Here is a 135,547-nt window from a genome sequence, read left to right on the forward strand (position 1 = left end):
CAGTTCTCAGGACTTTTGTAACTTGTAACTGAATCTCTGTGGTTTGGAGTTCAGCTTCACTCCAACCTTCCTGGTCTTATTACTATTTACTGATCACTTCCTACAGACACACTGCATTCTATTTCCTGTAGCTGTTTCACATTAAAAGCTTTCTACCAACAAGCAGCAGCTTTTATTGTGAAGCATCTGGAGGTAATAAAAGGTGTTTGTCACCAAGTTAGCAGAGCTTTGTTAGCAGTGGACATATTCTGTGTTATGTTGTCAGTGGTTCATTTTAAAGATTGTATGGAAGAATAGTACAAGCAGAAACAGCCACAATGAGCTGTTAGATAAAGAGCTGCAGATGACAGTCTCTTACTGTGTTTGTGTAAACCAGCTCACATAAAACACGTCATCAAAGTAAACAACAACTTTAAACTCACCATGCAGCCTTGTGGATAACTGTTTGAGCTGCCAGCACGACTTAAATGATCACGGTTGCTTACGACTCCGTTCACGTGTTCCCATCCCGATTGATAACAGAAATATAATTCAATATTACTTAACTTAATATCACATGTTATACTTAATACAACAGTAATTATCCTTAATTAATTTTTAACAAATAATTGAAATTTGATTTTAAACAAATTGTGTCTTTTGTTTTTCACACTCAGTGTGTAGATATGTCTACTGCCAGCTGTCTGCTATCTGAAGATCAGTTTCTGTGCTCCATCTGTCTGGATGTGTTCACTGATCCAGTCACCACACCATGTGGACACAACTTCTGCAAAAACTGCATCAATGAACACTGGAACAGTAATGACCAGTACCTGTGTCCGATGTGTAAAAAGGTTTTCTACACAAGACCTGAGCTTCATGTCAACACATTGTTCTCTCAGGTTGTTTCTCAGTTCAGACAGGAAGCTCAACAGAAAGCCAGCAGCAGCAGCTCAGAGCAACAAGCTGCCAAACCAGGAGAAGTTCCCTGTGACGTCTGTACTGGAACCAAACTGAAGGCCCTGAAGTCCTGTCTGGTGTGTCTGACCTCCTACTGTGAGACTCACCTGGAGCCTCATCTGACAGTTTCAGGCCTGAAAAGACATCAGCTGATGGACCCTGTGGAGAACCTGGAAGACAGGATGTGTATGAAGCACGATAAACCTCTGGAGCTGTTCTGTAAGACCGACCAGACATGTGTCTGCATGCTCTGCCCTGTTTTAGACCACAAGACACATGAGTTTGTTCCTCTGAAAGAAGAATATGAAGGAAAGAAGGCAGAGCTGGGGAAGACAGAGGCTGAAATTCAGCAGATGATCCAGAAGAGACGACTGAAGATTCAAGAGATCAAACACTCAGTTGACCTCAGTAAGGAAGATGCAGACAGAGAGATAGCAGAAGGTGTTCAGGTCTTCACCGCTCTGAAGGAGTCTGTTGAGAGAAGCCTGAATGAGCTCATTGAGACGATTGAAGAGAAGCAAAGAACGACAGAGAAACAGGCTGAAGACTTCATCAAAGAGCTGGAACAGGAAATCTCTGAGCTGATGAAGAGAAGCTCTGAGGTGAAGCAGCTCTCACGTTCTGAAGACCACCTCCACCTCCTCCAAAACTTCCCGTCCCTGAAAGCTGCTCCACCCACCAAAGACTGGACAGAGGTCAGCGTCCGTCCATCATATGAGGGGACTGTGGTGAGAGCTGTGACTCAGCTGGAGGAGACGCTCAGTAAAGAGATGAAGAAGCTGCTCGCTGAGGCTGAGCTGAAGAGGGTCCAGCAGTATGCAGTGGATGTGACTCTTGATCCTGATACAGCATATCGTAAACTCATCCTGTCTGATGATGAGAAACAAGTAAATCATGGTCATGTGAAGAAGAATCTCCCAGACAACCCAGAGAGATTTTCTCTTTGTCCCTGTGTTTTAGGAAAGCAGAGTTTCTCTTCAGGCAGATTTTACTTTGAGGTTCAGGTTAAAGAGAAGACTGAATGGACTTTAGGAGTGGCCAGAGAGTCCATCAACAGGAAGGGAAAAATCACACTGAGCCCTGAGGATGGTTACTGGACTATATGGTTGAGAAATGGAAATGAGTACAAAGCTCTTGCTGGTCCTTCAGTCTGTCTCTCTCTGAAGTCTCAGCCTCAGAAGGTGGGGGTGTTTGTGGATTATGAGGAGGGTCTGGTCTCCTTTTATGACGTAGATGCTGCAGCTCTTATCTACTCCTTTACTGGCTGCTCCTTCACTGAGAAACTCTACACATTTTTTGGTCCCTGTAATAATGATGGTGGTAAAAACTCCGCCCCTCTGATCATCTCTCCTGTCAATCAAACTGAGTAGAGTAATCACCTGTTTTAAGTCATAAATGTGTGTTTGTTTTTGAAGAGAGTAAATATACAAACATATTCTGGTTTATGATGAGAAAAAACACAAACTAGGATTTCTATCTAAAATTAAATCTCTATTTAAACATCTGATCAAATCCACAGAACTTTAGTTTCATTTCTAGTCAAAAACACAAAGTTTCCAAAAAAAACCCAAAACTTTCAGTTTGAAGTGAAACCACAGAAAACAAAGTGTGAATATTTCACAGTGTCATAAAGCTTCATTGTAGAGTTCGGCTGAGACCATGACTCCACAGAATATGTGTCAATATTTTACAGGCTGTAATAAGTGCTGAAACACTTAATGACAGAACAACAGAAATGAATTGATTGATTGATAATCGTTTAAATTATTTGTCAGACAAACATTCTCAGGCTCCATCTTTTTAAATGTGAGGTTTTGCTGCTACTCTCTGCTCTATATGATGGTAACTTGAATAATTTTGGGTTTTGGACTGTTGGTCAGACAAAACATTCAAAAACACCTTGAACTCTTAGAAACTGTGATGAATATTTTCACTATTTTCTGACATTTTATAAAGTAAATAATGATTCAAAAACAAGTTAAAACAAGGTTAATTGTTAATGAAAATAATCATTAGTTGCAGCTCTACAGTTGATTAATAGAATATATGTATAATGTGTATAAAGGATTTTCTTATCTTGTCTGAGGTTTGTTTAGTTTCTGTCCACTTTGGCCAATTTGTTTGTTTGAATATTGAATAGATTGATTATGATTTAAAGAAATCTGTAAATATGTGATTGTAAAAATGTGTAAACTAAACTATGTCTGTAGTTTTAATGTAAAGCTTTAAAAACATGGCCTGAGTAAGCAGTGACTTGTTGAACACCAAACACAAAAAATAAAAGCTGGTTTACAGAGAAGCTGTGTTTGTGTTTCTGTTACAGTTCATTAACAATCACAAATGTTTTTCTGCTTTCTTTACCAAACACTTATTAGTCTACATATGCAGCTTTGTATCATCATGTTTCAATATTTTCTCTCTGCACTGATTATTGTTTTTTACTTAATTGACCTACAATCTATTGAGAGGTTTGTTTTCTACTGAAGTAAATTATCCAAATGTTTTTTATTGTTGCACATTATTAAACTTCATGCCAACTGTACAGTAACCAATATTTCAATTAAAGGAGATTCGGCAATAGATTCTGCAAACTCGTTCTGTACCAATAGAACAAACTACTATCAGCACAGAAAACCAGTCTGGACCAACAGCCTGTGGACTCCTGTTCCATGTCAATAGTCAGTAAATTATTGTACTGGTTTGTAGATGTTTTTAAAAGGTTCAGTAATTCCATAAAACAGCTGATTTCTGTAGTTTTTAAAGGACTGGTTCACAATTGTTCAAATGTGTCTTAAAACAACAGTCAGGAGCCCAAATGAACAGTGAAACCTGTTTTTCTTGCTGTAATCATTCCTCAAATCCGTGATACGATCCGAACCACGAGTTTTGTGATCTGTTGCACCCCTAGTGTTAACATGTCAGCTTTGTAGATTATATTTTTTATGTCGTGCACATAGATAAGAGTGTGTAAGTCATGTATTTGATACATGCATTAATACTTTCTGATGTGAAGCTACACCTTTAGTGTAAAAGCAGATAAACAATGAGCTGAAACTCACTATAAAGCTCCGTAAAGCCGAGAGGAGCTGCAGAGTCACTGATAATTCTCTGTAAGTTCATCACTACGAGCCAAACACATTACACACTGACAGTGAAAACATTTTATTATGAAAAATATAGATTATAGCTGCTTTAAACAGAATCTCTTTAAAGAGGCCTCTCAGGTTGTATTTATGCTTTTCAAACACTAGATGGTGTCAGTGTCCAACAGTTCATCAGTCAGTCAGTAATATCACACTGTGCTGTCTGCTGTTTCTAATGTACTGTAATACTGTAATAATGTACTTTAATGGCATATAAAGTCAAATCTTACTCCACTTGATGTTACATACGTGGAATATTTTATCTTCCACATTTAAACTCTGATTAGACAAAACTCTGAATTCTTCTGACCATTAGAAGATCCCTTCATAATGACCTTACAATGGAAGTGATGGGGGACAAAATCCACAGTCCTCCTTCTGCACAAAAAATGTATTTAAAAGTTTATCTGAAGCTAATATGAAGCTTCAGCGTCCAAATGAGTCAAATCAAGTAGATATCTTTCAACATTACAGTCTTTTTAGTGCCAAAGTTCCTCTTTTTGTTACTATACTTCCACCTGCAGCTCAACAGGGAAACACTGTCCGAGGAAACACAAAGAGGGAATTTGATGCTAAAAAGACTGTAAATGTGTCAGATATCCACTTGATATGACTAACTCAGACTGATGAAGCTGAATATAAGCTTCACACAGACTTTTAAATGACTGTGTGGACACACTGTGGATTTTGGCCTCCATCACTTCCATTGAAAACACATTTGAAGGATCTTTTAATATCCACTATGAACAGGAGGAATGATTACAGCGAGGAAAACCTCTTTCACTGTTCATATGGACACCTGACTGTTGTTTTAAGACACACTTGAAAAATTGTGAACTTATCCTTTAATACCAGACTGTAAAAGAAAAAACTCATTCAGAAGATAAAGATTCATCGACAACATGTATTTACATTTATTTAAAGTGTCTTCAGTTTTTAACTACTTCTTATACTGCTTGGTAGTTTAATCTGTAATAATGCATCATATTTTATTTGTTGATCATATATTTTACATGTAAAATCTGAATCTGACAAGACTGAAACACTCGTAGTAGAAGTGAACGTGTTCAGCTGCATTATAGAAATATTCAAGTAAATTACAATAATAATAAAAGAAGAGCTTTGAGCTGGAATAGTAACATAATTTTACATGTCATATGTAAACATAATAATACATCTATAGCTGTCTACTTATCTACCTTAATGGTAATGTCCCTGTGTGCATGTTTGATTATTAATGAAGCACAAATAGTAAAATACTTGATGTAAACTCTATTTACACTGAAACAATAAATGACTTAAAACTAGATTTTGATTCAGGGCCTCCAGATGATGTAATAATGCAGGTGATGCCTTCAGGATATCCAGTTTATGTTGGAATTTAGTGCTGCTTTACAAACAAATAATCAATAAAAGTTTATATATTGTGTGCACAAAATAAATCATATTGTCTTTTGGGACCTCGGGGACTATATGGGTCTGAAGCCTCATGTCAGTAACCTACTGTAACCTGATGATGATCCAGCGCTGCTTAGATTTAACCTCATTTTCATTTGAATCATTTTCATTTCAGTTCTGTTTAAACACTGTTGTATCTACAGATTTGGTTCCTTAAACAGTAAAGTCTCCATAACTACTGTGAATACACTGATGATCAAAACTAGTTTTTCGCCTCCCTCAACAGTCCCTCTTATGCGCGTTCACAGCTCCCTCCATCCAGTACACCTCGCGGTAACGCGCCTACTCACGTCTCGTGGAAAACTGCGGGGACGCGCACAGTCTCTGCTCCTTTAAGTGAGAAAAGAAACCGTTCCCTCCCCTCCTCCTCCCTCTCTCCCTCCCTCCCTCCCCTCACACCCGGGAAGCCAGCTCTGAGGGAGGAGGAAGCCGCTCCGCCGGAGCTGCGATGGGGATTTGAACGCACCTCCGCGCAGACGACAGCGCCGCACGGCCCGGCTCAGAGCGCAGCGGGCGGGTCTGCGTCACTTTAACCCCCCGGTTTGGATGTAAGCGGATCGGATTCGGCCTGCTGACTGAGCGGTTGGTTGGTTGATTGTTTGGTTGCCTGGAGCTGGAGGCCGGGAGCAGGACAGCGTCTGCCCGGGCTGGTACTGCTGTCGGCGGACTGTCGCCGGAGCGGAGCCTGCTGCCTCGCTGACTGTTTGTGCGTTTCTCTGCGCGGCTGGACTCGCTTTGGGATACACACACGGGATTAAGTGATTAGCGCTCCGGTACCGGGGAGTTGGATGTGTGTTTTGACCCGCAGGAGTCACCTGGAGTCCGGGCGGAGACACGGGGCTGATGGCGCAACGGGTGCGTAAAAATCAACTTTTATTTCAGCGCAGAGAAGAGAAGATGTTTGTTTTTAGGTTTGAATTCAGCTGCACAAGTTTGATACTCAGAAATAAAGTCCAACAAACTGTGGAGCTGCGGAAGCAATGAAACTTTTCATCAAATTAACAAACTGAAATCTGAAAGGAAACAAGATTTAAACTCGAGTTGAATCAGATAAATAAATTAACCCTTAAACGGAAATAGATATTAACGTTATTTCTTATAATTAACATTTATAATTTAAATTTTTAATTACGAAGTAATGAACTTTCACCTGCGCGTAAAAATAATGCATGTTATTACTGCAAAACTTATTTTCATCGTTTTTATTCTTATTTAAAAGCGTTTTACAAACATTTACATCTTTTCTTATTGACAGATTTAATATATAAAAACGAAATATTTCTGCACTTGTAAAACATTTTTGTGGATTATTAATGCAACAGTTAAAGAAAGTCAGTCAGAGTTTTAATAATAATAGTAATAATAATAATTTTTATCCACTTTACACTCAGTGTGGAGGGAAGTAAAAAGGGGGAAATTAATTTATGAAAACGCTCAAAATTGTATTTTTTATTGTTTCATTTTTCTAAATGAGTATTTTATTATATTAAAACTTGCAGCAACTTTACAGAAACTCTTTAGATTTTTTTGGTTTTGTTCATTTTTTTTGCGTTGAAACTTTTTTTCTTTTTCCGTTTGAAAATGTTGATTTATGACGAAACTTGAGGGTTTTTTTGTTTTGTTTTGTTGTTGTTTTTTTAAAAAAAAAGTGCAAAATGAACTAAAACATTTGATCTTCTTCTGTGTTTTTATGAGTTGAAGTGTTTATCTCAGAGTAAAGTCCAGTTTATGGCTGGTGTTTGTTCACAGGTGAGGAGGTAACTGCGAGGCTGTAAACTCGTATAAACACAGTTTGTCACATATCCAGCAGTCGGTTTGTCACCGGGGGGGGGGGTGTGAGGAAGATGAGGGGGAGGAAGATGAGGGGGAGGAAGATGAGGGGGAGGAAGGGTGAGGATAGTGGGGGGGTTGAAGGGGGGGTCAGACTGTCAGAGGCCGTTTGTGCTTCAGCGGCGGAGAATAAAAAGCTTTTTTATTTCCTGAACAGTTTGTTTGTTCACGGCTGATAAAATCTGAACTGATGCAGCTCAAAACAATCAGACGGAAACATCCACGAGACTAAAATATCATCGATTTGTGTTCAAACAGGCGGCTGTTTTTTTGTTAGAGGTCAAAGTTTAAACTGTATTTATTGATCACTTATAGCTTCAACTCAACTCTACATATACGCCACTTTAAATAAAGATTTAAAGTTCAAAAACACTTTCAAACATAATGTAAATATGTAAGTAAGTGATTTCTGATCTAATTAAACTCACCACAAATATAAAACAACACAAAGAACCAACAGAACTAATAGATTATTACAAAGAAACGATCATAAAAAATGATCAATAACAATCATTTAAAACTATCATTTAGTTTTGTTCAAACTTCACCTGCAGAGGCGTCAAGTTTTTTTTTTAAAAAAGAAGTTTTTAATTTTCTTTACAGATTAAATAAATGTATCGAGTCTTTTTGTGATAAAACAAAACAAAAAACATGTTTAAAATATAATCGATTTTTCCTCAGATTTGATCTTTTTTATTGTTTTTTTTTTTTTCTTTTAGAGGAAAAAGCTTAAAGAGAATTTTAAGATTAATTTTTCGTTTCTTTATAAGTAAAATTACAAAATACACAAAAAAATCATCAACAGTGTTTAAAAGAAACTTTACAATGGAAACAATATCTTTTATTTTATTTTATGAATTTACTATAAAATCATAAAATGTATTTTATCACGTTAGAAATTAAATGATATCTGCTGCTGTAAGCAGTTTATAATTATAAGCATAATGATATAAATGTACTTCATGAGGAAATATTAGTGAAAATGTAGCACGTGTTTGTCTTTTTATGTATTTGTTTTTATTACAGACTGAAGTTAATTGAACATTTTGGAAAATATACGGGAGGGAGGGGGGGTGGACAAAATAACAGAAACACCTTTGCAGTGAAATCCAATAAAAGGAGACTTATGATGAATGTTTGTTTAGATTCAGCTGAAAGGTTGTTTTTGTGTTATATTATGTTTAAAGGTGTTTGTGTTGTTTTGCTTATTGTTCTGCTTCAATAACATCAACAACAATTAACAATAATCAGGAAGGTTTTTAGTTTTCATGTTTCTAATCTGAAAATTAATTTGACTCTTAAATACTTTTTATTTACAGTTAAGTGTTTAAAAAGTGTAAAACTTCTTTATTTTCCCAAAACTGAAGAAGGGGGGGGGGGGGGGGGGGACATAATAAGAGGAACACCTGTAGCCTCTGATCGGTTTTTGTTGACACTATTTCAGAGGTGTTTAGTCTCTCTGCTCACTTGTGAGACGTTGTTCTGTTGGATTTCGTGCTATTTTATAGAAGCGTAAAGAAAATATTATATACATGGAAAATACATCAACCCTGTTCCTCTCTTTAACAAAAGAGTCAGGGTCTTATTTTAGGGATAAAAGTGCTTTTTGTGGTTCCTTTTCTGAAATCATTGTGGATTTTAGCTCATTTAATTGGCTTTATTTTAATCTTTTATGACTTCACTGCTTTTAAAGTTGCTGTAAGTTTAATTGTAACATTTATTTACCTTTTATAATCACTTTAATAAATGGTTTATAACTAACTGTAATGTAGTTGTTAGCAGATAGATAGAAGTGTTTGTTGATGTATTTGTATACAAGTGGAGGCTGCAAACAGATGCTGAATGACAATATAGTAAAACACAGTTTTAATCAGGGCTGTAACCAGCAATTATTTTCATTATCGATGAAGAGTATTTTCTCAATTCATTGATTAGTTGTTTGGTCTGTAAAATGTCAGAAAATGGTGAAAAATGCCGATCGCTGTTTCCTGAAGCCCGAGCTGACGTCCTCAGATGTCCACAAACCAAAGATATTCAGTTTACTGTCATAGAGTAATAAAGAAACCAGAAAATATTCACATTTAAGAAGCTGGAACCAGATAATTTGGATGTTTTTTTCTCTCTAAAAAATGATTCCAAACAATTAATCAGTCATCAAAATAGTTGGTGATTAATTTCATAGTTTGGAACCAGTGAAGGAAGAAGAACTCAGAAACTTTACTGCAGTAAAACTACTAGAAATACTTCAATACAAGTAAAAGTCCTGCATGAAAAATCCTACTACAGTAAAAGTACATAAGTATTATGAGCTTGATGTAGTTAAAGTATTGCAGTAAAAGTAGTGGTTTGGTCCCTCTGACTGATATATTATTATATATGACATCATTAGATTATTAATAGTGAAGCATCAGTGTTAGAGCAGCATGTTACTGTTGTAGCTGCTGGAGGTGGAGCTAGTTTACACTACTTTATATACAGTTAGCTAGTTTAGTCCAGTGGTTCCCAACCTAGGGGTCGGGGCCCTCCAAAGGGTCAGCAGATAAATCTGAGGGGTGGTGAGATGATTAATGGGAGAGGAAAGAAGAAAAAACAAAGTTCTGATACACAAATCTGTTTTCAGTTTTTGGACTTTTTCTCTAATCTTTGATTTTTGGTGAAATATTGGATCATTTGAACATTTATTGAAATGAAAGCATGTGAGAAGTTTAGAGGGAAAAATCACTATTTGGTGGAGCTGTTAACAACTCATAGACATGTGAAATGTGACACCGACTACACACTGCTTTTTGTAAGACGTCAAAAGCCAAAAAGGTTGGAAACCACTGGTTTCATCTTTAACAATGTGTTGTATTTTAAAAGCTTGTTATATTATCCATTGTGTCAAATCTTCATCTGAAAAGTAACTAAAGCTGTCAAATAAATGTAGTGGAGTAGAAAGTACAATATTTCCCTCTGAAATGTAGAAAGTAGCATCACATGGAAATACTCAAGTAAAGTACAAGTACCTCAAAATTGTACTGAAGTACAGTATTTGAGTAAATGTACTACTGATCAGTTAATTGACTAATGGTTGCAGTTCTAGTTTAATAATATAAATTATATCTTCATAAAAGAATAAACACTTAAAAATGTCCTTAAAAGTGTTTATAACTTCATTAAAGTGTGTTATAAACCATCTATTAAATGTTTGTAAGCTGCTTTGAAAGTTTTTGAAGTGATGTCTATTAAATACCTGGACGTAATACACCCTGAACACAGCTCCAGAGGTCAAAGGTCACACATGTCTTGCCTCTGTGTTCCAGTATGAAGACCTGGCCCATTATGGGCTGGAGGGGGTGGGTGGGGTGTATGGAGACCCTCACCACCACCATCACCACCACCACCACCACCACGCTGCTGCTGCTGCCGCCCGCTCCCTGCAGGCCGTGCACCTGGCCGCCGCCGCCGCCGCCACTGGTCCATACCCTCCACACCAGTACACCCAGTCCACCCACACCACCAGCAGCAGCAGCAGCAGCAACAGCGGCATGTCCGCCACAGCTGGGGACGCTGCCAAGAGGGACAAAGACGCCATTTATGGGTATGATGAGTTTACTGACACTGAAAAACAACAACAGACTTCTGTCAGGATGGTTTTCTGTCGTTTGTGGTTGATTTATCTGTTCAGGGCTATAAGCCGTTCCAGGCCGAGCCGAGCCGAGACAACTCAATCTGTGTCTTAGCGAGATGAAGTGAAGCCGGCTGTGTGTCAACAAGAAAACAGAAAAGGCTGCTGCAGACAGCTCAGCAGTGGTGGGAAAAGTATTCAGCAGCTGTATAAGAATGTACAAATACAACAGTGTAAAAATACAAAAATGTAAAAATACAACAGTGTAAAAATACAAAAAAGTACAAATACAACAGTGTAAAAATACAAAAATGTACAAATACAACAGTGTAAAAATACAAAAAAGTACAAATACAACAGTGTAAAAATACAAAAAAGTACAAATACAACAGTGTAAAAATACAAAAATGTAAAAATACAACAGTGTAAAAATACAAAAAAGTACAAATACAACAGTGTAAAAATACAAAAAAGTACAAAGACAACAGTGTAAAAAATACAAAAATGTACAAATACAACAGTGTAAAAATACAAAAATGTACAAATACAACATTACAGGTGAAAATCCTGCAGTCACAACGTCACTTAAGTAAAAGTACACAAGCAGTAAAATGAACTAAAAGTATCAAAAGTATTATTGTATTGTGAATTTATTGTGTAAGCAGCAGTTAATGTTGCAGCTGTTTCAGGTGGAGTTAATTTCATATTTTTTAAGCTCTGTTGGTTTTTATAAAAATTATCTGCAATATCATTTGTAACATACAGCTGTTAAATTAATTTAGTGGAGTAAAAAAATAGAATATTTCCCTCTGAAATGTAGTGAAGTGGAATAAAATGGAAATACTGCATGTAGAGTAAAATGTATTTTTCCACCATCAGCTGCTCAAACGTCGCAGTTTTTCTCCAGTAAATGTAAATAAATGTAGACATGCAAAAAAATGAATGAATTAATTAATTATCTGTACTTTTTGTACACTTTATAGTTTCTTTCACATTTTTTTCTTTGTCTTTCTTTACATTAATTTCTTACCTCTGTAGTCTGCTCCTGTTCTAACAATCTAATTGAATGTTCTTCCCTGTTTTAAAAAAAAAAAACAAAACAAAACATGAATTTAACTTTCTTTAACCTTCAATCCTGCGACAACCTTTAAAAATGAGAAACATTAACAGCAGTAAATAGTAACAGTAGCTATCTATTAGCCTGTCAGAGCAGCAGGATCCAGTCTGCACAGTTGGCAGCTACAGTTGCTTTACTTGTTGCTTGTTGCAGTCTGAGCTCCTCTCTCTCTCTCTCTCTCTCTCTCTCTCTCTCTCTCTCTCCTGCAGACATCCATTATTCCCTCTGCTCGCACTGATTTTTGAAAAATGTGAATTGGCGACCTGCACGCCCAGAGAGAGCGGGGTGGCCGGAGGGGACGTCTGCTCCTCGGACTCCTTCAACGAGGACATCGCCGTCTTCTCCAAACAGGTACAGCGACCCCGCATTTCATCCCCTTCGTCAGCGTTAATACAGAACAGATCTGCAGGATCATAACAGAGCTGAAGATGAAGTCTGAGCCAGGGCCGCATTAAACCTCTTAGTGGGGCCGTGGGCTCCTGCTGACCCCCCCTGTGCATTGTGTTTGTATTAGTCAGTGGTGGAAGAAGATTGTTATCTTTAGTAAAAATACTCCTGAGAATTATCAGCAACTCCAACGGTCACTCAGCTAAAAAATGAGAAGCTGCTCATGTTTAACTCTGTCTGAAATACATATTATTTAAGAATTTTAATAGTAAAATCTGCCATCGTTATCATTGGAAACTGTATATGTACAGAAAGCCTGATACAAACAGTAACTGTAGGAGGTGGCGCTTAGCAAAAGTGTTTTTCCCTCATTCTGTATATTAATTTAAATGTTTTTTAAACAATATCCTCAATGATGCTGAACATAGAAACTCAGGAGTCTCCTGGATGATGTCACGATTTTATAGGTTTCATGAATTTTAAACTCGTTTCTGAGAAATCACGTTTTGTCCGTTATTTTGGCGGATAGCAAATGAGCCTCGGCTGCCGCTGCTATGTAGGAGAAGCAGCCACGGGAGTGAATCGTAGCGTTAACTAATTCAGAATTCTTCATGTTTTAAGTTGTAAACAAAATGTGGTGCCGTAGTTGCTGAATTCACACAAAAGTGACCCAGAAATTAAAAATAAACTGATTCATTCTGTAGATTGTGAAATCAGTTTTCTCAACGTCGTATTTAGTTTCAGGACGCACAGGACCACATTTTAAGTCCAGTGATTGGCTGTTTCTTGCTGAAATGGACCTTGAGAGTAGTGAACTTCTACCTTGAAATTGTTTTTTACTTGTACCTTTGACTTTTTACTAAAAGAAACCAGATATTTTCTAACACAGTTGTTCATATCGATGGCCAAAACGCAAAACCTCCGATCTGCAGAATTTTCTGATTGGCGGATTTCACTTTTGATGATGAGAACAAGGAAGGCTGCTCATATTCAGTCTGTCTGTAAGATAATCCCGCCCTTCATTGTGAAAGAAAAGTCACACAACAAAACAAAAACACAACCCTGGATGTGCAGAGAAGCTGCAGCACGAGTGGGTTACACAATCACTGAACATTTATTTCCAGCGGACGAGGAAGCAAATACACTGAATTTAAGGAATTCTGACCCTAGTATACTACAATGTAGTAACTATTACATTTACTACATCTTTTTACCTGAAAACAAACTTCATTTTATTTTTCATTTAATTTTAATTATTAACTTAATTTAGAGCATCGTTTTGTTGAACCTCTTCCAACTTGCACCAAGTGCAAAAGCTCCTATCTGCACTTTGTGAGGCATTAATATCTATAACACATTATATATAATATAGTCCAAAAACAGTGTATTATGTGTTGGGTATCCTTAACAAATAGCATTCTGCAAGAAAACAAGTTTTTTTTAGTTTTCTCAAAAAAGTGCATTTTTCAGATCGGAGGTTTTGCTCTTTGTCTCGGTGATTAAAGCGAGAGAGTTCCATGTTGATCCAAACCATAGAAGAACTCAAACTGTGAGTCACAAACATTGTCTCTGGGAAAAATTAAAGATGAGGTTTTTACTTCTGGAACTGTGAATTTGAGCAGTGTAAGCTAGCAGCGGACGCACTGAGCGAGTCTGTTGTTGTGTTTGTGTTGAGCTCAGCTTCTGATGAGCAGCAGAAACTCTGGTTCTTTCTGTCGTTGCCCTCCAGTCTCTCTCAACTTTTTTTCCTCTCATCTCTGTACGTTTATGATTCATAAATCATCTCAGACTCATAAAGCCTCGGGACACACACACGCACATTTTTCTCTGAAGTTGAAACATTTTCAACTTGTCCGAACACGTCCGAGGGCGACTTTACATCTAATCCTGTCTTTCATTGAGTTTGTGTGCAATTGTTCTGCTTCTAAAAATTCACTTTTCATCCTGTCTGAACACACAGTTGCTTGCATTGTCTGGTTGTTTATAGTCTCGGTCTATAATCTTTTAATGAATTTCTTTGTTTTTGTTTCTAGATCAGATCAGAGAAGCCTTTATTTTCATCAAACCCAGAGCTGGATAATTTGGTGAGTCATTATTCCAAAGTGTGCACTGCTTTGATTTTAAATGTGATTATAAATTGAAAGTGTTGTTGAAATTATGAGACTAATCATGTTTTTTCTCGCTTGTACGTTATTTTTTATTCTTTATTTTTTTTTGCAGATGATCCAGGCGATACAAGTGTTACGTTTCCACCTCCTGGAGCTGGAGAAGGTCAGATAACTAAATTTGGATCAGTGACCTTTTTGTTTATCAGACTAATTTAACCATCACCTGCTGTTTAATCTAATGTAATGAGATTAGAGGAAAGACGTTCACTGTGCTGCTATTCCAGTCTTAATCCTGATTTAAAACCACTGTAGTCCTGTATTATTCCTATAATATCAGTTATATTCCTGTAGGGGTTTATATTGTGGATTATTTAATATATTTGATCAAATTATGTTAATATTTGCATGACATGGTTGTTCTATGTTAATATTACTGCAAAGACCCAAGTGTAGAAATATTTGAATAATAGGCCTATTATTTGTTTTTTTAAAAATGTATATGTATGTTTTTTTAATTTTCAGGTTCATGAGCTTTGTGATAACTTCTGTCATCGATACATCAGCTGTCTGAAAGGGAAAATGCCGATCGATCTTGTCATAGACGACAGAGACGGAAACAAATCGGACAGCGAGGACTTCATCAGGTCATCAGGGAACATGGATCAGGTGAGCTCGCTGACGCCTGATATATGTATATATATATATATATATATACGCTGAACTATATTCCTACAGTGTCATGTCATGTTTAGATGATACAGGTGTACAGAGCTGCTCTGCAAGATTCACTTCAGTGTTTGTGGACAAATGAGTCAAATCAAGATATCTACTTGATTTGACTCATTTGGACGCTGAAGCTTCATATTAGCTTCAGATAAACTTTTAAATACATTTTTGCACAGAAGGAGGACTGTGGATTTTGTCCCCCATCACGTCCATTGTAAGGTCATTATGAAGGGATCTTCTAATGGTCAGTATGAACAGGAGGAATGATTACAGCAAGAAAAACATGTTTCACTGTTAAGACAGATTTGAAGAATTGTGACCCCGTCCTTTAAGCAGCAAGTCAGAAAAGAGTTTCCCAGTAATAAATTCAACTTGGCTAACTGATATTAAGAACATCAAGGCAGGCACCAAGACACAATGTAGACAACTGTTGCTAACAAACAGAGGATAGACATTGTGCTGTTAGTAGTGGTGCAGAAGAGTAAGTACCACACCATCTAGCATCAATGTTTTTAAGCTGTTAAATGTGCTGCAGCTGAGCAGCTAATTAGCTATCTAGCCTGCTAACTGACCTTGGTGGCTCTTTCAACAAGCTAAGTTGCAGGACAAGATGTGTTCATGTTTGTAAGTTAGATAAGAAGGAGACTTTAGCAGGAAAGCTACTGTGGGTTGTTCAGAATCTGTGGCTCTTGTGTTGAGTAGCAGGATGCAATCAGGCTCAGTGTGACCATCTGCTCTGACTGCGATAGAACGACACGTCATCGCTTCATGCAAAGATTTGATTTGTTTTATGGAAACAGTTCGATTTTTTTCTCAAAGGAAAACACAAGGCAAGTGATTTACAGAGCGGATATGTGTGCTGTAGTAGAAAATGACTCACTTTAGTTTAGTAGTTAACTTCACATCAATTTATTTTCATATTATCAACAGGGAGCAGGGAGAACATTTGTGATTTGGAGGGTAATGTTATATAAATTGAATTAATTGCTTTATTCCTATTTTAGTTTGTAAATCAATCAATCAGGTATGATCAACCACTGAAAACTAGTAGTTTTGGGCATGTTGTGATAATTTGGGCTACATTTGTACCATTTCCACCAACGAAAGTTAAGCAATATTACAATAAATCATCCCCTCCTCTCATCTGAGTAGATTGAGATTGAAGTAGGCTGATGCTGCGTTCAGGTCATATCAGAGTTATTGTAATTATAATTTTCCGATTTGTTTATAGCATTCACATCAACATCCAGGTTGCAATTACGACTGGGAATTTTTTTCTGAAAGCTCTGATATATCCGTCTTGGCGCTTAACAACATGGAAGTGTCTAAACATGGACACCTCACATCAACCAAAGACTGACTTTCAATGTAATTAAACCCAAATGTATTGATGATGTGAACACTTGCCAGTTGTTAACATGGGAATCTTTTCATCTCAACCATCCATCACAGACATGAACACATCAGCTTGACACACAATGACTGATAACCGATGACCATCCAACGCAAATTTCATTTCAGTGTATTAAAACTCAGTTTTTCCTGTTCCAGTTATTATTCTGTCAGAGTTCTGTGATAAAACACCTGTAACATCTGTTCATGAGTGAAAACTTGTCACTGTGGTGAGCGAGAGAATACTGGAGCCGATAGGATCGATATATGTAAAAACCTTTATTACGACTCGGAGGGTTTTGTGCTTTCACTGGGCTACTTTTTGTCCTTTCTATCTGGCAATACTTAATATGAGCAGATAGATTTAATCATCCAGCTGCAGGAGTCACATCTGTTGCTGGAAATGAGTCAGTTTGAGCTGTTGTGGGTTTATCTGTCTGAACACAGATCAAACACTCACATGCACTTATCTTTTTTTTTTTTCCTCTCTTGGACTCATGGAGACTTGTCTTTTCCCAGAGAAGCAGAAATAAAAGAGGTGAAAAGTCAGGTTGTCTCTGTTTTCGGAGCCAGCCGAGCTGGTTTTAAATCAGCCTTGCAGCGAAGCTCTCAGCAGCCACTTGTCAGGCCTTTAACCCTTTAAACACCAACAAGTGTGAACTGGAGCGGCTTAGTGTCGGATGACCAACAGCCCGAAAGCTCTGGTTGCATTTCAAGTACCTCCTTTGGTCGGGTGATATGCCAGTAATCCTCCCGGTCCTTCTTGTTTTTTTAGTGTCAGTCTTTGTCACTGAACACTTATAGTGTTTCTGCACTGATCACCTGTCAATCAAACTTCTGCAGGTGGCGCTGTTAGGATTTTAAACTATGATTTGCATAATATTGTTTCATTATGTTAAGAGAACTCATTTGATTTAGAAAATATAATACTGTAGGTTTGTTTTCTTGACTATAAATAGATAAATGGGCAGCACTTTGGTGACAGTAATGCTGCGTTCACTCAAGTTAAGAACCTGCAAGTGTCATCTGACAACTCAGGAAGGTTGCATGATAACTGCGTTGGTTGTATAGGGGTTTAAAACAATGTGCATTGGCAAAATAACATTATATCCCTTAAATTTGGGTTTAATGACATTGAACAACAGACTTTGGTTGACATGAGGAATCAGTGTTTGTTTGGTTTTCAGGAACGTTCTTATTATTAAGTCTCAACTCAGATATATTGGAGCTTTTCCCAGTTGTAATTGTGACTTGGAAGTTGATGTGAACGCTGTTTACATGTCAGAAACTGTGGGATTACAACTGTCTCATTAGTATTCACAAACAAATGTCAAATTACGTAAAACAAAAAGTGCAAATAAATGCAGAGTGATTTGTATCTGCAACCCATCATTTGAATAAATGTAAACTGGCTTGAAAATATGCGTCAACATTCATAAATACACCTCTCATTTACAACTCGTATATCATCATTTGTAAAGAAACACAAATTTTTGTTCAAATACATAGTCATATTTTTACTCAAACATCCCCATTTGCATGGCTTATTAACATTCACAGTCCTTGTTGTATGGCGCCGTGTGAGTCACAAAAAATCCACAGATGCAGGGAAGACCAAGCGCTATCTAGTAAATGGTGGTAATGCAACATCTATGGATGACAACCATTGTTAAACTAAGCAGAAGAAGAAAAAGAAAACCAAGGTCTAGCTGCACTTTCTACACGACTCACCCGCTTTACTACATGACCCATTTAGTCAGGTTTAGGCGTAAGCAGTGAGATGGTTAGGATTAGGGGTTGGGGGGGTGTGTTGTGTGGTAAAATGGGCGTGTTCGTGCAGAAAGACCCTTCTCAAGCAGTGTCACTGCTTGGATCAGAGCATGGATGTATTATAAGAGCTGGATACCGGATCGAAAATGACGCCCATTCAGTCCAGTAAGAATTGCTCAGCTGGCGCCAAAAACAGTTTCTAGCTTACAGGTTTAGTTCCACACTACTCACACCCTTGAGTTCCCGCTCAGCCCCCATGGACTTTATATTGTGATGATGTCACAGTTATTTTTAAATCCCTTTTCTCCAAGGAAAGTTTTACAAAACCTCCATGGATCAGATATTCATAATATAAAGAGTCATACTTGAGTTTGTTTGAAGAAGAGGCAACAGATTGTGAAGGTGGGGCAGGCACTACTAGGATGTGTCCTGATCCAAAAACCTGGAGGGACAATATCTAAAAAGAAGAGGATGATGATGGAGTCAGTTCCATCTTGGGAGGAAGCAGAAAGTTGAATTAACCAAACAGCCTGCAGACCTGAGACCACGACACCAGTCAGCTGCATGCAGCAAGTTACTTTTATTAACATTACTTTCATATACTTACAATAAGTTTTACCTTGATCAGGCTTGGGTCAGTCTACGTGGTCTGTGAAGCATTAGGACTCTAGATAGAGAGAGATGCTTTCTAGCAATGACCACACTACATACAGGGAAGTGCTACATGTGACTATTAGCCTTAAAGGGAAATTCCGCTGCAAAGCAACGTTAAACTTATTTACCAGATTGAGGCATAACTAATGAGTCCTGGTGTAAAGCCAGAAGCTGGAGCATGTGCAGTAGTGTAGGACTATATCTCTGGCCTGATGATGTGTACAAAGCTGGCTGTGAACTCATTTTACTCTGTAGTAAAGCATCTTTTCTTCAAATACAAGAGAGACCCAGAGTGGAACTCCCCTTTAACATTATTAACTTCATAAAAGTAATTGGATAAAGCTATTTACATGCTTAATGCATATAAATGCTTAAAATGTTCTCATTGACATGGCATCCTATGTACATGCGACATCTCAACATAGGCCACAATCTTGGGCTGGATGTGAGAGTCCATTGTCTTGGTGGGGCACCCTGAGGTGGCCTGGTCTTCTCCCCTTTTTACTACAAGACCCTCTGAGGAAGAGCAGCCCCAAATGTCTTCATCATTCACCACGGCAGCTACCCCCCAAAGAAGATAAGAAAAAACCTTAATAGGACAAAATGACGTGTGACATCTCAACATCTCACACGTCATTTTGTCCTCCTCTATTAAGGAGTTGTTCCTTATCTTCTTTGGGGGGTAAGCCAGGAGGTGTTGTACCTTTATGGGCCTGTGAAGCTCATTGAGACATGTGATGTGATTTCGGTTTATACAAATAAATCTGACTTGACTTGACATGAGCAACTGCTGGTGAAGGTGCGGCAGGTGCTGCTTCGTTGTTGTGACAAGCTTCACACCGTTGATGTTTCTCAGGTCGTAGCTGCCGTGGTGAATGATGAAGACATTTGGGGCTGCTCTTCCTCAGAGGGTCTTGTAGTAAAAAGGGGTGAAGACCAAGCCACCTCAGGGTGCCCCACCAAGACAATGGACTCTCACATCCAGCCCAAGATTGTGGCCCATGTTGAGATGTCGCATGTACATAGGATGCCATGTCAATGGGAACATTTTAAGCATTTATATGCATTAAGCATGTAAATAGCTTTATCCAATTACTTTTATGAAGTTAATAATGTTAAAGGGGAGTTCCACTCTGGGTCTCTCTTGTATTTGAAGAAAAGATGCTTTACTACAGAGTAAAATGAGCTCACAGCCAGCTCTGTACATATCTTGCTACAAGCCCCCAAAGCTCCTTCATGCGATAAGACGTGATCCCAAAGGCTGACAAAAGTTTGGCTTCATTTTCAGAATGAATGATAAGCAGGTTGGTCGGTTTTAGATCTCCAAAGATAATGGAGAGCCACTGGAAAAATAAGTTAGAACTGTGGTCACAGAAATACATTTTTAGGTTAAACAGCCAACAAGCCACTATCTAAGCAACGTAGCCAGCTGTTGCTATGCTAATGAGACATTTAAAGACGTAACCTTTGACTCTGGGTAATTACAACGGACATTTTTCACTTTTCTCTGACTTCTCTGTCGAAGAAACACCTTGCATCTACATTACCACGTTGCATCATAACGTGCTGGATTGTGAGACATTCAGTGTATTTTTAGTTTTCTTTTGTTCTGACAGTTTATTATCTGAAGATGATGGTAAATAATTACCCCTAAACAAGATCGTAACATGTCACATCTGTAGACACTCGATATCTGCTCTTTTGCGACATTTGTGTGTGAACTAAAGTACCTGAAAGACGAAAGGTTTGAGTTTGAAATAAGCTGCTGTCTTTCCCCCAAATGGAGGCAAGGTTGGATGTGACGTGAACTGGGTGTATGAGATGAAATAAGAGGATGAAGGACTTTATTCATGTCTGCAAAACGACAGATAGAGATCAGCATCCAGCAAACTGTGCCCCAGTATTCATTCATTAACCTCATCAGCTGTTCTTCTTCTGTCTCTTCCCCTCTGCAGATTTCGTGGAGCAGAGATCACGACGACGCAGCATCGATTCGGTCGTCCGGGACGCCAGGACTGTCCAGCGGCGGACACACGTCTCACAGCGGCGACAACAGCAGCGAACAAGGTGAGTTTACCGCCGGAGCTTCTCTTCTCTACGTCCATTACCAGATGTCGGAGTATTTCCTCAGTGTGTCTACAGTAGTTCATATAAGTCTGCGTCTTGTGCAAGTTTGTGTATTTTCTGTGTGTTTTACAAATTTATATGAACTCTGTAAATGTGTGTGTGTGTGTGTGTGTGTGTGTGTATTCGGGATGGTGGAGGTTTTCCAACATGTTGGACTTGATGTGAGTTTGAAAATAAAGGGAGACGGTAGAGGGGAAAAGAGGGAGTGAGAGAGTGATGAAGGCCGACAGACGACGTGAACGCCAAGCAGAGCTGGAAGAAAGAGAGCTTTATGTCCCAGAGCACACACACACATACACACACACACACACACACACACACACTGCTGAAACAGCCATTAACAGAGTTCATACATATAAATATATACAGTATATATACACATACATTCATATTTTAAACAGATGTACAGTAAATGCACAGAAAACACAGTTAAACAAACAAACCTGCATGTGCACAGACTCTCACAAAGTATGTTTCCATCCACATGTTTTCATGCACAATTTGTTCTTCAATTTCTGGAGTGGAAACTCGAGAAATGAAAGAAAAAAATATTCCCAGAGCGTATTTACGCTTGGCTACGAAAGACTATCGATAAAGAGAATATGTGAAAAGAGTGAAGGAGGGAAGCTAATATCAGTGTGTTGTAGTCAAAGTCCTCCTTCTGCTCAAAAAACCCTGTTTCTTCTTCTTGTTCCTTCAGTTGGATGTTTGTTCTTCTTCTCTGTGCAGTTTAACTTAAATCTCAGTTTAACACGTGAACCTATGAGCAGGATTTGTGACATCACGACTAGTTTGGAGACAATCGTGGTCTAATATGCAACTGACACAAGTGTGATGTGGAAACTTGAACACTGAGGTTGAAGTTTACAGTGAATTTTTTAACATAAAGAAGAAGGAGATGGTAATTTTCAAACGAGTTCATTGAACTTTTTAATGGGAAAACTATATCAGACATAAATCATCATTCAAAGCAGAGAACTTGTCTGGACGTGGATCTTTAATTAAAAAAGAGCAGTAAGCAAAAGCACCAGAAGAACAAAGGAAACAAATTAAAATAAGTAATATAATACGTTTCAGGTGCTCTTTTGATTATGATACTTGTCTTGTCTTCTTCAAAATATTCACATCAAAGAAAGAAAAATCTCATTAATGTCATAAAACATTTGGAAACGTCTGCTGTCGACATCAGAACTGAAATCACACAGTGTTGAAGAATCAACGTGACTTTCACATCTCGACGGCCGAAGAGCAAAACCTCCGATCTAAAAAAAAACTTGTTTTCTTGCAGAATGTTATTTGTTAAAGATACCCAACACATAATACACTGTTTTTGGACTATATTATTATATTATGTGTTATAGATATTAATGCCTCACAAAGTGCAGATAGGAGCTTTTGCACTTGGTGCAAGTTGGAAGAGGTTCTACAAAACGATGCTCTAAATTAAGTTAATAATTAAAATTAAATTAAAAATAAAATGAAGTTTGTTTTCAGGTATAAAGATGTAGTAAATGTAATAGTTACTACATTGTAGTATACTAGGGTCAGAACTCCTTAAATTCAGTGTATTTGCTTCCTCGTCCGCTGGAGATGAATGTTCAGTGATTCGTGCTGTAGCCTCTCTACACACTCAGGGACTCTGTGTTGTGTTTTTGTTTTGTTGTGTGACTTTTCTTTCACATTGAAGGGCGGGATTATCTTGATTATCCTGCAGACAGACTGAATATGAGCAGCCTTCCTCGTTCTCATCATCCAAAGTGAAATCCACCAATCAGAACATTCTGCAGAGAGGAGGTTTTGCACTTTGGCCGTCGATATGTTGGTATCAGTTTTTTGGGATAACATCAGAGATGCTTCTTTAGCCTCTCAGTGTCTGTGTTTGATTGACAGCTGGGCAGATAAAGACACAGAAACACAAAGTTGCACCAGATTATAATTGAGTGCAGACAGTGTTTCCCTAAAACTAACCAAGTGTTTTTTTATGTTTCTATATCTAACCAAACCTTAAACTACAACATATTTACATATGTCACATATGTCATACGTCAGAGACAGATATAGTCTATCTATCCAGGAACAGACCATCAACCGATCAACAAGATGGAGGCAGGAAATATCACAACAGAAGCACCAATCATAGACAAATGAATCCCAAGAACAAATAATGTTTTTAGGTTGTACTCAAGACTCACATAACATCACATCATAAGACACGACAGTTGATTAGGCGGCGTCAGATCTACGTGTCGTTCTGGACGTCATGGACCAACGACGTATCTTGTTGTTTAATTTGGACGACTTGTTGGACGGAGGTTGATCGTGAGAATAAAAACCTGGCGGGAGGACGTTTCTCTGTGGTTTCAGAATGCTGGTTACACACCACGCAGCTAGCTAGCTAGCTAACATTCGCACATTTTATTTGTGTTTTTTGCGAGGCCTCTCAGCACTTTTCTGCCCATTAAAGGCGCCTAACAAACACATGACTTGACTCGTGTACTTTCCCTGCAGATTTTTCAAACTGGTGACCTGCAGCCTGCCCCTGCTCTGTAACCCTCTCGGTGCCTCACCACCATCCCCCTGCCGGTTTTGGATTGTGGCACATAATGCAGCATTTCAACTAAAAACCACTAAAAGCCGCCGTTTTTTTTTTTACTGCACTTTCTCTGCCTGTTTAATGAGGCTCATTTTCTCCTCAGTGTTTTTAACAGCGCCGGGCCAAGGTTAGGGCGACAGACCCCGGCAGCCTGCAGCAGGGAGCTCCAGGCCCAGCCCGTCCTGCTCAGAGTCAGCGGTGGACGAGGGCCTCGCTCCGCCTGAACAGAGGCAGAATTCTGCCGAGCAGCGGAGCCTGAAAAGGTGGAAATAATCATAAAAATGATGCGTAACTCCATAAACAAGCTCTCAGCCTCATTAGGCTGAACCGCGAGCTCCCTGAGGCTGATTTACACCCCGCCCCTCCACCCGCACTCTCTCGCTCCTTTAGCTCTCTGAGGAAAAAGAAGTCCAAACCCAACCTGCTAATGGTTTGTGACAACTCGGCTTCACAACAACCTGTGGACTGAAGGAGAGGAGGAGGAAGTTTGTGGGTGACGGAAAGAGAGGAGAGAGAAAACAGGGCGGTTGAGGACGAATGAGTCAAAGCTTCATTTCTGTAAATAAGAGAAGCTGCTACGAGGTCGGACGGGCAGAAACACGATAAACAAGTGACAAAAAAAGCTGAAAACGGTCGATAACGTTTTTAAAGATTCTCATATTCCTGATCTCTGTTTCCATTCATCACTGAGGCGTCTCTGCACACTTAACAGGTTGAAAAACAAAAGACACAAAGTTCATCCCACACATGAATAAAAACACACAAATCAAGGATACCAGCTGTTCTGAAGTCAGTTGGATCTTTACTCAAACAGTGAATCCAGCAGGAACCAAAACACAAAGAAAAAAGATGAGTTTTGAACCTGGAATTTTGAAGATAAAATGTTATTCAGTGTTTCCATCAAATACCTAAATATTAAAAAGCGTGACGAGATTACATAATTAATTGAGCAGCAGTAACTTTAACTCTTCATCTGTTGGTCTTCCTGTTGGAGGCCTGAAACACTGATATTTTCCTCCGGCAGTGAAGGAAGCAGCAGGTATCCTGGTAAAAAAAGATGACATTTTTAAAATTTTTATCGCATCTTTTCATCTTTCGATGGCATCTGCAAACTTTCTTCAACTTAATTCCAACAAAACAGATAATTGCAACCATCTGCAACCACAAATCCGGTAATTTCTTGATCCGCTCTGCAAATATTTTCTCCTGCCTCAAACTGCAAAATACATTTCAGCTAAGTAATCTAAACCCTTGCTTCTCTCATCTCACAAACATTGCCAGAATTTGTTTTGAATTTTAAAAATATTAAATCCATCATACACGCCTTCATTTCCTCACGATAAGATTCATGCAATGACATCAAGTCATAGACTTCAAATTGTAAAAAGACCATATTATTCCTCTTTTAATGTCCTTATACTGGCTGCCAGTTGGTTTTACAACTGATTTTAAGATCCTACTTATTTAGTTTTAAGCACTTTATGGCTCCAGATCACATCTCTGAGTTACTTTCTTCTACTTTCTGCAGAGAATCTCAGACTTGCATCAGAACCTCTTAAAATCTCACTTTTATCATAATGCCTTCTTATTTACTGACTTATTCATGGTTGTGTATTTGGTTTTAGTGTGTTCGTAGTTGTGCAATATAAATAAACTTTATTATTATTATCTTCTCTTTTTTTTTTTGGTTTGACAGCTTTTTTACCTCAGCCAACATTTTTGTGATACCGTCGCTTTGTTTTTTCATCAAAATTTCTGGTATTTTTTTACATTTTTTTAATGTGTAAATGTGACATGTAAAACACACGTTGATGGAAATGTACCTGCAGTGACTTTTAGAGGCACGAGTATCATTTACAACCAGAGAAAAGGTCATGAATTATTGAAACGATATGATGTCCTCTCTGATTTTAAGAGCTCCTCTGAGCAAAGCGTTCGTCTTTATGATAGAAACACATTCAAAGCAGCTGCAGCTTTATGTTAAAGTTTGTATAAATACAGAAAAACTCAAATATTCTGCTGCAGGCCTGTCTGTCTGTATTCTATGATATTACATTGATTTAACCAAATCTTACATTTACAACAACTACTCCTCTATAATAATAATAATAATAATAATAATAATAACAATAATAAAGTTTATTTATATTGCACATATCAAAACCAGAGATTACACCAGTATCTACTAAACCTGCCTTCTCTGTCTCACTCCTCTTTGATCTGTCGTCATGTTTCATTTAATATGCAAAACGCACCTTAATAAACATGCAGAGAGAAAAGTTCACTAAAAATAGTTCCCCCCCCCCCCACACACACACACACACACACACAATCCTCCAGCCCTCATTCAGCTCATTCTTGGTTGCACAACATCACGACTCCCTCTCTGCTCCTCACATGCGAGATTAAGAAAAAAAAAAAAAAAAAACACACTACACTAAACAGTCGGGTCGTGCTGCCTGCCTCCTCTGTCGCTGTGCTTTTTAAGAACTGTTTGTACAAAATTTTATTAGCCGTGGTCTGTTGGAAGAGCGCTCACTGGAGAGAGAGAGAGAGAGAGAGAGAGAGAGAGAGAGAGAGAGAGTCTTTATTTTCCACCACATTTCCACTACGGACCATTTCTCCTCCGCTGGCGAAGGTGGGAGGGGTCAGATGAATAACAGCCAATCCAACGCTCTAATTAAGGTGACCTCACTGCTGAGGTCAGTCTTGGAATAAAAACACAGAGAGGGACGAGGGACTGAGAAACTGAACACAGCGTGTCCTGCTGGGAGATGGAAAAAAAATCAAGGGAACTGGAATAACACTGAAGCACGATGCCTCAAAAATGGCCAAATGTATGCGGACGGCCGAACATTGCAGCCATATGTGATTCTTTGACCATCTCATTCCAAAACTATGAGCATCAATCTGCTGCCATAACAGCCTCCACTCTCATGGTTTCAGGTTTTACACCAGATGTTTGAACCTGGCTGCAAACTGCAGGGATTTGCTCCCATTCAGCCCACAAGAGCATGAGTTCCAGCACTGATGTTGGGTGATGAGGTCTGGCTCGCAGTCGAGTCCAGTTCAGCCAAAAGGTGTTGGATGGGGTTGAGGTCAAGTTCTTCCTCACCAAAGTGGGGGAAAGCATTTCTTTATGGAGCTTTGTGCACGGTAGAAATATCATGTTGAAACAGGAAAACAGACAAACACACTGTTGTCTAAATAATCAATGAATGCTTCATTAATGGAGCCAAACTAGCGATTATTTTCATTACCGATTAATCTGTCTTTTATCAATTAATCGTTTAGCATATGGAATGTCAAAAAGAGTCCATAACCTTTATTTAAACTCGAAAAAAATCATTGAGGACTGACCCTCATTTACAGTGATAATAACAATAATAATAACTTTATTTGTAAAGCACCTTTCATACAAAAAAATGCAGCCATATGTGCTTGTTGATGTATAAAAACGATATAAAATAATGATAAAAGATACAAGATAAAAGAAAAGAATCAGTTAAAACAGGTGCAAACAGAAGTTAACTGGTTAGTGATCATACATTAGGGTTACTAGATTATCTATTATTTTTATATATATATAAATATGTATATAAATCCTTTTTGGCCAAACAACAAAACCCAAATATATTCAATTTACAAAGATATAAAACAGAAGAAAAGCAGTAAATCCTCATATTTAACAGGCTGGAACCAATAAATTTTTCATTCATTTTGTCATTTTTGCTTGAAATTATCAAAATTGTCTTTCTGACTCAATTAATCAACTTAATTGTTGCAGCTCTGGGTACAAACCATTATAACAGACTCAGACCAGATGTACACTAAAGAATGTTGACAGGGCAACACCCAGACGACAACACCCATGAACCTAAGTGACCTTTGCTATAGAGAAAGTTCTGCTGTATTCAGGAACAAAATATTTGCTGTAAACCTCAAACTTTCACTTCATCCCATTATCAGCTGCTTAGCAACAGAATTCAACGTTTTCTGATTGGATGTTTCCCACGGCGATGCTCTCTGGGACTTGTAGCCGACTCGTCTTCTGACGTTGTTGAGTAAACGTTCTATTTTGATTCCCATCATCCTCCATCCTTCCTGTTTCTCCTGCTGTCTCCCTCAGAAAAAAAGGCCCATTCAGAGTGACAGTATTATGGGCTTTTATGCTGAGGATGTTATTCTGTTTATGTTCTCCAGGATGGCAAATTAACACCGAGATCTGGCCAAATGTGCAGGGGAGTTTGGCTGCGGCTTCTGAGCTAAAGTAAGCAGATGTCATTGGAAGTCCTGCTGTCCTGAGGTTTTTCAGAAAATCTCTTATTAACCACATTTGGCTTCATCATGGAGGTCAACAGGGGAGCTGGCTGAGCGAAAGTGATGTTTAAATCTCCACCAGCCAACAGCGAGCGAGCTGAAGCAGCTTGTGGTCTGGCTGCGGATCCGTTCAGTCAGAGTCAACGGTCTGATAAAGCAGATTTGTTTCCAGATGGAGGTGTAACGTTGTTGGTCTGTAGCCTCGTAGTCTGAACTCTAAAATACTTGCAGTTGGAGCTTCACTAGTCAGCCTGGTTAAAGGTTTAGTTTCCATTAAGGAATCTGCAGAAGGAAGTTTCACATTTAGTTCAGAGGATGAGTGTAAAGTCAGAGAGAGTTTGATGGATAAAAACACATTTCTGCAGGTCTCTCTGTGTGTTTTCTCTCTCCTCTAATTTATTGTCAAAGCAAAACATATTTTGGGTACAAGTAAAAACTCTCCTGTGTGTTCTGACAGAAAGAGAAATTAAGTTTTCACCTTGCATCATTTGGATGAATTTGACCGCTGGACCGTTTTTGTGTTTTTGTGTCGCCTTAAACTGCCTTCATAGCAACCGTACAGACGTTAGCTGTTAGCTAACTAGCAGTGAACGCACTGAGTGTGTGTTTATGTTGAGCTCAGTTTGGCAACGTCAGTTTTGTTATCAGTCGACTGTTAGTCCAGTTGAACACTGAGCATGTTGTGTTCTTGACTTCTCGTGATGAAAATGCGACTTCACAACAACCTTTTGAAGAAACTTGAAACTCATCTTAGCATTTTAGCTAACTTGTAGATTTACATAGTAATGCTATATTTTATGTTGAGCTCAGCCTCTGACTGAACTCTGAACTCTGGAAACTCTTTGCTTCTTATTCCAATTTTTCACTCTGTCCTTTTTCCTGTTGTTAGTTAGTTAATTAGTTAGTCTGTTTGTAGTCTGAGTAGTGTTGACTAATCACATTTGAGCGGGCTTTGGTTGCATGCGGGTAAACAGTCCATGAGGAGAGCATAAGAGGCTGAACACATCGGCCATCGTTTCGTGATAATTTAGCTTTTTATTAGCTTTTTAAAAATGTATCTGCATTCATATGTTAATAACTGTTTATAGAGATTAGCTGAAATGTTGTCTAGACCGTCTCTAGTTGCTAATTGGACTGTAAACAACGATCGGTGCATGGAAGAAGAAGTCTTGGCCCAGATATCTGTTATCCGGATATCTGCTGGCTACACCTGAAGCCCTGAAATATCAGCCGTTGACCCCGGAGGCTAAATCGCCGTCAGACAGAGAGCCAATGGGTTCTGAGCCCACATGAACTTACAACACACCGAAATACAGTTGCAGTGGTGAAACATTTGTCAAACATAGACAAGAATAAAATGTCCTCCGCCAAACCAAACAATTACTAACACTGCAGGCATTGTTCATGTGGTTCTACATCTACACAAAAATAAGGACCTTTTAAACTATAAAATAGGTGTAATTACCATGAATTAAATTATGTCAATCATCCCCATAAACATCAGTAAAATAATGTGATTTATGTGTGATTTGTCTTGACTGCGGTTATGGTTTTATGATGTATTATGCAGTTTGTTGTATGATGGAGGACCACAGTGGAAATAAGCCATTAGGTCTGATTGTTATTTAATCCCCAGTACCGCTTTGTAGAGTTATTTTGTACCTTTTAAATTGTCGAATTAATTTAGTCAATCAATCAGTGACCCCTGAGCAGCTCCGTTGGCTTTAGAAGACTGTGAGATGTGGTTGAAAGCTCTGAGAAGCTTGTAAATGGATGTTGGAGCTTGCATGCTGTTCCTGAAGATCAAAAACAAAGTTACTCACGTAAGGAACTGTTGAAACTGGACAGATACGATGAATTTGGAAACATCAGTATGTTGCTATTATTGTCTGTAAATTACCCGAATGTTAGCGTGATTCATCTTGTTCCAGCGCTTCATGGAAGCAGCAGTTTATCACTCTTCAATCCAAGAGGCCGTGTTGTTTATGGCTGCTCTGTTACAGTAATTAACATTTCTGATTTCAAACAGATTTTCATGCAGACTGATATTTTTGGAGACTTTTGGACCTTGAATAAACTTTCTTCTTGTGTTGTTCAGGTGACTGTCTGGATAACGGCATGGCCTCGCCCAGCACCGGGGACGACGACGACCCCGACAAAGACAAACTGCACAACAAGAAGAGAGGCATCTTCCCCAAAGTGGCCACCAACATCCTGAGAGCGTGGCTCTTCCAGCACCTGACGGTGAGTCCATCAAAACGTCTTTTTATTGTTCTTTTATTTGTTTTGTTTTTAGCATTTAGCTGAAGTGGGTGGGTGTGTGTAAATCTTGAGAAAGTAGAAATTCAGTTATGTGGTATTTTCAAGTGAGCCGCACTCTTACACTCATAACTTTTAATGATATGTGGAAGTTTTCTGATCACTCGTGGGTCAAACTGATGTTTTTAAACAGGTTTGAGTTCATGGAAGTTAGTTATCTTTCCACCATTCGTAGTTTTTGAAATCAACTGTTAGACCAGTTAAAACCAAGCGGCAACCTCCGGGGCTGAAAAATGAAGCCAATGAGGAAGAAAAACTGCAGTTCCTTGAACGACCACTTGAGGCTCCAAAAGCGAGTCAATCCCCATAGACCTCCATGTTAAAATGCCCAACTTTACAGCAGAAATAAACATGTTTACAGCCTGGTACAAACAACGGTTTTGGTCTCTTTAGTTAATTTACTCTTTCATGACAACTGTACGGGGGGTGAATTTTTTTATAACTCACCCGTTTAAATTTTATTAAGCCGTAAAGTTATGCATAATGAAGGACATGGCTGCTTTGAGTGACAGGTCCGCCAGCTGCTAGGTGGCTTGTTTCAGCCATTCGGCCCGCCTCTTTGCCCATTTTTGATTGGCTCGGAGTTAGGCAGCGTCACGCACTGCCAAGATGGCGACGGCCGGAGCGGCTCACTTTGAGCTTCAAAACCGCTCTTCAGAAACCAACGAGTGACGTCACGGTAACGACGTCCATATTTTCATACAGTCTATGGTTGAACACCGAGCATGTTGTGTTCTTGACTTCTCGTGTTGAAAATACGACTTTGCAACATCTTAGCATTTTAGCTAACTTGTAGATTTACATAGCAGGCTTAATGCTATATTTAGCTCGCACCATGTTGAGGCTCAATGCTAACGCTTTAGCTATGTGTTGAATGACAATAGGCTTCATATTAACACTTTATGACACACTACTGTATGCAGGGTTTCTGCAGGTTTCACTAAGTTAAATTTAAGCCATTTAATACCACATAGAATGCAATTTAATACCTGTTTCACAGTCAAAGTATGAAAGATCAATAAAAGCAATTACCAAGATGAGGCTAGGATTATTTACCTAGTACTATTACATTTATTTACCAAGGTAAATAAAAAGGAAGTGATTATTGGTACGGATTTCTCTGTGTCAATAGTCCGTTTATTGCTGGTACAGAATAATTATACATTGGTATTGATTGCGCAAGATCACATGATCAAACTGGAATTGTTCCAAAATGGAGGAACATTTATGCTTGCAGGTGATACACTAATCCTTCCCATGGTTTTGGTTAAAACAGTAAAAATGCAGTAAAAATGTCCCGTTTAACGGCACTAAAATGCCCGATGTGACGGTAATAAATGTCCGGTCAGTGGTCTCCAACAGCCTGTAGACGACTGGCACAGAATCCCGTTCCATGTTAATAGTTAGTAAATTATTGTACTGGTTCTATAGCCGGTGCCTAATAAAAAGTAATAATTATAACTTTATAATAAAACTACAACTATATATAAAACTAAACAAAGTAAAACTATAACTAAAAACGTCTTTGCACTAAAACACAATTCACCGTAGTTTATCGTAGTTGTCAGAAGTACTACATATGTTCGGCTCGACAGACTTCGACAGACTTTTGAAGCAACACTTGTGGTGGTTTTGGAGGATTTGAACCTGTGACCTTTCAGTTCTGTCTTGGTATTTCTGTCCACTTGTCCACCCCGCCGGCCCTCATCTACTTTAAAGTTGTGTTGACCTTCTCGACCCCGCAGCCCATCCTGTTTCCCACCTGCTCCCAACCTGGGGACATTCTCAGTATGAGAACGGTGATGACCTTTGACCTCTGCTGTTGTCCAGGTATTTCAGCTCTGGGCTGTTCAAGGCTCCTCAGAGGTGACCGACGGAAACCAGAGCTGTGACCTGGACAAACTCTTTTATATCAGTTTGTTCAAGGACTGGGCGATAATACTACTGTAATTAACCAAACAATTTCTCTTTACACTACTGGAACAAGACTTACTGTTGGCAGTATCAATATTCTGGGTATTGATCGTGTCATGTAGCTATTCCTCATCGTGTAAGACCGATCTTAAGCCTAAACCTAAAGTAACAACTAGGATGCAGAGAAATGGCTCTGAATTGAAAGAAAACAAATAAAAAGCAAGATTTTTTTTGTAAAGAAATGCATTTTCCTTCTGTGCTTCCATGTCTCTTCTCTTCTATGTCGAGACATAACTCAGTCAAATCTGAACGCAGAGACATGATGCACATGTTTTTAGATTCAGTGTGACTTCCAGAAAATATCAAGAGTAAACCTCCATAAATCTGCTTTGAAATCAAAGAAAAAAAAAACACTCCGTATAACTACAGAATCATCACATTTTATCCAGTGATAGTTGTCTGTACATCTGTGGGCAAACAGGAGCTGCTAACAGATAATTCAGCAGACTTTTAATGATGCCAACATGTAAACAAATACTGCACATGACCCACAAATAAATCACTGAATAAATGGCAACGTTACACTTCCTGTTTACGTCCCCCAAAAACATTATGGGAACTATATTTCCAAAACTGAAATACCGTGATTATCTCCACAAACGGAAGTAAGACAAGGAAAAAATAATACCAAGAACAAAAATCTGTGTAGTTTTCTGTGCATTTGGGGAGTTAAATGATATTAATAAGAGTTTACAGTCTACAGATAAATACTTATTACACATTTTTTTTACACATTTAATGCTGATTCTGATATTTTCTGTTATTCTATATCTTAAAATATGTTTAGTTTTAAGCAAAAAAAACCCTAAAATTAAACTATAAATGATTTAGTATTGTACACCAGGAATATTTGGCATCAGAGCTTTATGCGGGGGAGGGGCTAAAAATGGCAGAAAATATTATTGAAGAGTTTAATGAATAAGTGCAATGTGAAGAGAGTTTGGTTGGTAGCTAATAAAAACAGTCATGTGGATGTGGTTCTGTTTGGAGAATTGTGACCTCAGCATTTTTAAATTCCATGGCTACAGTCCTGGTTTCTCTGCTGGGCAGGGGGATTCAGGTTTTATTTAGTGACTTATTCCAAGTATAATAGTTTTGATTTGGACGGAATTAAAGATATTTTGTTGCTGGTTACCCAGGTTTAATAAAACATAAGGTGTCATGCAGCTGTAGATGTTTTTTGTGAAGGTTTAGGTGTGTCTGGTTGGAACATACCACCACATACATGGTGTATTTTATCCATAAGGATCAAAATATAAATTAGAAAGTAAGTAAATCCACCAGGATTTATTATAATATCACTCTGTTCATCAGCATGAAAAAATACGTTGATTTTCAAATAATGCTCAAACCTAAAGGGAAATATGTTTTTTTATGAGGGTGAAATTAAAACGAAATTGGCCAGTAAAAGTGGGAGGAGGACCGGCTCGAAAATCCCAGTCGTGACTGACTCATAGGTTTGACTGAGGCCAGCTGAGAACCAAACACCCCCCCGCTCCACCCACCACCACCACCACAACCTCCACCTCCACCTATTCCTCCCGTCTCCCCCTGCCCGCCTCTCCATACATGGAGAGGCTAAATCCGTCCCTGCTCCACGGGGGTCGGGGTCTCTGCCAGGACTCTGAGCCGAAAAACCTGGAGGACAGCGAGTCCTGCGGCAGATGGGAGGTGAGAAGAACGATGGGAGGGGGAGGAAACACTGGTACCTGAGAGAGGAGGGAGGGAGGAGGGAGGGAGGCTTTGGCTGGTGGAGGTTAAGGTTGTGTGAAGGACAACAGTACATTTAATGCAGGATTTAGAGACAAAGTAGATAAAATAATTAAACAAAACAGAGGCGGGTTTGAGGGAAACTGATCAGACTTTATTCATCAAGTATACAAGGATTTGGTTTTGTTGAAGGTGTCAGAACAGCAAAATGAAGAAATAAAACAGCAATAAGATAGAAAAATGGGATTATATACCTGAAGAACATAGATAACAAAACACTTTGTAAAAAAAATGAAAATACTTGTAGACTGTATACGATAATATACAAAAAAAACCCTAATATACTTTATACAAATATATTTACGGGGGAAGTAAAGGTTTATGTCATGTATACGTGGTTTGCAAAAATCAGGTAATGCTGATAAAATATTTATTTATTGAAGATATTTATTGATTATGTATACAGTATATTAGATATATATTAAAGAGACTAGAAAAAACTGCAACTATTTTATGAGGTGATTGTTTTTCTAAGTGAATAATTGAACATTTTGGGAATAATATACAAAAAAAACCCCTCATGTTTACGGGGGAAGTAAAGGTTTGTGTCATTTATACATGGTTTACAAAAATGCAGGTAATGCTGATTTGTACATATTTATTGATTATATATACAGTATATTAGATATATATTAAAGAGACTAGAAAAACCTGCAACTATTTTATGAGTTGACTGTTTGAATAATTGAACATTTTGGGAGCATTTATTCCCCTTTTTAGGGAGTAATAAGAAAATCTGTATCAATCTCATGTGCTGGTATCAAATTTTCATGCTATGATTATTGTTGCTGAGTAAGTATTATCACTATAATCATCAAACATTTCTGATAAACTACTAATGTGTGTAATGAAATTATTTCACACCATGATCGCCTCGGATTTCAAATCAAACAAACTGAGCAGTGAACTTTATTTTGCTGCGTCCTGCAAATGAACCCACATCAAAAAACGCTAAAAAAACCACCAGCAGACAGTTGACTGGACGTTACTTTAAATACAGCTCTGTGTCATGTTCTTTTAGTAATTGTGAAAGAACCGTCACACTGTCAGTCACTTGTACTCACTTCACCTTAAAGCTAGCTGCACATCATTAGGTCAACTAGCTAATGTTAGCATAGCAAGTCATGGCCACAGTAGTTAGAGCTGCACATTAGGAGTGTGCCCGAATACAAATACGTTATTCAGCAAAGCACAAATAGTGTTTTGGGGGTTTTAGAGTTGGACAGACAGGGAACCTGGTCCTGCTGTTACTAAAGACAGGAGAGCTGGAAGTAGGAGGAAACAGCTAGTTTGGCTCTGTCCAAGTCACATAACCTCCTGTAAAACCACAACTCGTTGTTTAGTTTTTATACGGATTAAACAAACAAGATATAATATGTTAATTAGTGATCTTCAGAGATGCTGGTAGACAGATTTTGTTAGCTTTGGATAGACCCAGGCTAGCTGTTTCCCCCTGTTTCCAGTCCTCATGCTAAGCTAAGCTAACCAACATGAGTGGTAGCAACCTCCTCGTCCAACTCTCTCTCTCTGATCGCTGTTATTAGTCTTTGGAGCCGTTTCTAAACAAACTAACGTGACCAAACTCTTCATAATGAAGGAACATGTCACCCAGAGCAGCCGTGTGACTCACTGATGTGTTTTTAATAGGTTCTGGACGACAACGGAGGGATAAGATATATCAGGCTTTGGATACACACACAATACTTGTTAGTAGATCAGTTCATTGTTGGTTTGGATCCAAACATGAGACTTGTTGACAAGAAGAAAATATAGAGAATCTCCAGACAGATTCTTTAAGAAAACTGGATTTATCCTTTAACAAATAAAAACCTGCAGATGTTTCTTCATTCAGTCTGTATTTATTTAGCAAAAGAAGTTGAAAGTCAGAGAGGAAAATAGTTGTAAGGTAACAGTTGAAGCTTGTACGAATAATTCTTTTGAACTTACATTCTGCTCTTGTAAAAGTCTGCAGTTGGACTCTTTCTTTAAAAAAAAAAATGTTGGCCAGGTTTACGCTTCTGTTGGGCAGCTTTTAGTCATTCTGGACCTGGAAACAAAAAAAAAAAGGTTACAAGTGGAAACGTTTTAATAAGCAACACGTGGAAACGGCTTCATTAGAAAACTGTTCGCATTCAGAATCAGATCAGGAGGCATTTTGATGTGATTCCTTTTAAATCTTTGTTTCTCAGACCTGCAACAACAAACCCTGCTGACCTGATTGGAGGCGGAGCTGCTGGTGTGTGTGTGTGTGTGTGTGTGTGTGTGTGTGCATGAGTGTGTGTGTGTGTGTGTGTGTGTGTGCGCTCTGGTTACCTCCCCTGAAGTTGTACACAAAATCTTGCAGCCTCCTCTGAGCCACAGCTCATAAAAGCCGAACCACAAGCTAACGTGCTGTTTACACCACACACACACACACACACACACACACACACACACACACACACACACACACACACATATACTAGACTCTCCGCTCTTTTTAATGTTATTATTTATTTTATAAAGTGTTCCATGTAAAAAGTGCAAAAATCAACTTGAAGGCCTCGTCCCTGTTAATGTAATTAGTGTGTAATTTACCTCCCTCCTGCTCACAGATGTTATTTGCCTCCTTAAATGACTTTTTTACAAACCCCAAGCAGAAACAGGTGGTGCGAGCTTTGTGTACGCTACCATTTGTTTACAGTCGCCCAACTCATTAAAGAGCTGCTTTGGCTTACAAATTACACATGTGACTCCATCAAAACAGCTGGAAAGACTTTCCACGTTCCAAGTGCTTCCCAGCACGACGACGACGACGACAGCGCTCCGCCAATCGGCCCGTAGAGACGACGGAAAACGACTCCCCGAACTTCAAAGCCGGCCGCCACAATTACAGAGAAGGGCTTCACCCCGCGCTCGCCTGTCCGCCGGCTGAGGAATGGGCCTCCTGAGCCGAGCGGGACAGATGAGTTAGCAGGAAGTCCCGGCGCTGACCTCGCCGCCCCCCCCCTCCCTCCCCTGCTCTCCAACCATCAGGGGTCAGAGGGCAGCGGGACACCTCCATCCATCCATCAGCGGCTGTTTACTGCCGCAGAGCTGCAGATGTGGGTGGATGGCGAGGGGGGGGGGGGGGGGGGGGGGGGGCTAACACGTGCTCAGAGATACACTCCCCCTCGCTTCCACGTCACCCACGGAGGAAGTCTGACTCTAATAATGTCATCAAATGTTTCGGTCTGGTCCCAATATCTCCGCTCTATCTGTCCGTCATCATATTCATATCTGTTAATCCGCAGCTGGCAGACCGACTCTCCTTGATTATAAAGTCAATAGTCTGAATCTTTGGCGCCACGGATTTAACAAATGGAGGTCGTTTAACGTGGCGGTGATTGTGTTTACGCCCTCAACCTAATAAACTTAGAGACCATAAAATAAAAATGTGAATGTGGCCTTTGTGATTTCTGCAATCTGCCGCCACTCCGTCTCTGATTTTTTTTGTGGTTGATTATCAACAATAACAAAATTAATTATTTCTAATTACATTTTAATTGCAGTAGTTTTAGTTTTATTGACAACAGTCGAATATATTTTAAAAATACAACATATCAGACTTTGCCAGGGATAGAACAGTAAAGACTTATTTCCAACTATTCAACAAAAGAGAGACAAGAGACATGAAGAAATATCACAACAAAAATCTCAAATCTCAAAAACAAGCAGTCTATAAAATGTTTTTAGGATGTAGTCGAGACAAAAAGGCAACATAGACTCACATAACGTCACATCGTAACAGACACGGAAAAGTTTAGACACGAAAAACTCATCAAGATGACATCATTCTGTCTAGAAGCTGTTTTGCCTTTGACTTACAGGAGACGTATTCTGCACATTTCCACGTCTATATTTATATTCTGGGGCTCTACTGGAATATCTTTGCTTGATTTCCAGTTAAAGGTGCAGTGTGTAGAATTTAGTCCAGAACGGATGTCATAGAAACTGAATATGATAATTATAAGTATTTTTAATTAGTGTATAATCACCTGAAAATAAGAATCATTGTGTTTTGGTTTCCTTAGAATGAGCCCTTTATATCTACATAGGGAGCGGGTCCTCTTCCATGAAGCCCGCCATGTTGCACCGCCATGTTTCTACAGTAGCCCTGAACGGACAAACCAAAAACACTGGCTCTAGAGAGGACCTGTCGCATTTCTCTGGTGAGGGTGAGGGTTATTGAGTTGTTTGCAATCTCCAACCTCACCGCTAGATAACCACTAAATCCTACAGACTGGTCCTTTAAAAACTCCTTATTTATCTTCTACTGGTCCTTTATGCAGCCCCTCAGTTCAGCCGTTTTAGCTCCTGTCTCTTTAAGACCCGCCTCCTGATGAGCCCACTCTGTTGTGATTGGTCAGCTTCAGGAAGCTTCCTATAAACTCTATGTATAAAACTATAAACTATATACATATTGTTTAACGATATGCTGTATATAACTATATAAAACCATTATTTGTTTTATGTGGACAACATGACAACCCTTTGAAGAACATTCCTGCAGCAGTCTATAAAGTGGACATAATCCTTGCATGACATTAATACACAAAACACACATTCAGTAGATGTTCGTTAAGAATTACAGCCTCAGAGCTTAAATCAGAAGTCTCAGCAACGTCCTCAATGCACACAGTCTTTCTAAAAGACTCTTAATGACGACATGTTGGCAGAAAAACAACTCAGCCAACACTCAACAGCTGTCATATAATTCAAAATAACCCTAAAATGACAACAAATCTCACTCAACGCATAGAAAAATGAATACTGTTGATGTGATATACACCAACAACATGAAAGAAACTAACTTTCTATTACACACAGATGTTATCTGTTATTCCTCCAATAAGAGGATTTACCAGTCGCCTTGAGTGCACAAGCAGAATATTTTCCAGTGCAGAGAAAAGAGGTTTCCAGTGTCCTTTAAGTGTAACTGCCAGAACGACTAGAGGGATTTATAGGCTCTCAATTAGCCATGACAATATCCTGTAAATACCCAAATACAATATATGAGTAACATGTGGCCAAATGTGACAATAAACCAACAATAAAAGCAGATTCCAGTTTGATTGTAGATTAGCTACAACGCCGTCGGCTCAGCAAGTGGCAGAACAGGAGCTAGACAGAAAGCTGCATGTCAGATATTTATAGTGACATTAATTTATAACATCTATGGCCAAAAATAAAACTGGGCAAAAGATAAGACGAGGAAAATAAAACATTTCAAAACTTGTTTAAACAAATAAAATGGTGGAAACATTCACTTGGCAATCTGTGGTTTCCCCTAAAGCTGTAAAGCTTTTTTTTTTTATTTGACTGTGTTTGTTTGTGTTTGTGTCTGTGAGAAAGAGAGACTGATAGTGTCTATGAAGGAGTTTCTTTAAGAGTCTTTTTTGTTTCTCAGGTTTTTGTGTGGCTGCATTGTTTCTTTCTTCTCTTCAAGAGCAGTGGATCAGTCGAGTCTTCAATAATATTGATTCTATAATAAATAAATGTTCTTTTCTCATTTCAAGTAACATAAGGGCTGCATGTTAAAAATAAAATACATAACAGGAAGCTTAAAAAATGCACATCTTAATATAAAGAACTGAATCCATCTGCAGCTGTCGCTAGTTCAGGCGTTACTAGCTACAACAGCACGTTAGCGTGTAGTTTCGTAGCTTCTGTTGATGGAAAAACTACATATGATTAAAGCTTCATCATCACACACACAACTGAATCCAATTTTCACCTTTCTAGAGGATCATGTGGGGATTGGAACGTCTAGCTAGTAAACAAATGACTACTAGACTAATTAAGCTAGCTACCCTCATGCATGCTAGTAGCCACATACGTTAGCTTAAGGTTCGCCGTCTGTCAGCAGCAGTTTTATTGCTTCTGAACAGAATTGGTTAATATTCACCTGAAGAACGAGAACAGATGAACTGTTAGTTAAGGTTCTGCCATAATTTCAAGTAAAATAAGGGCTGCATTTAAAAATAAAACACATATCAGGGAGCTTTTGAAAAATGTGCATCTTAATATAAAGTGGATTGATCATATTGGGCTCTCAGATCGTTTAGAATCCATCTTGAATCCACCTGCAGCTGTCGGCAGTTCAGGCAAGCATTACTTGCTGCAACAGTAGTTTTGTAGCTTGTGTTGATGACAAAACTCATATATATTATATATATGACATATGATTAAAGCTTCTTAGCTCTCTTTAGCTTGTCATCATCACACACACACAATGAATCCACTTTTCCCCTTTATTGTTCGTGGATCGTGTGGGGATTGGAACGTCTAGCTAGAAAAAAAAGTGCACTAGACTGATTAAGCTAGCTACCCTCATGCATGCTAGCAGCCACGTATGTTAGCTTAAGGTTCACTGTCTGTCAGCAGCAGCTTAATTGCCTCTGAACAGAATTGGTTAATATTCACCTGAAGAAGAACGAGAACAGGTGGACCGTTAGTTAAGGTTCTGCCATAGTTTGGTGTTTGGATCATATCCACCATCATAATATTCACACTAAACTCAATTCATAAACTTCTTCTTGTCAGTTGATTATTGTTGGCCCTAAAACCAGCCAATAGACAAACTACCACCAACAACTGGACTGGTGATTTGTGATACACTTTGGTAAATTGTTGGATACACTTGGCTCTGAATGTGGCTTTGAAGCAGTATTAGAAGTGTGCATCAAGTGTGGGTTCAATGAAGTGTGTGTTGGTATATTTCAGACGTGGGACACACCTGGTCACCTAGCAGTGTGTGAACGTGCACTTAAGTGATCAAGACTGCAAGTGTGGGTGTTGAGCGCATCCTAGTTTCTGACTGGACCAGGTCGACTTCCTCTAAAGAGTCTCTGTGAGGTTGTTTTGGTCTGAATACGATCGTTGTGTTTAGATCTGCTCAAATGAACCTTAGCAAACCAACCAGAGTGATCAAGGGCTGAAAATAAGGAGCCAAAATTAAGACAACCAGAAAATATTCACATTGGACAAGCTTGAATCAAAGAATTTGGATTTTTTTTTAATCAAAAATTACTCAAAACAATTAAGCAATTATCAAAATAGTTGGTGATTAATTTAATATTTGGCAACTAATCAATTAATGGAAGATCAAAGGAAGAAACTCTGATGTTGGTGAGCGATGACAATCTCATTGCAGTTGCTTGTTGTATTTGTTGGTAAAATGCAAGTTTATAATTGAGAAACTCAGGAATTTAACCTTGATTTCAGTCGCATTTCCAGATTTAGTTTCTGCCTCCAGAGAAGCATTTTTTCCTGAGGAAGGACTTTCTGAGGTACCTGATAATGTGTCTTGGACGATTTGGTCGAAAGGTGCCAAAAGCAAACTTGTTTTTCGTGGCCTAAATGGTTTCTAGAGGCTGAGTTTTAAAGACTAAAGTTTTCTGTAACTGATATTTTGAACCGAGTCTTGAACACTTTCAGGCCAAAGAAATTCAAATCAGAGCTTTTTCTTTCTGTCGGGGTGTAAAAAAAAAAGTCAGAATCAGACAATTCTTTCTAATTCAGTTTTCTCTCTCTTGGATAAACAGAAACATGTGCAGAGATTTGAAGAAAAATGGTGAACGATTCAGTCCAATGAGGTCGGACAGTGTTTGGATAAAATTTAAAGGTTTTTCATGAACTAAAATCTGGGACTCTTGGATGTGACTTCCTGTGTTTCCGTCTAAAAACGTGGCCAGCGGGACTGCAGTTGTGTAATCAGACCTGAAACTTATCGTATCCGACCAGCTCTGGGTTTGGTTAAAAAATAAAGGCCTCTGTGATCAGACGTTCATTTCCCTGCAGTGTGAGGAAGGCTGTTCTGTGGCTCCCTCACCCTGCAGTGAAAACATCATCCATTACCTCTGTGACAGGCCCCCCAGGGACCCCCGGGGCCTGGCTCTCTGTGGGAGTCGCCTTTATTGACCTCTCTCACACACACACACTTACACATACATCCCAAAAAATGTCCAGCATGTGGTCACATACATCACGGAGCAGCCTTTCTTCCCTGACAGCGTAAATGAGCGTCCGTCAGATAATGAAGCGAGGCCAACCAGACAGCAGATGGAGGGAAAGCTGCAAGCTGTCGGAAAGACAAAGTCACATTTACAAAAACAAAATTTAACCTGTTAAAGCAAAAAAACCCTTAATAACTGCTCATTTTCTCTTAATCCCAGCAATAAGCTGCAACGTTTTCCTGTAATGAAACGTCCTCTGATCATTTCTTCGCTTTAAAATGAATCAGTTCTACAAAAAATTCTGTTGTGTCAGAGCCAGTGCTGACATGTCTGCAACACACACACCACTCCACTCACTAAATGAGTAATAATTACAGCCTCTTAACAGGTTTACTGGGGAACTAAACAACACCTCCCCCACATCACAACATGAACCAGTGTGTGTTTGAAGGTGTTTAACATGCATTTACAGTCTGGCACTGAAGTGTGTGTTCCAGGTTCCATTTCCAGGTGTATATTTATATTCTGGGGGCTCTACTGGAATATTTTTGCATGTTTTACAGTTTAAAAACTCCTTATTTATCTTATACTGGTCCTTTATGCAGCCCCTCAGTTCAGCCTCTGTCTGAAACAGGCCGTTTTAGCTCCTGTCTCTTTAAGGCCCCGCCTCCTGATGAGCCCACTCTGAAACAGGGTTAGGGTTCGTAGCAGGATTGTGTGACGACACATGTTGGTTTCATCGGACCCGGTTAGAAGCCCAGAGTTGCAGCTTTTATATTCGGCGCCATCTTTTCCATTTTGGATCTTCCAAATAAGGAGTGCGACGTGTTGCCTTTCACGCTCTGGAAAAACACGCCCCACTACCTCGGACCCAAGCTAACGTTAGCACAATATGTTAACCTTTGGTTAAAAGAAGGGATGCGCAATATTATTGGCAGGTCATCGGTATCGGCTGATAAAAGCTCTAAAATGAAATATTGGCATCGGCGAATTCTGCCGATTATGAGAGGCCGATATGTCGCCTTCCCCTCCGCCGCCTGACTGTGCTTCCCTCGACGGACTGTGTCACCCCATCAGACCCGCTGCTTCTTCCTACTTTAACCTGAATAACAAACCGGGGCTCGGTGCTCCAGTTAGATCCACATGGACTAGCAAGGGCTAGTGTTAGCCGGGAGGCTAGCTGGCTGTTGGTCATGCTGTGGCTAATGCTCCGCTAGCCTCTCAGCTAACGTTAGCCTTGATTCTCCATGTGGATCCAACTGGACTGAACTTCAGTTTTCCTAAGTTCTTCCTTCACATATTGTCTTTCTTGATCATACTTAATACAATCTATACTTGCATGCCTAATAGTCTCCTCAGCCAGCTGGAAAAATAATAATAATAATAATATGTGCATATATCGGTATCGGCATCAGCAATCGGCCACAATGAGTTGGAAATATTGGCATATCGGATATCAGCAAAAAATCTAATATCATGCATCCCTTGTTAAAAGACTACAGCTCAGATTTAGTGTTGCACTCCTAAAACATTTTAGGACTCATGATGGACAGTTTTTTTTTTTATAAAAAAGGATAAAAATTGCTGCAGCAGAATCAGAGATATTGTCAACACATTCTTCTTCTTCCTTGTCAAAATCTTGTGCCTACATTACCCATGATGCACCCTATGATTAGATCTCATTAAGATATTCACACAACCCAATCGGTTATTTTTAAATCTATGTATGCATTACAGTGGTTTCCAACTACAGTGTGGATGTAGGTCTGTTGGTGTATTCAGGACATTGAGGACTAAGACAGGCAGCTCGAGCCGGGAGCTGCGAGCTGCGAGGTGGTCGGAGCCGCCACTCCCTGCTAACAGGATTATAATTTTATAATGAGCAGGTGGCTCCAGATTAAAACCTCGAGTGGAAACTCTGAAATTAGACTTGGAGGTGGAGCAGCATGTGGTTTTACTGTGGTGAAGGAAGATCCTGCGGTTTCATACATTTAACTCGTTGCTCATGCTGCTACGATGAGCAGTACATCAGAGGTCAGAGGTCACTGTGCTTTAAGATGATGTTGGATGTCGGTGTGTTACGCTCGTAAAATGTTTTCTTTTCCCTTTGCCTCGTCTTGTTTCTATAAAATCATCTGCGTTGTGTTGTGGAACAATTAAAGCGCCTCCCTGGAGAAAATCTTCTACTTTTGAGGCTGAAAATTGCGATGAAGCAACTTCCATGATTATCGCTCTTTGTGGCAAATTAGATGCAGTTTAGGCCAATTACCTGCTATCAGATCACAGGGAAAACACAGCAGTCTTGGCAGAGGGATGAGCGAGTTGGAGAAAAGAAAACATCAAAGACTTTCCCTCCTCGTTTTCCACCGCAGAGAGGGATGTGGTGGATCTTCTGGCGTTGGCCCGAGGCTGTGTGATTGGTTACCGTGTGGCGGTGAATTCTTAAATAGCAGGAGGTGGAGTAACCTTCCTGCTTCATATGTATTTCTCCTTGTCCTCGATGTCCTACTTCTTTATGCTAATTTCTTCTGCGTTTCTGTCTTTCACACGTTGGCTCAGCTGAAAGGAAACAACCTTGAGGGTTATTTTTCTTTTTTTTACACATGTACCGACTGTGGTTTCAATTAGTCAAATAAGCCTGTCATCACATACAGGAACAGTAAAGGAAGAAGTATTTAAAGCCTTTACTGAAGTTAAAGTATCAAAACCACAAATAAATAATACTGTGTCACGAATAAAATTTTAGATTTTGCAAGTTTTGGCACATTGGCACAGGTTGAGTCACTTTAAATAATATTTATTATATTTACATCTAAATCTGAAAAACATACCAGCTGGAACCCATTTGTATTTTCTTCCTGAACCTCTCTTACTTGTTTCCATCAGGTTTGCTCCTGCAAATGTTCACAGTTAGATTCAGTAAACCGTCTTCACTGCACCGACTTGTCCTGAATTGTTCGTTTTAAATGGATGAGTTTGTTCTGTTCAATGAAGAGCTGTGTGTGTGTGTGTGTGATTGTGAGATTTGATCATTTGCACAGTCGACGCCCCTTAAATTACAATACAAGATGACCTGTTCTGCTTCAAACCGCAGAGCTTTACAAATTAAGCAATGTTAGTTTTATTAGGAGCAAAAGAAGAGAAAGAAATTATTACAACAGCTGTCAAAGGTGTGTCATCATAAAACTGTACTGTGACAGGAATGAAGAAACAACAGTTTCACATGAAGTTGGATGGCGAGAAACACCTTGTTTAATCTGAGTCAGACTGTCAGATTGTTTACTGAGTAAGTGATGAATCATAGAGCTACCAAGTAAATAGAAGAAAGGAAATGAAACCAGAGACAAGTCATCCATCTGCAGCTCGGATGTTTTGAAAATGCAGCCACGGAGCTGAATCATCAAGAAAAAAGACTCCTTTTGTTGTTTTCCTCCCTAAACTTTATTCCAAACCTGCACTTACAAAATGTCATTTAATGTTGTTTTCTGATTGGTTGGTTTGTAGTCGTGGGTCGAAATTGGTTTTAAATTTCTGACTGTCAGACTTTCGGTGGACGAGTCTCACAGTGAGATCGAGGACACAAAGATTTCACCTCTTTTCTCTCATGATTGTCTCAGACAAAACAAAATCAGATCTGAGGAGGATGTTCACCTGGACCTGCATAGAAGATTACTTTTACATCACTTTTTTTTTTTTTACTTGGTGACATATTTAAAATTCTTGTATACTTCTTACAGGCTTTTCAGACATATGTAATATTACCGGCTTCATCCACAGTATCTGTTAACATTAATATTCCTTTTTCCATTTATGGAATATTTAGCACCTAGAAAGAGGACAGAGAGAAAATTATATTAAAGAGGAACCATTTTTGTTCTCTCTCAGGCTGCATCACTGATAGATTTTAAAAAGTATTTTTCACTGTTACTGATCAGTTTCATCATTAATCGTTATTAGAGACTAATTCTGCAGCCTGTTGAAAGTCTGACTGTATAATCGTTGAATGACAGGACATTGGCTGTTACTTTCATTTAAAGGTATAATATGTAATTATTTCACATTAAAATGTCTAAAAACAACTACACCTATGTTATATATGTTGTTGAGTTGTGTACTTACATTATCTCAAATGTTTCCAACAAGTTTCAAACTCAGAGAAATCTGTCATTTAATCAAAGTAACGGACCGTTTCATTTGGTCGCCTGTCGATGGCGTCATACCTCCTCTACCAAAGAGTAAACACGCACAAGATGCATACAGCGGCGCTGTGTTTGTCCGCTACAATGGCGTCTACCAAAGAGTAACTTACACACATACAAGATAATACATCGGCGTTGTGGTTGTTCCACACAAACTGTTATAAATTGACTTTTATTCACTTTTAAGCCACATTTTCATGATAAATTTAGGTTGTTTTTAACTATATCTTTTAGCAGGAAGAAGGATTTTAGTCATTGGACGTCTGGATCTTAAGTTATCAGAGAAATAAACTGGGCAAACGTTAGCAGCAGCTCGGCTAACAGCCCCTCCAGGAAGTCCAATGGTCACCAAACATTGTCGGGGAAACATTGATTTTTTTTTAGGTGGAACAGCTTTATTCAGTGTTTTTACCTGTAATCTCCGGGTCCGTTTGTTCTGGAGAGGAGGAGACCTCTGCAGGTAAAAACATCCTGAATGATGAACACTGGAGTAATCCTATCCTGGTGAAGCTGGTTATTTAACAACAAAGACAACAACTCCCATGATCCCTTGCTACTTCACACCGTCATCACACTCCGTCTTTTGTTATTGTTTTGATTGAGACCCTTAGCAGCTGAAATTATATATTGTGCATTTAATTCCTATTAGCTGACATGCTGTTTGCTGTATATTCATATATTCAACAGGCATGAATGAAAATTGAAAATGCTCAGATTATAATTGTGTTGCTTGAGGGTCACACTGCAAGGGGGAAATCCTTTTAATAGACTGATCTGATATGAAGAAGAATCTCCTCAGGGCCTTAAAATTGTCTCTTTTATAGTGTTAAATTAAATCAGATTTATTACAGAAGGCAATGATGTTAAAAGGCAAAACAAGACATGCATCTCTCTCTCTCTCTTTTTCTATGTGCAGGTTTTATTGTGCTGCTGTGGTTTTTATATTAATCTGCAGCATTCAGTTCAGACTTGAAACTAATTTTGAAATGTTTCAGGTTCGACTTCGCCGTCCTGACTTGTATGTAAAAGTGACTCAGGCTGTTATTCAGGCATGTCCAATTGCCTTCAGATTAACGTGAAGGGAGTGCGTGCCTGAAAGGGGCTTAAGAGTGTGGAAAAATATGGCAAACGATTAGTACGACAGGCCTGGACCACTTGTCTTTTTTTGTTCAAACCTAAAAGAAAATGTAAATGAGAGAGGCGAATGTGACAAGCCCTCGTTAATCACTAGTACGTGCCGCTGTAGAGCAGACCTGGTCCTACGGCTGGTTCTCGCATGAGAAATGTCTGAAATGTAGCCGGAAATGTCAAAAAGGTTCCCAAAATGGAAAGTAAAGTACCAGAACTCTTGGAACAGGACTGTGCTTCACTTATTCTCACTGTTCTGCAGTTATGTTTAATAGTTTGGTGGCAGCAGACAGACCTTCTTCTTCTTCTTCTTCTCCAAACTTCCAACCTTGAACCATGTGTTCTGTGTTTGGGATGTTCTGCCTGATCTCTCCACAGTTAAATGAGTCTGAACTTTAGCAGCGCTGCATGTTACCTCAGTGTGAAAATAGCTCCTGAAAGTGCTGTTATCTGGGTCAGGGACAGGCAGCAACGTGCCGCGGAGGATCTGCAGCAGCTGGTTTCAGTCAACAGATGAAGCAACTCTCACTCACTGTCAGCTGTTGCAGTGAAACATTATTTATTGTTCTCAGGGCTGCATAACCTTTCATGAACTTTTCTCTGCTGCACATTCCCATACTGTTTATTTAAAGCTAATCTCCGATGCCAACTTCTAGATCTCTTTTTCAAATTTATATTAATGTTAAACCCTGAAATAACATGTTAGCAAACAGTTGCTCATTTCCACATCCGTTATAATTCATGTGGAGTCGTGTTTCTGTCCACCTGGTGAATGTAAGTCCAATATTCACTCTCTTTTAGCTCTGTTTTTACTCTCTACCAGCTCCTGAGGGAAATATCTGGCTCTTTAGCTGCTAAATGCTCCACTATGTTCACCAGCTAGTCTACAGCTAACTGTGTCTGCTTGCCGTTTGGTGCTGAGCAGGTAGTGTACAGTGGCTTTTTCTCTGAAAACAGCTGCCTGCTGCATCCCAAAATGACGCTATGAGAGCTCTGAGAGTGAACCAGAACAGTAAAGTTGCAGCTGGACAGATAAACAATGAGCTGAATCTCACTATAAAGCTCCGTAAAGCCGATGGGAGCTGCAGAGTCGCTGATAATTCTCTGTAGGTTCATCACAACGAGCCATGACCAACACATTACACACTGACAGCTCAGACATCATTATTATTATTATAAACATACTAATTACAGCTGCTTTAAAAATTTCTTGCTTGAATCCATGAACACCTGCAGAAGCCCTTTGAGAAACCAGACGAATGGTTCAATGCTCCAAAAACTCTAAAATTGTTCTAAAATGGACTTTTCGTCACTTCAGAGGACATTACATTGACTTACATTCATTTCCTAGAGACTTACAATAACCATACCCTCACCTTTACTGTACCTGAGACAAAGTCTTCACCCTTAAACCTACACATTATTGTTTCACATGTTTAGTTTTAATACATCACATTTGTTTTAAGTAATACTTTTTCTCCTTGTCACATTCCTGAGCCAGTTTGTGACTTTTGGGGGCTCGTCCTGGATATCTAAAACTGTTTTTTAAGGTTAACTCTTAGTGTGACTGACTGTGTTACTGACCAGTTTGGTTTGTGACCCTCACAATTTGTGAATGCTACATTTAGTCTATAGCATTGTGGTTAAGGCTACGCAAGGTTTTTGTTCTTTTGTTTAATCTGGTTACTTTGTGTGGAGTTTGTTTTGGTGAATGTTGGAAAGGAGCCGCATTTGTCCCCCAATTTGTTTAGAGCCATGAATACCCCTTTTACAGGCTGAAATTGATCTCAGCAGGAGACCAAACAGTTTGTTTTCCCTTCAGTGTGACAAAGTCTCGAGAGCATTTCCCTGATTCTCTGAGTCACCAGTTTTCTTGTTGCTTTCTGGTATCTGTATTTAGACTAGGGTTTAGACCAGAGGTGGAAAGTAACTAAGTACATTTACTCAAGTACTGTACTTAAATACAATTTTGAGGTACTTTACTTGAATATTTCTATGTGATGCTACTTTGTACTTTCTACTCCACTACATTTATTTGACAGCTTTAGTTACTTTTCAGATGAAGATTTGACACAATGGATAATATAACAAGCTTTTAAAATACAACACATTGTTAAAGATGAAACCAGTGGTTTCCAACCTTTTTGGCTTTTGACGTCTTACAAAAAGCAGTGTGTAGTCGGGGTCACATTTCACATGTCTATGAGTTGTTAACAGCTCCACCAAATAGTGATTTTTCCCTCTAAACTTCTCACATGCTTTCATTTCAATAAATATTCAAATGATCCAATATTTCAGCAAAAATCAAAGATTAGAGAAAAAGTCCGAAAAACTGAAAACAGATTTGTGTATCAGAACTTTGTTTTTTCTTCTTTCCTGTAAAAATACAAAAATACAAAAAGAGCCAACATACAATGATTCACACACACATCCACAAACATCAACAGAATGCAAACTGTACACACACATACACACACATATGAAAGTATCATATACAGTCTCACATAAACACGCAGACTCTTGGGATCGAGCTGCAGCCTCAGGCTTGTTCTGATCCTCCACTGTTAGAGAAACAAGCCTGAACGACCCCAAACACACACATACACACACACACACACACACACACACACACACACACAGTCTAATTAAGAGGGCTCTCTCTCCACTTGGCTTCCCTCTCTAATTGGCTCACCACTTCTTCTCTCCATTAATTATGCTCCATTTCATATTCCCTTAATGAGTCTAGCCCCGCCTCCCTTCTTTAACGCTAATTAGCAGCTGCTTTAAGGCTCACACCGACCACGACGACAACAACAACAACAACAAGAGGAAATGACCTTGTGATGTGTTTGCTGTTGTGTGTTAACCTGCCGGTGTTTTGTCCCTCTGCAGCACCCGTACCCGTCGGAGGAGCAGAAGAAGCAGCTGGCGCAGGACACCGGCCTCACCATCCTGCAGGTCAACAACTGGTGAGTCGGTGGTGATGATGATGACGACACACTCTTGTTGTGTTTAGGACCGCTCCCCACCCCCACCCACCACCACCACCTCCTCCAGGCAACCTGAGGCTAATGATTTGAATGATTAATTCCTTTGGGGTTGCCCTGTCTCCAAATATCCCCCAACTACAGTTGCAGAGGGGAGGAGGCGGTTAATTGGGGAGTTAATTGGAGCTTGGAGGGCGGAGGTGGGGAGGTGGGGAAGTAGAGACCTGTAGGATGTTTCCTGGTGTGTGTCCTGTTTACTGATACAGAAATGGAAACCTCAGCACATTTCATTGTTGGGGATCTAAGAGTAAACCACATCATTGCTGCTCTGTTTTAGTCTCCAACATTCACAGAACTGAACTGATGTTTTAGCAGATATGAGCTTTCAAAGTATGCATTTAAGTTCTGTGGCACTCAGGGAACTTTTCTAAAAGGTTTTTAGGAACTTAACCTTCAATTCAAGCACAGAAAACTTTTCAGGTTGGACTTCTCAGTGAGCTGGGGATTATTGTAGTGAAGGAAGCTTGATATTTGCAGACAGTTAGCTAGTTAGCATTAGCTGTCAGGCAGGTAGACGTGCATCGAACAGACGACTCTCCATGTCTCTTAAACTCATCTCATAGACGAAGATGTTAAATTCACTATGAACCAAAATTTGGGAGAGAACCGGAGTCACAACAGTCCTGTTAAAATTGGCGGGAACATGTATAGTATAAATATGAACGTCACAGTTTATGACATTTTTTGGTGAGTTTTTTTGGAGCTTGTAGTTGTGAACGTTGCTAACTTGTCAAACAGACTCAGCCTCAGACTGCTATAAACCATTCTATCAACCCTCTTTGGTGGTGCGTTCAATGACACACTGTCTTGTAAGACTTGTAAGCTTTTGGAGCATTATAACACAAGCTGGAAGACAGTCAGTGACCAAACATGGGCATCGTCATACGAGTAATTTGATTAAAGGGGACTTATTCTGCTTTTTGTGGTTTTTCTGTTATTTATATCCTGTTCTGATGTCTGATGTTGAATGTGGTCAAAGTTCCACAACGTGAAGTGAAACTATGTAGAAATAGCTGCCTGCAAGTCAAAACTCAGGGCTTCATCCTGCACTGAACGCTTTCTACCCTGCTGACGAGCTGACATCGACACGTCGCAGACGCCCATAAACAGCCGCCCGTTCTGCAGCCTTGGTTGCTAAGGCTGTTGCTAAGGTGTTTCCGTGTGTTCACTCTCATATTTCTGATCTTGTGGCTCCGACATGTACGGATGGATCTGAGAAGTTGACGTTTCAGTTAAAGATCTAGAAAAAGTAGTGCGATCCTGCTACTATAGTTTGCTTCATGGTTTGTTGACCTCCAGCGAGCATCACAACGATCTTTGACTGATTTTTTTCACTTCTAGTCTTTTTTTTCATTCACCATTTTAGCCGCCATTAAATATGATTTCATATAATTTACGTTGAAGGAGCAGGTAAACAGCAGCAGCAGATAAAGTCAGAGACAAAACAAGACTCACATTTCAGAAACATCAGAGATCTGAAACAGCTGCTTTTAACTCATCAAGAGGATCCGTTTAGCAGGAAGAATGGATTTTTGATATATGAGAGTTTATATAGATAACATCAACAAATATTTCTCACTGTGGGAATAAACTGTTTCTAAATGACCTCAAACGTATCTTTGACATTTCTGTTCTGATATTATTTATTACTTAATGTCTGACAAATACAATATATCATTAACATTACAGCATTAAGTCTCAGATGAAATCCTACATGTCTTTGTGTTTTGTTTTCCTTTCTCTGGTCTCTGCTCTCACAGCGATGATGACGTTTAGCTTTTCCTGCTTTTTCAGGACTGGCAGCGTGTTTGAGGTACAATCATGATGGTTTGATGTTGTACGTGACTTTTTTTGACGGCTTCGTTTGTTGTAGAATCGGTAGGTCGGGAAACAATCTTCAAACATCATTGAACAGACAGATTTCATTGGTCAAATTTCATTTCTGACAGTGAGATTTCAAGACAAACAACACGAAAGTTACGTCTTTGATTTGAAAGAAGCAACAGAAACACAAAAAGTAAAGGACGGAAGTTTATCTGAAGCTAATATGAAGCTTCAAACGTCCAAATGAGTCAAATCAAGTAGATATCTTTCAACGTTACAGTCTTTTTAGTGCCAGAGTCCCTCTTTTTGTTACTATACTTCCACCTGCAGCTCAACAGGGAAACACTGTCCGAGGAAACACAAAGAGGGAATTTGATGCTAAAAAAAGACTGTAAATGTGTCAGATATCCAGTTGATATGACTAACTCAGACTGGGAGGAATGATTACAGCGAGGAAAACCTCTTTCACTGTTCATACGGACACCTGACTGCTGGTTTAAGAACTCGTCCTTTAATCTACCTGCTTAGGTTTGATATAAATTCATACTCGGAGTAGAAATACCTCCAGACTTGTTAAACGGCAGGTTCTGAGGTCCCGGTGACGTACTGTTAGCTGATTTCTGGAGCCTCTGAAGCCCCCTGAAGCCATTAGTCAGTCCCACTCCCTGCGAATATTTGGCTGTTACTGTGGCAACGCCTCTGGAGCAGCCCACAGTGTTTTTCCCTGATTCTGCAGATTCAGAGTAAATGAGGCTGTAAATGAAGCAGACAGGCAGCGGTTTGATCCGACTGCTGTTCACTGGTTTATACTGTCAGATCAAATGGAGGCAAGTGTGTGTGTGTGTGTGTGTGTGTGTTGCATATAAATGTGTTGCAATGGAGATGGTTTACTTGGTCTGTTTTTTGGGTTTTATGCGCTCTGACTCTTCTACAGTGGAAGTGAGAATGTGTGTCATGCAGGTTGCAGGTTCATTTTAACAAATATCTGACCAGTTTCATAATATAACGTACAGTGTGAAGGACAGATGGAGCTGAAAGAAAGTGAGAGACTCTTCCTCTCCTCGCCAAAGTGAAACCGGAACTTTGTGTTCAATAAACAGGAAAACCTCATTAAAAAATCTCACTGACGTTTGTAACTCTAATTAGCAGAAACATGAGAACTCCAGCAACACTTGTAGTATGAAGAACAACTTTATTAGTTGTGTTTCGGCTTGTGGTCTTCATCAGAGTCGTCATAAAACACATTACAGACAACATTTAAATAAAGTAAGTTGGGTACCAGTCATATACATCCAGACAGATATCAGCCAATGGAGCGTCTACAAAGATGGGTTGGGTATGTGGTCATGTGACTTCAGGCCAATCGTTGTCGGGGCGGGTGGTACTTGGGTTTTTTTGTTAATCCAAAAATGTGCCTCACCTTTGTTTTCCCGCCTCCTAATTTCCTCTCCTCAGGTCTTCATCCATCACTTTATCTCATCTCCTCTTGTTTCCTCCTCCTTTCTTTCTCCTCCTCTTCTTCCCTCTCATTTCTTCTCCTTCATCCTGGTGCTGTCTCCTCTCCTCACCTTCTCGTCTCCTCGTTCTCCTCCTCTCTACTTTCATCTGTTCTTCTGTCTTCCTTCTCTTATTCTCATCTCTTCATCTCTTCTCCTGCTGTGGTTCCACCCTTCTTTACTTTTATCCTCTTCCTCCTCTTCTCCTCCTCCACTCCCTCTCTACCCTTTCATCACCATCTCCCTCCCCCCACCTCCTCACCTTCACCTTCTCACCTTCACTCTCCTCACCTTCACCTCCTCACCATCCTCACCTTCACCTCTTCACCTTCACCTTCACCTCCTCACCATCACCTCCTCACCATCCCTCCTCACCTTCACCTCCTCACCTTCACTCTCCTCACCTTCACCTCCTCACCTTCACCTCCTCACCATCCTCACCTTCACCTCTTCACCTTCACCTTCACCTCCTCACCTTCACCTCCTCACCATCCCTCCTCACCTTCACCTCCTCACCTTCACTCTCCTCACCTTCACCTCCTCACCATCCCTCCTTACCTTCACCTCCTCACCTTCACCTCCTCACCATCCCTCCTTACCTTCACCTCCTCACCTTCACCTCCTCACCTCATTTCATCTTCGTCTGTAATTTCTATTCCAACACCGTCAAACACCGTCCTCCTCTGTGACGCCCCTCCATGTCTGACACACATGGCGCCACTTTGGCGTCTGTATGGCGACTCATCGGGTCATCGGTGGCAATATTACACACTCAGAGCAACTGGTGTGGTCTGGTTAGGCTTAGGGAAAGATTGTGGTTTGGGTTAAAATGATCGCTTGAAACGTCGTCATGGCAACAGTAAACACCACAACAACAAAAAAACTTGCGGTTGGAAAACGGACACCGCGGCAGGCGAACAGTTGTCTCCTGCAGATAAGTCCAGTTTTTTGTTTTTTTTCATAACCTGACGCGCCAGATGGTTTGTTACACAGAACCGTGTGGGAAGTCGTCCTTAGAACCTGTTTGGAAAAGGGCGGGAACTTTCAAAAAAAAAAAAAAAAAAAATACTTGGCAGGTGATCGGATGAACCATCTGTCTATCACGGCGATCACTTCTCGCTGTCGTCACACCTAAAGTTCCTGCCAGTAGTTCAAGGACGCCGATTGGTCGCATAACTTGAAGCCTGTGACGAGATGGATTCTTGCGTGAATCTGCTGCGTCGCCACATACGGTGAGGAACTTTAGGGAGTTTTTCAAATCGAGGAAGAAGATGTGTTGTTGTTGTAAATATTGAGCTATACAAATAAAATTGACTTTTCCCTCTTCCTCCTCTGGTGTGTTCCTCTTCCCTTCTATTCTCCGACATTCCCACCTTCCCTTCCTTTCATCTCTTTTTTCTCCTCTTCCTCTATCTTTGCTCTTTCTTTCCTCTGAACTCTCTCCTCCTCCTCCTCTCTTCACCCTCCTCGTATTTCCTCTAATCAGATGAACATCTTGTTCTCAGGGAAACTTTGTTTAAGCGTCTTCAGTGAATTTCTTTTAAACACCTTGACCTACATTTAGTCACAACAACAACAACAAAACATCAACCGTTCATGTGTTTTTATGGAGGTTTTGTTGCTCACACTGTCCGCTCGGTTTAGTGTTTTTTGTTAAATTTTCAATTCAGGCGTTTTTTTTCCCATCATACTTTGTGTTTGGTGATTTGTGGGAGAGACAGAGGTGTGTGTGTGTGTGTGTGTGTGTGTGTGTGTGTGTGTGTGTGTGGTGGGGGCAGTTGGTGTAAATGGCATTTTCATGGCAAACAGCTGGCCTGGTTTATTTAAACACACCCGGGGTGAGGCAGCGAGGGGGTGGGGGGGTGAGAGGAGGGGTGGGGGGGGGGCGGCTGACCTGAGAATGACCGAGGCTGGGCGGGGCTTAGCGACTGTTTTACAAGCAGAGGGTTAGTGTGTGTGTGTGTGTGTGTGTGTGTGTGTTTTGGGATTGTAGTTGTGTTGAACTGCTTTGTTTAAAACCTCAGGAGAGCGTCTGACTGTACAGAGAGAAGCACACCTCCCTCCTCCTCCTCCTCCTCCTCTTCCTCCTCCCTCGGCCTCCAACTAGAGGTGGAAATAACGAATCACTTTACTGATTCGAATCGTTTCGTTCAGTTCGGTTCACTGATTCGTTGTCGCTGATGTAGTTTATTCCATGTTCTGTAAGCTGAGCCGTCGGTTGTTTTGACAGGAAGTGAAGGTGTTGTATTCAGTCCGCCATGATGATCAGCTCTGATTCTGACCGTTTCTAATTCAAGCTGTCATGTTCATTCAGCACAACACCGGGCATGTACAGGCTATGGCTGCAGCTAATGCTTATTTTCATTATTTTCTCGATTAATTGTTTAATTTTGGCTAAAAAAAAAGATCAGAAAATTATGATTTCATAGATCTCATGGTGACGTCTTCAAATGTCTTGTTTTGTCTGATCAGCAGTTTACTGTCGTGTATGACACAGAAAAGCTTCACATCCTCACATGTGAGAGGCTGAAAGACTATAACGATTGTTGGATCATCAAAATAGTTGCTGATTAATTTTCTGTTGATGGACAAATCGTTGCAGCTCTGATACGACGGCTGATTAAAGTTTAGAGAATCAGTCCTGCACCTCTACTTACTGTAAGATGTTCACACAGAAAGACAAATGAATCTTTGCTTCGTGTCTTTCACCCAAATTTGACCACTGAACTGTTTCTATGTGCATTTAAAACCCCGTCAGGAGTCAAACGGAGGACATTAACTCATCTTTTCATCCTTTAAGAAGCAGCTACAGCAGCGTCAGGGTGACAGATCTGTTTCTTTCTTCCACTTCAGTCAAAATGTAAATATTTGTGACATTTGGGGGTATTTTTCAGTTTTCTGGTGTTTCCAGTCAGGATTTTATGAGCAAAAAAAAGAAGATTTCTCTTTATGCATATTTAAAAAAAGAATCTTCAGCAAGTAAAACAAAGACGCATCAGTTGCAGAAACATATCTGACGGATGTTATTCTTTCTTTTCTTTATCACATGAGACGTGTTTCCTTCAGCCTGCAGTAAACAACATCGAGCCTCATCTATGTTCATCAAATTACATCAATACATATACTGTGTATACTTCATTATATGCATTTTACTGTTATTAGTATTATACTAGTATCATAATGTATTCAGCTTATTCCTGCATTTCATGTATTTTTACTTAACTTGTTAATTGTACGACTCTGTGCGTCTACAAACTTAACATGTTTCTGTATAAACTTTTGTTTTAATGAGATACACAGAGAACATTTTGTGTTATAACACTGAATTATTTTGTTTCTACAGAAGTATTAACAAGAAAATATATAATATCTTGTTATAACGTGAACAGGATCATACAGAGCGTGGGAGGAACCACAGAGGAAATAAAAACTAGTTTGTGTTCTTGATTAATAATTCGTGCTCTCGATTTATCTATTTTTCCGTCTTATAAAGGCATCAAACACGTTCAGTCTGCATGAATGAATCATGGACGCATTAAGGAGAACGAATGAAATGAAGAATGTGGTTAAAACTTTATTTTAATAGCAACCCTGAACTCTGAAGCTGAGTCTGTTTGAACTGGACGACACATCCGCAGGAGCGTTTAAATTTAAGGAATCTTAGAGAAAACACAGAAGAAGTAGGCCTGTAACCACATATCTTTTAGTCCAATATCAAAATAAAAGCTAAATCCACAGTGAGGGTCAGTTATAGTCACAAATTAATTAATGAATAAATGAAAAACCACAAATTATGAAATTGAGAACACAAATGAGTTATATTTCTCTCCGTAGGATTGTGTTAAAACAAGAAATGTTGATTAGTCAAATTAAGTGAATACAGTTTACATTAAGCCGTCACATTAGAAGTCGGCTGCACTCCGCTCACACACACACACACACACACACACACACACTCACACACACACACACACACACTCACACACACACACACACACACACACATACACGATGAAAAATGTTTTACCATGAAAACCAACTTTGTCAGTTTATGGTTCGTCTGGTTGCAGAAGAATGAGCCTCAGTGTTATTGAAGCCGGGGGGGGCAGGGTGGGGGGGACGGGGGGGATGTCGGTGGTCGATGTTCGATGTCTTTGTGCTATGTATGTGGGTGTGTTTCGGGGGGTCGGCAGCTGTAAACTCAGTCTCATAGTGTGAAGAGGTCATGAATGGGTGAAGCTTTGACATCTCTAACGGAAGCACTATGTATCCACACTGAAACCCCCTTTAGACACCATTTATCACAACGCCAGTCTATTCATCACTGAACATAGTTATCACCGCTGCGACCTGTACGAAAGGTCGGATGGTCATCACTGACATCTAGAAGTCGTCGGCATTCTTAAGTTTTTGCAGGTTTTTACATTTCACAGCAAACTGGCAGCTTAGATCCAGCTGTGTGCTTAAATATTGTGAATCAGCTTTTAGATAATTCAATCAGCAATTAATCGTTTTAGTCATTTTTAAACACAAAATACCAACAATTCTTTGATTCCAGACTGTTTTTCTTTGTCATTTATGACCAAAATAAGCACATTGAAGGCATCACTGTGGGCTCTTTGTTGAATTATAGATGCCATTTATCTATAAACGACTAATGGCAGATGGATCGATAATGAAAGTACTGTAACAGTAGTCCAAGTGGCTTAATCAGACACATGTAGGAGGAGAATATAGAGGGCAATAACAGCATGTGACAGATTATGTTTCTCTGTCACTACACACAGTAAAAACACCAGGTCAGCACTGTTAAGATGGTTTCACGCTCTCTTGTAACCGTTAGATGTGTTCAAACCGGTAATGTTAGAAGGAAATGTTGAAAACGGTCAGACATTATTCACCAGGTTCATGTTTGTTGGGATTTTGTTTTGCTGCAGGTGTCAGAAAAGCAAAGTGAAGAAATAAAAGAGCTAGAAAACTAGAAAAATATGTTTTCTTTTTGCACTTTTAAGTGTTGTTCTGCTACATCTGTGACATAATCTGATCAATATGAAGAAGTTGGCGAGAAGTTATGCTTATCTCTGGAAAAAAAAAAGTGATATATTTCCTGGAAGTAATAGTTAAAAAAAAATCTCACAAACTCTTTCAACCCTGTGTGATATAAAGTACGTCATCAACAGTTTAACAGCTCGGTCATTTTCACCTCAGATTGTTTCATTTGAAGGATTTTTTAGAGGCACCAATTATCCAGTATTTCACAAAACTTCACAACTTGGAAAAATAAATGTAATTTTGTGTAACTTAGCCCTTTAATCACCTTGTGACCCCCCCCATATTAATTGGGGGGGTCTGTAATGTACATACTGAGCTTTTGAGTTACTGCTCTTTTAAGTGTCTTTTTCAGTTGTTCGACTATTAATATAAAAGAAAAACGTCCATAATTATCCTCAGTTCTTTGTTCAGGAAATCTCAGGTTTGCCTTTCATATATCAGTTTATGCCCTGTAGTGTGAACACGTCATCAGTCATTTTCGCCTCTCAGATTGTTTCATTTGAAGGATTTTAGAGGCACCAAAGAAGAAGAAGTCTCCAGCATTTCACAAAAAAAACAAAAATTACACAACAGTCTTAGTTTCTCAGCCTTTAATCATCTAATCGTCCTCACTTTTTGTTGTACAGTCTTCTTGTTTGTGTTTCATCTAGAGCTGCAACGATTAATCAAATAAACGATTAGATAGATTGAGAGAGTTGAATAATGGTTTTAGTCGTGTTTCAAGTTAAAAATCCCAACAGCCTCTTATTTAATCCTCTGACATGTGAAATATTTCAGCTTTTATTTGCCTTGGCATTATAATCAATTACATATTTGCGGGTTTTGGACTTTAGGTCAGACAAAAAAAAAAACTTTCCAGGAAACTGTAAAGGGCATTTTAACTGTTTCTTTAGAAGAGCCTGTAAAATGATCTTGTGAATCCAGAGGAATTCTGTTATCAGCTCCATCGATATCAGAGGTGACTGACACCAACCAGACAGAGTCAGATATTTCACTGAAAGTAGTTTCTGTGCAGCTTCAGCTTGACGGCTCAGTCGATGACACTTTTCAGCTTCCTGTTGGATGAAGCTCCCCTACTTCTAACCCTTAAAGTCTTCCCTCCTCCTCCTCCTCCTCCTCCTCCTCCTCCTCCTCCTGCTTGCCTTTTTTCATTCCCTGAAAAGACCGCGGTGGCTTTTGTTTTCTTGAAAAGGAAACCGGGTCGTCCCCCACTTTTTTTTTTTTTTTTTACCCCCTCTCCTCCCTCTTTTCCGAACAAGTTGAAATGGAACTGTCCCACCCGGGGGTGAGGAGGTGAGGAGGTGGTGCTGTTTGTAGGGGACATAAATCAAGTGGGAAACCACAGAGCTTTAACTCCAGGGCGGGTCAGGAGGGGTCGACGGGCGGTTCAGAAGGCTTTAAGCTGAGGAAGACCAGAACGCTCCTCTGCAGAGGGGAGGCGGCAGAGGGGAGTATGGGGAGTTAACAGGGGAGGTTAGGGGGGGTCACAGGAGGTGCCGGGTCAGAGGTCACGCATACCAGGATGATGGCTTTCAAGAGTGTACTTAGAAGGGGACATGTATGAATGCACCGCTGCTGCAGCCCCCCCCCGAAGCCCGCCGCCATCAGCAGAGTTCAGCTTCTGGTTTCAGTGTAGTTAACACTTTTTTTTATTCCACTGTATTAACCTGGTGATGTTAGTTAACCCCTGATTCACCTTTGGAAGAATAATGAAAACACAATAAAACTACAGCAGAACTCAATGAACTGGGACCCCACCTGTGGTTGTGTACAACTGATTTTGTGCATTTTATACTTTTATTAGAGAGTTAACAGCAGAGAGATGACAGGAAAGGAGGGGAGAGATGGGGAATAACACACAACAAACATCCCTGCTGGATTCGAACCGGGGGGCGCCACGGTTCAGGGTCGGCGCAAAACTTGAATCAAACTGTTAGCGGTTAAACTGAACCCTTCGCTAACCAAAAGCAAACACTTTTACCTGCTAAACTGAATGATTAGCTTGCTTAAATCAAACTGTTTCAGCTGCTAAATTAAATAATTAACTAAATTAACCAAGCTGTTTCAGTTTAACTGTTAGATAACCTGAACCAAACTGTTTTAGCCGCTAATAATTAGCTAAACTAACCAAACTATTTTACGTGCTATAAATTAACTGTTAGCTAATCTGTATCAAACTGTTTTAGCTGCTAAATTGAATTATTAGCTGTTCATAAACAAACAGTTTCAGCTCCTAAACTAAATGTTGTTAGCTTGTCTGAACCAAACTATTTTAGCAATTAAACTGAACTGTTAGCTTGCCTGAAATTAAATTGTTTCAAATGCTAAATGAAATCATTAGCCAAATCGTTTTAGCTGCTATGAACTAAACTGTTTGCTAATCTGAAACAAACTCTTTTAGCTGCCAATTTGAATTATTAGCGATTCATAACCAAATCAACAGCTAAACTGAAACATTAGCTAACTTTAGCTGCTAAATTTAAACGTTGCTCTTGTTGGCTTCTTGCACTAATCATTATTTCATAGCAGTAACAAGGCTTCAATATCTTTGACATTTTGGGTCATTTCTGTATCAGACACTAAAAGTTAGGTTAAGTTTTATGTAACATTACATTTTTCTATTTTCAGCTAATTGTTCAAAAAATCCAGCAACACTTACTTTTCTGTTTTTTAGTTTAAGTGTCTCCATTCAGGTAAATTATTTTTGGTCACAGTTCTGCTTCTTAGCTGTAAAATAAAAACAGTTCCAGGTCCACCTCTTTTTATGTTATTTCATTTTCATACCAATATGTACAACCTTCAGATAAGATCAGGAAAAAATACATCATCCATATTCACAACCTCATAATCCATCATTCTTATTCTTGCAAAGTTTTGAAACGGTTGCAAGATGATCTCAAAATTATGTTTTGGGGGAAAAACATGATACTTTGTCCCAATATTTAAGCTGCTGATAAATGTGGATGTTTTAATCATGTTTCACATGGTTGTGTGAAGCAGTTTTCATCTCTATTTTTTGTGACTTTATCCCATTTTTTCCCAGTAATTCTCAGAAAATAAGAAAGAAAACACATCAGAAAAACTACACATTGGCTATTCTGTGTGCAGTGAGGCGTTTGATGTCCCGTAGGGTATCAGAGCTTTGCCTCTGTGAGGAAGTCAGTTTCCCTGCAGCTTTACAGACAGAATACTGAAATCATATGCTGCCGGCCAGACTTCATTTACAAACTGTCCCTTTTCTCTCCTCCCTCCTCCTGTTTCTCTCCTTCATCCTTCTCTCTCTCTCTCTCTTTTCTCAGGTTCATCAATGCGAGGCGGCGCATCGTTCAGCCGATGATCGACCAGTCCAACAGAGCAGGCGAGTTTTACATTTTTTATTTTCTACATTTATGTTCCGTCCAAAACTGCATCCGCAAGTTACCGTACAATCCCTGCATTAATCTACAATGACAAGTTTTTTCTCTGTTTGGTCATCTATTCACCCTGTTTTTGTTAAAGCTTTGTTTTTATCTTTTTATTTTGTGAGCAATGAAAACATTTCCTCGGAAGTGCGTGCTGGTGTGTTTAAGACCCATCTCTTCAGCCAAGCTTAGCTCTTCTTTATTATTTATTTATTTTTGTTAGTTTTTTGTTTTTTGTTGTATGTTAAGTAGGTTATGAGAAAGACTTTTATACTTATTATTATTATTATTATTATCGTTGTGTTCCAGTAAGGTCTGACATGTTGGATTTCAGAGTTGTTTGCCCATCCATTAGCTGTTCACAGATAAATCAAATGAATTTGATAAGTATCCATTTACGGCTAAATATCACATTCAAAAAATCAAATAATTTTCCTGTATGACCTAAACCACATGGTAGAGGTCGTCATCTCGATGCCTCCTCAGCCTCATGACAGGTGACTTTAGATTTGCTGTGTTAATGTTACTGTAAGCTCTTAAGTAGTCTTATTTTGAAAAGTGAGCAAACGGATTACCTTTATTTATGGGTTTTCCATCTGGTCTTGAATCTAAAATGCTTCCACACATTACGTCTCAGGTGGTTTGGTGTCGTGATTATCTGGCTTGCTGGTTGACTCCATTTTGTGTTTGGCAAGGCAGGTTTATTTGTGTACTGTAGCACATTTTATGAATAAAGGTAATTCAAGATGCTTTATATAATGCATTAAAACATTTTCAAAAATGAAAAACAGCATCAAAATATTAAAATGCAAATTTAAATGAATGGAAACCTTAAAACAAATAGGAAAAAGTAAGAACAGAGACTTAGATACAGGATAGGTAAAGATGTCCACCGGTTAATGTTTTTTTGTCTCCGTTGTTGTCCGAAAACTATTAAAAACACGTCAGTGAGTCACACCGCTGCACTGGGTCACGTTCCTTCATTATGAAGAGTTTGGCCACGTTAGTTTGTTTAGAAACGGCTCCAAAGACTAATAACAGCATCACGTTTTCAGTCTCCTGAGAGTAGTTCTGTGTAACAAGACAGGAACCCGCTACTGCACATGTGTGAAAACGTGGCTCCGTTTACAGCTTCGTTAGCTTGTTGTGCTGCAGATCACAACCTCTTGACTTTGTTATGAGGTTATTTGAGAAATGTACAATCATATGTGGCACAACAAGCTGGTGAAGCTGTAAACAGCAGTAATTCTCTGCCTTACACAGAACTACTCTCAGGAGACTGAAAACGTGATGCTGTTATGAGTCTCTGGAGCCGTTTCTAAGCAAACTAACGTGATCCTTCAACAAGGAAACAGCAAACAGAATTTGTGTTGGCAGCTGTTTTATTTGCTTGAGAAGGGAACTGATATGTTGTAAAAGTTATAAAAGTAAAAGCAGGGAATGTTTGAATGAAGAACATGTTGCTTGTTGCTTGTACGTTGTAATGATCCACAGCTCTATCAGACATGTTTTTGGTCAGAAAAACAGTGTCAGAGTGTTTGGAAGTGGAGCAGTAAGAGCGAACTTCCCCCTGCTCACTGTTTCTTGGCTCTCTTGGCTCTCTTGGTGTGTTAAAATGAACAGAGAGGCTTAAACTCCAGGATTGAATGGCCTCTAAACCCCAGCAGGATTAGCTCCAGACAAAGATGCTAATCGCTTTGACTGACCACTCCACTGAACATTTTAACCTGGGATTAAAACAAATAGAAGCCCGGCTAAAGCGGGGCTAAAGTGCCGCTAGTCTTTTGGCCCCTGAGCTTTGTTAGCATTAACCCCAGGGCCTGACTTCCACACAAAAGCACCGATACACTGCTGAATGACAGCGATGGGAAACTGTTGAAGACTTTCATCCTGGGAATGTGACTATTTATTTCCTCTCAAGATGAAACTTTATGAAGCTTATTTCCCCACGAGGATGAATACTTTTCATTTAATGTCATCTCATCGTTAATTAATGATCTTCTCCCTCCTCCTCCTCCTCTTCTTCCTCTAAAGACTTCATGTAAATAGAAAGATGAAATAAACTACATCATAAACAAGTGTAACAAAACAGAGGGGTATTTATAAAATATGAACTAATTATTGTTAAGTTACAGTGTTTAAAAACTGCAAACAAAACCTCACAAACCTGCAGTATTTTTAATAGTTTTCTGTTTTTTCCAACAAAACAACACGTGAAGTCTGAGATGTCGTATTTTCCCGCCAGCATTTGAACACAGCATTTGAGTACATAAACTACTGTAAAAGCAGTGAAAATGGAAAGAAATGATAAAGTAATATATAACTAGTTTCATAATTATTAGTGGAAATACACAACATGGCCAAAAATATGTGGACACCCAAATATTCCAGCCAAACGTGGTAGTTCAGTATCAATCAGCCTCCAGGTCGTCCATCAGATTTTGTAACCTGACTGCAGAGATTTGCTTTCATTAAGCATTAAGAGTATTAATGAGTCAAATTCCTCCAAGACAAACTGAAAAAACCTTTTCTTTATGGAGCTGGAAGTGTCAGCAAACAGCTCACACAAAGCCAAAACACTATTATCTAGAATATCTTTATATGCATTGGTGAAGTCATGATGTCACTTCCTGTCTAGCCTCTGTTCCATCAGCTTCTGTTACTCAATGCAATCTCTCATTCAAAGTTTCTTCCATCGTTCATTCATGAAAAAATAAAGTATGTTCCTGGAGTTTACTTATCATATTTCTAGGACACATCAGCTCCACTACAACACTCACTATTAGAAGTTGAAACCTTTGTGATTTAATTAAGTTGACCAGTGCAGCAGCCCAGTTACTTACATCATCATAACTCGGTTTCATCTGTATTCATAAAATCCACCAAAGCTTCTTTCTACAGTGTGTAGTCGGGGTCACATTTCACATGTCTATGAGTTGTTAACAGCTCCACCAAATAGTGATTTTTCCCTCTAAACTTCTCACATGCTTTCATTTCAATAAATGTTCAAATGATCCAATATTTCAGCAAAAATCAAAGATTAGAGAAAAAGTCCAAAAAACTGAAAACAGATTTGTGTATCAGAACTTTGTTTTTTCTTCTTTCCTCTCCCATTAATCATCTCACCACCCCTCAGATTTATCTGCTGACCCTTTGGAGGGGCCCGACCCCTAGGTTGGGAACCACTGGACTAAACTAGCTAACTGTATATAAAGTAGTGTAAACTAGCTCCACCTCCAGCAGCTACAACAGTAACATGCTGCTCTAACACTGATGCTTCACTATTAATAATCTAATGATGTCATATATAATAATATATCAGTCAGAGGGACCAAACCACTACTTTTACTGCAATACTTTAACTACATCAAGCTCATAATACTTATGTACTTTTACTGCAATACTTTAACTACATCAAGCTCATAATACTTATGTACTTTTACTGCAATACTTTAACTTTTACTAGTAAAAGTCCTGCATGCTTTTACTTGAGTAAAGGATCTGAGTACTTCTTCCACCACTGGTCCAAAAGAACACAATGTATAAAGACAGGCACTTACTTTTGGTCATATAATATTTATTATGTAGCAGTGAGAAAAACATATGATGTTTATTATATGAATATTATAATATGAGTTATTAGCAGTCAGAATATTAAACGTAAACTTTGTCCTGTGGGTGTCGAGGTCACAAAATGATTAAATGAATCCTCTGTGAAGGATAGTTGAAGCTCATCTTGCTGACAGTATTATGTTAGTAGTTGATATCTCTGAACAAAGATGTAATATGGAAGGAACAGTCGCGTGTTAGACGGCAGCTGTCATGACCTCGCAGTACGGACGTGAGAGTGATGTCATCAGTGTGGGCCAGCAGGCAGCGAGAGATAATTAAAAAGAATAATCTCCTCCTTTGTCCGCAGTGAGCCAGGCGGGACCGTACGGCCCAGATGGTCAGCCAATGGGAGGCTTCGTCATGGACGGACAGACACACATGGGAATCAGACCACCTGGTAAACACACACACACACACCGATTCAAACTCACACCTTGTGTTGTTGTGTTTCTGGGTTTTTAACTTGCATTTTTTTGTAGTTGTAGTTCATTAAATCAAACTTTATTTGTACAGCACGTTGCATACAGGTTAGTGCAATTCACAGATGACTGACAAGCCGAAAATTTGGAAAATGTAATAAGATAAAATGGATTTAAAAGCTACAATAATCATAATAAAATAGAGTGAAATGTGTGTGTGTGTGTGTGTGTCCTGCAGGTCCGATGGGTGGTGTGGGGATGGGGATGGGTGTGGAGGGACAGTGGCACTACATGTAGCACCACCACCACCACCCTGCAGCCAGAGGACCCACCCAGCGTCCCAGAAAACCACCGTGAGTAAAAACACGAGTCAGGTGCTTTTAAAGGGTCGATTCACCCAAATCACTGAACGTTTCACTGCAGCGTAATTCAGTCACGTTTCCTCGCAAAACATATTTCGCTGTTGCAACGTAGTCGCACATAAATGTAGTTGCTTGAGGGTTGAAACTGTACAGTTGAGTGAATCAAGTCGAGCTGCATTGTGGGTAATGTAGGCACTGTCACTGAGAGCTGAAGTCCACCAGCTTCTGTAACTCAACACAATCTCTCATGAAGTTTGTTCCTGCAGTTTATTTTCCATATTCTCAGAACGTTCGGCTCCGTTTCAGCAGCTGCCGTCAGAAATTTAAACCTTTGTTATTTTTAACAAAGTTAAACAACATTTTCAACGTGAGCACAGAAAACTGCAGCTCCGTATCCGTAAAACTCCCCGACGTCTTTCTCCTGCATCACTGTTTCTGTCTGCAGCTGTAAAGACGTCCATCTGTCCTGCTGTTATACAGACGCGTCTGAACTCACCGCCGTCCTCCGCTCACTCACGGACTGGTCTCCTCTGTCGAGCCGTGACGTTTAGCCTGCAAACATCCAGGACTTTCGTTAAAAAGGCTGCTAAAAAACATAGATATTGAATAAACAAAGATATTAGATGGTTTTTCAGAAAACTCCCGTCCTTATCTAAACATATGAAGACACACGACACACAAGGTTCTGGATTTTTACTAATTAGCAGAAGTTCCAGTTTGACTTTGGTTGTTGTTGATGTTGCAGGACTGCAGCAATAAATCAGTTGAGTAAAACTTTTAGGAAAAACAAAGTATAAGACAGAAGAAGAAGAATGTGACAAAGGGAGGAGAGATCAAACTACAAACTAAAGAACTACAACAGCAGACGAGCTGAGAGGCAGAGCGTGTAAAACAAGATGCCACAACATCTCTTCCTTCTATCCTATCATCCTGTCGAGCCTCATCGCCGCTCCTCTCAGCTCCTCCTCGCTAATTAAAGCCAATTCCCTCTGATTTAAAAGGTCAATTAATCCTCTGAGATCCTCTCCACACATTCTGTCTAACGAACTGATCGTTAACGAGCGACGCACAACGCTCTCATCTCTTTATTTGATTACACAGAGTCCAATTATTCTGTAAGTACTAGTAAGCTGGATGGGAGGAGGGAGGGGGGGGTTAGCGTGGGGAGGAGAGATTAAGAGGACGTTTATGGGTAGAAAGGAAGTGTAGAGGAGCTAGAGATGGGGGGGTGGGGGGGGGTGGGGGGGGGGTCCTGGTCCCTAAAATGTGGTCAGTCAGACGGCAACATCACTCAGACCAAAGTCAATTAAAGAGCCCTCAGAAGAAGCGTTTAGTCTTTCTTCTCTCTGCCATTACTGAGTTTATGGCTCTCAGGAAACAATACACCTGTCAGCCGGGATCTGATGCAGCCATGCATGCAGCTGCGACACACACACACACACACACACACACACACACACACATATATTAATATGAGGAAATGGACAGCCGTTTGGCCTCCTTTTTTTGCATTTGCTTCTTCTGGGAAATGATTCCTAATTTTTAATCTTCAACCACAAACACACACACACACACACACACACACACATACACACACACACATGTTGATGAGATGTCAGCTGTGAGACGAAGATGCAGACCTCTAGTTTGAACGTCGTCAGCAGTGCAGACTTGTCTGACACACACTGAACTAATAATAATCATAAATATATATTTCATCTACATCTACATATTTCTCTATATTATATTTATCTCACTGCATATATTTTGTTCTTAAAAGGCCTAAATACTAAACATTAATTGCCTCCAATGAGAAACATTATTAATGTCTCTGTGAACAGTCAGAGAAATAAGAAGTGTGCATCCCGGTATTAGTTCAGTTATAAAATCCAAGTGCAGCACGGAGCGTCGTCTCTCCTGATTGGCTGCTGACGGCGAAGAGTCGGATCACACTGGACGTCGGTTTAAACTGACTTCACTGAGCTGAGAGCAGGAAACACTCTGTCTTCTGTTTATCATCAGTTATGTATTCAGGTCATTTAGAGACAAGAGTTTGTGAAAGTTTACAGTCTGTCGCTGAGTCATTCAGGCAGCAATTCAAAAAGCAATTAAAACATGTGAGTCAACTCAGGAGCGACTCAGCGACTTTTAGTGAGCAGCTCTGCGAGATAGCGTTGTTTCTAGACGGGGGGTCCGTCCTGTAAGTTCTGGTTCAGGCCTGATCGCTCTCTTTGTATCCTAACCAACCTGGTACCCAGAGGCTGATGAGGATGATGAGGATGATGAGGAAAAATGCAGCTCGGACTTATTATTCAGCATTTTATTGCCAAATCATGTGGTTTGGATGTTGTTTTGGTCTGAGTAGGATTGCTGCGTTCAAGATTCAAGGTTTAAAAATGCCCCAAAGTATCAATAAAGAAAGGAGTCAAGATGATGGGAAGAAAAGTTGGAATCAAATCAATAAACGCAGCTTTAAGTTGTCTTTAATGATTAGGATGAAACATTCAGATCATACTGACTGACTGTAATTTATTTCCTGTTCTGATGTCGGATGTTAAACATGGTCAAAAACTCGAGGTGAACGTATGTAAGAAATGCTGCCTGCAAGACAAAGGTCAGGGCTTCAACCTGCTCTGAACGCTTCGATTGCAGAGTTTACGTCCACTTCCTCCTCGTGATGATGTCAGATTATTCGCACATGCTCACAAACGGCCGTCCGCTCCGTAATCTTTGTTTCTGATTCAGCTCCAACATGTTCGGATGGATTTAGAGTAAAGACGGAGGAAAGAAGTGAAATCCTGCTACTATAGTTTGTTTACAAAGCTTCCTGAAAGCTGACCAATCAGAACAGAGTGGGCTCATCAGGAGGCGGGGCCTTAAAGAGACAGGAGCTAAAACGGCCTGTTTCAGACAGAGGCTGAACTGAGGGGCTGCATAAAGGACCAGTAGAAGATAAATAAGGAGTTTTTAACTGGAAATCATGTAAAGATATTCCAGTAATGTGCATAATATGTCGTCTTTAAGTTACTTCCTGTTTACGTGTGTCCATCTCTTCTCTCTGCAGACTTCCGTGGCGGGCGTGGTGCAGGACCCCACCTTCCCTCAGCGCCGCCGCCGCCCCCCCCCCCCCCCCCCCCCTCTGAGCACCCAGGCGGCCACACGGCAAGGAAACACCTGACCTCCGCCGCCACTGTCTCCATGGCTACCAGAGATGGGTTCTTTCTCCGCACGCCTTCATGTGCGCTCTGTGAACTTAAAAAAAAAAAAAAAAAATGTATCAGCTGTAGCACAAAAAAACTAAGAGGACAGATGGAGATCCTGCAGGGAATAATAAACAGCTGTGTCTTAACTACGGAGGCCCCCTGGGGTCAGCGGAGAAAAAAAAAAAGATCCATGTGTAAATCTGTGCTCTCAGTTTAGAGATCTGTGCGAACGGTATAAAACACGTTTCCCTCGAATTACGTATCCGCGCCCAGGGATTTGTAAACTGTGCCCTCAGATTTACAATCCATGTGCTCAGACGACTTTAGGACATTTTACAGCTTTCATTGTGTAACGTTGTATTTATTGTGCTTTTCTCTCCAAAACCAACCTTTCAGTTTGAGGCTAACGGAGAAGCAGCTAACGTTAGCTTGCCAGGCAGTTTGAGGCTAACAGAGAAGCAGCTAACGTTAGCTTGCCAGGTTTACTTGTTAGCCGAACTTCGTGTCACGACAGTGTGAGAGACTTTCATTTACAGTGTGACTGCTTCTGTCAAACAAGGTGAAAACAATGTAAAAATAAAAAAAATATCATTAATAATAATATTTTAATTATGTTATAATATTTGAAAATAAATTTTAGGCCATGCTTTACAAATCTGGATTCGTAATTCGAGAGCACGGATTATAAACCGAGATTTACAGCTGGATCTTATTTGCTCTCAGCTGACCCCTGCGAGCCTCCGTACTCAGCTGACGACACTCGGGAGGATTTTTTTCTGAATGTGGACACGAACATCGACGTGGCGTCTCCAGATTTGATCATTTCCTGTGATGTCAGAAGGGACGCGGCGACCTGTCTGTTTCTTCTCTGGATTTTAAAACTACAGGAGCCCAGAGTGGACATTTTAACGCTCCACTCTCTCCAGCTGATGAACTCATATCGACAAGAAGCTGATGTCTGTATTTCCTGAGGCTGATGTCGGGACGCCTCGACGCTCCATCTTTCAAGAGACTGAATGACGAAAACAAAATGAAAGATGGACGTCGTCGGAGGTCACGTGACGGAGCGTTGTTTACTGCGGACTCTTCGGAGAGAAAAGTCGATACAAGTGCTCCACTGCTGCCTTTTGGATAATATACTGTTTTAAAGGAAATGACTGATAACTGTTTCACTTTCCACACTGTGTGTGTTTTTCATAGACTTCCGTCTTCCCTCGAGTCCTACAAATCTTTTGAGTTCTGAAATAAAAAGTGAAGCAACTTTGTTTCTGCGTTTTATTGAAACCTGTTAAAGATTTTAAACAAACTGCCGTCAAACTCTTAAAATGCTGTTATGTGGTACGAACACTTGGCTAATTTAGTTTATACAAGTGCTGCACTTGAGTAATGGACTGCGACTAACAAGTATTTTCATTACCAGTTGATCTATTGTTTACTTTCCCGATCCATTGTTCAATTAAAGGTCTGTAAAACGCCAGAAAACTGTGAAAAACATCCGTCACAGTTTCCTAAAAGCCGAGGTGATGTCATCAAGTTCAACCAACACTCAAAAATCCCAAAATATTGAATTTTACTATCACAAAAGACAAATAAAAGCAGCCAATCCTCACCAGTGACTGGCTGGAACTGGGAAATGTTTGACATTTTTACTTTAAAAATGACTAAAACAATGAATCCATTATGAATGTAGATGCAGATGAGTTTCCTGGCGATCGACTAGTGAATTAATCAACTAATTGTTGCAGCTCTGCGTCAGTACACTTTAGAGGTTAGGGTACTTTACTTGAATATTTATATTTTGGGAAATTTATGAGGGGAAATATTGTACTTTTTACTCCACTGCATTTATCTGACGGCTGAAGTTACCTGAAAAACATCAAATATGGTTCACAAATGTGTCTTAAAACATCAGTCAGGAGCCCAAATGAACATTAAAGCTGTTTTTCTTGCTGTAATCATTCCTCCTGTTCATACTGACCATTAGAAGATCCCTTCATAATGACCTTACAATGGAAATCCACAGTCCTCCTTCTGTGCAAAAAAAAAATGTATTTAAAAGTTTATCTGAAGCTAATATGAAGCTTCAGCGTCCAAATGAGTCAAATCAAGTAGATATCTTTCAACGTTACAGTCTTTTTAGTACCAAAGTTCCTCTTTTTGTTACTATACTTCCACCACAGCTCAACAGGGAAACACTGTCCGAGGAAACATAAAGAGGGAATTTAATAAATGATCATGTAATAACATTAAAACTGTCCCACATGGGGTTACATGACAGACTGTATGTAGTCTGGGGGAAAATATGTTTTACAAAGAAAAATAAGAACAATATAAAAGTTGCCTTTACAAAACATTTCCTCTTAATAACCAGGTGTTTATTAAGTGATTATATAACTATAAGTCCTCCAGAACTGGAGGCTGGTGTGTAAACAGATAATTAATGAGAATAAATGAGTGTTTACATTGAAGTTATAACTGTACATTAATAAACACTTAAACATGTCCTCATATCTGCTTATAACTATATTATAGTGTATAGTGGTTATATACTGATTATAAATGCTAAGAGTAAATTACATCAGGTATAATTTAATGTATCAGGTCCGTTACTTTACTTCTGATCTCCTGATAATTTAACAAACAATTTCCCAGAAAGAAGCTGGTATGTAAATGTTCATTTCTGACACATTACTGGGATTTGATCGGGTAGTAATAATTATAATGGAAATGGAGAAAGTGTTTGTTTGTACTTGCTTATTACTTTTGTTTTTAAGGAAGAAATGAACACGCTAAAAGATTCAGAAAGTATAATAACTGCATTTATATAACATGTTTCTAGTCTTTATAACACATTCATACATGCCGACCTGCTCATCAGGAGCCATACAGTGCTTTGTTTTATCCAAGGTAATGTTTCTATAATCACACACACACACACACACACACACACTGCTGGCAGCCAATCTGGGCTTCAGTATGTGGAGCGGAGGAGCCGAGGAGAGACCTTCTGACTCTACCTCCATTAAAGTTTGTGCTTTAAAAGTTCCCAGTGTGGCTGTGGACAATAAACTGTAAATAAATGAATCATTACACGGCTTGCTGTGTGTTATTATTATTATTATTATTATTTATTTCCCTCCTGGATATTAATGGCTGCTTTATAAAAACACAAACAACTCTTGTATTTCCCACCTGACTACAAGATCGTTTAATAAAAAATCTGCTGAACACTTTTTAACGTTTGTCTTTCTTCTGGTCTGAAAGCATGAAAATCCCTGCAGCTCAACTCGTCTCTTCTTAACAATGACTACTTTTTTTTTTGGAGTATATTTTGCTGCTAACGCTTGTTTCCTTTTATGTAAGCTTTTAACTTCTAATTGAGTGTTTTTCCATTGTGTATCAGAGCTATTAGAAACAATAAGTTTCAGTGTACAAAAGAAACCACAAAGACCAATAATATACGTTTACAGCCAAACTATTAGCCACCTTTATTTTCTATTTCAGAGCTTAATTCAGTTGAATTCACACCAAATATCTGCACACTGAAGGAGCTGGAGGGTTTTTTTTTTGGGGGTGGAGGAAAAAAAGCCAAGAAGCCTTCAACTGTAAGGAGGGAAACTAGAGTTACAACTGTAATTTAATTTGTAATTTTTTGAGAGTCACTCTGGTTTGAAGAGGAAGGGCTCTCTCTCTTGGAAAAAGTCACGGAAGAACGCATTTCGGATCTGCCAACAGCAGCTGGCTCGGCCTCTTTCTGGCACCAGACGCTGCTGTCCAGTTTGGTTTAAAATAATCACACGTAACCAATCGTCACATCACACCCTGAGCATGCGGACCCAAGGGAAGTTTTTCTCGTCTCGAGTCTGACTGAGCTGCACACTCTGACGCAACTCTCCTCCTGGAATTTTGACTGAGGAGGGGAGAAGAGGAGGAAAAAAAAAAAAGGAGATTTGTGTAAATCTGCTCCAAACTCTTAAATGGAGAGATTAGTTCCCCCCTCACGCTCCAGTTGGCCCCCTCAATGGATCTGCTCTCCCAGTCCGCTGGGAGTTTCCTAGATACACTTCATTTCAAAGCCGGCAGTCTCAAAAGAGATCATTTATCTTCCTCATAAAATCAATTACTAATTTGGTGCAGAGAGTAGAAAGGAGAGTGCAGATATCTAGCTGGGTTACAGACTCCAGGGGGACGGGGGGGTTTGTTTTGGGAGCTGCTGGATACAGAACTTGTTCAGATGACTTTAACGGTCTCGGTGACATTTTTTTTTTTCACGACCGACTGGAGATTATTTTTGAAGCAGAAAACAGGAGAGTTAAAGCAAACATGCGTCCTCAGTGCTGCTCGTCTCCCTCTGCTTCACTCTGGACTGACAGCTTCAACCCCCGTGTTTGACTGCCCTCTTTAGGGGATTGTGGAAACTGCCTTCATCTCCGCTTTTAAAGCTAAATGTGTGATTAGCCAGTCAGTGCACAACGGGGGAATCAAATATGAACTTAAAAATGCAAAAAGGGAAGTAAAAACAACATGTTAGAGGAAGTAAAGAGAGTCTGGTGGTGTTTGAGGACGACAACAACTCAATAACGTCAAGCCAAATGTGCAAATTATATTTGATTTTTAAGACTGTTTGGAGCTGTGCAGTTGTGTAATGTCCCACAGATCAAACAGGCAGTGAACGCAGCATATCGGAGTAGGTTTGTGACGGAAAACAAACACGGAATAACTGATCGTATCATATAACAATCATATAATCATAACAGTCTGAGATGATGTGTGTGACAGAAGTATTTAGCTGTATTTCTACTAGGGTCAAAGGTCAACATCTGCCTGCAATACAAAGATATGATCACTGACGAGGTGTCTCATAACGTAACGTTTACCAGAACAAAAATCAGCACTGTAGTAAATTTAAAGAGGACGTAATCTGCACATTTCCAGGTTTATATTTATATTCTGGGGCTTTGTATGATTATTTATCTAATACTGGCTGCTCCACTCCACTACATGTCAGAGGGAAATATTGAACTTTCTACTCCACTACATTTATTTGACAGCTTTAGTTACTTTTCAGATGAAGATTTGACACAATGGATAATATAACAAGCTTTTAAAATACAACACATTGTTAAAGATGAAACCAGTGGTTTCCAACCTTTTTGTCTTTTGACGTCTTACAAAAAGCAGTGTGTAGTCGGGGTCACATTTCACATGTCTATGAGTTGTTAACAGCTCCACCAAATAGTGATTTTTCCCTCTAAACTTCTCACATGCTTTCATTTCAATAAATGTTCAAATGATCCAATATTTCAGCAAAAATCAAAGATTAGAGAAAAAGTCCAAAAACTGAAAACAGATTTGTGTATCAGAACTTTGTTTTTTCTTCTTTCCTCTCCCATTAATCATCTCACCACCCCTCAGATTTATCTGCTGACCCTTTGGAGGGGCCCGACCCCTAGGTTGGGAACCACTGGACTAAACTAGCTAACTGTATATAAAGTAGTGTAAACTAGCTCCACCTCCAGCAGCTACAACAGTAACATGCTGCTCTAACACTGATGCTTCACTATTAATAATCTAATGATGTCATATATAATAATATATCAGTCAGAGGGACCAAACCACTACTTTTACTGCAATACTTGAACTACATCAAGCTCATAATACTTATGTACTTTTACTGCAATACTTTAACTACATCAAGCTCATAATACTTATGTACTTTTACTGCAATACTTTAACTACATCAAGCTCATAATACTTATGTACTTTTACTGTAGTAGGATTTTTCATGCAGGACTTTTACACGTAATGGGGTATTTTTACATTGCTGTATTGGCACTTTTACTTAAGTAAAAGGATCTAAATACTTTTTCCACCGCTGCACATCCATAACCTGGATTAGTCTATAAGGAGGATGAGATGTGTGAGCGTTCATATTTCATACTGAGAGCGTACATTCTGTTGATATATGAAGGTGAGTCAGTTAATTTTGTTTGTGTCAGCGTGTATATATGTATGAGCTGGCTCTTTTGTAAGCCTATCTGTATATTCTCTCAGCAGGAAAGAATGCAGCAGATACATTCAGATGGTGATAAATTGGTCCTGAGGAGCAGTGGGAGCTCGTGCCCAGGGGATGACCCTCTCTGGCTGCAGGCAGTGAGCCCACAGAGGTAACGAGGTTTATCTAAACAAACCGACTCCTAATTTGGACTTGCGTAACGAACGTTAGCCTGTGCAGACCCAAATTCCAAAGAGACATTAATCTGCCTCCTCCAGGTCTGGGCCTGTGACCTGCTGGTCCATCAATACTCAGCCGCCATGAGCTCACTCGCCTCCTCCTGAAACTCTCTCACCGCGCCGTCTAGATCTGTGGGACTCAGGCGAACCGAAAAGAAAGTTGGATAATTTATTGCCTTTAATTAAATGCTTGCTTCAGGAGGGATTGGATGTGTTTCCCCGTGTGCAGGGGCAAAAGGGGAAGGTGTTCAGTGTCGGACAGAGGATCCAGAAACTCGGCGAGGGCAGGATCATGGTTACCTAAAGAGAGGAAGTGGAGGAGATGAGGGAGGGAGGGGGGGTCAGTTTACTCCAACGGGAGACATCGACCTGGCAGACAGGAAGTCAACCTCGTTTATAAAACACAATCGTCAACTGTTCACCCGAAAATGCAGGTAATATGCTGTAGGAATAGCATGATATACATTATTATTATTATTACTATTATTAGTACTAGTAGTAGTAGAAGTACTAGTAGTAGTAAAGTTATGCTTTGCTGGACAGTTTTAACCTGTTCCAGCCTTTAAATTACTGCCGTAAAAGGTTCGACTGTTTCTGATCATTTTTGTGTATTTTTCTGACTTATTTTTATCACTGAATAAATAAAATACCATGTGAGTTGTTGAGAAAAGGGACATCAATGACGACACTGCTACTGAATTTATGAGAACAATCTCACAGTTTATTCTAACTTGGTTGATGTGCTTGTAAATGCTTTAAATTCATAAACTGAATATGTCATTGATAGGATCACACCTGTCACTATTAAAATAATCACCACCAAATTACCAAAAATACTGCAGCTGTTAGAGTCCAAAAAAAGGAATTTAGAAAAGCAGAGAGGAAATGGAGAAAACCTGAACTCTATGTTCATCATGCTATTTAAAAAAAAAAACAACTTTATCTTTTTAACTCAGAATTGAGGCTAAACTCTTTTTTGGAATATCATCAGCAAAGACATAAACAATCCACACATTGTTTGATTAATTAATCCTTCTTCCCAGATTTCTCCTGAACTCTTTTAAATAGATAAAAGCACTGTATTTGCCTCCTTATTTAGTGATAAAATAAAACATATTAGACAGGCCATCACTAACTCAAACACTTTCCCTTTATCACTGAACGTCAAAGACAGTCGCTGAACTAGCACTGTTCAGGTCTATCAATTATAAAACACTGGAGGACATAGTGAGGCAACTTAATTCATCCACTTGTTCATTAAATACCCTCAAGTTTCTTTAAACTTGTTTTTAATTGTCTGGCAGGTGAAGTACTTAAAACTGTCAATATGTCGCTTTTAAGTGATCACTTCCCAAATGAGCTAAAAACGACTATTATCAAGCCTCTTCTCTAAAAAAGTAACCATGATATCTCTACGCTTTCTAATTATAGACCTATAGATGATCTTTCCTTTCTTAGAAAGATTGTTGGAAAGTCTGTCTCTAAACCACTTAACACCTTTCTGAATGAAAATAATCTACTTGATGGCTGCCAATCAGGTATCCGGGCCTAACGTAGTACAGAGACTGTGCTTGTTAGAGTTCTAAATGATATTGGCAGTAACACTGAAAAGGGAAAACCTTGATCTTATTTCTGCATTTGATACCATGTACCACAGAGAATTGTTGGAGAGGCTACAAAATTGGGTGGAGAAAACAGAAATTACTCTGTAGTCATTGGAAACGCTGCATCCTCAAAAGTTGAAATGACCTATGGTGTTCCGCAGGGATCAATTTTAGGACCTCTTATTTTTAATCTGTTTATGCTCCCTATAGGTCATATTATTCATTACAATAACATTGCATATCAAATTTATGCCAACAACACTAAAATGTATGTAGCTTAACAACCACAGTCCACTAAGCTCCTTGCTGCAATGTATCAATCAAATCAACATCTGGACGCAGCAACATTTCCTGAAATTAAATAAAGATAAAACCAAAGTTATTGTTTTTGGCCCAAGAAAAGGAAAGAGTGGTTGTGATTGACCACCTGAGGTCTTTATCTTATAACCCCAGTTCCACTGCAGGAAATCTGGGTGTTATACTAGAGTCAGACCTCAATTTTAGCAGCCATATCAAGTCAACTGGGAAATCAACCTTCTACCACTTTATTATTACCAGAATCAGAGACCTGTTGTCCAGACATAACCTGGAAAAGCTGATTCACGCTTTTGTTTTTAGCAGATTGGAGTACTCTCTGGCCTCTGGAAAACTTTAAAACAATTACAACTCATTCAAAATGCTGCGGCAAGTGTCCTCACAAGAACAAAAACGCTGAACACATCACACCTATTCTTAAAACCCTGCACTGGCTTCAAACTCAGAGATATTTCTTATATAAAAAGCATAAATAAAAATACATAAATATAGAGACAAACACAACAGTAAAATAAAATCTATAAAGATCTTTAAAAAAAACAATCTCACCTCTGTTCTGGAGCTTTCAATCATATTATAAAATCTGTGACCACAACACTACCATCAGCTCTTAAGTTGGTATGTTGAACTTGTTAGCAAACAGTTGCTTATTTCAACATCCAGCAGTTATGGAGCAACATTATCATTCACGTGGAGTCGTGTTTCTGTCCACTTGGTGAATGTAAGTCCAATATTCACTCTCTTTTAGCTCTGTTTTTGCTCTCTACCAACTCCTGAGGATCTTTTTCTACGCTATGAGAGTGGTTTTTGTAAATGCCGTTATCTCGAGATCACAAGTTAATTATTTCGTTATCTCGAGAAAACAAATACGAAGCTTTGTCATCTCAAAATAATCAACTTGTTATCACAAGAAAACAAAGGGTCTGACCTTTCTACTGTTTGGACTACCAGCCTGAGAAGTTATAATTTTCTTGGATGTCTAACGCTACTTTATTTTCAAGCCATATCCATACATGGATATGCTGTGTCTACTTGACAACAGATGTGAGAATGCCTGAATGAGTCATTCATTTCATGTGAACGATAATTCAAAACGTCGGGATATTAAATAAATAAACATATCTTACTCCATTGGCTCATCATGATGGTTCCGTTTACACCACTAACAATTTAGATGCTTTTATCATATCAATAATAATAACCTTAAGGAAAACAAAGCAATGCGTATTATTTTGTCATGGAGACACACATTAGTCTAAGTGTTTTGTTAGTATCAGATTCTGCTATGTAGTCTGGCTTCTGGCTGTAGGACAGTGTAGTTAGTGAGATGTGCCACCGCTGAGCGCATATATCTCTTCAAACTTCTTCCATGAGTGCTCTCTGTGACAGTGATTTTGTAATAACTATTATGAGTGCACTATTACAGACTGGTTCAACATAATTACAGTCTTGGCAGAGAGAAACTTTAATCATAAGACAACAACAGAGCGGTCAGACTGATGAACCGCCGGCAGCTGTTTGGAGATCTCCCTCCATTTTACCAACGATTTCCCATGTGTTTCCCTGACTGAAGGCCTCAGGTCACGTTCATTTCTCCCGTTCAGAGGAAGAACTAATGACACGCAGTGACATGTAATCTGTAGCTGAAAGGGAAAAGAGGCATGTCGAGAGGGGAAAGTGTATTAATCAGGTTAATGAGACTGAGAGCGCTTGCCTGCAGCTGACTCATTTACCTTCAGATTCAAATCAATTAGCTCAGCTCGTTAGTCGGGGGCGGGGCTTGAACCTGCAATCTGTCTGACATCAAGACGCCAGAAATGTCTACAGACAAATGATATATTCATACAGAGAAGAGGGTAAAATGTGATCCAAATATTGTTTCCTACCATGGTTTTAGTGGCTCCTGAAAGCAGTGAGAGAGATTTAAAAAAAAAAAACTTTAGAGGAGAAAGTGAATTCATGGAGGAGGAGAAACGAGCAGCAGCCGTTTGACACAAGGAGGAAAACTGAGATTGTGTTTAACAGACTGCTGCTTAGATAAATAAACTCCACAATCAGAGGAATTAAGTTAAAAGCACACGAGCTCCGGCCCGTTAACAGTGATCAAAGACACTCACTCACACACATATATACAGTATATACCTCAATACCATACTGGCCTCAAACCTTAATTATCACAATATCTAACCCCAATTTTACTATGTGTGGGTTTCTTTTGTTTTGTTTTTGTACTTCAAGTTTTTTTCACTTTTCCAACAGATAGAAACCATTTAACACTAAATCATTGTGTAACAAATAACAGCACAAACAAGGGAGATAAATCTGGGAGATTCTGGCAGCAGATCAAGAAGCCACTCGTCAATACTTTGAAGAATTTGTTGCCAAAAAAAAAAAAAAAAGGGATGAAAGAAACGATAAAAGAACATTCTCACATTTAATTTAGTAGCATCCACAAGTCTCATTTTGCCTCATTTGACTGGTGTCTAATAATAATAGCATGATAATTTACTTTCAATTTCAAGTTTTTGCCCTCAAGCAGCTCTTTGAAGAAATAAGTGTCCTCACTGAAGCTGTAAACGCAAATAGGTCCTCACAAAGATAGAAGTACAAGAACATACACACACCGTCAGGAGCCACGCATCAGTGATGGTGACCACCGCCACAACAAGCCACAGAGGGTTTTGTGTGTTTGTGTGTTTTGGGGGTCGAGTAGGGTGTAAATGACCATAGGTGATGACATCACCAGCTAAGCTAGCGGTGTATGTGCATGTGGTCGTGAGTGAGGGTGGTTGTAGGGGGGGGTTACATGGTGGTGAAGACCTCCTCTGTAATCAGTAAACTGTGGCCTTTAACACCGAGTCCATCCATCACAGCAGCAGAGCGTGGAGACACAGGAGCTCACATCAACACCAACCCCCCCCCCCCACTGTGTGTTAGCAACGTTTAGGGAGGGGGGCGCAAGTTCTGGCCAAATATTGAGGAACGATATCTGCAAACGTCTGACTTCTGATAAAACACAGCCGATCATAATCAGACCGACAACACCAAGCAGAAACATCTACATTTTCATCAGTATTATTAATGTTATTTCTTTTAACAATGATAATGTAACATCTTCTTATTTTATGTTTTATCTTATTTGTTTTATATATGTAATGTTAATATAATATATTCGTTACGTATGATCTTTACTTGTTTTTAAGCACATTGAGTTTACGCTTGCCGTACGAAATGTGCTATATAAATAAATTTGACTCGACTTGACTTTCTTCCTGAAGTATTTTACTATAAAAACGCCACAACAGCATCACGATACAGCATCAAATTCACTGTGACAACCTGCAGGTTTGACAGTCTTTAAACTTTTCAATGCTGGGAAAACACAGCATGCAACAATGATACCTTTATTGTTTGTGAATTGTTTGTGTTTTGTGCTGTTTTGTACGTATTTCCTTGTTGAAGTTTTGTGTTTTGTGAAGCTCTGCATACATTTTATTGTTGAGTTGTATGTATTTTAAAGGCCCATCTAGGGACGGGTGTTACAAACCAGCTCAGGCTATAAATGCTTTGATATTAGTTCATCCCTATATGAATAAACAAAAAGAGATTAAATAAAACAACACTCAGAATGGTTGTGTTTTCTCTATATGCAGCATGATTCTGTATTTGGTTGTTTTCTTTTATATTGTGTGATTTCTCACTTTGCAGTTTTTCTCTAAATATTCTCTGCATGTGTTGTCAAATTGATGAAGATGTTTTTCCTCGTCAGACCTGTAGTCAGCTGAGTTTAGTTGACAGTAGAGTTTAAACAGAAGACCGGACAGTCTTTGTGTAAATCTAGGTTAAACACATACTGGACTCATCTCAGATGACAAACAGGAAGATATCACACATTGTTAGACTGGTGCTTTAAACAACAAAAGGTACAACTACAGTACTAATAATTTAACTGCAAACGTAGAAAAAAAACGTGTTCGGTCTTAAAACCAAGCTGAAAATCACTTCAATAAACACTGTCCTCCATCTGTCCTAAGAGTCCAAGAAGTTAATTTCCATTAACTTTTTTACTTCCCTCTGTGGCCTCACATTCTCCCTCCCCCCTACTTCAACCTCTACACAAGTTTGTCTATAAAAATCTTGCAGCTGAAGGATGCCGTGTGTAGAGTCTGAGGCTAGAATGGCATGTAACAGAAATTTCCCCCCAAATTGGTTTGAATATCTTGACTCAGGTCAGAATGAAACCAGTTATGGTCGAGGCAGAATAATCTCAGGATTTCATTGCAGCGCGGTGATTGTATGCCGGTTCCCAACAGCACAGTAAAGCTTGTCCATAAATCCAAACAATCCTCGCTGTTGGATCGGCGAGCGGACTTCTCCGGACTACATGAGAAGCTTCCAGGGACTGAGGGGAGAATTATAACCAGAGGAGAGCAGCGCTGTTGAACAGACATAGAAGAGTTTTGGCTTTTAGACTATACGGACATGGGCCAAATAGTACTGTTATCCAGGGAAGAATGAACTTCTTGGACCACTGATTTCATTGCTCCATTGCACGTTCAAATACTGTACTCTCAAATGCTGTTTGTCACAGGCCCAGCGTGCTGACAGCTGAGCCTGCAGCAGTTACAGGCTACAAATGAAAGCATTCCTGCGGGTGTTTTAGATTTGGAGAGAAAACAGACGAGCTTGATAAATGTTCAAATGCATTAGCCTACCCAATGCAATTAGCTCTTGAAAATATCCTCCTTTCAAGATCCGTCGTGTTTGGCTCTGAAATTCTGCTTCTTTGTTTCATCAGACATGTGTCTTGTACCATTTAATCTCCGAGCCATTAGGGAAGAGCTCTGGTTCTCTGTGCCCACAATGATGCAGCCAATTCTTGTGAAACCCAATATTCCACCACAACAAGGTGATTCTCCAGCACGAAAAGTCGCCTCAGGAAGAGTTTCAGACTGATTCGAGAGCGCTCTGGCACCTCATATGATGCTTTCAGTCTGTTTCCTCATGGTTCAAATCAGTGGTGTCCAAGAGAGGATGCCATTTTTATATGGCACAGTTTTACTAAAAACTAATTGTGATTGTGTGAATAATAATCGTTCTCTTTCCTATGTCATATATCAATATGCTTGAGTTTAACAAGGCATACATGTTCACATAAGGCCTCAACAAAAGCAGCATTGTGAGCATACAGCTGCAACGATTAGTTGATTAGTAGATCAACAGAAAATTAATCTGAAGCCATTTTGAAAATTGACTTATCTTTCAGGTTTGGTTTGTACAAAAAAGGCATCACCTTGGGCTCTAAAATATTATGAAAGCAATTGTTTCCACTATTTTTTAACATTTTATAGACTAAATGATAAATTGATTAATCAAGAGGACAATCTGCAGATTAACCGATACTGAAAATAATCGTTAGTTGCAGCCCTACATATTTACCTGCAGACTTTGTACGTGGAGAGTTAAAACTGTCCACTAGGAGGCAGATTTAAGGATAGGTTCACAATTTTTCAAATCTTAAAAAAAGCAAAATCCAAAGGCCTCCTCCTGTGCAAAAATGCATTTAAAAGTTTATCTGAAGCTCATATGAAGCTTCAGCCGTCTGAGTCAAATAAAGTGGATATCTGCCACAGTTACAGTCTTTTTAGTAAAATTTCCCTCTTTGGGTCTCGACAGACAGTGGAAGGATTGTTGAAATGGTTTGACTAACTTGGACAACTGAAGCTTCATATTAGCTTAAAATTGAGACAGAAGGAGGACTGTGGATTTTGTCCCCCATCACTTCCATTGTAAGTGCATTATGAGGGGATCTTCTAATGGGTTGACTGTAATGTCCAAAACAATGAACTAGTCTACACTTCTACTAGACAAACCAAAAACAAACCATGTCTGCAACAGAAGGTAGCAACATACCAACCTAATCTGGGTCAATTTACCAGTAGAGGCTACACAATGCTCAAACTAATTTACTCCTAGTATTGGACGGATGAGCTCCCACTTGAGCTCAATGAAACCGGCTCAATGAATGTGTCAAACAGGGGAAACAGGTCAGGTTCAGGTGCCAATTGTTTTATTTGAAACTAAAACAAACATAACTATATACAAAAGGCATGAGGTGTGGAGAGTAACTGCATCAGTTGTGTATGTAGTGTGTGGATGAGTGAAATGCGTATGTGTTTCTATTTATATCCTTGGCGGGGGCCTATCCTGATGTCCCTGCGTTACCCTAACAACCCTCACTGACTGCCAGCTCCTGCATAAAGTGGCCAGGTAAACCACTGCAGGCAGAAAGGGAGGGGTCGTAACATCAGTATGAACAGGAGGAATGATTACAGCAAGAAAAACAGGTTTCACTGTTCATTTGGGCTCCTGACTGTTGTTTTGTGAATCTATTTTAATCTTAATCTATCTAAGACTGAATATCTTTATCCAACACCACCAAGAACAGCACCTCTTCACCAGGTTACTATATTTCTCAACTCCATCATAGTTTCTATTCAGAACTTTCTGCCATTGTTGTTGTGGTTTGTTCCGAGTCTGCTGATGACCTGACGTCACATCTTCCTGAGAGAAAATTTGAAATCTGTACATCTGCTATTCTGTGACAACTGAGCAAAGATAGAAAAAGATGATCGAAAGCTACTAACAAACAGACTTGAGGTGAGTTTGTTTTGTGAACTTAACCAAGTAGTTTTAGTTCATCTTTAACCAGATCTCAACCCTAAAGGTTCAGATCTGAAAAATGTCCATATCAGTCATTTTTGGAACAATCATACAGGTTATTTTGTAGGTCACAGGTAAAGAATGTAGGGGACTTGTATGGTTTCTTAATATGACGATTGCAGTCTTCACTTTTGCTCTTATGCTTCACCAGAAAGACACTTGAGGAGCTCAACAGCTCCTCTGATGTCACCTTAGACCAAGAATGAACTAACTTTCCTTCAACGTAACCCTGCATGTTACGTAACCCTCGCAAAGTCACTGAGTCCTCTCCTGTTTCTCCCTTTGTACTTCTCACAAAAACAAAAAGCTGGGACACCATCTGACATAGATTACAATGGGCCAGTCAGTGGCAATAAATGCAGCATTAAGTCCAGCCCAAACACACGCACGCTGCACACTGAAGCGGCCACTTTGTGGGCGACGACTTGGACGGCTTTCAAATGGATGTGACGGAGCCACTTATCGTAGAGTTTATAGGCCGGTAATGAAACAGTAACTGGAGTCGTTTGCACGCATTAAAGTGGGTGTTGAAGTGGAAATCTGAAGGGAGCGTGGAACATTAGACGTGAAGTGCGGCGAGCTGTAAACTGTGTACTCTGGACTCCTCGCCGCTCTGGCAGCCCGGCTGAAGAGCACGTCGATGGGAGTTCTTTTCAAGGAAATGTTGTCTATCGCCGCCCGTTAGGAACGACCGCGGCTCAAAGAGAAGACTCTGCGTGTAGCGAGTGACGTCATGTCTGCCTCCGTTTTGGTTTTAGTGCGCTGTTTTCCACGTCAGACCTCATCTTTACTTTTCCCTCCTTCACACAAGCTAAAAGTACTTTGCTGTTGTAACTCTGCCACATCTGCACTGTTTTGAATTAGACATCCCATCCTGTCATTGTCTTTGAACTGTGGTCTCCTTTGAAAATAACTCTATTTAAGGGAAATATGTGTGTTTAAATGGCACACAGCAAATGTTTTTTTTATTATTTCTAAATTCCAAACCACAGACACTAAAATTGAATGCATTTCACTTTCACATTTACAGTGGTGGAAGAAATATTCAGACCCTTTACTGCAGTAAAAATACCAATATAGCAATGTAAAAATACTCCATTACAAGTAAAAGTCCTGCATGAAAAATCCTACTTAGTATTATCAGTACTAAGTATTATCAGCTTGATGTAGTTAAAGTTTTAAAGTAAAAGTAGTGGTTTGGTGGCTCTGACTGATTTATTATTATATATGGCATCATTAGATTATTAATACTAATATTAATGAGCAGCAGCAGCAGCAATCTTTCCAAAATGACCACCAGTACACTTATTAGACAGCCTTCATTTAGAGATAATAATAATAATAATAAAAATAAACATTATTTATATAGCACTTTTCTTCACAATGTTACAAAGTGCTTCACAAAAAGGAAATAAAACCAGACAAGGCAGACAGAATGAAGAATAAGGCCAAGGACATGAGCACAGAGAAAGTAACGACAATAAAATGAATAAGATCAAACATATATAAACATATATCAAACATTTACAAAAGCTTTCACAAAAAGAGGAGTTTTAAGAAGATCTTTAAAAGAAGCTAAAGACTTAGTGTGTCTGAGTTCAGTAGGCAGAGAGTTCAGTAGTGTGGGAGCTCTAATATCTAAAAGCCCGATCACAAACCGTGACCTGGGAGTAACCAGCGGGGCTCCATCCGCAGATCTTAATGGCTGATAAGGCACATACCAGGTCAGTAAGTCAAATATCTATTTTGGAGCAAAGCCGTGTAAGGCCTCAAAAGTGAGTAATAAGATTTTAAAATCAATGTGAAATCTAACAGGGAGCCAGTGAAGGGAGGCAAGCACAGGGGTCATGTGATCATGCCTCTTTGTTCCAGTAATAAGTCGAGCAGCAGCATTTTGTACCAGTTGGAGACGGTGGAGGGAGCCCTGACTGATGACCTGGGTAAAGTGCATTGCAATAATCAAGCAGTGAATAGATAAAGCATGTGCAGCTTTTTGTAAATCAGCAACTGATAAAAATAACATAATTTTAGAGATTATCTTGGGATGAAAGAAACATGACAACATTTTTGACTTGATCATCAAAACAGAGGTAAGTATCAAATATTACTCCTAGTAATCTCTTTCTAGCAGCCTGCATAATATTATTTGACAGACCGCCAAGATTAGCAGCAAAAAGAGATGATGGAATTTGATGGAACAGAATGATGACTTATCATCATTAAAATACAATTTGGGGATATCCGGAATTTCTTATCAGAGAGGCAAGTTGTAATATTTGCTAGGCTGCTAGGATCTGTGGGTTTTAATTGCTTGTATAATTGAGTGTCATCCACATAAAAAAGTACATAATGATTCTGAATAACATGGCCAAGAGACAGCATGTACTTTATATAGAGAACAAAAGGGGGCCAAGAACAGAGCCCTGAGGGACAACACAGCTCTGAGCCATCAAGGAAGTAGAGTTAACCAGAGCAATGGAAGAAATTCTACTGGAGAGGTATGAGTTTAATAAGCTAAGAGCCGAGCCCCTGAGGCCTACCCAAGTTTCCAAGCGATGTACAGTAAGAGGATACCATGATCAACTGTGTCAAAAGTGGCACTTAAATCTAGAAGAACTAAAATCGAGCCATCGTCACCTCTGTCTGCAGTCAGCAATAAGTCATTTGTAACCTTAACAAGAGCTGTCTTGGTGCTATGAAGTGTTCTAAAACCAGACTGGAAACAGTTAAAAACACTATTATTATTCATTAAAGATATCAGTTTGGATGAAATAACTTTCTCCAGAACCTTAGATAAAAAAGACAATTTTCAGATTGGTCTGTAGTTACTTAAGAAGAGGGGGTCCCAATTGGGTTTCTTTAGCAATGGGTGAACAATAGCATGGTTAAAACTGTTTGGAAGAGAACCAGAGACCAAAGAATTGTTAAAAAATTTCCAAAATAACAGAGCCAACAGTGGAAAATACCTCCTGGAGCAGTTTAGTGGGAATAATGTCTGAGATGCAGGAGGAGGAGTTCATATGGTAGACTGTACTCTCTCTAACCCTGAAATTGTGCTGGTTTGAAACTGGGAAAAAGTGGCAGAACACGGGAAATAGAAAAAATGAAAGGTTCAGGTTAGATTTGGGACCTGATATTCTCCATCTTATTTACAAAATGAGAGAGAAATTTTTCAGACAGCTCAACATCAGGTACAGGAAAAGAAGTGGAGGAACGACTAATAACAGATATCAATTACCCTGAAGAGAACTTTAGGATTGTGGTGATTTCTGGTGATTTATTGCACATCGCATCACATAACATAAGAGGGGGGTCAGAATGACGGAGTCCAGTGGAGGAATTATTTGAAATGGTTGTGAAAAAAGGAGAGTAAGATGACAGATGAAAGGCCCCGGCATTCACGCAGCAGAAAAGTTCCAGGAAGACCCATTGTCGCTGGGGCTAAGATCCTGATAGGCCATGGGGGAGGTGCACGATTGGGGACACGGTCTGGATCTGGGCAGGTTTCGCCAGCATCACCTGGGTGGTCCAGGGCTTCGTCTGGCAGCACTGGGAAGCGGTTAGTCAGGTTGAGTGGTGAGTGGTGGCGTATTGGATCCCACACAATGGTATCCAGCAGAGGAGAATACAGAGTTCATATTTGAAGTGTTCCTAGTCTGTGGGGCTGCTGTGTCGATGTAACTGGAAAGCTTGGAGTCCCGCCGCAGCTCCACAGAGAGCCTACGGATATCCTCCTTGAGGTTAGTGACCTCTCTGTTAGTGTGCAAACAGCAAACAGTTTTCACAGGGCATGTTGATAGCATAAAAACAGCAGTGATATTATCTGCAGTCCCTGTTAGCTAGCCAGCTCCTATGCTAAAAATAAACCGGGTTATGCTAGCAGCAAATCCACTTGCGGCAGGCTATCCCAACCAGGAAGTGCATAACTTAAGACAATAACAAACATTCAAAAATCATTTACCTCATTAAAACATAATAGTAAAACAACCAGGACCTAAAAGTGTAGCGTAAAAATGTGGCTTAAAACAGGATAAAAAATTTACGACCCTCATGCCGACACATGAGATTGAGACCATAATGACTGGTTGAAAAAAATGATTGACTTAGTATTTCTATAGAGAAGTTGACGCCTCTTGAATGGGAGTCTGTTGGAGCCGGGTAATTTTTGGAGCAAGTCATCTAGCGACCGTCAGTGGTGCCGCATTGGCGTTGATTTCAAGCCATGGATGTTGCTGCTTGATCAGGCCCCTCCAAAGGGTCAGCAGATAAATCTGAGGGGTGGTGAGATGATTAATGGGAGAGGAAAGAAGAAAAAACAAAGTTCTGATACACAAATCTGTTTTCAGTTTATGGACTTTTTCTCTAATCTTTGATTTTTGCTGAAATATTGGATCATTTGAACATTTATTGAAATGAAAGCATGTGAGAAGTTTAGAGGGAAAAATCACTATTTGGTGGAGCTGTTAACAACTCATAGACATGTGAAATGTGACCCCGACTACACACTGCTTTTTGTAAGACGTCAAAAGACAAAAAGGTTGGAAACCACTGGTTTCATCTTTAACAATGTGTTGTATTTTAAAAGCTTGTTATATTATCCATTGTGTCAAATCATCTGAAAAGTAACTAAAGCTGTCAAATAAATGTAGTGGAGTAGAAAGTACAATATTTCCCTCTGAAATGTAGAAAGTAGCATCACATGGAAATACTCATGTACAGTACTTTAGTAAATGCACTTTCCCCCACTGAATGTTCATTTTCTTGCCTTAATTTTAGCTAAATGATCCTCATTTTGTGTCTGTCAGGAACAAACAGACCCCGAGCTAAAACTTAATGACAGTTTCTTGGAGGCCGAATTGAAACAAATCTTTCCAGGAGAAAGAAAAATAAACAGTGAGCAACTTCTCAGAGTCAGTCTGCTTAATGGAGGTGGTGAGGTTGATGTTCTTAATGAGACGAAGGCTATTAGAAAGACCTGTTTTACTACTGTACACACATCAGACACAAAAAAACAGTCAATGAAATTTTGTCCAATAATAAGTAGAGATTTGATCTACAGAAACATGCTGTAGAAAGAAAAACATTAAGGCTGAAACATAAAAAGAGTAAAAAACTAAAAGGACAGAAGTGTTCAAAGCTGTCAGGTGGAGCAATGCTACACAAGACTAGCTCTGCCTTGACTTACCATCCATAGATGCCTCATGAGAGCAATAAAAATCCAATAAATGAAAGCAGACGTGTTTATATGCACCTGAAAGATCTGGTGGGTGTTATAAAAGTGTAATAACAAGGATCAGTTTCTACTGAAGCATCAGCTATTCCTTTTGTTTGTGTTTTGTTATTTTTGGCGTGTTTCTGGACAGATTGGATCACATTTTCTTTAAACACAAAGACCTTTTCATTTTAAACAAGCACAGTTCTGTTGATGAGTGTTTTCAACTTTGTATCAAACTTAATCAAAAGGCCACTGATGCACTATGAGGATGTAGTTTACACCTGCAAAAGAAGACCACTGTCCATTACAGACAGTCTGTGTTCATTCATCAAAAGCCAGCAAGCAAACAAAAGAACAAAGAGATCATGGCTCCTGCTGCCTCTTCTGCTCTGGTAAAAATAAACCATAGACCCTCCCCGGCGCATGCTCGTGCTGTACCTGCCTACCTAGTAGCATATATGATTATGACATTATATCATGACAGATTTGAAAGCTTAGTATGCAAAAAGAGTAGCTCACCTAAAACTGTTTTCTTCTGCCCCTTACAACCATTAAAGGCCCTGAAAACTTATTTTTATTATATTATTATATTGGAGATCGATTGAAAGTGAATAACAATGTTTATTGTGAATTGCAAAACAAAGATTCTGGCAATTAGACTCTGTTGACGTGAGGCATCTTCATAAGCGTAGGACCTTATGAAGATAGGAGATAGGACAGGATGACTGATGGACCTTTAGTTGGGTCTCTCTGGACAACATGGAGGATATGGCGGTGATGGGGAGGAGTTGGGTTGTACAATAGTAGGTCTGGATGACAGAGTGCAGAATTACAATGATATTTAAAGAGTAGCACTAAGGCTCTGATTGGCTAGAGGAACACAGATGGAAAGATCATTGGTCAGGTATGGTGATGACGTTGGAAAGTAGGAATGACAGAGAAATAGAACAGAATAAGAAGCAATGTTTGCCCATAATTGAAGGTAGAGTGTGATGATAGACATCTTCCTCACTGAAGCTTTTTACTGAATAATGGGGTCCAACATGAAGACAATATTTTCTGCCAAGGTTTTGGTCATTTCAGATGGGAGATGTGGGTATTTTTTCTCTTCTCACTAGTTTGAAGGTGGCATGGTGAGTTAGAAAAGGTGAAGTCAGGTACTTCTGTGTACCAATCAGGATTAGTGATAAAATTTGATCAAAACACACCCACACATTCCTACTGAAGCTGATCAGCTGAGTTTTTGAGTGTTAAACTTTTGATAAATATTTCCTTAAGATGTTTTTTTTTTACATTTATTGTTGCTTATTCATGAATATTTAAATAGGAGATATTCTGCACATTTCCAGCTCTATATTTCACATGATTATCCAGTTAAAAACTCCGTATTTATCTTCTACTGGTCCTTTATGCAGCCCCTCAGTTCAGCCTCTGTCTGAAACAGGCCGTTTTAGCTACTGTCTCTTTAAGGCCCCGCCTCCTGATGAGCCGACTCTGTTCTGATTGGTCAGCTTCAGGAAGCTTCCTCCGGCTCCGGAGGCTACGTAAACAAACTATAGTAGCAGGATTTCACTTCTTTTTCTCCTTCTTTACTCCAAACAAACTATAGTAGTAGTAACATGAACAACACATGGAAAAACCTGAGCAACAAAGGCTGCAGAACGGACAGCAGTTTATGGGGATGCACGACCAAGCAGTAACCTCCGGGGCTGTAAAATGAAGCCAAAAACTGCAGTTCCTTGAACGGCCACTTGAGGCTCCAAAAGCAAGTCAATCCCCATAGACCCCCATGTTAAAATGTCCAACTTTACAGCAGAAATAAACATGTTTACAGCCTGGTACAAACAACGCTTTTGGTCTCTGTAGCTAATTTCCTCTTTCATGACAACTGTACGGGGGGGTGAATTTTTTTATAACTCACCCATTTAAGTTTTATTAAGCTGTAAAGTTCTGCATAATGAAGGACATGGCTGCTTTGAGTGACAGGTCCGCCAGCCGCTAGGTGGCTTGTTTCAGCTATTCGGCCCACCTCTTTGCCCATTTTTGATTGGCTGGGAGTTAGGCAGTGTCACGCACTGCCAAGATGGCGACGGCCGGAGCAGTTCGCTTTGAGCTTCAAAACCGCTCTTCAGAAACCAACGGGTGACGTCACGGTAACGACGTCCATATTTTTATACAGTCCGACATCGGTTTGTCAGCAAGGTAGAAAAAAAAGCTGCAAAAAAAGGGTTCAGAGCAGGTTGAAGCCCTGACTTTTGACTTGCAGGCAGCATTTCTTCATACGGTCACCTCAAGTTTTGGAACTTCGACCATGTTTAACATCCGACACCATAACAGGATATAGATAACAGAAAATCACAAAAAAACATTATATGCCCCTCTTAAAGTAAAATATTTACGATTTGAGGCCGGTTTCGGAAGTCTGGTGTGTTTCCATCCTGAAGAATATCTTCTTGGCCTCCTCCTGTAGCTGCACTCTGACTTGTAAACCGAGGTTTGATTTCAGTGGCTTGCAGATCAGAGTTGGTACTGCAGTTTGCACCCTGGAGGCTCTCTGGCACATCTAAGCAGACAGTGATAGATTGGTGAGATTAGAGAGCAGCGTATCAGACACAGACTCTTTGATCCATCGGCCTGAAAGCGCTCGGGCCTTTTCAAACGAGCCTCCGCCAGTGTGTCCCAGATCACATTTCAAAGACGGACAATGTCTACTGAGAAAGAGCCATTTAGCCCCGCTGCCACTGTAATGTAAAAACCAGGTAGCTGCCTCTTTCCTTCCTGACACGGATTCCTCTCTCAGTGCATCGAAACACAGTGTTTTCTTTAGAGCAGCAGGGTATTCTATTCAGGCGCACAGGCCATGAAATATGGTGCGTATCTGTGTTTGGCTGCGAGCCAGGCGGAGGGTCGGCATGCCGGCCAGACGGGACGGTGATGAATCGCTCAGATTTCACTTCAGTTGGAAACAGAACTTCACTCTTCTGGAAGACAGTAAAATGGTGAGAATCTAAATATATGTGGAACCTGTTGGGACGCTGTCTCCATCACAAAATAATCAATGCTAAAAGGCACTCTAGTGTTGGATTTTCCCTTTTTTCAGATTATATACTTGTGTTATTAATAATTATTGATGTATATGCTGTAACACCATAGACTCTTAGTGTTTGAAGTGAAAGATGTTTTTCTCTCCATTTTAAACCTCCGTCCAAACTAAAACTGCATTTTTTTCTCTTCTGAAAAGCTTAACGGCCTCCAGAGCTTTGTAGAAACTCTGTCATATTGCTGACATGACATTGAGGAGCAAGAAGAAGAAACACAAACGACAATAACAGCAATGGTGGACGGCTTCATGTGTTCAGTGTTGCTCTCTCTTTATTGTCTACTCTGACAGCTTGTTAAACGTGGCTATCTGCCACATTTCTCTGCTGAAACTGTTGGAATCTGCTCGCAATAAACTAAACATCAGGAAGCTGTCACAGAAATTCTTTGCTGGTTTTCTGCTCATCTGTCCTCTGCACATGCCCAGTAGGAGCAGATTGGCGTTTTGTATTTGCAGGAATGAGCTGAAACTCTTCCTGTTTTAGAATTTAGTGGCTTCATGTAGACGTAGTCTCAGTAAAATCCATCAAGACCAGTTCATCTGTTTATTTTCAAGCACTGACTTATTTTATAGGTAATAAAATGTTACTATTATTATAAGGACAAACTATAAAATCATATTTATTTATTTCTCCTTCTCTGGCTGCTTACTACAGAAAAACATTCTTGGACAAACAACAAAGACAATAATGTTTTTGTACAAAAGCATAATAGTATTTAGATCAATGATATTATTCATATTTTCATACAATATCTTTTATTTTTACATGACAAAAAGATTTGAGGGTGTGAACATGATTACACTTAGCCTGTAGTTAGCTAATGATAAGCTAACTCGTGACCTGGGAGTAATACTAGCGCTTCACTATGACTGTAAATTTAATTCATTCATATTTTGAATGTAGAAAAGAGAAAAGAGCCACAAACAGCAGCAAGACTGTGTTCCTATTCGATAAATATTAGCATGTCAGTATTATAGTAGTACACTATTATAAGGAAAAACTTTAAAATCATATTTATTCAAACACATTGTTTCACTTTCACAAGATAAAATACTTTGAGGATGAGTGAACTGAAAAGTTTGGTGTCAATAAAGAAGAGGGTTGTTTCTAATTTAACCTTTAACCCCACAAAATAATGTAGCTAGTTAACAATATGCTAACTATTAGCCTGGAAGTAACACTAACTAACATTACTAGCGCTATAAACAATAATCTACTAGCAGGGGATGCTAACGTAAGTGAGGAGAAACATCCTGTTTGATCCAGTCTTCACAGTTTTGCTTCTTTATTTCCTGGTTTGTTGTGATTTCTTTCTCTGCAATGGAAATGTTCTTTTTGTAGTCGCTTGTTCTGAACAAACACTCAAATACATTCATAAATAAAACAGGCCTTTACAAATGTAATTAAATCAAAAAAGGAGCAAAACTCAAATAAAAGCTTCTTGTCTCTAAATACTTATTGCTTTACATTTATTTCTTTTATTTTTGCGGTTGTTAACTTTTACTCGACACGTCTTCCAGTTAGCTGTTGGATGAACGTGAAGCGATGAGGAGACTGTTTTCCGTCGTCTGAGCTTTGACTGCGGCTCTTTTAATGACGTCATCTCGTTGTGTCGTCGTCTTCTGCAACGTTTTTATTTCTTAGTATTCACACAACAGATGGAGAGAGAAGATAAAGGACGTCTATTATATGGAAAACATAACAGCGAGGTTACAACTAAAGACAGACGTGTTCTTGACGAAATGTCTTCTTATTTAAATGTGAACAAGTTTTACCTTTTTTTTTTTTTGGTGTATACATACATATGTATGTACTTGTAACTTTGTTTTGCTTTGCTTTTTAAAATTTATTTATTTATTTAATTAATTGATTTTTAAAAAAAATGATTTATCATTTTATTTACTTATGCACTAATAATGGCTCCCATGCTCTGATAATGGCTGCATGGATGATGGACACATGATGGAAGGTCAGAAATCATGAACGGACCTTTAACATTGCTTCATTTACACCTGCATTAATGTAAATATTTGAAAAGCTGATTGTACTGTATGACTGCACTTAAGAAAAGGAAATAAAATAAGTTAAAACAAATATATATATATATATATATATATATATATATATATATATATATATATATATATATATATATTCACACAACAGAGTGGATGGAAACAAGTATTAGTCAAAGTTTCTTTTGCTGTGTTTCCACAAATTCGGTTAAAATTTGTGCTAAATTAGAACAGAAACTTAACTTATGAAAGACTGTGTGTGTGTGTTTTTATCCACGTTTGTGTGATTCATTCACATCGAGTCCACTAAAAGTCGCTGCAGAGAGAGAGAGAGAGAGAGAGAGAGAGAGAGAGAGAGAGAGAGAGACTGTGGAGGCGGTGGGATGCAGCAGCTTTTTAACTCTGCCTTCCAGTTTGGACATTTACAACAGCTAGAAACTTTTCTCTCTTTTTTTTTTTTTGCCTTAAAATGTGGTCAAACCACATGTTGGACAAACATTGTAAGCATACCGAACCTTCATTAGAGCCTCAGTGACACCACATGGACACCAGAGGGTCACGGTTACTTGATTCCTTCTTCTTTGTTATTTGCATTTTCTCTTTCCTGCCCACTTCCCTGCTCTCACACACTCTGTATTACAGCGATATATCTCTGTATTAAACGTTATAAGAGTTCAGAGCACTTAAGTGTTTTCTCCAAAGAGCTGATTTTTTGAAGTGAAACTTGTTTTCAGTGCGCTCGCTCACATTACAGTGTGAATATACTGTCAGCCCAGCGGGACGTGACGCGCTAATCCTTCCTTTGGGGAAACGGCGGAGGAGGAGGAGGAGAGCTGCCGCTGACAGCTTCACAAACAACCCCTGCTGCTACTGCTGCCGCTGGATGGACTCTGCAGCTGCACTACGAGAAACACACACACACACACACACACACACACACACACACACACACACACACACACATGAGTTTATTTGATGTTCTAATGTCTCTGAGACTCTAAATTAACTGGGATTTACTGCTGTTCTGCATCTCTGATGTGTAGTTGCGATGACTGTAATTGTGTAACGGATCATTAGACCACAGCAACACACACAACTTCCAAACCCCCCCCCCCCCCCTTTTTCCTCATCACTTTTAGTCCTGATCATAAATATATTCCAGCTTCCACAAACAAACACAGCTGCGGCAAGTCAGTTTTATTTGTACAGAACAAATCACAAATTTGCCTCAAAGGGCTTTACGATGTGTAACGGTCACCACGACTTCTGTGCGGTGCGTAAATGTACGAAAAACATTGGCCAGATAACATAATCCAGGCAGCAATTACATCTCCGATAAAGCAGAATTCACAAACTATTTGTGTACAATCTTAACTTCTAGGAGACAAAATACCAGATCAAGAACAGGTGATAAGAACCGACTCTCTCCTCTTTTAATACTTAAAAATATTCAAACCTATTTTTAAACAGTTCAGCAAAGTATAAAACAGACTGCGGTTATCCTTTCTAACCCAATACACCCTCAAAACTGATGTCAAAGCACAGCAGCAGTCAACAGTTTCTCAGTCAAGAGAGGGAATACTAAACAGATTATATTATAACCCGTTACAGCTTTATGAAATAGGCATGACAGTAAATGTATAAAATGTGGTGCTGCTGAAGGAACTCTGCTCCCATCTGTTAATAAAATGAAAAATCTTTGGTTTTGGCATAACAAAGCAAGAAATGATCCACACTAATATAGCCATTCCACTCACACCACAATCATGTATAACTGGGAGATTTGGATCACTTGAGCAGAGTATCTTCAAAGAACAAAAAAGATCTTTTTCTCTTCTCGCCATGTACGGTCACAAAGAAAGCTAATCATGAATAAATGGATTGCTTTAAATACGCCAACCCAGAAAGAATGGATGACTGAAGCAATAGAAATGATTAAGTTAGACTGAAAAATAATGAAACAGAATATGCAGAAACATGAGCGCCAGTGGAAAAGTACTTAATGTCACTATAAATATCAATTCAAGACCACCCCTTTTTTATTTTTTCTCTTTTTTTTTTTTTTTTACTCTACTTAATAATTGCTGTCTTCTTTTTCTATCAAGCGCCGCTCCACAGTATTAAAGGCAGAGTCAGTGATTCTGGAGAAAGATTGTTCAACACACTTTTTGTCTCCTCACAGTCCACTAGCTGTCTGTTCTGCGTTCGTACGCAACACTACTGCAGCCAATCAGCGGGGGGGCGTTCGCACTCGTGCACAGAACGGGAGGAAGTCATCAGAGCAGCTGTCTGTGTGAGGAACATAGACTGTATAAAAATATGGACGTAGTTACCGTGACGTCAGCCGTTGGTTTCTGAAGAGCGGTTCTGAAGCTCAAAGTGAGCCACTCCGGCCGTCGCCATCTTGGCAGTGCGTGACGCTGCCTAACTCCCAGCCAATCAAAAACGGGCAAAGAGGCGGGCCGAATGGCTGAAACAAGCCACCTAGCGGCTGGCGGACCTGTCACTCAAAGCAGCCATGTCCTTCATTGTGCAGAACTTTACAGCTTAATAAAATTTAAACGGGTGAGTTATAAAAACGTACAGTTGTCATGAAAGAGGAAATTAGCTACAGAGACCAAAACCGTTGTTTGTACCAGGCTGTAAACATGTTTATTTCTGCTGTAAAGTTGGACATTTTAACATGGGGGTCTATGGGGATTGACTCGCTTTTGGAGCCTCAAGTGGTCGTTAGAGGAACTGCAGTTTTTGGCTTCATGTTTCAGCCCCGGAGGTTGCTGCTTGGTGTGGACGTGACGGTCTCCGTCTCCAGCAGCCGTTGAATGGTGGCTGAAGACTGATGAACTGGAGAGAGAGAGAGAAATACGCTCTGTTCTCACAAAACAGATACGCTTCTATTTTATTAAACACACAATATGTAATATCTGCTGCTAGGAGTCTCTCAATCAAAACAAAAGACAGATGTCGTGAAGCAGCGCGGGATCATGGGAGTTGTTGGTAAATAACCACCACGTTAGGATTCCTTCAGTATTCATCGTTGAGGATGTTCAGACCCGGTGATTAGAATCAGTAAAAACACTGAATAAAGCAGTTTCACGTTAAAAATCAGTGCTGCTAACATTTGTTCAGCTTATTTCTCTGATAACTTAAGACCCAGACGTCCGATGACTAAAATCCTTCATCTGGTTAAAAGATGTAGTTAAAAACAGCTAAGATCTAAAAAGTGTATCATGAAACGTGGCTTAAAACTAGATAAAAAAGTCCATTTATGACAGTTTCTGGTGGACAACCACAACGCTGACACATGCACAAAGAGGGTATGACGCCATTGACAGGCAACCCATTGAAACAAACCGATACCTTGATTAATATGACAGATTTCTCTGGGTTTGAACTCTGCTCAAAAAATAAATATATAACATAGGTCTAGTCGTTTTCAGACATTTTAATGTGTAAAAGTTACACCGACCTCCCATAAGGTTAGGCCTAGAGGTCTGGAATTTTATACAGGACGACAAGATGTAGAAGGTTTATGGTGTTCTGCATAGTTGTGGCATAAAGCACGTCCTAATTATTGTTATTCAAATATGATTCATTATAGACGAGGACCAAAAACACTTTTTTGAGCCTTATTTGAACCGATGTAGTTTTGTTTGTGTTTTAGCTACATGCTAAACAAACACATTTCCAGAAACTAGAAGATGTTACCTTTCAAATGAAGCCTAATACATGCATCATGGCCTTACAGTTCTTCTGCTATAAGCTTTTCCATTTGAGTATGCCAAATAGACGAAAATTCTGTAAAAAGGGTGGATGTTAAGGGGTTAAATGTATCAATCCACACTGAATCTGTGTTTTTTTTCCTGTTGTGTTTAGTGAAGCGTAATCTGAGCAGGCAGCTGTTTAAATCACACAAATATCCTGCTGTAGACGTGTTTTCAACTTATTAACCGTATCAATGAATCAATAAATACAAACATGTCCATGAATTTGGGAGGCGGAGCTTCTGAAGGAGGATGTAGGGAGAGGTTTTATTTGTTTGGGTGTTTAGTTCAAATATCAATAATCTTTCTCCAGAATGACTGACTCTACCTTTAACATGCATGTCGCCTGTTGTAAGATGTAAGTTCAGTGAGAACCGGAGCGTAATTACGTTTATGATTGATATTGATTGAGAGGCGGTTTAAGGGTTGGTTGACATTTATAAATTGGTTTGGGAGGTTTAGAAACGATGGGACTTAATCGTTTGTTAATTAATTGTAATTCTGTATTTTCTGTTTGTAGTTTTTGTGAACTTTTTTTTTTTTTTGTCAGATTTTCAGCTGTTCAATTTCAAAATAAAACCCCAAAAAATCACAGATATACAATCAACGGGCACTTTATTAGGAACGCCTGCACAATGTAATGCAATCCAATACAGCAGCTCTGCCATAAATTCTACTTTTACGAAGCTTCTACGTTTTCAGTTTTTGTTGACATTGTCAGAAAGGTGATAATTCTACTTTATGTTTATTATTGAGGTCGTAATCGGTGGTGGTTTATTGGAGTGTATTAAACTGAAAAGTGTTTCTAATATTTTGCCCCCCTCATGTATGTTATGTTATTAGGAACACTTAGAAACATGACCTCAATAATAAACATAAAGTAGAATTATTACCTTTCTGACAATGTCAACAAAAACTGAAAATGTATAAGCTTCGTAAAAGTAGAATTTATGGCAGAGCTGTTGTATTGGATTGCACAGGCGTTCCTGATAAAGTGCTCGGCAGTGGTGGAAGAAGTATTCAGGTCCTTTACTTAAGTAGAAATACAACAATTTAAAAATACTCCATTACAAGTAAAAGTCTTGCATGAAAAATCCTACTACAGTAAAAGTACATAAGAATTATGAGCTTGATGTAGTTAAAGTATTACAGTAAAAGTACATAAGTATTATGAGCTTGATGTAGTTAAAGTATTGCAGTAAAAGTAGTGGTTTGGTCCCTCTCACTGATATATTATTATATATGACATCATTAGATTATTAATAGTGAAGCATCAGTGTTAGAGCAGCATGTTACTGTTGTAGCTGCTGGAGGTGGAGCTAGTTTACACTACTTTATATACAGTTAGCTAGTTTAGTCCAGTGGTTCCCAACCTAGGGGTCGGGCCCCTCCAAAGGGTCAGCAGATAAATCTGAGGGGTGGTGAGATGATTAATGGGAGAGGAAAGAAGAAAAAACAAAGTTCTGATACACAAATCTGTTTTCAGTTTTTGGACTTTTCCTCTAATCTTTGATTTTTGCTGAAATATTGGATCATTTGAACATTTATTGAAATGAAAGCATGTGAGAAGTTTAGAGGGAAAAATCACTATTTGGTGGAGCTGTTAACAACTCATAGACATGTGAAATGTGACCCCGACTACACACTGATTTTTGTAAGACGTCAAAAGCCAAAAAGGTTGGAAACCACTGGTTTCATCTTTAACAATGTGTTGTATTTTAAAAGCTTGTTATATTATCCATTGTGTCAAATCTTCATCTGAAAAGTAACTAAAGCTGTCAAATAAATGTAGTGGAGTAGAAGTATAAAGTAGCATCACATGGAAATACTCAAGTAAAGTATAAGTACTTCAACATTGTAGTTAAGTATAGTACTTTAATAAATATACTCGGTGTATATTGCGCAGTCGTAGTTGCGCTTTATCCGCGCAGCGTTGTTGCTCTTGAACGCGCCCTCGAAATGAATTCTGGGAACGTCAAGATGGCGGGAGGTTCGAAAGACTTTAGAACAATATGGCAGAAATAAAAAAACTGTACATAAAAACTACAGTCCGGTGATAACCGCAGACTGTGGACTGTGTCACCACCGACAGGTCGTCAGGTAACAGCCGGTGAAGATGAACCGAAGCCGGAGGAAGGTTGACCCTCCGCCCGCTCTGACAGCCTCCTCTCTGGAGCAACAAGCGGCCAAACACAAACCAAACCGCCTGAGCAGAAGTTCCAGACAGAGTCAACAGACAGCGGAGGAGCGCGACTCCCCCCGGAGCCAAAAGTCAGGTCAGTAACTCTGTTTATGTTTTATTATCGGTTTAGTTTGTTGGAAGTTGTTAAGTTGTTCTTGTCGTCTGCTGTGACGGTTCAAGTCCTGACAACGTCCCGCCGTCCTGCATGCAGAGGACTGAGAGACAAACTCAAATATCTCGCAGTTTATAGTTTTCTTGGCTATATAAGAAATAATCGGAATCTAAGAACACGACTAAAGACATCTTTACAAACCGGAGAGTTCAGTCCTCACTTAAGCATAGATTAATATCACCAAACTGCAGTTAATGTTTGTCAAATTTAAACTGTAAACAACTGTTTACCTCATTTTTGCTACCAAAACAAGACAGCTATGCGAAATAATGGTACAGTTTATCTGATAAATATGCAGCTTGGTGGATTATGCATATATATGTATAGAATATAATGTATAAAGACCTCTATAGTCTATAATGTCTGTACCTTTTGTCAACTAAAAACAGATAAACAACATTTTGATGTCATGAAATGAAGCTAGTTGCAGATTTCAGACAAACTGCATTTGTATGTCATTATTCTCCGTTATTATGAGTGAATCCTTGTACAGTTGAACCAATCAGTGCTCTCAGCTTCACAATATCTGATCTACTGAAGAGGTGACGCTGACCTCTGACCTCCCCGTGGCATCAGATAAGCTGAGCTGCAGTAAATGTTTCATCTGAAAACATCAGTTGTTTGTGTTTCTTCTTCTTCTTCTTCTTCTCCAGAGTTCAAGACCCCGACCAGGATCCCGAGATCCCGAGTCTCTGGTGGTTTCAGCGCAGAGTCTCCGCACAACGACTCCGACATTCAGCAGGACATCATCTGGGACGCCACCTCTCCTTCGCCGCAGAGACTCGGTAAACTTCGACCCGCCGACTGAGATGTGATGTGGAGATTTAAAGACAGCGAACCGTCCTAACCAATGAATCATTTTAGTAATTTTTTAAAGACTTAAGGCTAAATATTTGCTTTTTTCTGCTTCTCAAATGTGAAGATTTGCTTTCTTTTTTTGTGTTTTATATCATTGTCAGCTGAACATCTTTTGGATCTTTGTTCATTGTTGACTGTGCAGTTTGGTGACTCTGTATTTATCTTCAGGTAAAAGAGGAAAGAAACATCCTGCTGCTGGATTTGTGGACATCTCAGAGATCGTCAACAGGATCGCTCCAAAGGTCGGTGACATGACACGACACTCGAAGGTCTCAGTTCTCTAAAACAATTAGTAAATATTTATATTTGCATTTATTTATTTGCTCGTGTGTCGTCTCTCTCTCTCTCTGTGAAGCACGGCAGGCCGAAAGCTGCCGAGCCGACTCTGCAGCAGTGGATCGGAGACAGCGCCAACATTCCCTGCACGCCTGACGTCCAGCTTCCCAAACCCAAGAAGAAATCCCCGAGGTATCCAACGGCAACGGCAATTACGCTGCTGTGATGATTTAACATTTTGGGACAAAACTAGTTCTCTTAAGAACACGAAAACCTGATTTTCATGGTTTTATTTTTTTATTTGACTGTACAAAATAAAACAAAAATACGATGTGTCAAATGATCCCCAACGACGGGATGAAACATCTGTACGCTGCCTTTGACCTGAAACATTTTAATGAGACATTGGTCATGAGGCCGCTGGTTGTTTGAGATATGATCAAACACTCTCCAGTCTAATACAACCAGAAAGATTGAAGGTATAGACACATCTCCGTAGAAACAGGGAGGAAAAATCTCTGATGGTCGATCAGTTTTTATCACAATATCAACATATGACTCAACCTCACATCATGTTATATTATACAGTAGCTTACGTACAAAAATATCTTTTTTGTTTTGTTTCTTTTTTCATGAAATATGGTGCCTTAAATCCTTTTAAATCATATCTGCTCAAGTCTCAAATTTTGAGCTGATAAACTCCATAATTCCAGAAATACAAAAGTTTGCAAAGTAATGCAAAGTAATAATAACACACAGAAAATACAACTAGTGCTGAAATCATTTCATTGATCCGTTACAAAGTAGCAGATTAAACAGATGAACGTAATTTCAACTGTTTTCTTTTCTAACAAAAGGCCGAACGGAGTCGACGACCTGCTGAAGTTGGCCAAACAGTTTGACTTCAACATGTTTCGTCAGGATGAAGAAGAAGAAGCCGAAGACCTGCACCAGCAGAGTCAGGAGCTCCTGTCTGAGGAAATCTTGGATTTTGAGAACGGTGATCTGAACGACGTTTCACCTTCGCTTCCTGGAAACCGTCAACCAGCGGCGATGGTGACGGCGGCAGCTGACACAGATCTGGATCAACATATGGAGGACGATTTGGATTTTCTGTTTGATGGACCGACTCAGCACATAAGCGGAGATTTAAGTCAGTTTTCGTCCGCTTTTCCTTCACAAGTGAAACATGCTCCCGCTGAGTCATCCAAAGAGGCTTCTGGGAAACCTCGACCACATGTTCCCACTGTTGGCGTCGCCATGACACACGCCAAAGGCGCGTCGGCGAACGACGAGTTCGAGGACGACTGGGAAAACGACGACTTTCTGGACGACTCTTTAGTTTTAGAGGTGACGCAGAATCCACAGAACTTCTCCGCTCCGAAGCACTGTTCGACCCAGAAACCAGCCAGCGAAATGAAACATCGTCCGCTACATGTTCCTGCAGGTGGAGGCGTTAGACTCAGCCAATCAGCCGCCTCTAAAGCAGAAAAGGAAAATGTGAGAAGAACTTTTAAACTAGAATCCAACCCTAAGTTTTCTGTGGAGAGAATCCCCACAAACACAAACTTAAAGTGTTTCTCGGATCAAAGCTGGAAAACAGAAGGTAAAGACTCTCAGCAGAGCCGGTTCTCTTCAGTCGAGACAGGAAATAAACATACTTGGCAAACATATTCACAGTTTCATCAAAGGACTTCTGCTGCGACTGTAAAACACAGCACGTCTTCTTCTACTGCGTCAAATACAGCGGCTACGAAAACGACTCAGAACTTAACAAACGGATCGTCTCCCAGCGAGGCTCCTGCCGTCTCCGACGCCGACTTCCTGGACGACGACTTGGACTATTTCTTCTCGTCCGACCCCGTCTGGGACGACCCGGCTGACGACGACCTGCTGTGCGAGATGTGCGATGACCTGGAGAACCAGATCCAGAGAGCGGAGAACGTCTCCACCAAACAGACTCACCAGAGACCAGTTCTGCAACCGTCCAACAGGAACCAACAGACGCCCAATCAGCAGCCCGCATCTGGGCGAGGCGGGGCTTTTGTGCAGCCACTTTCTCAAAAACAGTCAGCTCTTACCTGCGGTTCAGGTAGACCGGCGGGTAGTTTTGCCTCTGGCGTCCCTGCGGGTGCACGAGTCGACACGGCGAAGGATTCTATCAGATTCACACAGTCGAAAAGTGCTTCAGGAACCACGAACAGCTCGACGTGTCTGCAGGCGAGCAGCAGGGTCCAATCAGCTGCTGCAGCTCCGCCACCGCCCCCACCGCCGCCGCAAGGAAACAGCGGCAAACATCAGTTCACCTTCAAGAAGCCAAACAACCCGGTTTCCACGGTGACCAACACAGGTAAGAGCACACAGAGCGTCTGAAAGCAGGTTTTAATTAAGTTCAAATCAAACAGTGACACATAAATAACAATTATTATTGATTATAAACCTCTAATGCATTAATCTCTTTCTAAAATGAGATTATAAAACAGATAAAAAACTTTTAAAATCTGTTCTGAAGACTTTAAGGAAGACATTTTAACTAAATGAGATAATTACTGTGTCTGATACGTCTGGCTTTCCCTTCTTGACTTTTATATATAAAAGTACATATTGGGAAAATGTTAAAATCATAAACTTGGAGAAGCAAAGTCTCTTGAAACAGAGGAACCGATGGGAGCAAAGATGAGGTGTTATAAGTCTGACAAGGTGTTTTTGTAGAAGAACGATTGTGTGAAGAGCTGTCCGGCTTATATGACAATATGAGAAGTAGGTTAAAGCTTATTAGAGGATGTGGTCTCAGTCCGGTCTCAAACGAGTTCTGGAATGATTTCTTTGTGGTGGGAACATGATCTGACCGACTACACGGCTTCAACGGCTCCATTAGAGCGCTTTGCATGCTGGGATGTTGATGAGTGAGTATGAGTAGAGGTCCGACTGGGCAGGTAGGAGCTTCTTCCTGTGTTTATGTTCTCGTTCAGACACATCAGACCAATGACGGCTGTTCTCACCCGGCGTTTAGTGATGAGTTTTGGTTCGCTTGGATTTTTTTCTGTGTGGAAAGAAACCGAACCAACAAGTTCACCAATTCATCCACCGATTCGGACAAGAGCGAGCCAACTATTGATTGGGGAAACACCTTTAAACTGGATTTACAGTCGATCAGAACTGGTTCTTACAACGTTCAGATGTGTTTATAGTCACTCAGAAAGAAAGAAGTTCAAATCCTGGCTCCTCTCTCACCTCCACACAGCAAGAAGAGGGTGTGAATGTCAGATTGTCCATTTCAGGAAGTTACAGACATGGCCGAGCACAGTTCCCCCCCCCCCCCCCCGATATCTGCTGTCAGAGAGATGTCGGGGTGTGACAAGCAGGAGTATACAGCCACCTTTAGTTTGAACACAAAACAGTTTTTATCCTTTGTTAGGAACAACTGAACCAGGTTTTCCTCCTTCAGACAGGAAGGTCTAAAATCAACAAGCGCAGAATGCGGATAGATCTGTCCATCCACCATGCTGGCAGGTAAACGTTTGTACCAAAATAGTCATGTAACAAAATATCTGGCATGATGGCCTGGATGAAAATAACTCAATACAGTATAGACACGCGATGCAGATGTGTTTTTTACTCACTGAACAGCGCCATGAAACTGTAGGAGCGCTCGAGACGGTCTGAGGCGAAGGAGCGCCGGCCACAGACCGCCTCAAGCGCTTTCGCAGCACTGTTTACCGTACATGACATCAGCAATGCGACAATGCAGCTCTCCGCTAAACTGTCACTTGCTGCCAGTCTGCTGTATACAGAATGTACAGTATATAAATGACACAAAAAGGCACAATTTATCATTCTAGCTGGTAAAAATATGTTTTATCTACTCGTCCCTTTGGCAGGCGAGTCAGAGAGTTAATTTTGGACACTGCCTGTGGAGCTTCTGACCTCCAGTAGCGCTGTTTTCCCATCATCCAACCTGGAGAGACCAGATCCTCGAGTCAGTTTGATCCTCCAGGGTTAATTATGAGACATGGCGAAATAACAATATCAGTTATTGGTAGAAGAAAAAGTTGCAGGTGACGAGCTCACTGCAGTTTGTGTGAACATCAAACCTCTAACATGTCGTCAAGGTGAGCAGTAGAGCTGCAGCTAATGACTATTTCCCCCATTGATTAATCTGTTGATTCTGATTAATCGTTTAATTTATAAGATTGAAATTGAGAAAATGTTCATCAGAGCTCAAGGTGACGTCTTTAAATTTCTTGTTTTGTCTGAACAACAGCCCCGAACCCAGAAATATTCAGTGAACAGTCATATAAAACAAAAAGAAAAGCAGCAAATCATCACATTTGAGGAGCTAAAACCACAAAATGGTCATTTATGCTGGATGAATCGTTTAAACCATTGATCGGTTATCAAAAATGTTGTTGATTAATTGACAGAAAATGGATCATTTCAGTTTAATGTGATGTTCCTGCTGTGCTCTGATGACAGATGCTCAGGTATCTCAACTGTGTGGAAATAGTAATTAATGCACCGTTGCCATAGTTACTCATCGTTTATCCTCAGATTAGGTGAAGTGAGATTAGTCAGGGAGACTTGCTGTTCATTTGTCCATCTTTTGCATCAAGTAAATTACAATAAGTTTGGGTCAAGGTTAATTTTTAACTTAATAACTGTTTAGTTTAATTTTTCGTGTGGAATAACAGAAGTAATTTTAACGGAATCGACTTGTCTGTCTGTGTCTTCTGTGTTTCTGTCCTCAGCGGCTTTCGGTAAATGTTCAGCAGCAGAGATCGAGCTGAAGAAGCAGCAGGCGATGGAGAGAAGACGACAGCGACTGCAGGCCGTCCAGAACCTCCAAGCTCCGACCTGACAGAGAGACGAACTCCAGAACCCACCTGGACTCACCTGGACTCACCTGGACTCACCTGGACTCACCTGTCTGATGAAACCAGACAGAAACATGAGCTCCTGAGCTGCAGCTGTCTACTGTCAGCTCTGTTTGTTCTAATAGTAACGTACATTTAGGACGACAGTTTCAGTTTTAAAAAATTCTGATCTTTTTTTTTTTTTTTTTTATAAAGAGCTGATCGACATGTCTTCCATAGATATGTTCTTGTAAAATTAAACTGTATATGTGATGTCTTTATACTTGTGTAGAGAGTCTATTGATGTCTGATTTCTTTCAGTTTTTGAAAATGTAAATGTATTTTATGTTTTTAAAGAAATAGTGCAACGTTTTGCGGAATAAGCTCTTTTGCTCTTTTTTTTTCCATGCATTTTTTACTTACTTTTGATAGAAATACTATTGAGATGATGGTAAATGGGAAAATCTCAGCATGGGAATCTGTGTGCATTAAAGGGGTACTCATTAAACATTTTTGTATTGCACTTCCACGAAGTTGGGGGACTTGTAAGTGACAGATTAAACCAAGAATGGTCAAAATTAAGGAAGCAGAGGCCAAAATATCCTCACTTTAAGTGCGTAGTATTGGTCAAGCTCCAAAAACATCCTGTATTCTACATTTCCCATAATGCAACTATTAGTCTAATATTAGCATACGGACTGGAAGCTGGAGGAACGCTAGCATGGTTCTGTTCTGGTTTCAGAAAAAAAAGTTTTACAAATGTTGTTTGGTTTATTTTTGACAGAGTGAGGCTAACTGTTTCCCCCTGCCTCCAGTCCTTATGCTAAGCTAGGCTAACCACATCCTGACTCTGTACTTAACACACATACTTGAGTTTGATATCAATCTACTCATCTCATTCTCAGAAAGAAAGCTAATAAGCTAATTTCCCAAAATGTTGAACTATTTACTATAATAAGAGATTATATTTTGAATGTTGTAAAGTAAAATGTCTGAAGTAGCACAAACCTGTTTTGGGGGAAATTATTAAACACAGAATTTTATTTAATCTGTCTGAAGGAAAGAAGATTTCATCAAAACGTTCCAAAATAATCAGCTGCAAACTGAATTCACCTGTCATTTAAAATTCACCTTCTTTGGCTCGTATTTGTTATTTGCATGAAAATGAATCTGCCTGTGAACTATGACTTACTCAAGTAAACTGTTCACTGAACTCAGAAATAACTTAATTCATCTGTGATAGATGGGTACAGACGTGGTTAGCCTAGCTTAGCACAAAGGCAGGAAGCAGGGGGAAACTGCTAGCCTAGCGCCATCAAAAGAGAACAAATAAAGCTTCCAAAAAATTATGATTTATATGTGATGTTATATTCATTGTACAAGTGTAGGAAAAGAAATGTAAATGTTGTTGAGCTGAGTTGTTGATGGATCAGTAACTAGCTTGGTAGCTAACAAGACACAAGTCAATCACAGACTGGGAGTTGTTGGAAGCTGTATTTTGAAGCTAGGCTAACTGTTTCATAATCATTCGAGTGTTTATGCTAAGCTAGGCTAACCACTCAGACAATTAACAAAGGGATTTTCCAAAACAATGAAGACTGTTTTAGCTGCTTTTAGTCCCTTTTCTAACCCGACTACAGTGTCTCCACTTTTTTTGTTGTTTAATCACTTTTTTTTCTGTAAAGCACTTTATCAAACTTATGTGAAAGTGTTTAACCAATAAAAATATTGATATCATTATTAGTTGTGTGATATGATCTGAGCCAGTTTCTAGTCGAGTCAAACCAGCTATCTTTATTTTTATTTAGTACAAAACAGCCAAAACTCAAACAGGTCAATGCTGTCAGTGTCAACACACAAACTGGTACATGAAAATAATTTATTTTATGTACTGTCATCTGACCAGGTTGACTTGATACAAAGTTGAGCAAACAGCAGAAAACTAAATTAAATCAATATTTGCTGTTCTCCTCAGTTCACCTGCACAGTGTTTGAGGTACTTGGCAGGTTGGTTGTTCTTGTTGCTGTAGTTCTTTATGACTCCGGCTGGATTTTAGGCTTGATGTCATGCTGCAGAATAAATTTGGGACGATCAGACGCCTCCCTGATGGTGTTGCATTATCTATTATTAATCTAAATATCTAAAGCTCCTAAATAATTTGCACAGTACATTGAAAGAGTTATTGGTTAATCATTCCTTCTGTTCATACTGGCAATTAAAAGACCCCTCTCAAATGTGCTTTCAATGTAAGTGTTGGAGGACAAAATCCACAGTCCTGTTCAAAAATGCATTTAAAAGTAGATGTGAAGCTTCTATGAGTCTTCATCAGTCTGAGTTAGTCATATCAAGTGGATATCTGACACATTTACAGTCTTTTTAGCATCAAATTCCCTCTTTGTGTTTCCTCGGACAGTGTTTCCCTGTTGAGCTGCAGGTGGAAGTATAGTAACAAAAAGAGGCACTTTGGCACTAAAAAGACTAACGTTGAAAGATATCTACTTGATTTAACTCATTTGGACGCTGAAGCTTCATATTAGCTTCAGATAAACTTTTAAATACATTTTTGCGCAGAAGGAGGACTGTGGATTTTGTCTCCCATCACTTCCATTGTAAGGTCATTATAAAGGGATCTTCTAATGGTCAGTATGAACAGGAGGAATGATTACAGCAAGAAAAACATGTTTAATGTTCATTTAGGCTCCTGACTGTTGTTTTAAGACACGTTTGAACAATTGTGAACCCGTCCTTTGAAAACTACAGAAATCAGCTTTTTTAGGGAATTACTGAACCTTTTAAAAACGGCTACAAACCAGTACAATAATTTACTGACTATTGACATGGAACAGGAGTCCACAGGCTGTTGGTCCAGACTGGTTTTCTGTGCTGATAGTAGTTTGTTCTATTGGTACAGAAAGAGTTTGCAGAATTTATTGTTGAATCTCTTTTAATTGAAATACTGGTTACTGTACAGTTGGTGTAAAGTTTAACAATGTGCAACAATAAAAAACATTTGGATAATTTACTTCAGTAGAAAACAAACCTCTCAATAGATTGTAGGTCAATTAAGTAAAAAACAATAATCAGTGCAGAGAGAAAATATTGAAACATGATGATACAAAGCTGCATATGTAGACTAATAAGTGTTTGGTAAAGAAAGCAGAAAAACATTTGTGATTGTTAATGAACTGTAACAGAAACACAAACACAGCTTCTCTGTAAACCAGGTTTTATCTTTTGTGTTTGGTGTTCAACAAGTCACTGCTTACTCAGGCCATGTTTTTAAAGCTTTACATTAAAACTACAGACATAGTTTAGTTTACAGGTTTTTACAATCACATATTTACAGATTTCTTTAAATCATAATCAATCTATTCAATATTCAAACAAACAAATTGGCCAAAGTGGACAGAAACTAAACAAACCTCAGACAAAATAAGAAAATCCTTTATACACATTATACACATATTCTATTAATCAGCTGTAGAGCTGCAACTAGGAGCTCATGTTGTCTGAATGTTTTGTCTGACCAACAGTCCAAAACCCAAAAATATTCCAGTTACCATCATATAGAGCAGAGAGTAGCAGCAAAACCTCACATTTAAAAAGATGGAGCCTGAGAATGTTTGTCTGACAAATAATTTAAACGATTATCAATCAATCAATTCATTTCTGTTGTTCTGTCATTAAGTGTTTCAGCGCTTATTACAGCCTGTAACATATTGACACATATTCTGTGGAGTCATGGTCTCAGCCGAACTCTACAATGAAGCTTTATGACACTGTGAAATATTCACACTTTGTTTTCACTTCAAACTGAAAGTTTTGTTTTTTTTGGAAACTTTGTGTTTTTGACTAGAAATGAAACTAAAGTTCTGTGGATTTGATCAGATGTTTAAATAGAGATTTAATTTTAGATAGAAATCCTAGTTTGTGTTTTTTCCCATAATAAACAAGAATGTGTTTGTATATTTACTCTCTTCAAAAACAAAGACACATTTATGACATAAGACAGTTGATTACGCTACTTCGATCAGTTTGATTGACAGAACAGATGATCAGAGGGGTGGAGTTTTTACCACCATCATTATGACAGGGACTGAAGTATGGGTAGAGTTTCTCAGTGAAGGAGCAGCCAGTGAAGGAGTAGATAAGAGCTGCAGCATCTACGTCATAAAAGGAGACCAGACCCTCCTCATAATCCACAAACACCCCCACCTTCTGAAGCTGAGACTTTAGAGAGAGAAGGACTGGAGGGTCATTACAAGCTATGTACTCATTTCCATTTCTCATCCATATAGTCCAGTAACCATCCTGAGGTCTCGGTGTGATTCTTCCCTTCCTGTTGATGGACTCTCTGGCCACTCCTAAAGCCCATTCAGTCTTCCCTTCAACCTGAACCTCAAAGTAAAATCTGCCTGAAGAGAAACTCTGCTTTCCTAAAACACAGGGACAAAGAGAAAATCTCTCTGGGTTGTCTGGGAGATTCTTCTTCACATCACTGTGATTTACTTGTTCCTCATCATCAGACACGATGAGATTAGGATGTGCTGTATCAGGATCAAGAGTCACATCCTCTGCATACTGCTGGACCCTCTCCAGCTTGACCTCAGCGAGCAGCTTCTTCATCTCTTTACTGAGCGTCTCCTCCAGCTGAGCCACAGCTCTCACCACAGTCCCCTCATATGATGGTGGACGGACGCTGACCTCTGTCCAGTCTTTGGTGGGTAGAGCAGCTTTCAGGGACGGGAAGTTTTGGAGGAGGTGGAGGTGGTCTTCACAGCGTGAGAGCTTCTCCACCTCAGAGCTTCTCTTCATCAGCTCAGAGATTTCCTGTTCCAGCTCTTCGATGAAGTCTTCAGCCTGTTCCTCTGTCGTTGTTTGCTTCTCTTCAATCGTCTCAATGAGCTCATTCAGGCTTCTCTCAACAGACTCCATCAGAGCGATGAAGACCTGAGCACCTTCTGTTTTCTCTCTCTTTGCATCTTTCTTACTGAGATCAACTGACTGTTCCATCTCTTGAATCTTCAGTCGTCTCTTCTGGATCATCTGCTGAATTTCAGCCTCTGTCTTCCCCAGCTCTGCCTTCTTTCCTTCATATTCTTCTTTCAGAGGAACAAACTCATGTGTCTTGTGGTCTAAAACAGAGCAGAGCACGCAGACACATGTCTGGTCAGTCTTACAGAACAGCTCCAGAGGTTTATCGTGCTTCATACACATCCTGTCTTCCAGGTTCTCCACAGGGTCCATCAGCTGATGTCTTTTCAGACGTGAAGCTGTCAGATGAGGCTCCAGGTGAGTCTCACAGTAGGAGGTCAGACACACCAGACAGGACTTCAGGGCCTTCAGTTTGGTTCCAGTACAGACGTCACAGGGAACTTCTCCTGGTTTGGCAGCTTGTTGCTCTGAGCTGCTGCTGCTGGCTTTCTGTTGAGCTTCCTGTCTGAACTGAGAAACCATCTCAGAGATGAAGGTGTTGATGTGCAGCTCAGGTCTTCTGTAGAAAACCTTTTTACACATCGGACACTTGCAAGGGATATTAACATTCCAGTGTTCAGTGATGCAGTTTTTGCAGAAGTTGTGTCCACATGATGTGGTGACTGGATCAGTGAACACATCAAGACAGATGGAGCACAGCAACTGATCTTCAGATCGCAGACAGCTGGCAGCAGACATATCTACACACTGAGTGTGAAAAACAAAAGACACAATTTGTTTAAAATTAAATTTTAATTATTTGTTGAAAATGAAATAAGTATAATTATTATTGTATTAAGTATAACATGTGATATTAGGTGAAGTACTTTTGAATTAGATTTCTGTTATTGATCGGGATGGGAACACGTGAACGGAGTCGTGAGCAACCGTGATCATTGAAGTCGTGCTGGCAGCTCAAACAGTTATCCACAAGGCTGCATGGTGAGTTTAAAGTTGTTGTTTACTTTGATGACGTGTTTTATGTGAGCTGGTTTACACAAACACAGAAAGAGACTGTCATCTCCAGCTCTTTATCTAACAGCTCATTGTGGCTGTTTCTGCTTGTACTATTCTTCCATACAATCACTGGCGACTGGTCATTAGGGGCAGAGCCAGAAAAAACTGTACAAACAAATGATGTTATTGTCAATTTTTAAATTTTTATCAGCTATAATTTATTATCTATGAATATAGCATCTTCATAAATTGCATTGTATAATTTGTGTTAGGATTTTAGTTCATTTTTAATTGTTCCCTGCCTTGCTGCTTCAGACTGCGTTTTCCTGATTAGTGCCTGCAGCAGGCCTACGGTGGCCGGCGTGCATGTGGGGCTAGCCCCTCTCTCACAATGCAATGTGTTTTGTACGTGGGAAAATATGAATACGCATGCTCACAGTGTTAGTATCGTAGATCACACGAAATTGATGTCAAGTGGGGCAGACAGCCCGTAGCCCCACTAAATCTCATTTCATATTTCAAATGACGTGGCAGTGCGGCTACAGCGAGCTTGGAATTAACAGTCGGCAAAAAGAGGGGAGACTTTCTTAGCCACGCCAGCTAACTTGAAAAAAATAAAGCGGACTTCATACTCGAGCACAGGGTATAAACCCTTTATTTGGAGGAGAAACTGGAATTAAAGCGCCTCGGAGCCCAGCAGCCACGGAATACTGTCATCACTCAAACTGCTGGTAAAATGAACCGCGGGTTTAACGTGGTGAAGTTTGCCGGGAGGAAAAAACCGCCATGCTGCCCTTTTCTGAGTCGTCAGCTTGTGAGTGAAAGCATATTTTATCATCCCGCCTTGGTGGTTCTGGTCCGTGCATTGGTCATATCATTGTGCAGGATCGATTGATATAGATGGTGACGAGTGTCAGTGTGTCCACGCTTATCTATTGAGGTTGTTGTCACAGAATGGATTAGTATCCCTAAAAAGTTGTCTTTGCGCTTCGTTGTGGTGTTGAGCTCTTTGATGTTCACTTATGGCTCCGTAGGCTCATTTGTTCTGAGTTTGGTTATGTCGGCTTGGGACGATATATCGCATTTTTAATTAACCAATATTACAGAGAGGGTGTGCTTCAGTGATGCAGTCGAGCGCCTCGTCCCTGAACGCATCACTGTCAAGAGTCAACCAGCCAGCTTCAGCTAATGCTTTCTGGAGATCGCGGCATTTCCCAAACTGAATAAATACCACACATATAAACACAAAACTGCTTTGCTAGCTCAATCTTGTTGTAACTAAGATATCCGTAGAAAAAATATTTTTTCCATGAACAGATTTAGCTACTACGTCCGCAAACTTCACATATATTTAAAACTAGCTGCGCTGTGTCACCGGCACAGCTGATGGAGGATGAGATAAAGTCTAAACTGAAGGGAAGTTTTGCTGTGTACGGGGGTGACGAGTAACGATGATGAGTGGAGAAGGGTTCGTGTTTTTCAGTGTGTGCGAGGGTGTAACTCGTCTCACAGTTTCAGAGTTCAATCCACTCAGGAAAAGGTCCGTTTTGTTTTCCACACAACCCCTAATCAGTTCAGTTCAATCCAGCTTCAAACACAAACGAAACACAACTCAAAACTCCGCCCCTCTCTCCGCCGCAGATTCCCACAAAACAAAAAACCAAGGACGCTAACAAAGCAACACTGTACATAAAATAAACCCAGCAAAACATCACCATGTTTAATTATATGTCTTTAAACATTACAGTTATGGCTGAAAATGACAACAGAAAAAAAAACAGTTTGCCAAGTTCACATATCTGCGCAATTCAAATCAACCACCAGTCATCTACCCGGAAATGACTGTTGTTATTAGTATGAAATGAAAAGAGTGGAACTTCCTGTCTGCTGTGTTAAAGCTGGTTGTTGAAACATTAAATATGATCAGTTGTACTCACCAGTGTTTGGCAGAGACTCTGCTGTGTTGTTGAGAAAGACTTGATGAACTCAGTTTAATTTTTATTTGGACAGAAGTGGAGAGACTCGACTGCAGCTCTGCTGTCACTCTGACAAACTTTCAGTTTCATTTCTGCAGAGTGACGTTGCAGCTCTATTGTCTTTCCAGTGTTGCTCCTCCTCTTACTGCAGCTCTGATTGTGAGTTTGTTTCCTCCTTTTGATTTACAGGATTATTGCGAAATATCATGGAGCAAATGTGATACTGTACCTGACAGGCAGCCAGTTTTCATGTGACTATTAACTTCTGTTTCTCTTTATCTTGAACTGAGTTCAACAAATGTCGTCTGGTCAACATTGATGTTAAATCAACAGTTATTTCAAAAACACATTTTTTAACTTCTACAGTTTCCAGTTTACTTCACAAAATGAGGTGAAAGACAGTTGACAACAAGTAAAGGATGATTTTATTTTATCTCATGCAGATACGATTTTTATATTTTGCTTCATGTTCTACCTTATTTGTTCCTTTGCTGTAAAGCCAATTAGTTGAGACTGTTTTGTGGTGAACCACCACAGTCCTGACAGGGATAAATGTAGAATCTATCATCTCTGTACTGAGTGATGCTTCACACTGCCAGCACTGTCCTTTGAGAGTTTGGGAGTTGTAGTGTGAACCCTGTTAGCCACAGAGCTAACGTCATGTCAGCAGCTCTGCTGTCAATCTGAGGTTTGGAACATTTAAAGAATTAAAAAGTGTTTGTTAGCAGGAGTTGGATGATTTGAATCCTCAACCTGTTTTAGTAAATCTTGATGACTGTAATGATCTTCCCTGTTTAAGAAACTTTTATTGCAGTAACAGAAACCTTTTATTAGAAAAAACTTTATTGTTCATTGGGGGGAAAATTCAAGTTACAGCAAGAAAATATATGAAGTCCTATTTTAATAAAATAAATGAGACTGAAATAAGAAATTAAATTAATTCAAAGCGCACATAAAAAACGTCATCAAAGTAAACAACAACTTTAAACTCACCATGCAGCCTTGTGGATAACTGTTTGAGCTGCCAGCACGACTTCAATGATCACAGTTGCTCACGACTCCGTTCATGTGTTCCCATCCCGATCAATAACAGGGAAAATATAATTCAATATTACTTTACCTAATATCACGTTACACTTAATACAGCAGTATTTATGCTTATATAGTTTTTAACAAAGAATTGAAATTTAATTTTAAATAAATTGTGTCTTTTGTTTTTCACACTCAGTGTGTAGATATGTCTGCTGCCAGCTGTCTGCGATCTGAAGATCAGTTTCTGTGCTCCATCTGTTTGGATGTGTTCACTGATGCACTTCACTAGATGCCTATCTGATAGTGCTGTAGATAGATTTAAGGAAGCAATTCCATCAGTGCTAAATTCTGCTGTGTCTATGTCTCAATACTACAGAGGACTCCTAACCCTAACCCTAACCCTATGCCAATTTTAGTCCCTCCCAAATTGATAATCTTGTTGATAGTGCTGCAGGCTCATTACAAATAACACTTGACGCCCCCTTATAAAGGAAAATAATAAAACATAAGAGGTTAGCTCAATGGTTTAACTCCCAAACTCACAAAGTAAAGCAAATATTGCAAAAATTGGAAAGGATTTGGCGTTCTACCAAACTAGAAGAAGCTCACTTAACCTGGCAAAATAGTCTTATAACATATAGGAAGGCCCTCTGTAATGCCAGAGCCGCCTATTACTCATCATTAATAGAAGAGAATAAAAATAGCCCTAGGTTTCTTTTCAGCACTTTGACCAAACTGACAGAGTCAGATCCATGTATTCCAATGGCTCTAGTAGTAATGACTTCATGAGCTTCTTTAATGATAAAATTCTAACTATTAGAGACAAAGTTCAACAGTCTCTGCCATCAACAGGCACTGATTTATCCACAAACTCAGGAACCCTAGAAGCAGCTGTGAAACTTGACATATTTTTGGACTGTTTTTCTCCAATTGACCTTTCTGAATTAACTTCAACGATTTCTTCATCCAAACCATCAACCTGTCTCTTAGACCCCATCCCAACTAGGTTGCTTACGGAAGTCTTACCCATAATAAGCACTTCTTTACTAGATATGATCAATCTGTCTTTAGTAACAGGCTATGTACCACAGTCCTTTTACAGTAGCTGTAATTAAACCTCTTCTTAAGAAGCCTACTCTCGATTCAGGCGTCTTAGCCAACTATAGACCTATATCTAACCTTCCATTTCTCTCTAAGATCCTTGAGAAAGCAGTCTCTAATCAGTTATGTGACTTTCTACATAACAATAGTTTATTTGATGATTTTCAGTCAGGATTTAGAGGCATCATAGCACAGAGACAGCACTGGTGAAGGTCACAAATGACCTCCTGACTGCATTAGACAAAGGACTTGTCTCTGTACTTGTTAGATCTTAATGGTGCATTTGACACAATTGATCATCAAATCCTATTACACAGACTAGAGCATTTAATTGTCATCAAAGGAACTACATTAAGCTGGTTTAAATCCTATTTATCAGACCAATTTCAGTTTGTACATGTTAATGATGAATCCTCCGTGAAGGCAAAAGTTACACACGGAGTTCCACAAGGTTCTGTTCTTGGACCAATACTATTCACCTTGTATATGCTTCCTTTAGGTAATATTATTGGGAAACGCTCCATAAATTTTCATTGCTACGCAGATGATACCCAAATATATTTATCAATGAAGCCAGATGAAACCAATCAGTTAACTAAACTCCAAGCATGCCTTAAGGACATAAAGAGCTGGATGACCTGCAATTTTCTGCTATTAAACTCAGATAAAACTGAAGTTATTGTGCTTGGCCCTAAACACCTTAAAACACATTATCTAATGATATAGCTACTCTAGATGGCATTACCCTGGCCTCCAGCACCACCGTAAGGAATCTGGAAGTTATCTTTGATCAGGATATGTCCTTCAACTCTCACTGGACTGCCTTTTTTCACTTACGTAGTATTGCAAAAATGAGGCACATCTTGTCTCAACAAGATGCAGAGAAAATAGTCCACGCATTTGTTATTTCTAGGCTGGATTATTGCAACTCATTATTATCAGGCTGCCCTAACAAGTCTCTAAAGACTCTCCAGCTGGTCCAGAATGCAGCTGCACGTGTACTGACTAACACTAGAAAAAGAGATCATATTTCTCCCATTTTAGCTTCACTACATTGGCTTCCAGTAAAATCCAGAATTGAATTTAAAATCCTTCTCCTAACTTACAAAGCCCTTAATGGTCAGGCACCATCATATCTTGAAGAGCTCATAGTATCCTATTACCCCACTAGAACACTGCGCCTCCAGAATGCAGCTTACTGGTGGTTCCTACAGTCTTCAAGGCAGATGTACAGGAGCCACAGTACAAATTAAAGCTGCAAGCAGCGTTGGTCGGTCCTTGCACTCTGGTCCGTCGGGATCAGATCATTTTGCTTTTTAAAAATAAGGGATATTTCTTACAAGTGTGGTGTGCTTTCATTTTGAAAGTTTGATTGACAGTATGAGAATTTTTCTGCAGGGTGAGACACGTCTGTCTTGCTCACTCCTGTGTCATCAAAATCATGCAAGTTTTGGGCCCATTCACTTGAATTTCAATTAGTAAATTGAAAACTCTTGATGAGTTTGTGTGTAAAACAAATTAATTTCCAAATTTTCATCAAGTCTATTTTTAGAAAAGTAAAGACTTTTGACCCACATGACCTGATCAAAGTTTGATTGACATGTGTACTGTCAGGTGTGTAGAGACAATAAGTAACTGCAGCTGGACACAGAAAAATACTCATATATTTGAATGGAGAGTGTGAGTGAACCGCCAGGTGCTCGGGCCCTAATAAAGGCAAAACTGCAGTACAGAGCAACAAATTTTAGTTTTGATGGTATTTTTCTTACTTTATCACTAAACTGTCACCCTCACTCCATTTTTTCCCTTCCCCTCATAGGTCATCCCCACTACTGAACTATAAATATAAGACCTATAATTATTGTAAAATAAATGATAATAGCACCAAACTTCATACAAAGTTTGTATATAATGTACTGTATGTATATAGGCCTTTCTGCTGTATCCTACAAAAATGAGCTGCATTCAACCCCCACACCAGTGGCGGCTGGTGACTCAAAAAATTGGGGAGAACAGGAGGAAAACCAACATGGAATCTTACAACAAACCGCATCAAACTATATCATTGTCCCCCACCTGATGAAATCAGAGGGGTGGGGGACAATGATATAGTTTTATTTTATATGCCAATAAAACAATTTGCTTTTAAAAACAAAAGCCTGAGTGGTGTAAAGGCTGCTTCTTTAAAGACATTTAGCATATACATATTGTTTCTAAACAAAGAAGAGCTAATTTTAGCCATGGAGTGGTTCAGATGTGTGATTTTACCAACAAAGTGAAATTCAAATTTATAGTATTGTTCTATTGTGACAACAGATTTATGTTCTCAGACAAGATATCACATGATTTACACATGTTTCCTATGTATTTTCTTAGTATACAGAAATATATAAAGTACCACAAAGAATATAATGTGATACAGGAACAGATCAGTGCTGAATACTAGAAAGATTGAACACTAAAAACATTCACAGATCTAAAAGTGTAGGTTCACATCAGAAAGTATTAATGCATGTATCAAATACATGACTTGCACACTCTTATCTGTGTGCACGACATACAAAATATAGTCTACAAAGCTGACATGTTAACACTAAGGGTGCAACGGATCACAAATCCGTATGGATCACGGATCAACTACAATCAGTTACACCACTAGTCAAACTAAAGAAACTGTCAGAGGCAAGCAGCCAGACCTCCTGCACACTCATTCACTAATCATACAACATCAACAGGCTCTGAACAACCACCCAATTAAAAATGGGATCAATTCCATCTGAATGAGTGAGTCCAGACAGCTCACTGTAACTTCAACAAGCAAACTACCCACAACACATTTTATATATATATGTGTGTGTGTGTGTATATATATATATATATATATATATATATATATGTGTGTGTGTGTGTGTGTGTGTGTGTGTGTGTGTATGTATATACATATACATATATGTATATATATGTATATATATGTATGTATATATATATATATATGTATATATGTTAGTTAACAGAATTTTATGGCTGCTGCTTAACCAGTCTGATATCATCAGCAACAATGACAAACAAGCTAACTCTCCTAGTTGTTTCTCTGGTTGCTTCTCTCTCCAGCCGCTCCCTGGTGGTGTCCTGCTGCTGCTGCGCTGCACAGTCCAGATAATTTCTCCTGTTAACTGAACAACAGTCCTTAACAGTCCTTCCATGGATGTATAAAGAGTCCTTCAGGCTGCTACAAAAAGCCAGCTGTTGCATTGGCTAACGCAAGGAGCTATCTACTGCTGCTACTCTGCCTTACAGTGGAGAGAATTGACGATGAATTCTGGAAACTATCATTGGACCAACTCGATGTCAAGATTGCATCCTGGTTGTTGATTGGTTAGGGAGGCCGTCCTCCCTTGGGGAATCATTTTACATGTCTCTTCCAAAGAAAAGAGAAAAAATATGTTGTAAATAATACTAAGATTTGGTAATGGTTTATTTCAACCAGATATTCTTTTTTATATTTTGATCTCTCTCTTGCCTCTCAAAAAATAGAATAAAATAAAATAAAAATATATTTTATCAAATTTTTTACCAGGGCATGTTTAGGGAATCAAATTTAGGTCTGATGTCCCGTAATAAGAAAGAAAGAAAGAAGAAAGAAACAAACACATGAAATACAATAGTGCCTTTCCATCTTCGGTGCTCAGGCCCTAATTATATTTTCCCTGTTATCGATCGGGATGGGAACACGTGAACGGAGTCGTGAGCAATCGTGATCATTTAAGTCATGCTGGCAGCTCAAACAGATATCCACAAATAAAATGTGTCTTCTTTTTTTATCACAACATTTTCAATGTGTGCATTGTACAAGTCAATGTTAGCAAACACCTACACACTAAGTAAAAAAACTGTTGGATAAAAATCTCTGACCAACAATAAGATTGAGAGGAGAGGGCTGCTGATGCATCTGTGTGTGTGTGTGGCATATGTGCCTTACTTTAGGGCACTGGGCTTCCCTGTGACAGTCCCTTTGCTGTAATCTACAACCTTTGACTAGAAGTTTGTGTCTTCTCCCATTAATTCACACTGTTAAATTATTTAGTTAAATTAGTTAAATTATTTATTGAAATTATCTACATACAATATATATTACAATACCGTAAACTATAAAGGTGAATGTGTGAATATTTCAGTGAGAAGGATCCTGTAGTGTATAGGTATATACAGCTGTATGCAAAAGTTTGGGCACCTTTTGACAAATAACATATTTTGGTGATTTTTTAATTGAAAAGATGTAAACACAGTATCTCTAGGATATGGAAAAAACAATATTTTCAGGCAAACAAAAGTCAAGTTTAATCAACAGTTTGTAAAAGAGTTTTAAAAGTAGGAGCAGATTCTGTTTTATAAAGGATTTCAGGTAAATATCAGCTAATAACTCAAAGTATATAAATTCTGATTGGACTTTCCTAAATGTTAATGGTGAGGGGTGTAACTTAAAGGACGGTTCACAATCTTCTAATGGTCAGTATGAACAGGAGGAATGATTACAGCAAGAAAAACAGGTTTAATGTTCATTTGGACTCCTGACTGTTGTTTTAAGACACGTTTGAACAACTGTGAACCTGTCCTTAAATAACTACAGAAATCAGCTGTTTTAGGGAATTACTGAACCTTTTAAAAACGGCTACAAACCAGTACAATAATTTACTGACTATTGACATGGAACAGGAGTCCACAGGCTGTTGGTCCAGACTGGTTTTCTGTGCCGATAGTGTTTTATTCTATTGGTACAGAACGAGTTTGCAGAATTTATTGTCAAATCTCTTTCAACTGAAATATTGGTTACTGTACAGTTGACATGAAGTTTAACAATGTGCAACGATAAAAAACATTTGGATAATTTACTTCAGTAGAAAACAAACCTCTCAATAGATTGTAGGTCAGTTAAGTAAAAAACAATAATCAGTGCAGAGAGAAAATATTGAAACATGATGATACAAAGCTGCATATGTAGACTAATAAGTGTTTGGTAAAGAAAGCAGAAAAACATTTGTGATTGTTAATGAACTGTAACAGAAACACAAACACAGCTTCTCTGTAAAACAGCTTTTATTTTTTGTGTTTGGTGTTCAACAAGTCACTGCTTACTCAGGCCATGTTTTTAAAGCTTTACATTAAAACTACAGACATAGTTTAGTTTACAGGTTTTTACAATCACATATTTACAGATTTCTTTAAATCATAATCAATCTATTCAATATTCAAACAAACAAATTGGCCAAAGTGGACAGAAACTAAATAAACCTCAGAAAATCCTTTATACGCGTTATACACATATTCTATTAATCAACTGTAGAGCTGCAACTAATGATTATTTTCATTAACAATAAATCTTGTTTTAACCTGTTTTTAAATCATTATTTACTCTATAAAATGTCAGAAAATAGTGAAAATATTCATCACAGTTTCTAAGAGTTCAAGGTGTCTTTGAATGTTTTGTCTGACCAACAGTCCAAAACCCAAAAATATTCCAGTTACCATCATATAGAGCAGAGAGTAGCAGCAAAACCTCACATTTAAAAAGATGGAGCCTGAGAATGTTTGTCTGACAAATAATTTAAACGATTATCAATCAATCAATTCATTTCTGTTGTTCTGTCATTAAGTGTTTCAGCACTTATTACAACCTGTAAAATATTGACACATATTCTGTGGAGTCATGGTCTCAGCTGAACTCTACAATGAAGCTTTATGACACTGTGAAATATTCACACTTTGTTTTCTGTGGTTTCACTTCAAACTGAAAGTTTTGTTTTTTTGGAAACTTTGTGTTTTTGACTAGAAATGAAACTAAAGTTCTGTGGATTTGATCAGATGTTTAAATAGAGATTTAATTTTAGATAGAAATCCTAGTTTGTGTTTTTTCTCATAATAAACAAGAATGTGTTTGTTTATTTACTCTCTTCAAAAACAAAGACACATTTATGACATAAAACAGGTGATTACTCTACTCAGTTTGATTGACAGGACAGATGATCAGAGGGGCGGAGTTTTTACCACCATAATTAATACAGGGACTGAAGAATGGGTAGAGTTTCTCAGTGAAGGAGCAGCCAGTAAAGGAGTAGATAAGAGCTGCAGCATCTACGTCATAAAAGGAGACCAGACCCTCCTTATAATCCACAAACACCCCCACCTTCTGAGGCTGAGACTTCAGAGAGAGACGGACTGGAGGGTTATTACAAGCACTGTACTCATTTCCATTTCTCAACCATATAGTCCAGTAACCATCCTGAGGTCTAGCTGTTATTTTTCCCTTCCTGTTGATGGACTCTCTGGCCACTCCTAAATCCCAGTCAGTCTTCCCTTTAACCTGAACCTCAAAGTAAAATCTGCCTGAAGAGAAACTCTGCTTTCCTAAAACACTAACACAAGGAGAAAATCTCTCTGGGTTGTCTGGGAGACTCTTCCACACATCACCACAATTTACTTGTTTCTCATCATCAGACAGGATGAGTTTAGGATGTGCTGTATCAGGATCAAGAGTCACATCCACTGCATACTGCTGGACCCTCTTCAGCTCGACCTCAAACAGCTTCTTCATCTCTTTACTGAGCGTCTCCTCCAGCTGAGCCACAGCTCTCACCACAGTCCCCTCATATGATGGTGGATGGACGCTGACCTCTGTCCAGTCGTTGGTGGGTAGAGCAGCTTTCAGGGACGGGAAGTTTTGGAGGAGGTGGAGGTGGTCTTCAGAGCGTGAGAGTTGCTTCACCTCAGAGTTTCTCTTCATCAGCTCAGAGATTTCCTGTTTCAGCTCTTTGATGAAGTCTTCAGCCTGTTTCTCTGTCGTTCTTTGCTTCTCTTCAATCGTCTCAATGAGCTCATTCAGGCTTCTCTCAACAGACTCCTTCAGAGTGATGAAGACCTGAACACCTTCTGCTTTCTCTCTGTCTGCATCTTTCTTACTGAGGTCAACTGAGTGTTTGATCTCTTGAATCTTCAGTCGTCTCTTCTGGATCATCTGCTGAATTTCAGCCTCTGTCTTCCCCAGCTCTGCCTTCTTTCCTTCATATTCTTCTTTCAGAGGAACAAACTCATGTGTCTTGTGGTTTAAAACAGAGCAGAGCATGCAGACACATGTCTGGTCGGTCTTACAGAACAGCTCCAGAGGTTTATTGTGTTTCATACACATCCTGTCTTCCAGGTTCTCCACAGGGTCCATCAGCTGATGTCTTTTCAGACGTGAAGCTGTCAGATGAGGCTCCAGGTGAGTCTCACAGTAGGAGGTCAGACACACCAGACAGGACTTCAGGGCCTTCAGTTTGGTTCCAGTACAGACGTCACAGGGAACTTCTCCTGGTTTGGCAGCTTGTTGCTCTGAGCTGCTGCTGCTGGCTTTCTGTTGAGCTTCCTGTCTGAACTGAGCAACAACCTCAGAAATAAAAGTATTCACACTCAACTTAGGTCTTTTGTTGAAAACCTCTTTACACATTGGACACAGGTACTGGTCATTACTGTTCCAGTGTTCAGTGATGCAGTTTTTGCAGAAGTTGTGTCCACATGATGTGGTGACTGGATCAGTGAACACATCCAGACAGATGGAGCACAGAAACTGATCTTCAGATCGCAGACAGCTGGCAGCAGACATATCTACACACAAAATAAACAATTTGTTTAAAATTAAATTTCAATTATTTGTTCAAAAAGAAATAAAGATAATTACTGTTGTATTAAGTATAACATGTGATATTAGGTGAAGTAATTTTGAACTATATTTTCCCTGTTATCAATCGGGATGGGAACACGTGAACGGAGTCGTGAGCAACCGTGATCATTGAAGTCGTGCTGGCAGCTCAAACAGTTATTCACAAGGCTGCATGGTGAGTTTAAAGTTGTTGTTTACTTTGATGATGTGTTTTATGTGTGCTGGTTTACACAAACACAGTAAGAGACTGTCATCTGCAGCTCTTTATCTAACAGCTCATTGTGGCTGTTTCTGCTTGTACTATTCTTCCATACAATCTTTAAAATGAACCACTGACAACATAACACAGAATATGTACATATCTTGTTGTGTGGACCAACTGTTATTGAAGAATAGCACTGCTAACAAAGCTCTGCTAACTTGGTGACAAACACCTTTTATTACCTGCAGCTGCTTCACAATAAAAGCTGCTGCTTGTTGGTAGAAAGCTTTTAATGTGAAACAGCTACAGGAAATAGAATGCAGTGTGTCTGTAGGAAGTGATCAGTAAATAGTAATAAGACCAGGAAGGTTGGAGTGAAGCTGAACTCCAAACCACAGAGATTCAGTTACAAGTTACAAAAGTCCTGAGAACTGACACAGAGAGACTGTTTAAAAAACAATTAAAGTTGTTTCACTGAATCTGTGTAAAAACATCTTTAGTTATATTGTCACTAATTTCACAAGTGTCAGTATGAAATGAAAAGAGTGGAACTTCCTGTCTACTGTGTTAAAGCTGGTTGTTGAAACATTAAATATGATCAGTTGTACTCACCAGTGTTTGGCAGAGACTCTGCTGTGTTGTTGAGAAAGACTTGATGAACTCAGTTTAATTTTTATTTGGACAGAAGTGGAGAGACTCGACTGCAGCTCTGCTGTCGCTCTGAGAAACTTAAAGTTTCATTTCTGCAGAGTGACGTTGCAGCTGTCTTCTCTTTCCAGTGTTGCTCCTCCTCTTACTGCAGCTCTGACTGTGAGTTTGTTTCCTCCTTCTGATTTACAGGATTATTGTGAAATATCATGGAGCAAAAGTGAGACTGTAAATAACAGGCAGCCAGTTTTTTATTGCTGAAGTTTTGATGTTAAATCAATAGTTATTTCAAAAACACATTTTTAACTTCCACAAACAGTTTCCAGTTTACTTCACAAAATGAGGTGAAAGACAGTTGACAACAACCAAAGGATGATTTTATTTTATCTCATTCAGATACAATTTCTATATTTTGCTTCATGTTCTACCTTATTTGTTCCTTTGCTGTAAAGGCGATTAGTTCAGACTGTTTTGTGGTGAACCACCACAGTCCTGACAGGGATAAATGTAGAATCTATCATCTCTGTACTGAGTGATGCTTCACACTGCCAGCACTGTCCTTTGGGAGTTTGGGAGTTGTAGTGTGAACCCTGTTAGCCACAGAGCTAACGTCATGTCAGCAGCTCTGCCGCCAATCTGAGGTTTGGAACATTTAAAGAATTAAAAAGTGTTTGTTAGCAGGAGTTGGATGGTTTGAATCCTCAACCTGTTTTAGTAAATCTTGATGACTGTAATGATCTTTCCTGTTTAAGAAACTTTTATTGCAGTAACAGAAACCTTTTATTAGATCAGACTTTATTGTTCATTGGGGGCAAAATTCAAGAACACAGATAAAGTCCTATTTTAATCAAATAAATGAGACTGAAATAAGACATTAAATTAGTTAAATTATTAATTACAGTAATCTACATACAATGTATATTACAATACCTTAAACTGTATAAGTGAATGTGCAAATATTTAAGTGAGAAGGATCCTGTAGTGTATAGGCAGTGTTGGGGTGGTTACTCAAAAAATGTAATGTATTACACATTATTTGTTACTTTTTTTAAAAGTAATGCATTACTTTACTAAATTACTCCCTGTGAAAGGTAATTAATTACACTACTCGTTACATTACTTTTGCATTACTCCGCAACAACGCCTGAGATGTGTTGTTGTGTAATTGCCAGTTGGCAGATTCTGTTTTATAAAGGATTTCAGGTAAATATCAGCTAATAACTCAAAGTGTATAAATTCTGACTGGACTGTCCTAAATGTTAATGGTGAGGGGTGTAACTTAAAAGACAGGTTCACAATTTTTCAAGTGTGTCTTAAAACAACAGTCAGGTGTCCATATTTCAATTCAATTCAATTTTTTTCAATTCAGTTTTATTTATATAGCACCAAATCACAACAAAAGTTATCTCAAGGCACTTTTCACATAGAGCAGGCCGAGACCGTACTCTTTAATTTACAGAGTCCCAACAATTCCCCCATGAGCAAGCACTTGGCGACAGCGGTAAGGAAAAACTCCCCTTTAACGGGAAGAAACCTCAAGCAGGACCCGGCTCTTGGTGGGCGGCCATGTGCTTTGACCGTTTGGGTTGAGAGAGACAGAAAAGGGTGGGGGGGACACAGAGAAGCAGAACAACAGCAGCAGCAACAAACAGCAACAACAGCCGGACAAGGACAGGAGAAGGACATCAACGGTTTATGGTGTTTCCTGCGGATGAGAAAGCACAAAGAACTCTGTGGGAAGAAGTCAACTTGTAACATGCATTAATGGTAAATAAATACATACAGATGGAGAAGAGGAGAGAGGAGCTCAGTGCATCATGGGAAGCCCCCCAGCAGTCTAGGCCTATAGCAGCATAACTAAGGGCTGATCCAAGGTGAGCTTGGCCGGTCCAAACTATAAGCTTTATCAAAAAGGAAAGTTTTAAGCCTACTCTTAAACATAGAGTGTCTGCACCCCGGACTGAATCTGGAAGATGGTTCCACAAGAGAGGAGCCTGATAGCTGAAGGTTCTGCCTCCCATTCTACTTTTAGAGAGTGTAGGAACCACCAGTAAGCCTGCATACTGGGAGCGCAGTGTTCTGGTGGGGTAATAGGATACTATGAGCTCTTTAAGATATAATGGTGTCTGACCATTAAGGGCTTTGTATGTGAGGAAAAGGATTTTAAATTAAATTCTTGATTTTACTGGAAGCCAATGCAGCGAAGCTAAAATGGGAGAAATATGATCTCTTTTTCTAGTTTTTGTCAGTACACATGCAGCTGCATTCTGGACCAGCTAGAGAGTCTTAAGAGACTTGTTAGGGCAGCCTGATAATAAGGAATTGCAATAATCCAGCCTAGAAGTAACAAATGCGTGGACTAGTTTCTCTGCATCTTGTTGAGACAAGATGTGCCTGATTTTTGCAATACTACGTAAGTGAAAAAAGGCAGTCCTTGAAATTTGTTTTATGTGAGAGTTGAAGGACATATCCTGATCAAAGATAACTCCCAGATTCCTTACGGTGGTGCTGAAGGCCAGGGTAATGTCATCTAGAGTAGCTATATCATTAGATAATGTGTGTTTTTAAGGTGTTTAGGGCCAAGCACAATAACTTCAGTTTTATCTGAGTTTAGTAGCAGGAAATTGCAGGTCATCCAGGTCTTTATATCCTTAAGGCATGTTTGGAGTTTAGTTAACTGATTGGTTTCATCTGGCTTCATTGATAAATATATTTGGGTATCATCTGCGTAGCAATGAAAATTTATGGAGCGTTTCCCAATAATATTACCTAAAGGAAGCATATACAAGGTGAATAGTATTGGTCCAAGTACAGAACCTTGTGGAACTCCATGTCAAACTTTTGCTTTCATGGCGGATTCATCATTAACATGTACAAACTGAAATTGATCTGATAAATAGGATTTAAACCAGCTTAATGCAGTTCCTTTGATGCCAATTAAATGTTCCAGTCTCTGTAATAGGATTTGATGATCAATTGTGTCAAATGCAGCATTAAGATCTAACAAGACAAGTACAGAGACAAGTCCTTTGTCTGATGCAGTCAGGAGGTCATTTGTGACCTTCACCAGTGGTGTCTCTGTGCTATGATGCCTCTAAATCCTGACTGAAAATCGTCAAATAAACTATTGTTATGTAGAAAGTCACATAAGTGATTAGAGACTGCTTTCTCAAGGATCTTAGAGAGAAATGGAAGGTTAGATATAGGTCTATAGTTGGCTAAGACGCCTGAATCGAGAGTAGGCTTCTTAAGAAGAGGTTTAATTACAGCTACTGTAAAGGACTGTGGTACATAGCCTGTTACTAAAGACAGATTGATCATATCTAGTAAAGAAGTGCTTATTATGGGAAAGACTTCTGTAAGCAGCCTAGTTGGGATGGGGTCTAAGAGACAGGTTGAAGGTTTGGATGAAGAAATCGTTGAAGTTAATTCAGAAAGGTCAATTGGAGAAAAACAGTCCAAAAATATGTCAGGTTTCACAGCTGCTTCTAGGGTTCCTGAGTTTGTGGATAAATCAGTGCCTGTTGAGGGCAGAGACTGTTGAACTTTGTCTCTAATAGTTAGAATTTTATCATTAAAGAAGCTCATGAAGTCATTACTAACGAGAGCCATTGGAATACATGGACCTGACTCTGTCAGTTTGGTCAAAGTGCTGAAAAGAAACCTAGGGCTGTTTTTATGCTCCTCTATTAATGATGAGTAATAGGCGGCCCTGGCATTACAGAGGGCCTTCCTATATGTTTTAAGACTATTTCGCCAGGTTAAGCGAGCTTCTTCTAGTTTGGTAGAACACCAAATCCTTTCCAGTTTTCGCAATATTTGCTTTAATTTGTGGGTTTGGGAGTTAAACCATTGAGCTAACCTCTTATGTTTTATTATTTTCCTTTATAAGGGGGCGATGGAGTCGAGTGTTATTCGTAATGAGCCTGCAGCACTATCAACAAGATTATTAATTTGGGAGGGACTAAAATTAGCATAGGGTTAGGGTTAGGAGTCCTCTGTAGTATTGAGACATAGCACTGAATTTAGCACTGATGGAATTGCTTCCTTAAATTTAGCTACAGCACTATCAGATAGACATCTAGTGAAGACATTTTTGTCCAATGGCGTGTAGTCCAGTAGTAGGAATTCAAAAGTTATTAAGTAATGGTCTGATAAAATAGGATTTTGTGGAAAAACTATCAAACATTCAATTTCAATGCCGTAAGTCAGCACAAGATCAAGGGTGTGATTAATACAGTGAGTGGGTTTATTTACACTCCGAGAGAAGCCAATTGAGTCTAACAATGAGATAAACGCAGTGCTCATTATCGACGTCCACATGAATATTAAAATCACCTACTATAATTACTTTATCTGTACTAAGGACTAAGTTTGAATTCCTATCTGAATTCTCAGAGTTTTTATCAGAGTACGGGCCAGGAGGACGGTACACTATAACACATAGAACTGGCTGTAAAGTTTTCCAGGTTGGGTGAGAGAGACTAAGAACAAGGCTTTTGAATGAGTTATAATTAAATTAAGGTCTAGAGTTGACAAAAAGGCTTGAGTTGAAAATGGCTGCGACTCCTCCTCCTCGGCCAGTGTCTTGAGGAATGTGAGTATTAAAAAAACGGGGGAGAGTAGATTCATTAAGGCTGACATATTCTTTATGACACAGCCAGGTTTCAGTAAGACAAAATAAATCAATATGATGATCTGAGATTAGATCGTTTACTAATACAGCTCTGCTGTCGCTCTGACAAACTTTAAGTTTCATTTCTGCAGAGTGACGTTGCATTATTACAGCATTATTGTGAAATATCATGGAGCAAAGGTAATATTGTACCTGACAGGTGAGAGGAGTAAGACATGTAAAAAGTTGTTGCTTAACTTAATTTTGTGTGTTGAAAGTTTTTCACAAGGTTTTCACAAGGTGATCAAAAATAAACAAACCCTGAATTTAGATTTATTTTTGCCACAAGAGACTAAAAGTTTTGGACAGACAAACACTGAACTGTGCAGCCAGTTTTCATGTAACTATTAACTTCTTTTTCTCTTTATCTTGAACTGAGTCCAACAAATGTCGTCTGGTCAACGTTGATGTTAAATCAACAGTTATTTCAAAAACACATTTTTTAACTTCTACTAACAGTTTCCAGTTTACTTCACAAAATGAGGTGAAAGACGGTTGACAACAACCAAAGGATCATTTTATTTTATCTCATGCAGATACGATTTCTATATTTTGCTTTACATTCTACCTTATTTGTTCCTTTGCTGTAAAGCCAATTAGTTGTTTTGTGGTGAACCACCACAGTCCTGACAGGGATAAATGTAGAATCTATCATCTCTGTACTGAGTGATGCTTCACACTGCCAGCACTGTCCTTTGGGAGTTTGGGAGTTGTAGTGTGAACCCTGTTAGCCAAAGAGCTAACGTCATGTCAGCAGCTCTGCTGTCAATCTGAGGTTTGGAACATTTAAAGAATTAAAAAGTGTTTGTTAGCAGGAGTTGGATGGTTTGAATCCTCAACCTATTTAAGTGAGAAGGATCCTGTAGTGCAAACATGCCCCTTTGGGACCCATGTGGGGCCACTGCGGGAATAAAATGACCCCTGCAGGGGCAGCCCACTGTGGGCCCCATTACCGGCGTGAAATGCGGGGCACGTGTAGGCCCCACACTATGGGGCCCAGGTGGTGCCCAAGTGGGACAGCCCACAACCAGCCCAAATTGTGGGCCCGCAACGTGCCCCAGTGAGCCCAGGTGGTGCCCCACACTTCATGCCCACAGTGGGCTGCCCCTGTGGGGCTCATTTTTCTTCCTGCAGTGGCCCCACACGGGCCCCAAAGGGGCAATTTTTGCTGGGCCCTGTGTGGGCAGCCCACTGTGGGCCCCATTACTGGCATGAAACACGGGACAAGTGTGGGGCCCTGGTGGTGCCCCAGTGGGACAGCCCACACCCAGTCCAAAGTGTGGGCTGAGTGTGGGCCCCACTGGGACTCATTGTGGGCCCATAGTGTGCCCACAGTATGCCCCTAAGTAGGCCCACAATGGGCCCCACACTCAGCCCACAGCCCCTGTTAAGTTTATGTTTCGAACACCTAAATTTATTCACAGCCAGGTTAGAAGAAAAAAATGAAGAAAAGAGAAAAAATGAAGAAAATATATTGAAAATTGAGTACAAACTGAGCATGTGGATTGAACACTGAATAAATTGCTAAAACAACTTAATTTTTAAAAAACAGAACAATTAATGACCACATAGAACCACATTAGAACACAATAAGTACATAATAAATCAATCTCCTCAGGGGATCTCTGCCATTTATCTTCTGGTCCTTCTGTTCGTGGGGAACTACGATGTTAAATACTTGACAAAGAGAATAAGAACAAACAAAAAATCTGAACACAAGGTCCAAATGGTTGTTTCTGAAGCTTTCATATATAATGTAAAAGTAACACACACCGAGGGTTGTAGTGAGGTACTGATCACTGGAAACAGACTGAAAAGCAGAAGAAAAGTGTGCACACTCTGGCTCCATATGCATTTCCCTTTTATATAGATGGCATTCCGGCCCTCAGGCCCTCTTCAAGATCAGCAATCATAGTAGGACACAGGCACTGGTATGTTATATAGGCCACACCATAGTAGCACAGCTGATGGTGATTAGATAATCATGTTCCACCATTAGGGTGAGAAAAACAATCAAAAGATCAAAACGTTTAACAAATAGTGACAGGAACTACAGCCAATCAACTCTCTTCAAATAAAGTGACAAAAACCAATATGTTTCATATCACATATACAGATTTAAATTTGACATTCCAGTCCTTTTGGTTAACTGCGTTTGGCCCCGCACAGACTATCTCACAGAGGGGCCCATGTGGGCTTTCTGTGGGCAAGCCCACAGTTGTTGCCCACAGAAAACCCTCATTGGGGCCCAAAAGTGCAAAACTGCTTTGGGCCCTGCATGGGCAATCCCAAAGGGGGGTCTATGTGGGCATTCTGTGGACAAGCCCACAATGGGTTGCCCACAGAAAACCCTCATTGGGGCCTGAGGAAGTAAAACTGTTGTGGGCCCTGCAGAGGCTAACCCGCAGGGCGTCTGTGTGGGCATTTTGTGGGCAAGCCCACAGCGGGTATTCCACAGGACACTATCATGGTGGTGGCAAAACTGCTGTGGGCCCTGCATGGGCTATCCCACAAGGGAGCCCATGTGGGCTTTCTGTGGTCAAGCCCACTGTGGGTTGCCCGCAGGAAACCATGATGGTGGCCCCAAAGGGCCAAACTGCTGTGGGCCCCGCATAGGCTTACCCACATGGGGTCCACGTGGAATTAGTGTGGGTTTGCCCTGCCCACACTTCCCCACAGTAAACCCATACATACCCACAGTGGGTCCACATGGGCATTTTTGCCTAAAAAGACAATTACATCTGATTGACAAGAGCCGTGACACTGTTTACATAAAAGTTGGTAAACTCTTCAAGTAAAGGCGTGGACTGCCCGTCCACCTCAAGGTGTAATTATCAGTCTATACAGCTGTATCCAAAAGTTTGGGCTCCTTTTGACAAATCACATATTTTAGTGATTTTTTAATTGAAAAGATGTAAACACAGTTACTCTAGGATATGGAAGAAAACAATATTTTCAGGCAAACAAAAGTCAAGTTTAATCAAAAGTTTGTAAAAGAGTTTTAAAAGTAGGAGCAAATTCTGTTTTATAAAGGATTTCAGGTAAATATCAGCTAATAACTCAAAGTATATAAATTCCGATTGGACTGAATGTTAATGGTGAGGGGTGTAACTTAAAGGACAGGTTCACAATTTTTCAAGTGTGTCTTAAAACAACAGTCAGGAGTCCATATGAACAGTGAAAGAGGTTTTCCTCGCTGTAATCATTCCTCCTGTTCATACTGGATATTAAAGATCCTTCAAATGTGTTTTCAATGGAAGTGATGGAGGCCAAAATCCACAGTGTGTCCACACAGTCATTTAAAAGTCTCTGTGAAGCTTATATGAGGCTTCAGCAGTCTGAGTTAGTCATATCAAGTGGATATCTGACACATTTACAGTCTTTTTAGCATCAAATTCCCTCTTTGTGTTTCCTCGGACAGTGTTTCCCTGTTGAGCTGCAGGTGGAAGTATAGTAACAAAAAGAGGGACTTTGGCACTAAAAAGACTGTAACGTTGAAAGACATCTACTTGATTTGACTCATTTGGACGCTGAAGTTTCATATTAGCTTCAGATAAACTTTTAAATACATTTTTGCACAGAAGGAGGACTGTGGATTTTGTCCCCCATCACTTCCATTGTAAGGTCATTATGAAGGGATCTTCTAATGGTCAGTATGAACAGAAGGAATGACTACAGCAAGAAAAACATTGTGAACACAGTGTTCATTTGGGCTCCTGACTGTTGGTTTAAGACACACTTGAACAACTGTGAACTCGTCCTTTAAGCCTAAATCAAAACAGAATAATTTGAGTTAAATTTAACCCCACAAAACAAACCTAAAAATAAGGTGTGATGGCAGATTTGTACAAATTAGACCAAAATATTTTTAAATACTCAATGTACAGGTAGCCCAGAATAGCTTAACTTGAGTAAATGTACTTAATTACTTTCTATCACTGCATTTATTAAAGGAAATAAAAGTGCAGAAGAGGAAATGAAAGAAAAGCTTTCATGAACCAGACACATGTTGAATCTTTTCTGTATCATATAAGAGTTGATTCATGTAAAACTCAGATTCTTCTTTGTGTCAGTGCACCAGCGGGCGTCACCTGAGCATCACCTGGTGGGAGTCACCTGTCCCTGCGCGGTCAGGCGGTCCGGTCGGGCTCGTCAGGTCTCTTCATTAACAGTCTGGCAGCTGTCTGATGGAGCAGATATCATCCCGGCAGGTAAACCGAGCCTCGTTATCTGCAGACAGGTGTGTAACTGTAGTCCAGCACACTGCTGCAAATCACAGGCACACAGATGTAATCTGCCTCCGTTTAATCACGCTGCCTTTGTCCCCAAACTTACTCCAGGATTCACTTTACTCCATTTGTAAAGGAAATTTCACTCCGCTTTTTCGCCAAGTGGACGCAGTGTTTTTAATTATAAAGGAGACATTTTGGCAACGAGAGTCCTGAATGTTTGAACAGTGTGTGTGTGTTTTATAAAGCAGAGACATGAGCTGCTGTTTTCATTATTTTAAAGGACAAGTTCACAATTTTTCATGTTTTTCATGGAAGTATAGTAACAAAAAGAGGGACTTTGGCACTAAAAAGACTGTAACGTTGAAAAATATCTACTTGATTTGACTCATTTATCTTAATTTATCTTCTTCATTATCTGAAGCTTCATATTAGCTTCAGATAAACTTTTAAATACATTTTTGCACAGAAGGAGGACTGTGGATTTTGTCCTCTATCACTTCCATTGTAAGGTCATTATGAAGGGATCTTCTACTGGTCAGTATGAACAGGAGGAATGATTACAGCAAGAAAACATAACAGACTTGAACTCGTCCTTGAACTGTTTATACATTAAAAACATTTTATCAGACTTTTAAAACCTGTTTGAAGCAGAAATAATCTGATTGGGTGATTTAAACATCCGTGGGCGGAGCCAAAGAAGCACCTGCTATGTCTGATTATGTGATTGTGTATCAGACTTTAATTTAACCCTAAAAAGCCTAAAATGGCAGCATGCGGGTTAAAATCAGTGG

The 135,547-nt window shown here is 39.5% G+C and overlaps 5 protein-coding genes and 1 long non-coding RNA gene across 8 annotated transcripts; 4 read left to right on the plus strand and 2 right to left on the minus strand.

Annotated features, from left to right (window-relative positions):
* The first annotated feature begins 245 nt into the window (after positions 1 to 245).
* On the plus strand, positions 246 to 2,340 carry LOC137180316 (E3 ubiquitin-protein ligase TRIM39-like). Its single transcript, XM_067585634.1, has one exon. The coding sequence runs from the start codon at positions 666 to 668 to the stop codon at positions 2,307 to 2,309; it is 1,644 nt and encodes a 547-aa protein (XP_067441735.1). The 5' UTR covers positions 246 to 665; the 3' UTR covers positions 2,310 to 2,340.
* A 3,586-nt stretch (positions 2,341 to 5,926) lies between these two features.
* meis1a (Meis homeobox 1 a) lies at positions 5,927 to 71,218 on the plus strand. Of its 2 annotated transcripts, XM_067585664.1 has the most exons (14): positions 5,927 to 6,395; positions 10,673 to 10,950; positions 12,304 to 12,445; positions 14,515 to 14,565; positions 14,702 to 14,752; positions 15,112 to 15,255; positions 21,087 to 21,198; positions 30,270 to 30,415; positions 50,430 to 50,506; positions 62,256 to 62,314; positions 66,277 to 66,366; positions 66,627 to 66,741; positions 69,815 to 70,389; positions 70,434 to 71,218. In XM_067585664.1, the coding sequence occupies exons 1-12, from the start codon at positions 6,384 to 6,386 to the stop codon at positions 66,683 to 66,685; spliced, it is 1,221 nt and encodes a 406-aa protein (XP_067441765.1). In that variant the 5' UTR covers positions 5,927 to 6,383; the 3' UTR covers positions 66,686 to 66,741; positions 69,815 to 70,389; positions 70,434 to 71,218. The 2 variants fall into 2 exon arrangements, with proteins under 2 accessions (XP_067441765.1, XP_067441764.1); XM_067585663.1 differs by having other exon boundaries at positions 69,815 to 71,218.
* Positions 71,219 to 92,372: 21,154 nt separating this feature from the next.
* Positions 92,373 to 93,513, plus strand: LOC137180618 (uncharacterized). The gene is made up of 2 exons (XR_010928028.1): positions 92,373 to 93,043; positions 93,286 to 93,513. It is a non-coding gene; the product is annotated as an uncharacterized lncRNA (long non-coding RNA).
* A 7,323-nt stretch (positions 93,514 to 100,836) lies between these two features.
* Positions 100,837 to 107,332, plus strand: etaa1a (ETAA1 activator of ATR kinase a). Of its 2 annotated transcripts, XM_067585636.1 has the most exons (7): positions 100,849 to 100,914; positions 101,017 to 101,200; positions 101,932 to 102,063; positions 102,305 to 102,378; positions 102,492 to 102,604; positions 103,270 to 104,762; positions 107,161 to 107,332. In XM_067585636.1, exons 2-7 carry the CDS (start codon positions 101,041 to 101,043, stop codon positions 107,268 to 107,270), a joined length of 2,082 nt encoding a protein of 693 aa, XP_067441737.1. In that variant the 5' UTR covers positions 100,849 to 100,914; positions 101,017 to 101,040; the 3' UTR covers positions 107,271 to 107,332. The 2 variants fall into 2 exon arrangements, with proteins under 2 accessions (XP_067441736.1, XP_067441737.1); XM_067585635.1 differs by having other exon boundaries at positions 100,837 to 101,200.
* Positions 107,333 to 111,213: 3,881 nt separating this feature from the next.
* Positions 111,214 to 112,989, minus strand: LOC137180318 (E3 ubiquitin-protein ligase TRIM39-like). The gene has a single exon (XM_067585637.1). The coding sequence runs from the start codon at positions 112,937 to 112,939 to the stop codon at positions 111,263 to 111,265; it is 1,677 nt and encodes a 558-aa protein (XP_067441738.1). The 5' UTR covers positions 112,940 to 112,989; the 3' UTR covers positions 111,214 to 111,262.
* A 9,719-nt stretch (positions 112,990 to 122,708) lies between these two features.
* LOC137180320 (E3 ubiquitin-protein ligase TRIM21-like) lies at positions 122,709 to 124,967 on the minus strand. Its single transcript, XM_067585638.1, has one exon. The coding sequence runs from the start codon at positions 124,940 to 124,942 to the stop codon at positions 123,299 to 123,301; it is 1,644 nt and encodes a 547-aa protein (XP_067441739.1). The 5' UTR covers positions 124,943 to 124,967; the 3' UTR covers positions 122,709 to 123,298.
* Between the last annotated feature and the right edge of the window lie 10,580 nt (positions 124,968 to 135,547).

The sequence above is a fragment of the Thunnus thynnus genome, chromosome 3 (assembly GCF_963924715.1).
Source record: "Thunnus thynnus chromosome 3, fThuThy2.1, whole genome shotgun sequence".
In the NCBI taxonomy this organism is placed as follows: domain Eukaryota; kingdom Metazoa; phylum Chordata; class Actinopteri; order Scombriformes; family Scombridae; genus Thunnus; species Thunnus thynnus.

Bases quoted from the DNA above. Each gene is read 5' to 3' on its own strand.
- LOC137180316 (XM_067585634.1), top strand. From the start codon at position 666: ATGTCTACTGCCAGCTGTCTGCTATCTGAAGATCAGTTTCTGTGCTCC.
- meis1a (XM_067585663.1), top strand. The intron at 10,951-12,303 runs GTATGATGAGTT...TCTCTCCTGCAG, and splicing joins GACAAAGACGCCATTTATGG to ACATCCATTATTCCCTCTGC. The intron at 14,753-15,111 runs GTCAGATAACTA...TTTAATTTTCAG, and splicing joins ACCTCCTGGAGCTGGAGAAG to GTTCATGAGCTTTGTGATAA.
- etaa1a (XM_067585635.1), top strand. From the start codon at position 101,041: ATGAACCGAAGCCGGAGGAAGGTTGACCCTCCGCCCGCTCTGACAGCC. The intron at 102,605-103,269 runs GTATCCAACGGC...TTCTAACAAAAG, and splicing joins CCCAAGAAGAAATCCCCGAG to GCCGAACGGAGTCGACGACC. The intron at 104,763-107,160 runs GTAAGAGCACAC...TTCTGTCCTCAG, and splicing joins TTCCACGGTGACCAACACAG to CGGCTTTCGGTAAATGTTCA.
- LOC137180318 (XM_067585637.1), bottom strand. From the start codon at position 112,939: ATGTCTGCTGCCAGCTGTCTGCGATCTGAAGATCAGTTGCTGTGCTCC.
- LOC137180320 (XM_067585638.1), bottom strand. From the start codon at position 124,942: ATGTCTGCTGCCAGCTGTCTGCGATCTGAAGATCAGTTTCTGTGCTCC.